The following is a 144,179-nucleotide window of genomic DNA, read 5'->3' as shown; positions in this document are numbered from 1 at the left end:
TCATTTTACCATTATATTGCGAGGCTACCCAAAGTTGAATGAACCTCTCCTCTGTCTGGGTGCCGGGGCCTAAATATATGCCAATGGACTGTTCCAATGTTGGGTGACGTGAAGCCTGATTCTCTGCTATGACATGCAGACTGATTCTCTGCTGACATGAAGCCAGATCCTCTGTTACGGGACCTCTCTCCTCTGCCTGGGTGCTGGGCCTAAATTTATGAAAATGGACTCTTACAGTGGTGGGTGACGTGAAGCCTGATTCTCTGCTATGATATGAAGACTGATTCTCTGCTGACATGAAGCCAGATTGTCTGTTACGGGACCTCTCTCCTCTGCCTGTGTGCTGGGCCTAAATTTATGACAATGGACTGTTGCAGTGGTGGGTGACGTGAAGCCTGATTCTCTGCTATGACATGCAGACTGATTCTCTGCTGACATGAAGCCAGATTGTCTGTTACGGGAACTCTCTCCTCTGCCTGGGTGCTGGGCCTAAATTTATGACAATGGACTGTTGCAGTGTTGGGTGACGTGAAGCCTCATTCTCTGCTATGACATGCAGACTGATTCTCTGCTGACATGAAGCCAGATTGTCTGTTACGGGACCTCTCTGCTCTGCCTGTGTGCTGGGCCTAAATATATGCCAATGGACTGTTGCAGTGGTGGCTGACGTGAAGCCTCATTCTCTGCTATGACATGCAGACTAATTCTCTGCTGACATGAAGCCAGATTCTCTGTTACGGGACCTCTCTCCTCTGCCTGGGTTCCGGGGCCTAAATATCTGAGAATGGACTGTTCCAGTGGTGGGTGACGGGAAGCCAGATTCTCTGCTATGGGACCTCTCTCCAATTGATTTTGGTTAATTTTTATTTATTTAATTTTTATTTTAATTCATTTCCCTATCCACATTTGTTTGCAGGGGATTTACCTACATGTTGCTGCCTTTTGCAGCCCTCTAGCCCTTTCCTGGGCTGTTTAACAGCCGTTTTAGTGCCGAAAAGTTCGGGTCCCCATTGACTTCAATGGGGTTCGGGTTCGGGACGAAGTTCGGATCGGGTGCGGATCCCGAACCCGAACATTTCCGGGAAGTTCGGCCGAACTTCTTGAACCCGAACATCCAGGTGTTCGCTCAACTCTAGTTGTGAATGTTATCAAGATAATGTTAAACAACCTCCCTAACAGAGAAGGGAAAAAGTATGTCTTCCACCCTATAATGGTCCTGGGGGATGGACCTGCAGAGTCTGTGGGACCCAGAACCCAGACTGGAGAGAGAGTTGTGCTGTGTGTGGCACTCTTCGTCCACACCACACGAGAGGATTGTATTCTGTGTTGCCTGGATCACTGTCCGTCCCCACAGACACCCATGTTTTTGTCATTAGGATGACACAGGTGAGGAGGGAAAGTAAGACCAAGATTAGGAAACAGGCAATCCAGTACGTCCAGTAGCGGCTGTGCTTTTAAACATTTAGCAGATTCAAGTCCGGCCCCAATGATATCCCTCACTCTGGGTGATAAAGAAGTAGTCCCGTTTTTGATTGCTACTGGAGCAGCCAAGACAGTGGGGCACAGCAAATATGGCCTCCCCTGACTTATTCTCCAATAGTCCTTATGTAGGAGTGGATGGGAAAGCAGTACACTCCCCTTTTTAACAGAACCCATCTGTGTTAGATTTGCCCTTACCCAAGAAGTACTTGCCCGGTTGCTGGTCAGTGATGTTGCCTCCTGGGTATAGACTTGCTTGCACAAGTACATGCCAGCATCTCATACCAGGAGGATGGCACTGTGAAGCTCACAGGTTCCCCTTAATACCCAGGAACTTTGTTTATTAGCCGTTAGTAATAAAACTCCCTGGTCCATCTTTTTGTCAGTACTCTTGGAAGATGAGAAGGAATCCCTGCTTGCGGCAATGTCAGGCATTCTGTGGCTATTGGACCCACGAATGTTGGCAAGCTCCTAGTTCCTCCTGTGGAAGTGGTGATGAAACCTGGTGCCCCACTTCCCAGGAAGATGCAGTATCTCTTGAGTGTGGCACAGTCAGATGCTATATCTCAAAAAGTCTAAGACTTTTTGAAAAAGGGGTTATCAAGGAGATTGTATCCCCTTCTAACACTCTTTTGTACCCTGTGAAAAAGAAAAGTGAGGACAAACCAACCCGATACCAGATGATACGTGACTTATGTGCTGTCAATGAAGCCACAGTTTGTAACAGGCCCATTGTGCCCAGTACACAAACCTTGTTGGCTCAGGTTCCCACTACCCCTACCCACTCCACTGTGATTGATTTGACAAATGTTTTCTTTTGAGTAAAACTACATCCAGACAGTTGGTAGTTATTTGCCTTTACATATGAGGGTAAACAGTATACCTGGGTGGTGCTGCCGCAGGGAGCCTAAAACTCACCTCTTATATATACGGCAGCCATGTCACTCCTGTCCTTTTATACAACTAGGCTGCAAGTGAGAGAAAATAAAAAAAATCTGTTTTATTGCATGACTGTTGCCTTCCTGGGGTGAAACATATCATACCTGAATGTAAGAAGATTGTGGAGGACATCCCTTTGCCCAGAAACATGTATGCACTGAGGACATCATTTTTAGGCCCTGTTTCTTATTGCAGACCGTGGATACACACATTTGATGCAGTTTTCTTTATGATTGTTTGTCTTTTAGTCCTTTCCACCTTACAGATGAGGTAGTAGATGCCTTTTTATGCCTAAGTTTTTTCTCCCCACACTGGGCCTATTAGATTATCACATTTAGATTGTATTGTACAGAAGTGAATGGCCATGCTTCAGCTGTCCTCACCCAACTTCATGGCCAGCAGCAACAATGCCCTGTGGCATATTATTCAGCCAGACTTGACCCCGTGGCCAAAGGTGCCCCTTACTGCATCAGAGCTGTAGCAGTTGTACAAGCCATGGTTGATAAAGGCTCTGAGATAGTCCTAAACCAGTGATGGTGAACCTTTTAGAGACCAAGTGCCCAAACTGCAACCAAATACCCACTTATTTATCGCAAAGTGCCAACACGGCAATTTAACCTAAATACCAATATAGTATATCTTCCATGTACTTTATCATTTAGCTATAATAGCTTAATAGCCGACATTCAGTGCGCTGCCTGTGCTGTTCATAGTGCGTCCTGTTCTGATGAATGGTAGGAAAAGTCTAAAGCATATTGGTACACCATAGACTTTTTCCAAGGCGCGGGTGCCCACAGAGAGGGCTCTGGGTGCCGCCTCTGGCACCCGTGCCATAGGTTCGCCATCACTGTCCTAAACCATATTACGTCTATCCTCATGAAAGTCCAACCCAAGAACCTTTTTGTTGCCCACAGAGTTAGATGTGATAACTTACAAAGTGTATGGTTTAAATCCTTATGTGCCAGAAGATGGCCACAGTCCGGTTAGGACTGAACCTCAGTATATCTCTGCTTGCTGATTTGAATGTTTATATTCATCCTGACTAAGGATAAGCAAATTGTTTCCTACATGGGGCTTACAAAAGACATCTGTCCATCAAGCTCAGCTCAGGAATTCAGTCCAAATTTCTCAAAAAGTCAAGAGAGACAATGACTAGTACACAAATGTGTGTTTCTCAACAGTATATATGTGTTTTAGTACACCAAAAAGTTACTAAATTAACAGTTAATAACTGATCCCGACCATATGTTTATTGTGTCGATTTCTTAACCTACTACTAACACATAGGACCATGTCATGGACTTTCATTCTAGATTGTATTACCTTTCATGGCTTCTCACAATTGACACTGTTACAGACGATCATGAGAAATCACCAACTTATTTCCTGAAGCTTATAGATCAAGTATTTTAAGTACTATCATGGATTTATCGTGTTGATTATTTGTCCTAATTACTTACATATGGGACCATTCTAGATAATATTATCTTTATAGAATTGTTTCTCTATCACAGAATTCCAGCTATTGTAACTTTTTCCATCAATCTATTCATCAAAATATTGTGCCCATCGGGATATTATTGTGTTGATGTAAGATCATCCACTTTATTTGATTAATGTAATGTGTTTTTGTTGACAAAAGGTATTCGTATGATGCTTGAAATGTTCAAAGATGTAATATTTTGGATCCAGCCACCCTGTTTCCTCTGGAGCAAGGGGGGAGGGAAGAGTTAGGGCACTTAAACTTTTCTTCCAGACTTCCAAAGGCTTTTATCGACAATTGCATGACATTTATGCAAAGAGTGAGTATTTGCAGTGTTGGCCCTTCTTTTTCAGGACCTCTGCAATTCGACTGGGCATGCTCTCAATCAACTTCTGGGCCAATTCCTGACTGACAGCAACCCATTCTTTCATAATCACTTCTTGGAGTTTGTCAGAATCAGTGGGTTTTTGTTTGTCCACCCACCTCTTGATGATTGACCACAAGTTCGCAATGGGATTAAGATCTGGGAAGTTTCCAGGCCATGGACCCAAAATGTCAATGTTTTGGTCCCCGAGCCACTTAGTTATCACTTTTGCCCTATGGCACGGTGCTCCATCATGCTGGAAAATGCATTGTTCTTCACCAAACTGTTGTTGGATTGTTGGAAGAAGTTGCTGTTGGAGGGTGTTTTGGTACCATTCTTTATTCATGGCTGTGTTTTGGGGCAAAATTGTGAGTGAGCCCACTCCCTTGGATGAGACGCAACCCCACACATGAATGGTCTCAGGATGCTTTACTGTTGGCATGACACAGGACTGATGGTAGCGCTCACCTTTTCTTCTCCGGACAAGCCTTTTTCCTGATGCCCCAAACAATCGGAAAGAGTCTTCATCGGAGAATATGACTTTGCCCCAGTCCTCAGCAGTCCATTCACCATATTTTCTGCAGAAGATCAATCTGTCCCTGATGTTTTTTGTGGAGAGAAGTGGCTTCTTTGCTGCCCTTCTTGACATCAGGCCATCTTCCAAAAGTCTTTGCCTCACTGTGCGTGCAGATGCGCTCACACCTGCCTGCTGCCATTCCTGAGCAAGCTCTGCACTGGTGGCCCTCCGATCCCACAGCTGAATCCTCTTTAGGAGACGATCCTGGCGCTTGCTGGACTTTCTTGAACGCCCTGAAGCCTTCTTAACAAGAATTGAACCTCTTTCCTTGAAGTTCTTGATGATCCTATAAATTGTTGATTGAGGTGCAATCTTAGTAGCCACAATATCCTTGCCTGTGAAGCCATTTTTATGTAACCCAATGATGGCTGCACGCGTTTCTTTGCAGGTCCTCATGGTTAACAATGGAAGAACAATGATTTCAAGCATCACCCTCCTTTTAACAGGTCAAGTCTGCAAATTTTTTTTATTTTTTTTTAATTCAACTTATTCTTTATTAAGTTTCTCAGAATCGACACAAACAATACAATATACAAAGACAATACAAAGGAGAGGAGGAGCATAATACATATACAAATTCATCCTCACATATGAGGCCCTCATAATATATGAACTGATTAAAATTCTATCATACTACATTAATTATCAGTAAAAACCGACCTATATAAGGGACCAAAAATATACCAAAGAAGATTACTCATCTTCCTCCTTCCGTCAGCAACAGATCCACGCCAATCTACCCCCCCCCCCTTTCCCACCCCCACCCAGGCCAGGACCACGGCTGTCACAGGTGCGGCGGGAGGCTTCTGCCACCATTCCAGTCTAATTCTTATTATACCCAATGCGTCATGAATCCCATCATTCTACGAATGTACTCCCATCCGGGCTTCCCCGGTTGTCTTTAATTATCGGTTCCACTCCAGCCACTCTCCCCCATCTGTCTCCAGCGTCTCTCCCCTTTAAATTTAATCTCCTCAAATTCCCTGACTCTGTACATTAGTCTTTCCCACTCTAATAGGGTAGGGGCCCTATCTGTCACCCAGTTCCTAAGAATTAATACTTTGGCCACCAAAAATCCCTGCAACCAACGCCTCTGAACACTCCTTAACACACTGGACTTGAGCTCTAGAGGGATTATCCCAAGTATAACAAATTCGATCGTTAAAGGTCGGCTATTTTCCTTTAGTAGCTCCATGCCCTGTAATATATTTTGCCAATTTTTTTTTATAGCCGGACAGCTCCATAACATATGGATATATCCAGCCGCAGGGCAAAGGCATTTCAAACAACAAAATTCTTGTTCTTTGTTCCCGTACATTTTGGACAAAAGACCCGGAGTGAGATATAGCCGATGTATTATTTAGAATTGTGTTAACCGATGCTGGCGCGAAAGAGAAGCTATCTTAATATTTTTGTATGCCTCCCGCCACTGTAAAAGGTTACCCACTCCTAAATCCGCTTCCCATTTAACAACACTCTTAAATTTAACAACAGTACTTAATTCCTTTGTAAATCTAATATAAACTTGTGAGATCCTAACTTTTTTCCCATATGAGTTATAACAAAAAACATAACAGTGTCTGCGTAGTAGGTGTTTGTGGAATTTTATTTCGCATATATGCAAGTGCATTTTTTATTTGAGCGTATCGGTAGTGATTTAATGCCATAATAGGCGTCTCGTGAAACATTTCCCCTATAGGTTTTAGTTTACCAAAGCTGAAAATATGTGACAACATCGTAATCCCTCTTCGTGTCCAGTAATTATTGTCGTTTAGGGCAAGAAGTTCGTTCACGGAGGGGTTATCCCATAGCGGAGTAAATTCCTGAGCATGTGTAATCTGCAGGATAGATTTAGTCTTGTTCCACATCCTCTGTAGCATTGAAGTTACCGGGCACCCACCTATAAGTCCAGTTTCCAATGAACTAAAAATGTTCAAGTCTGTTGTTTGGCAAGGTATGGTAGCAACATACCATCTCCCACATTAATGCACCATTGCAATTGAGAGGTGAGATAGTAACCTTGAAAATATGGCAGACCAAGACCGCCCTCAGTTTCCGCCAAGGACAGATATCGTAACTTAATGCGGACTCTTTTCCTGCCCCATATCAGATCGTTGATCAGTCTGTCAATCCAATTAAAAAAAACATCATCGATCCATATGGGGCAGGGACCAATCACGTACAATATCCAGGGCAACAGTATCATTTTAGTCAATGCCATTCTATTGATCTGTGAAAGAGGGAGTTTCTGCCAAACCCTGATCTTCTCTTTTACTTTGTTTATCAGAGGAGTGATATTTAATTTGTTATAGTCCCTTACTGAACTGCCTATCTTTATCCCTAAATATACCAAATGATCCCGTGGAGATATTACTTTTACTTTTAACGCATTTTGTGGGGGTGCACGATTCAGAGGGAAGAGGACGGATTTAGACCAGTTTATCTCATATCCAGCCGCCCGGCTGAACTCATCTATAATTTGCATGGCGCGTGGAACACTTCTCCAGCCATCATTTAGATAAAGCAATACATCGTCCGCATACAAACTGATCTTATCCTCGGCTCCCCTTCCTCCAAATCCCACAATTCCCTCATCGGCTCTAATCCTGCAGGCCAAGGGTTCCATAAAAATTGCAAAGAGTAATGGAGAGAGTGGACAACCCTGTCTAGTACCTCGTTGTAGGCTAATAGTAGGGGAAATTACTCCATTTATATTAATTCTGGCCACTGGGCCATTATATAGCATTTTGACCCATTTAACAAAATTTGCCCCCAAGTTCATCTTGTACATAGTCTGCCAGAGAAAGGGCCACTCCACCCTGTCGAAGGCCTTAGCGGCATCCATGGACAGGATGGAGCGGTCCTCTCCCCCCCAATCTGTACATTCAGAAAGGCCCGCCGTGTGTTTGTCTGTATTTGGCGTCCAGGGATAAATCCTGTCTCATCTATATGTACTAGCCCTGCGATTGCCTTTTTTAATCTGTTTGCGAGGACTTTAGCGACAATTTTATAGTCCGTATTGAGTATTGATCTAGGTCGATAGGACTCTACTTTATTACCGTCCTTCCCTTTCTTCAAGATGAGTGTAATAGTTGCTTCCATTAAGGACAGGGGTAGTTTCCCGATAATACCGGATTCATTCAGTACCTCCAGTAACCCAGGTAACAGGGTCTCCGCATGGCTCTTATATATATACCAAACGGAAGACCATCTGAACCATGGACTGAAGACCCCTGAATTCCCAGTATGACCTCTCGTAGCTCCTCTAAAAGAATAGGGGAGTTCAGCAAAATCGAGTCTGAATTAGAAAGTGCCGGAATCTTAATTTGTTCCAAGAAGTCATCTATGGGAGACTCTATATCGTTTACCTCAGAGCGGTATAGGTTGTTAAAATATTTTACAAATTCTCCCTCGATTTCCGATGGTTTGTCTAATTTACGGTCGTCGCAGGTTAAGATCTGTCTGATCCCTGGGTGGGTCTTTTGGTTGGATATTATGGAAGTCAATAGTTTTCCTAGGGTTCCTGCCCCACAGAACTGATCATATCCTTGAAAGAACAATTTGTTCTGTGCCTTTTTCGTCATATATTTTATATAGCTGTCATTGGCTATTTTGAGCATGTACCGCGTATTGACATCGTTATTTATGCTAATCCTACCTTCTAGGTATCGTACATTTTCTTCCAATCTTTTTTCTTCTTTGAAAAACTCTGTTCTTTTAGATTTAATTATACCGTAATATAACCCGCGGAGATATGCCTTCATTGCATCCCACACAAAATGGATGTGGGTTGTGCCGATATTTTCTCGCCAAAATTGAATCAACTCCCTATTTATTTTCTCTTGGTCCTTTATAATGGTTAGCCAGTGGGGGTTCAATCTAAAAGGTCTAACACTGGCGGGTTGTCCGCCTATTTTGAGGGCCAAGAATATAGGTGAGTGATCTGGGATTCCATGGATCTCATATTTCATTTTGACAATTAGAGCAGTCTTCTCACTATTGGCCAGGGCAATGTCAATTCTGGACATGGCGCTGTATGTCTTACTAAAACAAGAAAAAGTCTGCTTGTTCCCATACAGCGCCCGCCAGACATCCGTTAGCCCTGTTTCCTCATATAAATCTCAAAGTAGTAATTGTTTTCTCTGGTTATGTTTTGCTGTGTTGGATATTCTATCTAAGTCAGGGTTTAGTACACAGTTAAAGTCCCCGGTTACCAGCATCGGGCACCGCTCTTTACTACAAACGTGACCAAGTGGTTCAGGACTCTCATAGCAAATGGGGGGGGGGGGGATGTACACAAAGGCCAGTATACAATTTCGGCCATTCCATCGACCATAGGGAAAAATGAGGAGGAGGGGGGAGACACAGCACAGAAGAGACACTGTAGAAATCAGACAGAGGAGGGGGAGACACAGCGCAGAAGAGACACTGCAGAAATCAGACAGAGGAGGAGGAGACACAGCACAGAAGAGACACTGCAGAAATCAGACAGAGGAGGAGGAGACAGCACAGAAGAGACACTGCAGAAATCAGACAGAGGAGGGGGAGACAGCACAGAAGAGACACTGCAGAAATCAGACAGAGGAGGGGGAGACACAGCACTGATAAAGATGCCCTCAGTCGGGGCTGATTACGTTTGTTCTACTGCTTCAAATTAATAGTAACCCAAGGGTTTTACCTGCACGGAAGAAAATAACTGTGACACACACACTGGGGTCTAAGCAAATTCTTGTTTATTACAGGAAGTACAGCAGTTTATATAGACATCAGAAAGGCATTTCCCCTGAGGCATGTGGCATTGTTACATTGGCTGAAATATAAAAATAAGACAAGAGATAACACTTGGTATCTGCCCATTGTGCATTGTTTTACTAACTGTGGTATGCAAACTGTGTAAAAATCTAACTACAGGCGCCATCTTGTAATGGAGTACTCTAACAGCAGAAAAAGCATATATGACGTAGCAAGGAGGCATGTTCTCTTGGGTAGGATGGAACCTGTGTGCTCTGGAGAAGATAAGATGTTGTCTGAGAGTTAAAGTATGTGGGAGTTTTCTTAGCTGAATTCAAAGAATGTAGTCCACATCTCTATCAGTCCCCCCTTGGACCTCATTCTTTCCGTAACGAAAGCCTAGAACATCTGTCCCCATGCTTTGAATGCTCTTTGCTAACTTCCATGACAACCTAGCCTAGTCTATAGCCTTCCAAGACACTGGACTTAGCATGGGAAAGTCAGATGTCAGTCCCTATGGTCGATGATCTCCAGGTGGGGTCATAAGCAGGGGGGGATCAACAGAATGAAGTGGACCTTGTCTCCCATCCTCACGGAGGTCTCCCATGAGCATCTCCGGGGTAGCCTCAGCTACGACTTTAAACAAAAACCTCCTAATGCAGGGGATGACACAGCAAACAATTAACACAAATAGCAGAATTAAAGATAAAATTCGGGAATAGGAAGTAAGTCCTTTTAGGGCATTCATGAACTGATTATTGATTAGGGTGAACATAAGAACTATCAATACTGGGAGTCTTCGGTCTATACTATTAATGGATCACTGGGCTAGAAGTATCGGACTGTAACAACTTTGTTCTTCCTTTTGCACACCTCTTCCCCAGCCCAGAAACCTATTTTTACTATCTCAATAAGAATCCATATTCTTTAGTCAGGATCAGCAGTCAAACAAGGGGGAACAAGAAACATCCTTTCAAGTCTCCCGACTCAATACTTTCTTGAAATGACTCGAATTAGGCTTTCCTTCAAGTTGGACTGATGTGCTTGTGGTCAAGAACACTTGAAATGGACCGTCAAACCAGGATTTGAGGACAAGACTTTTCTAACGTGTTTTTTTTACCACCACCCAATCTCCAGACACAAGTGGGTTCCTGGTGCTTTATCAACACCTGGAAGTGAAGCAAAAACTCGAGAATGTATTTTAGTCAAATGCTTGTGCAAACTGATCACATAATCTGTCAGACAACCATGTTGCATCTGGAGCCACTGTGTAAAATACAATCAGGAATGCTTCTGGCCAACCTGAAAACAAGTCATCACACACCAATACATACTCATACATGCCCACCTTGGGTAGTTGAAGGTAGTCTGCAAGCGTTAAAACAGATACAAAGGGTAAGACGTGTGTTTCTGGGGTAACTTAACCACCTTGTCTCACGTTGTTCTGGGCAAAAATCATACATCCTTGAGTATATCTAACTGCTACAGTGCTGAACCCTGTGACGTATCATGCTCTATGTACTAAATCACACACAGCAGCTTCTGACTGGTGAGTGACTCCATGGGTTGCCTGTGCCATCGTGGATTAGAGGGACCTGTGAAGGCAGAGTTTCCCTTGAAATTGTGTTAGGCCTTCCTCATTTGCAGTCCCCCCTTTTTACATCCACTAGTCCCTTTCCTCCTTCCCCGCCTGGTTGTGTAAGGTCTTAAGAACTTCCAGCGAGACAGAAGGAGTTATTTCAGGGACCTCAGCTGTGGCCACTTAAGGCAGGGGTCTGCCTAGGCAATTTGGCAGCTATTTTTGCCGCCTGATCTGCCATGGCTTTTCTCTTTGCCTCCTCTGAGTCTGTTTTACAGTGACCTTCGTTTTTATCATCGCCACTTAAGTTGGCGACATGAGGGCTTCCATAAGAGACCTCACTGCTTCCCCATTTTGATGGGTTTACCTGAAGCAGCCAGGAAGTCTCTGGCTTTCCAAATGGGCCCATAGTCATGGGCTATACCTGGAATCAGCTTTTTTCCTCTGTGTACAGTCGTGGCCAAAAGTTTTGAGAATTACATAAATATTGGAAATTGGAAAAGTAGCTGCTTAAGTTTTATAATAGCAATTTGCATACACTCCAGAATGTTATGAAGAGTGATCAGATGAATTGCATAGTCCTTCTTTGCCATGAAAATTAACTTAATCCCCCAAAAAACTTTCCACTGCATTTCATTGCTGTCATTAAAGGACCTGCTGAGATCATTTCAGTAATCGTCTTGTTAACTCAGGTGAGAATGTTGACGAGCACAAGGCTGGAGATCATTATGTCAGGCTGATTGGGTTAAAATGGCAGACTTGACCTGTTAAAAGGAAGGTGATGCTTGAAATCATTGTTCTTCCATTGTTAACCATGGTGACCTGCAAAGAAACGCGTGCAGCCATCATTGTGTTGCATAAAAATGGCTTCACAGGCAAGGATATTGTGGCTACTAAGATTGCACCTCAATCAACAATTTATAGGATCATCAAGAACTTCAAGGAAAGAGGTTCAATTCTTGTTAAGAAGACTTCAGGGCGTCCAAAAAATTCCAGCAAGCGCCAGGATCGTCTCCTAAAGAGGATTCAGCTGCGGGATCGGAGTGCCACAAGTGCAGAGCTTGCTCAGGAATGGCAGCAGGCAGGTGTGAGCGCATCTGCATGCACAGTGAGGCGAAGACTTTTGGAAGATGGCCTGGTGTCAAGAAGGGCAGCAAAGAAGCCACTTCTCTCCAAAAAAAACATCAGGTAAAGATTGATCTTCTGCAGAAAATATGGTGAATGGACTGCTGAGGACTGGGGCAAAGTCATATTCTCCGATGAAGCCTCTTTCCGATTGTTTGGGGCATCAGGAAAAAGGCTTGTCCGGAGAAGAAAAGGTGAGCGCTACCATCAGTCCTGTGTCATGCCAACAGTAAAGCATCCTGAGGCCATGTGTGGGGTTGCTTCTCATCCAAGGGAGTGGGCTCACTTACAATTTTGCCCCAAAACACAGCCATGAATAAAGAATGGCACCAAAACACCCTCCAACAGCAACTTCTTCCAACAATCCAACAACAGTTTGGTGAAGAACAATGCATTTTCCAGCACGATGGAGCACCGTGCCATAGGGCAAAAGTGATAACTAAGTGGCTCGGGGACCAAAACATTGACATTTTGGGTCCATGGCCTGGAAACTCCCCAGATCTTAATCCCATTGAGAACTTGTGGTCAATCCTCAAGAGGCGGGTGGACAAACAAAAACCCACTAATTCTGACAAACTCCAAGAAGTGATTATGAAAGAATGGGTTGCTATCAGTCAGGAATTGGCCCAGAAGGTGATTGAGAGCATGCCCAGTCGGATTGCAGAGGTCCTGAAAAAGAAGGGCCAACACTGCAAATACTGACTCTTTGCATAAATGTAATGTAATTGTCGATAAAAGCCTTTGAAACGTATGAAGTGCGTGTAATTCTATTTCACTACATCACAGAAACAACTGAAACAAAGATCTAAAAGCCGTTTAGCAGCAAACTTTGTGAAAACTAATATTTGTGTTATTCTCAAAACTTTTGGCCTGTATACAACTGTATATACTTGCTATTAACCAAGCCCTTCCTTCCAATATACAGAACAGCCCTCCCTATCTGTGATTACTTTCACAGTTTTTATGTCTATGTCCCGATGTATTAATATACTTACTCCTCTCGCGTATGCTGAATATACTGAGTGGAAAGAGTGCTGCCTCCACGGTCTACCTACCTCAGCCATCGTGTCGTTCGTCGGGTGTGTTTCCTGTAAACAGACTATAGCAGGAAGAGACCTATGTATTGCATCAAAAACCGCAACTCTCTCGAGCCCCTACTCAGCCCCCTAATAGTCCATGAAATAATTCTCATATTTTTTTGTTCTTAATCCTACCCATCACCAGGATATCGCAGGACCCCCGGTGGTGGAGAGAGAAAAGGAGCAACGGGATAAAAGAAGGGGGGCGGGGGGGGGGGGGGAAACAAGGGGGAGACAAGGGGGAGAAGGAGCAAAAAAAAAAGAAATAAAAAAAAACACGACCACAGCAACCAGCGGACATCTGTGAACACAATATATAACAGTTTTATGACATCCAAACATGAAGTCACAGTAAATAACTCTGTATTTAAAGGGAACCTGTCACCAGGATTTTGCATAGAGCTGGGGACATGGGCTGCTAGATGGCCGCTAGCACATCCGCAGTACCCAGTCCCCATAGCTCTCTGCGCTTTTATTGTGTTAAAAAACAGTTTTGATCGATATGCAAATGACCTGATATGAGTCCTGTATCCGGAGATGAGTCAAGCGGAAAGGAGCCCAGCACCGCCCCGCGTCCTCCGAATCTCCTCCTTGCTGGCTGACGTCACAGAGCTGGAGCGCCGAAATCTCGCGATGCGCGAGCTAGCGCATGCGTAGTTCGTTCCCTGTGCTGATGCCAGTACAGGGAATGAACATGATGCCGACACTGCGCATGCGCTAGCTCGCACATCGCGAGATTTCGGCGCTCCAGCTCTGTGACGTCAGCCAGCAAGGAGGAGATTCGGAGGAAGCGGGGCGGTGCTGGGCTCTTTTCCGCTTGACTCATCTCCGGATACAGGACTCATATCCGGTCATTTGCATATGGATCAAAACAGTTTTTTAACACAATAAAAGCGCAGAGAGCTATGGGGACTGGGGACAGCATTTCCTAGTTACATCTCTGCGCTTCACCTTTTGGCAGCAGTGATTTTGTGGACCTACAGAGTGCCTGGTGTTAGGATTTGGATGAAGGTTCACTTCTTCTGCAATTGTTCCCTGTCCATGAGGTGAGGGAAGCAGTGCAGACGGCTCCTCTCCATTTAGTGCACACAGTATGTTACAGTTTTAAGGGATTTTATGGTCTGAAATAAAAAACAAATATGCCTTTTTACATGTATTTTAGGTGAATAAATAGAATGTTTATTTCACACGTAACAGAACCCCCTTTTTTAGCTTTACAGTGACAAAATTAGAAAAGTCAAGCTGTAGAAAACTAGCAGTTCCCATACACCACCACTTGATGTCACCATTACTGGATTTTTGTTTTCTGTAAGAATATTAGGACATTTGCAGTACCCACATATCACCACTTGATGTCTCCATAACACCTCAAATACTAGATTCTTTTGGAATCAAACTGACCTGTTTATTGACTATAAGGCAATATACTCACAGAGGACTAACCCTGTGAGCTCTCGAAGCCAACACTGTACAGGTCCCTGATCAGAAGTTGGGGTCTCATTAGTCAACATCCCTTCTACCTTCATTTTCTGCAGGTGTGGACGGTCAGCGTAAACCACCACTGTAAATCGCTGACAATTACTATGTTTTCTTGATGCTATATGATGTATTTTGCACTATTGTGTAATAATGTCCATATGGTGCCATACCTTCCTATGGGTGAGGTATACATACATACGGTACACATACAAAGTTTGGCCCCATGTGAGCCCTGTAAAGAGGAACAAAGTCATAAAATAAGGATTTTCAGAGGTCCACATGGTAGTAATTATAGAGAAACATACCCCAAGATGCTCCTCTCTATGGTTAAAGGGGTTGTCCGGGGTCAGAGCTGAACCCAGACATATCCCCTTCCTCACCCAGGCAGCCCCTCTGAGATGCGCATCGGAGAATTCCATGCTCTGAAGCTCTCCCTTGCCCTGCACTGTATCTGAGTTAGGCTACATGCACACGACATCCACATCCGTTCCGTTTGTCCGCAAATTTTGTAGGTTGTGTTTCCGTGTGTCTTCAGTTTTTTTTGCGGTCCGCCCCCCCAAAAAAATAAGGCTGAAATTCTTGAAATTTAATATATACAGGTTTCCCAGAAACCATCCACAAAATAAAACAGATGTGGATGACATACGGATGGCTTCCGTTGGTCATCCGCATTTTTTTGCGGACCCATTGACTTTAACGGGTCCGCATAACGTTTATTGCGGAAAAGAATAAGACATGCAATACTTTTTTTTGCGGACGGGAAACACGGGCAGCAGACGCGGAACATAAATGGTTGACTGCACCGCAATTTTAACGGCTTCATAGAAATGCATGGGTAACCATCCGATCAGCTAAAAAAAAAACGGAACGGACGCAGAGAAAAACAACTGTCGTGTGCATGTAGCCTTAACCGTAGGATTGGGCAAAGCGAACATAGGGTGTTTTTGGCAAGGTTTTTAAAAACCCCCCTGGTCATGTGAAACTCTGTGTGTGTGGAGCTATGAGATGACATCAGGACACAGCTCCCTGGATGAAAGGACCGTATGAAAATGCCAAGCTGCACGGGCAAGAATACATGAACCACATCCCTAAGGACGGGAGTTTAGTTTTTATGTAATCTCAGCAGATAAGGGTGGGGTCCCAGTAGATAAGGGTGGGGTCCCAGTAGATAAGGGTGGGGTCCCAGTAGATAAGGGTGGGGTCCCAGTAGATAAGGGTGGGGTCCCATAGGACAGAGTACTGCATCTGGCTTTGTATGGCCTGGGGTATTCTAGGGGCAGCCTTCTATAGGTGAAATGTGAAATATTAGAATATTGTAAATATTGCAAAAGTACAGGAGACTGGGGCTCCCATGGCTGTTACTGTTTTTTGGCAATACCATTTATCATCAAATGTAAAGGCGTTATGTGTCAACACAAAACTCAGGGCCTCCCTTACAGATTCCACATATTCCTTACTTTTCTGCTGACACTCCAATATATCTCCTGTTACTCTTGTGTCCAAGCTCTCCACATCTATGGATGCTGGGACATCTCCTTCTTGCCACTGTACATCTCTAATCACTTTCAAAAAAGCATTAGTATCTTTCAAATATGATGGTATTCCTGTTAATCAGGGGTCAAGTCCTGGGAAAAAAAGTGTGGGAACTCACCCAAGATCCACTGCAACCCCCCCCCCCCCCTCCAAAAAAAAAAAAAAGCACAGAAAATCTAGCACGCTGTAATTTGTGTAGCTGCGGACTGAGCCAAATGTACACATTGTGATCAAAACACAATATCATAGTGCCATCCTCTCCCCCTGTCCCCTAATGTGCCAGTATCAAGTTCCTCTCTCCTACCCCCTTCATGTGCCAGTATCATGGCGCCAATAGCCCGCCTCCCCCGTGGCAGTAAAGTAACAGTCCGGTATTTAAAAAAAAAAAAAAAAAAAAAACACTTTTAGAAAAGTTTGTCCTGGGATTCGATCTCATGACCCCTACACATCAGAAGCAAGGCATATGCCCTCACAGCTATGAAAGCTGTCTAGCTAGTTACTTAAAAAAAAATATATATATAAGACTTCTACTGTAGTTAACTTTGCCCACTGTGTATGGATGTAGCAGAGCTGGGTGTGTTGGGGCAGCTGTCATGTGTATGGTTGTACACTAGGTATCAGTACACTAGGTATCAGTACACTAGGTATCAGTAGAAGTCTTATTAAAAAAAAAAAACACTTTTAGAAAAGTTTGTCCTGGGATTTGAACTCATAACCTCTACACATCAGAGGCAAGGCATTTACCCTCACAGCCATGAAAGCTGTCTAGGTAGTTGCTTAAAAAAAAATATATATATAAGACTTCTACTGTAGTTAACTTTGCCCACTGTGTATGGATGTAGCAGAGCTGGGTGTGTTGGGGCAGCTGTCATGTGTATGGTTGTACACTAGGTATCAGTACACTAGGTATCAGTACACTAGGTATCAGTAGAAGTCTTATTAAAAAAAAAAAACACTTTTAGAAAAGTTTGTCCTGGGATTCGAACTCATAACCTCTACACATCAGAGGCAAGGCATTTACCCTCACAGCCATGAAAGCTGTCTAGGTAGTTGCTTAAAAAAAAAAAAAATAAGACTTCTACTTATACCTAGTGTACTGACACCTAGTGTACAACCATACACATGACAGCTGCCCCAACACACCCAGCTCTGCTACATCCATACACAGTGGGCAGCTGTCATGTGTATGGTTGTACACTAGGTATTTTTTTTTTTTTTTTTTAAAGCAACTACCTAGACAGCTTTCATGGCTGTGAGGGTAAATGCCTTGCCTCTGATGTGTAGAGGTTGTGAGTTTGAATCCCAGGACAAACTTTTCTGAAAGACATTCTAAATGATCTCCTATGTGTCAGCAAGTGACTGGACATACTCGCAGTGTATCAGGCCGACAGAAGAAGTGAAGGAGATGATCTCAGTAGGGGGCCGGGCGCCATGAGAGGAGTCACAGCAGGCAGCAGCACCGCACAGACAGCTGTGAAGCCGCTTAGCCTGCCCTGCACAGTGCGCTTCACCCCCTGTGAATCAGATTTCAGCTGCGTTCTCCTGGCTTGAGGCTGAAAGGGAACGGCGTTCCTGCCATGAAAAAAGTGCAGGAACGCCGTTCCCCCTCCACTCGACCCCTGCTGTTAATAGTGGGCGAAGTAACCATCCTAAATATTGTGACAGGGGTTCTGTAACCTAGGGGTGCGGGGCAGTGCAGGGCCCAGACAAGGTATTTCGGGGCCCTAGACAGAGCAAGTAAATTGTGCAATGTCAGCAATACCAATGCCATACAGATAGTGCTCCTAGACTGCCCTCATTAGTAAGAGTGCCCCATTTGCAGTTATAACTCCCCAGTAGTGCCAAAATATATATATATAATAAAAAATGTCACTGCTTGAGAAAAGTCCCAGTGAGAGGACTGAAACGTTGCTGTTTGGTGATTGAAATACATTTTATTTGATGCACTTTTGGAAGTGCTGTGGATCTTTTTTCTTTTTTGTATTTTTTGGAGGTTGGATCGCTTCCACAGCCGCTGGCACCCTACTACAGCTTCGTGCTGTGCTGCTCACATCCTTTAGACTATATATATATAATGTCCCCCATAGTACCAGTATATAACGCTCCTTCATTCTCTGTGTAATACCAGTATAAAAGTATATATAATGCCCCTCCCTTTGTGCCACTATATAATGCTCCCCCTTAGTGCCAGTATATAATGCTTATAATGCTCCTCCCCCTGGTGCCAGTAAATAATGCTGCCCCCTTCCTCAGTACCATTATAAAATGCCCTCCCCCTGGTGCCAGTATATAATACTGCCCCCTTCCCCAATTCCGGTATATAATGCTCCCCCCGGTGCCAGTATACAATGCTACCCACCTCTTGGTGCCAGTATATAGTGCTGCTCCCCCCTTGGTGCCAGTATATAATGCTGCACCCCCCCCCTTGGTGCCAGTATATAGTGCTGTCCCCCCCCTTGCTACCAGTATATAGTGCTGATCCCCCCCCTTGGTACCAGTATATAGTGCTGCTCCCCCCCTTGGTGCCGGTATATAGTGCTGCTCCCCCCCTTAGTGCCAGTATATAGTGCTGCTCCCCCCCCTTGCTACCAGTATATAGTGCTGCCCCCCCCCCTTGGTGCCAGTATATAGTGCTGCTCCCCCCATCCCTTGGTGCCAGTATCTAGTGCTGCTCCCCCCCTTGGTGCCAGTATATAGTGCTGCACCCCCCCTTGGTGCCAGTATATAGTGCTGCCCCCCCCCCTTGGTGCCAGTATATAGTGCTGCTCCCCCCCCCCTTGGTGCCAGTATATAGTGCTGCTCCCCCCCTTGGTGCCAGTATATAGTGCTGCCCCCCCCCCCCCTTGGTGCCAGTATATAGTGCTGCTCCCCCCCCCTTGGTGCCAGTATTTAGTGCTGCTCCCCCCCCCCTTGGTGCCAGTATATAGTGCTGCTCCCCCCCTTGGTGCCAGTATATAGTGCTGCTCCCCCCCTTGGTGCCAGTATATAGTGCTGCCCCCCCCTTGGTGCCAGTATATAGTGCTGCTCCCCCCCCCCCCTTGGTGCCAGTATATAGTTCTGCTCTCCCCCTCGTTGCCAGCATATAGTGCTGCTCCCCCCTTGGTGCCAGTATATAGTGCTGCTCCCCCCTTGGTGCCAGTATACAGTGCTGCTCCCCCCCCCTTGATGCCAGTATATAGTGCTGCCCCCCCCCCTTGGTGCCAGTATAAAGTGCTTCTCCCCCACTTGGTGCCAGTATATAGTGCTGCCCCCCCTTGGTGCCAGTATATAGTGCTGCTCCCCCTCCTTGGTGCCAGTATATAGTGCTGCTCCCCCCCTTGGTGCCAGTATATAGTGCTGCTCCCCCCCTTGTTGCCAACATATAGTGCTGCTCCCCCCCTTGGTGCCAACATACAGTGCTGCTCCCCCCCTTGTTGCCAACATATAGTGCTGCTCCCCCCCCCTTGGTGCCAGTATATAGTGATGCTCCCCCCCTTCTTGGTGCCAGTAAATAGTGCTGCCCCCCCCCCCCCCCGTTGGTGCCAGTATATAGTGCTGCTCCCCCCCTTGGTGCCAGTATATAGTGCTGCCCCGCCCCCTTGGTGCCAGTATATAGTGCTGCTCCGCCCCTCTCATGGTGCCAGTATATAGTGCTGCTCCCCCCCCCTTGGTGCCAGTATATAGTGCTGCCCCCCCCCTTGGTGCCAGTATATAGTGCTGCTCCCCCCCTTGGTGCCAGTATATAGTGCTGCCCCCCCCCCTTGTTGCAAGCATATAGTGCTGCTCCCCCCTTGGTGCCAGTATATAGTGCTGCTCCCCCCTTGGTGCCAGTATACAGTGCTGCTCCCCCCCCCCTTGATGCCAGTATATAGTGCTGCCCCCCCCCCTTGGTGCCAGTATAAAGTGCTTCTCCCCCACTTGGTGCCAGTATATAGTGCTGCTCCCCCCCCCTTGGTGCCAGTATATAGTGCTGCTCCCCCTCCTTGGTGCCAGTATATAGTGCTGCTCCCCCCCTTGGTGCCAGTATATAGTGCTGCTCCCCCCCTTGTTGCCAACATATAGTGCTGCTCCCCCCCCTTGGTGCCAACATATAGTGCTGCTCCCCCCCTTGTTGCCAACATATAGTGCTGCTCCCCCCCCTTGGTGCCAGTATATAGTGATGCTCCCCCCCTTCTTGGTGCCAGTAAATAGTGCTGCCCCCCCCCCCTTGGTGCCAGTATATAGTGCTGCTCCCCCCCCCTTGGTGCCAGTATATAGTGCTGCTCCCCCCCTTGGTGCCAGTATATAGTGCTGCCCCACCCCCTTGGTGCCAGTATATAGTGCTGCTCCGCCCCTCCCATGGTGCCAGTATATAGTTCTGCTCCCCCCCTTGGTGCCAGTATATACTGCTGCTCCCCCCCCCTTGCTGCCAGTATATAGTGCTGCTCCCCCCCCTTGTTGCCAGCATATAGTGCTGCTCCCCCCCCCTTGATGCCAGTATATAGTGCTGCTCCCCCCCCCCCCTTGGTTCCAGTATATAGTGCTGCTCCCCCCCTTGGTGCCAGTATATAGTGCTGCTCCCCTCCTTGGTGCCAGTATATAGTGCTGCTCCCCCCCTTGGTGCCAGTATATAGTGCTGCTCCCCCCCCCTTGGTGCCGGTATATAGTGCTGCCCCCCCCCTTGGTGCCAGTATACAGTGCTGCCCCCCCCTTGGTGCCAGTATATAGTGCTGCCCCCCCCCCCTTGGTGCCAGTATATAGTGCTGCTCCCCACCCTTGGTGCCAGTATATAGTGCTCCTCCCCCTCGTTTGTGCCAGTATATAGTGCTGCTCCCCCCCTTGGTGCCAGTATACAGTGCTGCCCCCCCTCCCCCCCACTTGGTGCCAGTATATAGTGCTGCTCCCCCCCCCCCCTTGGTGCCAGTATATAGTGCTGCTCCCCACCCTTGGTGCCAGTATATAGTGCTGCTCCCCCCCCCCTTGGTGCCAGTTTATAGTGCTCCTCCCCCTTGTTTGTGCCAGTATATAGTGCTGCTCCCCCCCTTGGTGCCAGTATATAGTGCTGCTCCCCCCCCCTTGGTGCCAGTATATAGTGCTGCTCCCCACCCTTGGTGCCAGTACACAGTGCTACCCCCCCCCTTGGTGCCAGTATATCATGCTGCTCCCCCCCAGTATATAGTTCTGCCCCCCCCCCTTGGTGCCAGTATATAGTGCTGCTCCCCCCCCTTGGTGCCAGTATATAGTGCTGCTCCCCCCCCCCTTGGTGCCAGTATATAGTGCTGCCCCCTTGGTGCCAGTATATAGTGCTGCCCCCCCCTTGGTGCCAGTATATAGTGCTGCCCCCCCCTTGGTGCCAGTATATAGTGCTGCCCCCCCCTTGGTGCCAGTATATAGTGCTGCCCCCCCCTTGGTGCCAGTATATAGTGCTGCCCCCCCCCCTTGGTGCCAGTATATAGTGCTGCTCCCCACCCTTGGTGCCAGTATACAGTGCTACCCCCCCCCCCTTGGTGCCAGTATATCGTGCTGCTCCCCCCCAGTATATAGTTCTGCTCCCCCCCCCCTTGGTGCCAGTATATAGTGCTGCTCCCCCCTTGGTGCCAGTATATAGTGCTGCCCCCCCCCCTTGGTGCCAGTATATAGTGCTGCCCCCCCCCCCCTTGGTGCCAGTATATAGTGCTGCCCCCCCCCCTTGGTGCCAGTATATAGTGCTGCCCCCCCCCCCCCCTTGGTGCCAGTATATAGTTCTGCTCCCCCCCCCTTGGTGCCAGTATATAGTGCTGCTCCCCCCTTGGTGCCAGTATATAGTGCTGCCCCCCCCCCCTTGGTGCCAGTATATAGTGCTGCCCCCCCCCCTTGGTGCCAGTATATAGTGCTGCCCCCCCCCCTTGGTGCCAGTATATAGTGCTGCCCCCCCCCCCTTGGTGCCAGTATATAGTGCTGCTCCCCCACCTTGAAATGGTGTTTAATTAATTATTTTCTGAGATCTGCACTGCATAATGCTGATGCTTGAGGACTGCATGGCATCATTATTTAGGAAATGTATGACATTGTCTTTTCTCACCCATCGTAAGTTGAAACTAGACCCAACAGATCCAACCAATCAAGGCCACTTCCCTGGTAAAATAGCTGTATTCCTTACTGTTATATGTAAGGATTTGCTTTATCAGTTATCTGCTTATTTTTCTTAAATCTTCATTTTCTCTTATCTTGGATGACATTTTGGAGCTTTGGAACCAATTACTCAAGTTACAATGGTTTCAACATACAATGGTCGTCCTGGAACCAACTAATATTAGAACCTGAGGGATCACTGTACTCAATATTTTTGTCCATCCACATAAAGAGAAAGAGGATTGGATGCACAATGTATTGGTCGGAACTTCCTGACACCTTGATCCTGGACTAAGGAAACTAATATAAGTTGTTGGACAACTCCGCCCGGCTGCTTTCAAGTGAGCAGATCCAGTCCATGAATCACGCTCCATGTGACAGACTAAATATCCAGACCCACCGCGGCTCAGCTGAACTCACAGCATCATACATCATTAGGGTACAGGGAGTTCAGGCCAGTTAAACTGGTCGGTCCTGGGAGGGCAGAAGTCATATGGAAGTCCGATCATCTGAAACCGAGCCAGTGAGGCAGCCTGTGCCTCTGACCTCAGCTGTCACAGCCTCAGGACGTCCGGTTTCATTCATTTCTGATTGGAAAAATTAAATAAATATAAAAACAAAGTAAAAGTCGGTGCTCTGAACTAAGCACTGGATTCTTGTAAAATGCATTTGGTCCCATTGTTGTCAGAATAAACTTTACTTTTTGGGAATAACCCAAACGTTAGAGAAAGATACGTTTATTCTAACCTTGTCCTTAATTTTCACATTTTCCTGTAATTTTGTCTCTTGTGGAAATCCCCTGCTTTGTTGAACTTGTCTCATTTCCTCCATATATGTTCTTGTCTCTGAACCTTGTAAGGATCAAGTTTTTGTAAGCTACTAAATGGAAAACGCATATTATGATCGATGATAAAATAATCACATCATACGTAACATATGATTGGTAACATGATGGCTGGTAAAGTACTGGAGGGGGTGTATATCTTATCCAGAATGCTCAGATGGGTGACGTAGAATAATCCAGGAAAGCTGGGTTCTTTCAGCAAAGTGTAGTTTACTAAGGCACTTTTAGTCAAAGTGTTTTATGTACGTGGATTTTTACAGTATGACATGAAGGTGTTGGTAGTGGGATGTGCCATTCCGACCTCACTCCGGTACAACTATTTCCCCTAGTCTGAGGCAAACCCAGATGTAGGGAATAATGGGTGAATAAAACAGGGCTGAAAAGCTTATTCAGGGTCAGAGCCTAGAAATTGTGCAAAGCATGATCTACTGTTGATGCCGAGTACAGATGAGGAAACCTCAGATATAGTTAGAGCCCAGACGGGCAGGTATTTTCTTTAGGTTTATGTTCCAGTGAAATTGCGTAACCTTGGCTGCTGTTATATTATTCTGGAAGAAAAATGTGCCGTGCTGTGTGTCATTGCCGACCCTGCCCACATGCACAGATCCGAACACGTTATATAGACTTATGGGACATAACATTGGGATGTGAAGCTCCAGATCCAGCTTTCAATCCCTTTGGCTGTATAATCGGCAAATGCAAAGATATTACATCTTTATAAGACATTTCCATACATTTTTCAGTTGAATTTTACCAGTGTGCAAGAAAATCTGCTGTTTGTACCTGAAAACATCAACAAGCAGGTGCCTGTGGGACAATCAGCAGCAGCAGACAGAGAGATGGAACATGAGCAGTGCTTGGCGCTCGCGCCATCTCCTCAAACAGCTGATCGGCAGGAAGCCGGGTGTCGGATAGGATAGGTCATCAATAGAACAAGCCCAGCCAACCCTTTTAATATTTCTATAAGATCGCATCAATTCAAAGAGACAAACATCAGAAGTAGTGTTGAGCGAATCGAAGCATCCGGAACAAAATTTGATCCGAAGTTTAGTATTGGGGAGCACAGCGGGCACAGTATTGGGGGGGGCAGGATGGGGTGTTGAGAAGGTGGGAGGAGGATGGAAAAGTAGGAAACTAAGATGTCTGTTTATTATACTCTGCAGAGAGAAGAGATGGCTGAAAAATCATCATGGTGCTCTGGACTGAAAGGAGAAGATGAAGAAAGAGAATATGTATGTTCTGTAGGACTGTATGTGAAGTTTTCCAAGTACGTCTTTAAAGGGGTTGTCCACCTTTTTTTTCGTACGAGTGCTGCCTTCTCTGCTCTGTTTACCTGCTCATCACAGCAAATACTGCGGCAAGCAGGTGAGGGGCAAACCGAGCAATTTCCTAGGGCCCCCATGGTCTAAGGAGCCCCCTGCTTTAGTGCTACTGTACAGCTGAACGTCCTTGGAAGGGGTGGACAGCTAAACAGCTGCACTTTACAATGCAGTGTAAGGTCCCCTTCCTCACATATGAGAGAAATCATTACCACAGTGCTGACAGCTCCCGACACCAGCAGCGCCCTCTACTGTAGCTGTAAGACCTGCGATGATGTCAGGTGCAGGAGGCGGAGCTCAGCAGAGAAGAGGGGATAAAGGACCTGCGAAGACCTCACCATCATGTGAACAGGAGGCGGAGCTCAGCAGTGCAGTAAAGTAATGAAGAAAAAGACCAGGGATGCATGGGAAGAAGTGAAGGATTCAATGTAAGAGCCAGGGAAATGCTGGGAGTTGTAGTCCTCTCCTCTTATACCTCCTGTTATGTAATATCAGAGTACATTACAAGATGGGGTATGAGGAGAGGACTACAACTGTCAGCATGTCCAGGCCATTTTTATGTAATAACAGGGTAAATTACAACACCCTAGATATGATGTAGTTGTAGTTCTCTCCTCTTATAATGTACTCTGATATTACATAATAACTGCTTGTATATGCTGGGAATTGTAGTCTTCTCTTATACAGTACCTCCTCCTGTAATGTACTCTGATATTACATAATAACGGCTTGGACATGCTGGGAGTTGTAGTCCCATCCTCTTATACGTCCCCCTGTAATGTGCTCTGATATTAAATAATAATGGCTTAAACATGCTGGGAGTTATAGTCCTCTCTCCTGTTATACCTTGTGCGGTAATGTGCTCTGAATTAGGACGGGGGCGATGGATAGGCGAGGGTAGTCGTCTGCCTAGGGCATACCTCCCAACTTTTTGGAGGGACAATTATGGTTCATTGTGTAAAAGATCCATTTTCCCTGCAAATCAATACACGTCAATAGTTGTTTTGTTTTGTTTTTACAAAATAGCGCAAACATTATCTGAATATAGAAATTTCTCAATTCCCAACTGCATTAAATAATGAAATAATATACAAGGTTCTGTCTTCTTACACGTTCACACAGTGTGCAGTCTGACATTCAGCATAAACCATTCCTGCCTTCCAAATAAGAGGACTGTTTTCTGTACTCTAACTTGTTTATTGGTCAACAGGATTGTAAATTGGTAAAACTACAAGAATACAAATAGCTTGTGTAAGTAAAAGATATAAAATGGCATGTACAGTAATATTACATTAACAGAAAAAGCAGATGTCCAAAATGTCTGCCTATACGTGGATTGCTTAGCTAACAAACAGTACAACCTCTTCCCTGAGTACTGATTAGAACTGGCTGGACAGCTCTGCATAACACGATATCCCTGAGACAAAGATAGAACTCTCACCAGATATGCTTGCACAAGGATTGTGGAGTTTAAGAAGAGGATATGCAGAAGGACAGCTTTGCTGATGTGTCCTTGAGGACTGTAGACTGGGCTTCTCTTTCCCACAATGCAATAATCTTTATTAACAGAAAAACAAAGCATAGTACATTTTTACCACCGCTAGATGGTGCTGTTACCTTAATAATCACTACATAACTATGAAACGTGGTGGTGGGACAATGGTGGGATCGAGATTTTCCAATGCGCTATCTTTGGAGACTGTTTAGCCTTTGCTAAGGTAGTCTACTTCTTTTGCATGACATTCACGTTGTATCTTGCAAATTATTATGTTCTTGGACCTTTCCAGATTAGGAGTGGTTTGCAGTGATGCCAACCTTTGCAGGGCTTCTGGCTCACAGGTAATGTCTGAGCTGAATAGACTACACAGGCTATAGCACAAAAGAGCAACATCCAGGTGGAGAACCTGTTGAAACAATGAGATTTGCGTTGGTGGTTCGAAGTCACTATGCGTAAAATAGATACTTCAGGACGGATTTCGTCATCGGCATCTGGGTCTACCAATTTAAACGTGTTGGATCCAATGCTGCAAGACATTGAACGATACAGAAATGCAGGACCCATAAACCATGTTGTGTCCTAAAGGTGGCCTGGTGCGACGGATCTAGTCGCATGGTCCGCAGGATTATGCTGTGTAGGTACGTAGTGCCACTGTTTAGGACAAGTGGATCTCCTGATCCGTACAACCTGATTGCAGACGTAGATGTAAAGATATATCCTAGGACTACCTTGCTGTCTGTATAAAACTCAACTTCTTCAATTTCTAGGTTCATTCCTAATGTTATAAGTTCAGCCAACTCCACTGCAAGCACAGCAGAGCAGAGTTCCAATCTGGGAATCGTGTGTTCGCGGAGTGGCGCCAGTTTGGTCCAGCTCATGACAAATCCTATATGGCATTGTTCTTTGATATCAATGGTCTTTAAGTATGCTACGGCAGCAATTGCCTTGACTGAAGCATCGCAGAAGATATACAGTGCCTTGCAAAAGTATTCACCCCCCACCTTGACTTTTTTTAGTGTTTTGGTGCCTCACAACCTGGAATTAACATGGATAGTTTGAAGATTTGCATCATTTAATTTACAGAACATGCCGACAACTGTGAAGATTTTTTTATTTTATTTTTTGTTATAGTGAAGCAAACAAACAGGACAAAATAACTGAAAAAGTCAATGTGCATAACTATTCACTCCCCTAAAGTCAATACTTTGTAGAGCCACCTTTTGCGGCAATCACAGCTCCAAGTCACTTTGGATGAGTCTCTATGAGCTTGCCACATCTTACCACTGGGATTTTTGCCCATTCCTCCTTGCAAAACTGCTCCAGCTCCTTCAGGTCGGATGTTTGCGCTTGTGAACAGCAATCTTTAAGTCTGACCACAGATTTTCTATTGGATTGAGATCTGGGCTTTGACTAGGCCATTCCAACACATTTACATGTTTCCCCTTAACCTCTTAAGGACCGGGCTCATTTTCACCTTCAGGACCAGGCCTATTTTTGAAAATCTGACCAGTGTCACTTTATGTGGTAATAACTTTAAAACGCTTTGACTTATCCAGGCCATTCTGAGATAGTTTTATTGTCACATATTGTACTTCATGACACTGGTAAAATGGAGTCCAAAAAAATCATTTTTATTTATTAAAAAAATACAAAAGTTTCCAAAAATATGGAAAAATTTGCAAATTTCAAAGTTTCAATTTCTCTACTTCTATAATACATATTAATACCTACAAAAATAGTTATTACTTTACATTTCCCATATGTCTACTTCATGTTAGGATCATTTTGGGAATGAAATTTTATTTTTGGGGACGTTACAAGGCTTAGAAGTTTAGAAGAAAATCTTGAAATTTCTCAGAAATTTTAAAAAACCAACTTTTTAAGGACCAATTCAGATCTGAAGTCACTTTGTGAAGCTTACATATTAGAAACCACCTAAAAATGACCCCATTCTAGAAACGACACCCCTCAAGGTATTCAAAACTGATTTTACAAACGTCGTTAACCCTTTAGGTGTTGCACAAGAATTATTGGAAAATAGAGATACAATTTCAAAATTTTCCTTTTTTGGAAGATTTTCCATTTTAATGTTTTTTTTCCAGTTACAAAGCAAGGGTTAACAGCCAAACAAAACTCAATATTTATGACCCTGATTCTGTAGTTTACAGAAACACCCCATATGTAGTCGTAAACTGCTTGTAACGGTCACGTACACACACAGGGGGGAGGCTAGTGACCACAGGGCTCCACCCTCACCCCTGGCCCTGCCTACTTGCCTCACGAGTCCTGATGACAGGGGACAACTGGACGGCAGTCCCTAACTTAGAATACGTGCGGGAAGGACAGACAAGACAAATAACGGATAGTGAACGGACCGGGTCAAAACCAAGAGGACAACGCAGTACAGAGGGATAAGCAAAGAAAGGTCAGGAGAAGCCAGGGTCATAAATACCAGGAGAGTCGAGAAGTACCAAAGGAGTCTGCAAAGAATAGTCAGGTGGAAGCTGAGGTCAATATACCAGGAAGGATGCGCAGTACAGGAGGAGCAGGCAAAGGATCGTCAGGAAACAGGATCAGGTAAGTACACAGGTATCCAACTACTGCCAGGAACCTAAATTAACAGGCAACCTGTGGCCAGCAGGCTGCCTGTATTTATAGTGGGGAGTGAGGATCAGGTGACGTGGCCAGCGTCACATGACCGACAGACCGACCAGTCGAGCACCGAATGATCAGCTCGGCGCTCAAGGCAGACCTAGGAGCAGGGAGCCTCCCAGCTAGCAAAGCTGCCCTGGGAACGAGGTCAAACACATATCCTTGCTCCCGAAGCTAAGCAGCAGGTCTGCAGCTGATGGGAGACCGAGTGCGCCTTCGGCACCCCGTTACACTGCTGTACGGGCGCACTGCAGGGCGCAGAAGGAAAGGAATGCCATACGATTTTTGGAAGGCAGATTTTGCTGGACTGGTTTTTTTGACACCATGTCCCATTTGAAGCCCCCTGATGCACCCCTAGAGTAGAAACTCCAAAAAGGTGACCCCATTTTAGAAACTACGGGATAGGGTTGAAGTTTTGTTGGTACTAGTTTAGGGTACATATGATTTTTGGTTGCTCTATGTAACGGATCACCTGGCACCCAGACTGAGTACCTCCGTTGATGGATGCTCCTAGCGTTTTCCTGAGGTTTCCAAGCACTCTGGCAGACCCCACAATCACCGAACCGAAGAAGCATATAAATCCTCTCAAGCATATGAATGCTGTAGACAGTTGAATAGGAAACCATACAAATAGGTTTACGCTCCCAGCAGTCAAACTGGAACAGCATACCATAAATCCTCCCCCAAGAATGAGACGACACTTCACTTTGAGGGTTAAAACAGGAACTGACTTTATTTAGACATAGCACACCTACTTTAACCCCCCCCCCCAACAGCCTCATTTACATACAATAGGGCACATGGCTAGGCTGCCGCTGGGGAGGGGGAACGAGACTCTCCCCTCCCGGTGGAATATTCTGCCGCTGGGGATCTGGGCCAACTGCCCAGCATCCCTGTAGGGCCGGTAGAGAGACCGCAGTCCCATCTCCACCTGCCATCTGTGGGTCTTCCCAGGACCAGTCGATAAGGTCCCTCATTTCTGGAGCTGGTTGGGGAGTAGGAGGTACCGAATGCAAGTCTCCTGATGATGGGCTTAGTTGTTGGGGAGGGGGAACGAAACTCACCGCTCCCAATGGTGTACAGTCCATAAGCCCCATCAGGTTAGAGACAGGCGGTGTCACTTGATTATATAAGTCCGCATAATTCTGTTCGATCTCCCACTGCTCTGGTGGTACTTGCAGGGTATAGGGTGACTGACTGGAGCTGAACAGGTGCTGGTAATCCTGCTCTAGTTCCCATTCCTGGACAGCTAGTTCAATCAGGTCTGGCCTTAGGTCTTCGGCCATAGGGAGATACAGCACGGCCTCTCTGTAGTCAAATATGTCCCAAAGCCGTGACTCTGCCGCACTCCCAAATTCCGGTTCTGCAAAGGTCCCCCATAATAAGCCAGGGCCATTATAATCCTTGCCCTCGGGTTTGTCAAATTTGGCCATTCCGGGAACCCGCTGAACCGCGTACCAACGTAGCGCTTGGTATGCATCATCGAGACCCAGTTCCCTCCATGCCAGTGTATTAAGTTGCATCACCAATTCCTCCTGGGCCTGTTCTCCCAGCATAGGTATCCGTACGGCCACTCTGGCCTGTAACCGCTGCTCCTTGCTGGGAAGACGCCCACCTCGCCAACGCTGGACACCTTCTAGGGTTTCTTCACACATCTCTTGTCGGGCGCTCTCTCTGCAGTCAAACCTGGTTGCCTCTCCTATTGGCTTGACCAGTGGTGCCAAGAGGTTCTGTAACCTCCGGTTAAATAAATTTCCTACCTCGAGCGTCGTCCAGGGACTCGCTGGTTCTATGCCGCTCCATAATAATTCCTGTGTCTCCAGGGTGTTGTTCCTCTCACACCAGGACGCCATCCCACTGCTTTCCACCAATGTAACGGATCACCTGGCAGCCCGACTGAGTACCTCCGTTGATGGATGCTCCTAGCGTTTTCCTGAGGTTTCCAAGCACTCTGGCAGACCCCACAATCACCGAATCAAAGAAGCATATAAATCCTCTCAAGCATATGAATGCTGTAGACCGTTGAATAGGAAACCATACGAATAGGTCTACGCTCCTAGCAGTCAAACTGGAACAGCATACCATAAACCCTCCCCCAAGAATAAGACGACACTTCACTTTGAGGGTTAAAATAGGAACTGACTTTATTTAGACATAGCACACCTACTTTAACCCCCCCCCCCCCCACAGCCTCATTTACATACAATAGGGCACATGGAGGACTATGGTGCAAGGAAGGGTGGGGCCAGACAATAGCAAGGGCTGATGGGAGATTGAGGAGGGACAGAGCAGCTGGTTTAAACTGGTCTCCCAGTGTCCCTGAGACAACACCTTGCTGGGGAAACAATGGGACAGGAAAAAGGGGGAGGAGAAGAGGCACAGAACAGCAATGTCTTGAACGTAGTAAACATTACAGTAAGAGCAAGATATATACAGTTTACAATACATCGCAATACAATTTAACCAAACCCATAATAACATACATAATATTTAAGACAGCCTGAATGCAATCTGCTACACAGTCTTAAAGGGCATTGTTCCTAAAAGTCTAAATATGTCCACGAATGGTCCTTAAAGGGCCAGTAGCAGCAATATAAAATACCACATGCCCAAATTGCATTCAAACAAACAAATTTACCAGGGGCCATAGTCAGCAGGTAGGAGGCGGGTAGCCAGTCCTCTCCAATGCCCAGTGGCGAGGCGGGTTCCGCCACACTCTATATTACACTTTTTGTGAGGCAAGGTAAAAACATTTTTTTTTTTGTTATTTACAACATTCATCTGACAGGTTAGATCATGTGGTATTTTTATAGAGCAGGTTGTCACGGACGTGGCAATACCTTATATGTATACAATTTTTTTTGTTTATGTAAGTTTTACACAATGATTTCATTTTTGAAACAAAAAAATCATGTTTTAGTGTCTCCATAGTCTAAGAGCCATAGTTTTTTCAGTTTTTGGGCGATTATCTTAGGTGGGGTCTAATTTTTTGCGGGATGAGATGACGGTTTGATTGGCACTATTTTGGGGTGCATATGACTTTTTGATAGCTTGCTATTACACTTTTTGTGATGTAAGATGACCCAAAAAAAATTTACACCGTTTTTATTTGATTTTTTTATGGTGTTTATCTGAGAGGTTAGGTCATGAGATATTTTTATAGAGCCGGTCGATACGGACGCGGCAATACCTAATATGTATACTTTTTATTTATTTATGTAAGTTTTACACAATGATTTCATTTTTGAAACCCAAAAAAATCATGTTTTAGGCTGAGTTCACACGGGCGAGATTTCCGTGCGGGTGCAATGCGTTAGGTGAACGCATTGCACTCGCACTGAATCCGGACCCATTCATTTCTATGGGGCTGTGCACATGAGGGGTGATATTCATGCATCACTTATGCGTTGCGTGAAAATCGCAGCATGCTCTATATTGTGCGTTTATAACGCAACTCAGGCCCCATAGAAGTTAATGGGACTGAGTGAAAATCGCAAGCATCCGCAAGCAAGTGCGGATGCGTTGCTATTTTCACGCATGGTTGCTAAGATGACAGTCTATTAACTGTATTATTTTCACATGGTTATAAGGGAAAATAATAGCATTCTTTAATGCAGAATGCTTAGTAGAAGGTCAATTGAGGGTTAAAAAAGAAAAAATAATTAACTCACCTTCTTCTCTTGATCGCGTAGTTGCCGATCTCCTTACTTGTTTAATCATGAGCTGCCGGCTAAAGGACCTGTGTTGACGTCACATCACATGGTCCAAACACATGGTCCATCACCTTGAATAGTAACAGGCGCTACTCCTCTGAGTGTGAAGGACTTTTCTTCCTTGCTGATTTGGAAGGTGAATGTGTCTGCCTTTAAATCCCAGAGCAAACTGAGGCTCCGCTGCATGGGAAGGGAGTCGGAGCTAAGATCCAAATCCTTTAGATCACTTAAATGGGGTGAGAAGTAGAGTTGAGAAAACACCTGGATGTTCGGGTTCGAGAAGTTCGGCCGAACTTCCCAGAAATGTTCGGGTTCGGGATCCGAACCCGACCCGAACTTCGTCCCGAACCCGAACCCCATTGAAGTCAATGGGGACCCGAACTTTTCGGCACTAAAAAGGCTGTAAAACAGCCCAGGAAAGGGCTAGAGGGCTGCAAAAGGCAGCAAAATGTAGTTAAATCCCCTGCAAACAAATGTGGATAGGGAAATGAATAAAAATAAAATAAATAAAAATTAACCAATATCAATTGGAGAGAGGTCCCATAGAAGAGAATCAGGCTTCATGTCACCCACCACTGGAACAGGCCACTGTCAGATATTTAGACCCCGGCACCCAGACAGAGGAGAGAGGTCCCATAACAGAGATTCAGGCTTCATGTCAGCAGAGAATCAGTCTTCATGTCATAGCAGAGAATCAGGCTTCACGTCAGCCAAAACTGGAACAGTCCATTGTCATATATTTAGGCCCCGGCACGTCCTATAACAGAGATTCAGGCTTCATGTCAGCAGAGAATCAGTCTTTATGTCATAGCAGAGAATCAGGCTTCATGTCAGCCAAAACTGGAACAGTCCATTGTCATATATTTAGGCCCCGGCACCCAGACAGAGGAGAGAGGTCCCATAACAGAGAATCTGGCTTCATGTCAGCAGAGAATCAGTCTTTGTGTCATAGCAGAGAATCATGCTTTACGTCACCCAACACTGGAACAGTCCATTGTCAGATATTTAGGCCCAGGCACCCAGGCAGAGGAGAGAGGTCCCGTAACAGAGAATCTGGCTTCATGTCAGCAGAGAATCAGTCCGTGTCATAGCAGAGAATCATGCTTTACGTCACCCAACACTGGAACAGTCCATTGTCAGATATTTAGGCCCCGGCACCCAGACAGAGGAGAGAGGTCCCATAGCAGAGATTCAGGCTTCATGTCATAGCAGAGAATCATGCTTCACGTCACCCAACATTGGAACAGTCTATTGTCATATATTTAGGCCCCGGCACCCAGACAGAGGAGAGGTTCATTCAACTTTGGGTTGCCCCGCAATATAATGGTAAAATGAAAATAAAAATAGGATTGAATGAGGAAGTGCCCTGGAGTACAATAATATATGGTTAACCACTTTACGTCCGCCCATAGGATATAAACGTCCTATGGGTGGACCTCTATTTCTGAAAGCACGTTTTAAAACGTCCTTTCAGAAACAGCAGCTGCACGCTAATCGTGCAGCTGCTGATCGGGTTGCCCGCTGTCAGTAACAGCAGGGCAACCCAGAGAGAAGGCAGGCACAGTTCCCAGGTGTCCCTGCCTTCTAGATCGCTGCATACACAGCGCTCACCAAGCACTGTGTATGCAGAGCAGGAAGCGCTATGCGCTTCCTGTTCCGGCCCGGCGGTCATATGACCGCCGGGACCGGAGCGTGCAGGAGCTGTGTGAGGTCTTACAGAGACCTTGATCAGCCCTGCTCTGAGGCTGTACAGCGCTTTATTGCGCTGTACAGCCTCTCTGGGGGGTGCATTTCTTCTGTAACTGGGGCTACTATGTCAGCCCCAGTTACAGGAGAAATCAACAGTGAAAAAAAAAAAAAAAAAGTGAATCAAATGTCCCCCAGAGGTCTTGTATGACCTTATGGGGGGACGAAAAGTGTAAAAAAAAAAAAAAAAAGGGTTGAAAAAATAAAATAAAAAAAGTTTTACATGTAAAAAAAAAAAGGTCCCCAAGTAAGGAATAAATTATTTTTTTTTTAAAATAGAAAAAATTAAATAAAATAGACATATTTGGTATTGCCGCGTCCGTAAAAACCAGCTCTATAAAAATATCACATGACCTAACCCCTCGGGTGAACACCGTAAAAAATAAATAAAAAAAACTGTGTCAAAACAAGCAATTTTTGTCACCTTGCATAACAAAAGGTGCAACACCAAGTGATCAAAAATGCGTATGTCCCACAAAATGGTACCAATAAAACCGTCACATCATCCCGCAAAAAATGAGCCCCTACATAAGAAAATCTCTCAAAAAATAAAAAAACTATAGCTCTCAGAACATGGACACATTAAAACATAATTTTTTAGTTTCAAAAATGCTATTATTGTGTTAAAGTGAAACAAATAAAAAAAAGTATACATATTAGGTATTGCCGCGTCCGTAAAAACCAGCTTTATAAAAATATCACATGAGCTAACCCCTCAGTTAAACACCGTAAAAAAATAAATAAAAAAAAACGGTGTCAAAACAAGCTATTTTTGTCACCTTGCATCACAAAAGGTGCAACACCAAGTGATCAAAAATGCGTATGTCCCACAAAATGGTACCAATAAAACCGTCACATCATCCCGCAAAAAATGAGCCCCTACATAAGAAAATCTCTAAAAAAATAAAAAAACTATAGCTCTCAGAACATGGACACATTAAAACATAATTTTTTAGTTTCAAAAATGCTATTATTGTGTTAAAGTGAAACAAATAAAAAAAAGTATACATATTAGGTATTGCCGCGTCCGTAAAAACCAGCTTTATAAAAATATCACATGAGCTAACCCCTCAGATGAACACCGTAAAAAAATAAAATAAAATAAAAACTGTGTCAAAACAAGCAATTTTTGTCACCTTGCATCACAAAAAGTGCAACACCAAGTGATAAAAAATGCGTATGTCCCACAAAATGGTACCAATAAAACCGTCACCTCATCCCGCAAAAAATGAGCCCCTACATAAGAAAATCTCTCAAAAAATAAAAAAACTATAGCTCTCAGAACATGGACATATTAAAACATAATTGTTTTGTTTCAAAAATGCTATTATTGTGTTAAAGTGAAACAAATAAAAAAAAGTATACATATTAGGTATTGCCGCGTCCGTAAAAACCAGCTTTATAAAAATATCACATGAGCTAACCCCTCAGATGAACACCGTAAAAAAAAAAAAAAACTGTGTCAAAACAACCAATTTTTGTCACCTTGCATCACAAAAGGTGCAACACCAAGTGATCAAAAATGCGTATGTCCCACAAAATGGTACCAATAAAACCGTCACCTCATCCCGCAAAAAATGAGCCCCTACATAAGAAAATCTCTCAAAAAATAAAAAAACTATAGCTCTCAGAACATGGACACATTAAAACATAATTTTTTTGTTTCAAAAATGCTATTATTGTGTAAAACTTTAATAAATGAGAAAAAGTATACATATTAGGTATCGCCACGTCCGTAACAATCTGCTCTATAAAAATGTCACTTGACTGAACCCCTCAGGTGAACACTGTAAAAATAAATAAATAGAAACTGTGCTAAAACAACCAATTTTTTTGTCACCTTGCCCCATAAAGTGTTATAATGAATGATCAAAAAATCATATGTACCCAAAAATAGTACTAATAAAACTGGCACCTTATCCCCTAGTTTCCAAAATGGTATCACTTCTTGGGAGTTTCTACTGTAAGGGTGCATCAGGGGGCTTCAAATGGGACATGGCATCTAAAAACCATGTGGAGTTCCTTTTCTTCTGCGCCCTGCCGTGTGCCCATACAGCAGTTTATGACCACATGTGGGGTGTTTCTGTAAACCGCAGAATCTGGGTAATAAATATTGAGTTTTGTTTGGCTGTTAACCATCGATGTGTTAAAGAAAAAATTGGATTAAAATGGAAAATCTGCCAAAAAAGTGAAATTTAAAAATTTGATCTCCATTTTCCTTTAATTCTTGTGGAACGCCTAAAGGGTTAACAAAGTTTGTAAAATCGGTTTTGAATACCTTGAGGAGTGTAGTTTCTACAATGGGGTCATTTATGGGGGTATCCACTATGTAGGCCCCACAAAGTGACTTTAGACCTGAACTGGTCCTTATAAAGTGGGTTTTGTCAATTTTCTTAAAAATTTGAAGAATTTCTTCTAAACTTCTAAGCCTTCTAACGTCCTAAAAAAATAAAATGACAATTCCAAAATGATGCCAACATAAAGTAGACAAAATTGAAATTTAGAAAATTGCTAATTTTTCAGATTTTTGGGTAAATTTGGGATTTTTTCATAAATAAAGGTGAAATATTTTGACTCAAATTTATGACTATCATAAAGTACAATGTGTCACGAGAAAACAATCTCTGAATGACTTGGATAAATAAAGGCGTTCCAAAGTTATTACCACATAAAGTCAGGTATGTCAGTTTTGCAAAATTAGGCCTGGTCAGGAAGGGGGCAAATGGCCCAGATGGGAAGTGGTTAAGGGGAGGTAGTTAATGTCTAATCTGCACAAGGGATAGACAGGTCCTGTGGGATCCATGCCTGGTTCATTTTTATGAACGTCAGCTTGTCCACATTGGCTGTAGACAGGCGGCTGCGTTTGTCTGTAATGACGCCCCCTGCCGTGCTGAATACATGTTCAGACAAAACGCTGGCCGCCGGGCAGGCCAGCACCTCCAAGGCATAAAAGGCTAGCTCTGGCCACGTGGACAATTTGGAGACCCAGAAGTTGAATGGGGCCGAACCATCAGTCATTACGTGGAGGGGTGTGCACACGTACTGTTCCACCATGTTGTTGAAATGTTGCCTCCTGCTAACACGTTGCGTATCAGGTGGTAGTGCAGTTAGCTGTGGCTTGTTGACAAAAGTTTTCCACATCTCTGCCATGCTAACCCTGCCCTCAGAGGAGCTGGCCGTGACACAGCTGCGTTGGCGACCTCTTGCTCCTCCTCTGCCTTCGCCTTGGGCTTCCACTTGTTCCCCTGTGATATTTGGGAATGCTCTCAGTAGCGCGTCTACCAATGTGCGCTTGTACTCGCGCATCTTCCTATCACGCTCCAGTGCAGGAAGTAAGGTGGGCACATTGTCTTTGTACCGTGGATCCAGCAGGGTGGCAACCCAGTAGTCCGGACACATTAAAATGTGGGCAACTCTGCTGTCGTTGCGCAGGCACTGCAGCATGTAGTCGCTCATGTGTGCGAGGCTGCCAACATTCCTCCAGAGCCGGAGGAAGAGGCCGAGGCGGCAGCAGCAGCAGAAGAGGGCGAGGCGGCAGCAGCAGAAGAGGTAGCAGGGGGAGCCTGAGTGAGTTCCTTGTTTTTAAGGTGTTTACTCCACTGCAGTTCATGCTTTGCATGCAGGTGCCTGGTCATGCAGGTTGTGCTAAGGTTCAGAACGTTAGTGCCTCGCTTCAGGTTCTGATGGCACAGCGTGCAAACCACTCGGGTCTTGTCGTCAGCACATTGTTTGAAGAAGTGCCATGCCAGGGAACTCCTTGAAGCTGCCTTTGGGGTGCTCGGTCCCAGATGGCGGCGGTCAGTAGCAGGCGGAGTCTCTTGGCGGCGGGTGTTCTGCTTTTGCCCACTGCTCCCTCTTTTGCTACGCTGTTGGCTCGGTCTCACCACTGCCTCTTCCTCCGAACAGTGAAAGTCAGTGGCACGACCTTCATTCCATGTGGGGTCTAGGACCTCATCGTCCCCTGCATCGTCTTCCACCCAGTCTTCCTCCCTGACCTCCTGTTCAGTCTGCACACTGCAGAAAGACGCAGCAGTTGGCACCTGTGTTTCGTCATCATCAGAGACATGCTGAGGTGGTATTCCCATGTCCTCATCATCAGGAAACATAAGTGGTTGTGCGTCAGTGCATTCTATGTCTTCCACCGCTGGGGACGGGCTAGGTGGATGCCCTTGGGAAACCCTGCCAGCAGAGTCTTCAAACAGCATAAGAGGCTGCTGCATAACTTGAGGCTCAGACAGTTTCCCTGATATGCATGGGGGTGATGTGACAGACTGATGGGCTTGGTTTTCAGGCGCCATCTGTGCGCTTTCTGCAGAAGACTGGGTGGGAGATAATGTGAACGTGCTGGATCCACTGTCGGCCACCCAATTGACTAATGCCTGTACCTGCTCAGGCCTTACCATCCTTAGAACGGCATTGGGCCCCACCAAATATCTCTGTAAATTCTGGCGGCTACTGGGACCTGAGGTACTTGGTTCACTAGGACGTGTGGCTGTGGCAGAACGGCCACGTCCTCTCCCAGCACCAGAGGGTCCACTAACACCACCACGACCATGTCCGCGTCCGCGTCCCTTACTAGATGTTTTCCTCATTGTTACTGTTCACCACAATAACAAAAATATTATTTGGCCCAATGTATTGAATTCAAATTCAGGCCTTTTTTTACAGACACCTAACACTATCTGGCTATCTATTTAGGTACCGTATTACACTAATACAGGCACAGCAGTAACGATAGATTTAGCTGAATATGAATTGTAGGCCTAGTATTTTGGCCCTGGATGACAGGTATACGTTTACGGACAGAATTAGACTTGGAAATGCACGGTAGCGTGTGAAGTTATTGTGGAGGACCCTATCAGCACCTTCAATCTAATATACCCTTTTATGGATAGATTTAAAGTAGGCCTGATACAGCAGAAACCACTGATTTAGGGAATTGCTAAGTTGGGAATTGTATTTCAACCCAGAACAAAAATATATCCTTTGCCAGACAGCAGACAGTATTACAATTGGCTGGCCACAGCTGAAACAGCAGATTTAGGGTACTGCTATTTTTGGCAATTGTATTTCACCCCTCAATAAAATAGCAAGCACAGCCAAGCCCCTGATGTAGGATATAGCAAAAAAATAACCACACTATTGATGGTTAAATGGACTTGGTGGCAGCTTGTGCGGGCGCACCACAAGACACAAAATGGCCGCCGATCACCCCAGAAAAAAGTGACAAAAAAAACGCTCTGGGCAGCCTAAAAACAGTGAGCAATTAAATAGCAGCAGTTCAATGATCCACAGCTGTAGATCAATCACTGAATTTGCTGAGTTAATCACTGCCTAATCTCGCCCTAACAGTCGCAGCTGCAACCTCTCCCTACACTGATCAGAGCAGAGTGACGTGCGGCGCTACGTGACTCCAGCTTAAATAGAGGCTGGGTCACATGCTGCACTGGCCAATCACAGCCATGCCAATAGTAGGCATGGCTGTGATGGCCTCTTGGGGCAAGTAGTATGACGCTTGTTGATTGGCTGATTGCAGCCTTTCAAAAAGCGCCAAGAAAGCGCCGAACACCGAACCCGAACTTTTACGAAAATGTTCGGGTTCGGGTCCGTGTCACGGACACCCCAAAATTCGGTACAAACCCGAACTATACAGTTCGGGTTCGCTCATCCCTACTGAGAAGGCCTCCATTAACTCACGGCTGTTGGAGGCAATTTTATGCAACTTTAGGTTAGATAGAGCGAACATCTATTGAGCCCTTTTCAGGAAACCGATTGCGGTTTCGTTCGTGGGTGTGGATTTCAGGTAGTCGTTAATGTAGAAATCTTTTTCCCCAAAGGATATGACATCTGACCCATACGTTTATTCACCTTTTCGAGCTGAATGTCTGAGACCGTAGATAGCGACTGCAGGGGAAGGACTGTTTCTGAAGATGTGCACTCTTATTCGGTACCCTACAATGTCTTCATTGGGGTCGTTGTTGCAGTACCAGAAGAACCCCAAGTTTCTGTGTTCTTCCTTGATGAGGAAGCAGTGGAACATCTGTTGTATGTCGGCCATAAATGCCACGGAATCTCTGCGGAAGCGTAGAAGTGCCTCCTGAAGTCTGTTGTTGAGGTCTGGACCAGACAGTAAGACATCATTTAGTGAGATGCCTTCGCACCTGGTGCTCGAATACTACTCGTATCTGCCCTGTTTTTTTAGGATGATACACGCCGAATATGGGTAAGTACCAACACTCCTTGGAGTCTTGGAGCGTGGGTGCCATTTCTGCATGGTCATTCTGGAATATCCTTTCCATGAAGGTAAAGAAATGTTCTTTCGTCTCTGGTGTCCTCTGAAGTTTGTGCTTGAGGGAGATAAATCGACTGCAGACAAGTTCTTTGTTGTTAGGTAAGCGTTGTCTCCGGGGTTTGAACTATTCCTTGATCCATGATCTCCAAGAACAGCCTGTCTTCTATGGAAATTGCGACCCTCTTGTCCTGTGGAAAACTGTGCACCCTAAGTGATCTTGGTCGGCACAAGAGCTCTGTGTGGCAATTTTTTTTTTTATCAGGAAACTGCTATGACATGGCTGGAATAGGGAAGGACGTCTATTTTCAAGTGTGTTGGTGAGCATACTGTTGACTGAGGTCGGCTTATGTGCTCCTCCTAGACAGATGTCTCCTATGGTGACCCATCCTAGGTCCAGTCTCTGGGTGTATGGAGCGTTTTGGGGTCCGTTAATCAGTCCTCTAAACTTATGAACTCGTAGTATGTCTCTTCCAAGGAGTAAGACTATCGGGGCTTCTGGGTCCAGTTCTGGTATCAGGTGATCTATACCCTTCAGGTGGGGGTAGTATGCTGCTACCTCTGGTGTAGGTATCTCAGACTGGTTATCAGGAATGTGATTGCACTCCAGTAAAGTTGGCAGTGACAAGCAGATCTGGCCATCTATGGACTCTATCTTGTACCCAGTTGGCTTCCTCCCCGCTGCCTCAACGGTACCTGCACATGTCCTTAAGGAGTAGGGAGAACCGGGCCCTACGATGTTGAAGGTGTCGAAGAACGTGGATTAAGCTAAAGACCGGTTGCTTTGATCATCTAAGATTGCATATATCTTGATCGCCTTATCTCGGTGACCGACCGGGTAAACTCTGACAAGGCAGATTTTTGACCATTACTTTCCTCCTGCAAGTCCTTCACAGATCTCCATACAATGAGAAGTGACTACTGCGGTTTCTATGTCAGTGTCTATCTGCTTTCTGTCATGCTCCTCTGCTTGGGGTGATACCTGAAAGGGTGGTCCAGGGTGTAAGCCGTGTTGTGTTCTGTGCTACCGCATTCTGTGCATGTCACACTGACCTTATAGTTCCTGGTGAACTGAGATGTTGTAGCGCAGCACCTGAAGCAGATGTTGTTTTCTTTGAGGAATTCTTTGCGGTCCTCTAAAGACTTCTCCTTGAAGGCTCTGCATTTTAGTAGAGGATGTGGTTTCTTTTGCAGGGGTCATTCTTTGGTAAGATCTTTGAGTTTGTTTTCTTCTTGTGAAGACTTAAACGGCCTGTAAGGAGAACCTGTGGAGGCAACGTTAGGACTGCCATTGGTGTTTTATGAGATTTGACACCAGGGGTATTGGGACATGTCAATGTAACATCAAAACTGGGATCATTTCTGATCCTTGCCTGTTCAGCAACAAAGTCTACAAACACCACGAAAGGGGGGAACGGTAACTTTATGAACCTGTTTGTAACGGGAACCAGGCATGATCCACTTCTCCTGTAGGTTATAAGGAAATTTTGGGACAATCGGTTTGACACCTCTGGCGGTGTCCAGGAATGCTAGCCTTGGCAGATCTCCTTCTGCCTGAACAACCTGTACCTCTATCAACAGGTCAATGAGTTCCCTGAGCTTCTAGTAATCACTACCCACTATTCTGGGAAAATTATCAATTCTCTTATATAAAGCATTTTCTATAGCTTCTATTCACCCATAACACTCATCAAGTCTTTCCTACACCATATTTAGGCCTTTGCTTGGATAGTCTCTGATTCTTTTGGCGTGTTCAGCAGACTCGCCTCCAAGCCACTTTACCAAGAGATCTAACTCCTCACTACAGGAAAGATCTAAGTCTCTTATGGTGTTCTGGAAGAAGGCTCGCCATGCCCTGTAGTTCTCAGGACGATCGGTGAACTATATGAGTCCTTTGGTAACCAGCTCCAGTTTAGCAAAGAACTTAGTGAAGTCCATGGCAGCCTGGTTAGCACCAATACTACCCGGTGTGTTGTTGTTATGCTGCATGTGTGGTGTATCACCATACCTTTTAGGGGTTTCTGCCTTAGGAAAGTCTGTATAATACCATTCTGACACGAAGGGTGTCCCTTTAAGTCAAAGCGAAGGTTGTAGCTTTCGTTCTGAAGGGCGGTAGTTGAGGTCCACATCGTATTGTCGCATACCATCCTGCTGGAGGTACTGTGGTTCAAAGTAGGATCTTTCCGGAACATAGTCATCTTCTGTCTTGGGATGCTGATGGAAGTTTTCTGAGATGCGCTGTGCTGCATCTTGTAGATCTAAGTCTGGCCCAAGTACTTAGCTGTGTTTCTCAGATTTGGGGAACTCCATGGCTTCTAGGAACTCTGCTTTGGCCACTGCGGCTGCCGCTACTTTCTCTGCGGCGAGTTTTTCGAGTGACGCTTGTAGGCATGCTCTCTCTTTTCCCTTGGATGCTTGCAGGTGTGCAGTTTCCATTTTCTAGTGATGCTTATAGGCACTAGGCATGCTTTCTCTTTTTCCTTTGACGCTTGCAGGCGTGCTGTCTCTTCTTCCAGTAACGCTCTCTCTTTTTCCTTGCAGGCATGCTCTCTCTCTCTCTCTTTAGTTGCATCTCTGGTGCCGCAAAGGAAGACCTAACTTTTGCAGCCTCAGCTTCTGCACGGGCGAGAGAAGCTTTTTCTAACTTTGAGGCATTGCTAGGGCAGCTTACTTGTGACCTGATCCTATATGATGATGCCTGGCTAGTGGACATTGTGTGCCTTTTGCTGGCTGCTTAATGTCTCTGTGCAGACTCAGTCTGGATAGAAACGGACTTCAGCGTGGTCTGGATTGTGCTGAGCTTGCTGTGGGCTGCACTCTCACTTCTAGTGACTGTATGGCATCCGTTGCAATCTTACACGCAGGACCACATGTGTGATGGCGGCCCCGTGTAGTCAGATCCACTATCGTTGGTGACTAGAATCTGTTAGACTGTTTGGTCTTCATACACGTTCACACAGTGTGCAGTCTGACATTCAGCATAAACCATTCCTGTCTTCCAAATAAGAGGACTGTTTTCTGTAGTCTAACTTGTTTATTGGTCAACAGGATTGTGAATTGGTTAAACTACAAGAATACAAATAGCTTGTTTAAGTAAAACATATAGAATAGCGTGTACAGTAATATTACATTAACAGAGAAAGCAGATGTCCAAAATGGCTGCCTATACATGGATTCCATAGCTAACAAACAGTACAACCTCTTCCCTGAGTACTGATTAGAACTGGCTGGACAGCTCTGCATAACACGATATCCCTGAGACAAAGATAGAACTCTCACCAGATATGCTTGCACAAGGATTGTGGAGTTTAAGAAGAGGATATGCAGAAGGACAGCTCTGCTGATGTATCCTTGATGACTGTAGACTGAGCTTCTCTTTCCCAGAATGCATTACACTCCCACAATGCAATAATCTTTATTAACAGTAAAACAAAGTGTAGTACATTTTTACCACCGCTAGATGGTGCTGTTACCTAACTAATCACTACATCACTCAAGAGCAGAAAGGCTAGGTGCACCCCTGTCTCTTGCCATAAAGCGCTGAGGCAGGGGGGGGGGGGCAAGCTGAACTCTTGCACCAGGGCTTATGTGTCTTTAGCTATGCCCGTGGCGGTAAGCATGATGATGTCACCATATGATCACGCTGGCTATGAGCGGTGACATCATCATTGATGACACCACCACGTGCAGCCGTGTGTCCATGCAGGACGGCCTCTAAGCGATTAAGTGGATGAGGTGAGTGTATGTATATTTTTAACCCAGAATTAACCCCATAAGCACCTGATTGTGAGTGTCAGATGCTGCGATCAGCGTTGAACACGGCATCTGAGGGGTTAAATAATGGGGGACATTGTGCCCGCTCCATACAATGAAAAGCAATTTATTACAAAGTGATTCATAACGAATCAAATTTCTTGATGAAGTTCGGGATCAAATTTTTCAATACTTCGCTCAGAAGTACCAGAAGATTCTGGTGTGAATAAAGAGTAATTATTGTATTTCTGAGACATTCTAAGTTTTAACCATTTTAATTTTATTGCTGAGATGGCAAAAGGGGGAATCTGTCCAAAGCCTCCAAAGATGGATAACCCGAGTATAACCTGGAACTAGCCAGCATTATTTAAGGAGGTGACATAGGAGAAGCAAATTGTGGTGTGCGCCATATGGCAATTTTAAGTGGGATGTTTAAGGGAGTATCTCCTGGAGACTATATGGCAGTATTATTTGGGTGGAAACTACTGTATGAGAAAAACAACAAATGGGGGGCTCCACTTTGCGTGCTGCTTAGGGTCTCATTTTCTGTAACTCTAGCCCTGTCTCTGTATAACACATCAGCAGGGTGTAAGATGGTCAGACCTTACGCAGGATCTTTTTGACCAATGAGTAGCATTTGGAAGTTGAACTCATGTGAAGCCACAAGCTTGGTGGTTCCAATATTCTTACAAGGAGCATCAAGCTTAGCAGTTACAGTCTCATACGGGGCAACAAGCTTAGAAGGGTTATCCAATCCTTATAATGACCCCCTCGAACGCTGGGCCCCTCCTCTAGTGCATACTTCCCTGGCACCCTCGACCCTCCAGATCCCTGAACGGCCGCCACTGCAACTCTCCGTCGGGTGGATCAAAACATTCGGTGAAAGGGAGAATAGCCAATAGCAGGCGGTGACAGTGACCAGCCTCCCAGCTTCTTTATAGGCAGCAGGTTTACCCTCTCATGGCATCGCACCCTACTCAGTAGATGTTGACAGCTCTACCCTGAAGTTTCTCTATGTTGGCAGCAATAAAGATGGCTCCTTGCAGGTTGCTTTAAGCCACAGCTACTTTCGACATGGAAAGCATTCTTTACACGGGCATCACCAAAGACTGTGGATAGTCTCAGTGTGGCACAAATACATACACACAGGGGCGTAGCTAAAGGCTCATGGGCATTTTCTTTGTTTTTCACAGGCCACCTGTGATGCCACCATGCCTAAATACTTTTTTAACCCACAGTGGTGTGTACATTTTAAAATTCTCACAATGACATAAGGCACAATAGATGGTGGATCAGACATTGTATGTCACAGTGTGTCACATAAGCATGAGATAGTATATGGCAGATAGGGTGGCTCCGTGGTTAGCACTGCAGCGCTGGGGTCCTAGGTTCAAATCTGACCAAGGACAACATCTGCATGGAGTTTGTATGTTCTCCCTCTCTGGGTTCTCCAGTTTCCTCCCAGACATACTGATAGGGGACTTAGATTGTGAGACTGAGCCCCATTGGGGACAGACTGATGCTAATGTCTGTAAAGAGTAGCGCTATATAAGTGCATAAAATATAGTAGCGCTATATAAGTAGAAAAAAATAAACATATCACTTAATAATCACATTACTGGCATTTTCAAGTTAAACACTCTCTTAACAGTTCAATATGAGTGATACTGCTGTCCCAGGGTCTCTGGTAACCACAAGAACTAAACAGGAACCGCGCATCGCTACTAAAACACACATATAAGAGGAAATGTACACATTTGTTGCCCTCTTACATATCTATCCCCTGTCCTGACTACAATGTATCACTGCTGATGTGACGTATTGCCTTTTCTTCCATGCTGTTTCACACGTAAAGAACTATCTGGACTGGATGCAATAGTAGCAAACCCCCAGCTAAGAACAGTTTTCAGTCTGCACACATATTGAGGAACAAGAATCTTCCTTGTTATTGCTGAAGAATGAGCACAGATTTCAGTATGTTTCTTCCAAAGTGCAATATCAGCCGTCAGGATTCACATAGTCAATTATGTGACCGTTGTAACCTCAATATCGGAGTGGTTTCCACGAGTGCACAAAACTAAGTAACCACAGAAGATGCGGGGGTCTAGATCTGAGAGTAGCATGCCTAAGAAGATGGAGGGCCTAACTTTATTATAGTAAGGAGAGCAGCTCCGAAGCTCAAACTTCTGCATCGATGCAGACCACTAGAACATTTGCAGGCAGAATGAAGGATAAAATGAGGTTCTGGGTGTCATTTTATGGTTCTTTTGCTGCAATGCCATGTAGAAGATGCTGCACTAAAGACATCTGAAGAGGAAGTAACCCATGGCTGCACACGTTGGGTAAAATATGCAAAACTGATAGTATGTATTTATGGTCTGACTTAACAGTGCTCTGTGTAATATTTTGTAAACCGTTTTATTTTTAAAAAGGGGAAATATGAAAAACTATTGCCCCATTTAACAAAATTATACATTTCAGGCGTGTAGCTGGACATAATTCGGGGGTATGTGGGGGGTTCAGTCAGCACAACCCTGTATGCAGGTGCACATTGCTATGGCGAAATACACATAAAAACGCAAAAACACAAATGCAATGGCACTCTGCATAATTCGGGGGTATGTCACATGCTTGGGCAAGGGTCAACATCTTACTAGATCCAATTCAATACATTTGCATCATGTCCATAGTAGTGTTGATCACAAATCTTCTAATCGTGAATTTTTATTGCGAATATCGGCACTTCGAGAATTCTCAAAGATCTAGAATATAGCGCTATATATTCATGGTCGCAAATATTCTTGATTTCTTTTTTTTCATCCCTTCTTGCTTGTGGGCCAATGAGAAGGCTGCAATGTCTTTGTCAGAGCTTAGCAACATCCCTAGCAACCAATAGGAAAGTTGCCGACCCCTTTAGTATATAAGAACCTCCCCAGCAGCCAGTATATGCAGTTTTTACAGATCGGAGAGAGAGAGCAGTGACATTGCTGTGCTCTGTGCTTTCATCTGGATCCTATTCCTTATCTAATTACATTACATAGTTAGTTCGCTCATATATATAATACAGATAGTTAGTGGGAGATAGTCAGTGTAGGTTATATCCTGATATAGTGTAGCTGATAGGTTCCAGTGCAGGGTGTTAGGTAGTGTGATAGGGATTACTGTTTCTCTGCTGCCCATACATACATGCGACAGACATAGTGCTGTGATGTCACAACAATACATAGTGCACCAATCAGTAATATCTACTCAGACCTGAATAAATGTGAAGTTGCACGTATTGCGCCAAAAATATGTGCATCATCGAATATATTGGAGCACAGTGATGTAATGTAAAATTACTTACAGTGATCAGGAGTCATGAAAGTTGCTGCCGACCATTTTCTCCAGTCTCACGAAACTTCTAGCAGCTTGAAAAATGTAGCAAAAGTGAGCCACGCCTGAATTGCGAGTGCAATATGCGCATATTACATTGCCGATTTTTGCAATCAAGAATATAATGACTGGAGATCACAAATTCGTGAATTTGTGTATTTATATGAATATTCGGCCAAAAATTTGCGAAATATTGCGAATTTGAATATTGCCTATGCTGCTCATGACTAGTCCATAGTAGTATTATTCACATCCCCCATCAATATTCATATAATATATGTCAGACAAGTCAAATTAACATCTTAAGCTGATTTTACTCATTTGATGCATATCAGCTACACCCATCGGACCGCCATCTAATGTGTACGGGATTTACCAACTCCACCCAATGGCAGATGTCAGACACATAAGGGTCAGGCTGTGGGATTTCAGCATATCTCATTCTTTTGGTCTTAGGGAAATAAGCCATCTCCAGTTATGGCTGTGCACGTATGTGTTCTAAATGCACCTAGAGGCTAATTAGCATATAATAAAAGTTAAAATTTCCAAAACGGGGGCACACAGAAAAAAAAATTTGCAGAGTTAAATTCAGGTGACATTGGCACATGTATTGTGTCAGCCTGTTTAATAGTGAAAAATGTGGTGACAGAAACCTCTATACAGGGATCTGGACTTTACCGAAGTTGAACCACCAGGCCTCATGGAGTAGTCTCTGTTTAAACGACTGCTGACCCACAGGGGTCAAAAGACGCCAATACAGAGCACCAGGGAAACAGGCAAAAATGTCAAAAAACATCAAAAAGTCAGGCACAGGTCAAGGCAGGAAGAGTTTGAGAGATCCAATAAACAGTCCGAGGATCATGGAAGACAAAGTATGTGTAATTTGATAAACAGTCCAAGGTCAGGGTGGACAGCTAAAAGTCAAAATGGAGATCAGGCAAGTCAGGTTAGGCACTAAATGGTCAATACCAGAAGTCAGGCAAAAGATGGTACAAGGAACAGACACCCATAAAAATAGTACACCTTAGCAGGACACTAGTAAACTAGAATCTATTTATCAGGCATCTTCTTGAAGCCATTGGCAAGGGAAGATTAGGGTGTGCATGCTGGCCATTTAACAGCAGGAACGAACACATGCTCTATTAGCACAGGAAAGTATTGCTGGCAGGAACTATGCCTTACCCTGTCCGGATGACGTTGCTATTTTGGTGGCAGGAATCACCAGACTGGGAGTGGTGGAACCAGAAATCTAGAGCCCTGAAGGGTAGGAATGGATGAGCAAGGTAGCAGCCATTTCCACCAGCAGTGGAGGTGGGCAAGGACGGCCACCATAACAATTGAGCTTCTGGAAATCCAACTGCTGATTCCTTATCTTCTTCCTTTGGGTAGAATTCCCCATACACATTAGATGATTGGTCATGCAGAAATCAAATGAAGGTTGGGCCAAGGAGTACAGTGGTCCCTCATGTTACAATATAAATTGGTTCTGGGTGACCATTGCAGCTTGAGTCCATAACTCTATGGAAAACTAGTACCATAATTGCTTCTAAAGGCCCAAAATATCATCACAAAAAGAGAAAAATTGAAGACAATAAAAATAAGAGAAATTGAAGTCTTACTGTAAGAAAAATAAGCAGATAAATAAGATTGGTAAAGCAAGCCCTTACATTGAAATAGATTATGTACAGTATGATGTAAATCACTTTCCATTATGAGGCAATGAGTTCCTTCAGGGTCCTATATAGCATGAGGTCATTGTATTTTGATGGAGGGAACACTGTATTTTTTGCACCGGGCTTTAGGCTGATAACTGTCCACCAACAGTGATCATATAGTAATGGCCAACTTTAAGGGATGGGCAAATATTGATGACATTTAAGAACGAGTGATATCTAAGCCTAGTGCCTCCACATGTATGAGATACTGTAACTTGTGGGAATGTCACGGTTCCCCTATTGCAATGCTTTCACTTTCAGTCCATCTTGACTAGTGATTTCTGCTGCCAAAAATGAGATCTCAGGCAGGAAGATGAGGGAGGGAAGTGGGACCGGCTGCATTGTTCTGTTCACTTGATGCATTTGCTTGTTTCAACTTCTAGAGAAGAAGCAGTGGTATCATCATTACCCACTACAATAATCCCCTTAGAGGAACCATCCTGAAATCCTGGAGGAGAAGGTAAAATATTCCAACTTTATTTCAACAATATTTTTTATTTATTTATATTTTATTTTTTTCTTCTGAACCTATGAGGAGAACCATTGTAAATCCACTAAAGGCACAAAGATTGTCTCACACCATGGCTAGGAGGAAAAAGACCTACAATGCCTATGTGTCAGGGATTATTTATGATGGTTTTTAGTGGTTAATCATAAGACATACATTTTATTGGATTGGGGTGCTGGAAATGCAAAGCTTCTTATGTTAGATTTGCCCATGGTCTACAGTAGTCCTGGGCACCCTTAACAGTGTCTACAAGTACTTACCTTACAAAAGAAAATTATCTGATTGCCAGTCCGCAAAAATGCTGCGCTGCAGGTTCGAGGAGTGTTGTGGGATCAATCACACTTTCACGAAATATATATATATAGGGTTTGGACCGCGCGTGTCAAAACAGACGGTATCCAAACAGTTTTTTTCTTTTATCCTTCTCCTTTTAGAAAAAGCGCCGAGGGCTGCAAATGTCCTATTTGTGGATATCCTGCAACTGATAAAAGTTATAATAGTGTAAATCCATACGGTTGTTTTACCCTGCGGTGCACAGATTGTACTTACACGGCACTACAGCAACCAAGGCGTGTGTGCAATATCCTCCGCGGCTGGTTAGGTTTTTCCTGGCGGAGATCCACGTTCACATACAATCAAACAGGGTTTAACCGCGGACTTGGTTCAGGTATACACCAGATGAGTCTGCTGCTATTCCCACTTTATTTTCCTAAAAGTCTCTGTGGATACAAGTAGCTCCTGTGACGAAACCAACCTCGCCACGGTGTTTTGGAGGGGGCTGTTTGCCAGCCTCCTGCCTCAGGATTATGGCCCATACTAACTTTAAAGAAGACAGGCCGGCCGCACAGCTTAAATCTGTCTTTGGAATTGTATTTTGTTATGTGAGGGTACCCAGATGGCTAGTTTAATTGTATTTGTGTGGTCTGAGTGCCATTGGCCTAATGATATGCACTCAGACTTGAGCTATCTGGGAATATGTTAAATGTCTGTGTTTGCTGGGAGGGTGTGACATTGTGTGTTTAAATGGTGATTTATGTCCTGTTGTCCCCACATGTGTATTGGCGATTTCCCTTTGTCCTGAGAGATAATTGGATTATTCCTCGGTTGTCTCTGGGGCAGAGAGGAGGAAACCATGATGCATTGTGGGGATGTGTTGTATCTGTTCTGTGTGTCGCAGTCTCCATTCAGGTCCCCTGGGGGTGATATGGTTCTGGATCTGACTCCAATAGTCAGTGATGTATTGTTGATGTATTGCTCCGAATGATATAAAATAATTGGCATACGTACGCCTTGAAAGAGAGATCACACACAGACTGTCACAGAGAAGTCAGTCAATGCAAGATGCTGCGTTTATTGAGATTACATGATATTTTATAGCAAAAAAGAGGAACTTTTATGACTCGGCTAATTTGATGATCTAATTGTCACATTACTAAGTCCCATGACAAGGTATCACATTATCACTCCATACTTTAGCAATGTCAGCACTATGTCAGCAATTTCAATATCATAAAGTGTTTAGTAAGGGATTATTAAGGGAGCTGGCTGCTACTTCAGGGGCCATCTTGTTTGTTAAGCAAACTGTTAGATATAATACAAGCAAGTATACATTTGATACTAGATATATAGATATATGATTCCACAACAGTCCCCCCTTGTAGACTTGATTGTAGACTTGATTGTAGACTTTCCCTAAACCTAGCGAATCCCCTGGCATACCATTCGTATCCTCTTCACCCACAGTGGCGACAACTTATCCCTTGTGAATAAGTTCCCGATTGAGCGGACTTCTGGTAATACCCTGGGATTCATTTGTCCCTAATTCTCATCATCTCTTGGATCTTCAGGTCTGGGTGGAGGAGCTTCATCCGCGGGAGTTGGAGAAGGCGGGGGTGTCGGGAATGTAGGGGGTGTCGGGAATGCAGGGACGACATCCACATCTATTGCGGTGCTAGCCATTTGTTCATAGAGAAGTAGTATGGCTTCTTCAGCAGGCTTCTTTCTGTTGGTGATACGGTTAATGCAGGAAACAACAAATTTGATAAATATGTAGATTACCATCAATATTAGGGCTATCTGTAATATTCCCTGAATTATTCCCATCGTCCATCCACTAATTCCCTTGAACCAGTTACTGGGATTAAGGAATGAGAAAGTGTCAGACCACCATGTTGACTTATCTGCACTGTGAGACTCTAGCCATTCATCACGTATCTCACTCATCTTTTCCAAACCAGCTTTTACTTGTAGATTACCTTGTGGATCGATATAATGGCAGCATGCAGTACCTACTACCTGACACATACCTCCATCCTTTGCAGTCAAGTAGTCTAATACTAAAGTGTGTTGATTAGTGACTATGATGAGTTGATTCTGGACAACATTAGATGTATTCATCAGTTTCATAATTTCCCAAATCTGATCATCCAAGTAGTCGGTAGCCATTACTAGCTTGTCATATGTTTGTGTAAGCATAGGATAGATTAATAGAGTACTAAAGAACTTGTTGGCACCACTCATTTCCACAAGATGGGGTTTTCCATTTGGTCTAGGAATGTTATCTGCGGCTCTTTTATATAAGGTGTGTTTGGGGATGGCATTGACATTTAATTTTCCATGAGGCAGTGTAAAAGTGGCTGGTGTGAGCCTAGCAATTGTACATAAACCTTTGAAATCCGAAGGGAGCCATTTATATGCCCTGTGTCCACATACTAGGTATATATTTTTTGGGACCGAAACCACTGTGCTATTGAACAAACGAGTGATTAAGTGGGCTAGTTTGATACCTTCTGCCAGTTTTTGACCCTTTTCTTGACCCTCTGTGGTTTCACTAGTCATCCCTATTGTCAAGTCATTTACGCTGCGCCGGGCGCAGGCCAGATCATCACTTGCTTCAGCATATATACCAATGCACTGTACTGGACTGTCTGGGTTGGAATCATTACAGCCTGATCTGTTATGGGAACTGAAAACCATACCATGGGTTTGTACCTGTAGGCAGTAACAGTGGGTCCAATTTGGGAAGCAGGATACATTGCTCCACATATAGTCATTCCAGGGCATATTGCTATTCTGAGCTGAGGGTCCTGTTCTGTTTATCATTAGCCATGGGGACCCATCCCATGCTACTACTATTAGGGAAGCTTTTATACAACACTTGATGATGTTTGACAAACTTATTGTCCCACCCGTCATCATCCATTTCCGCCGGGGGAGGAATGTATGCACTGGTGAGTGTCACCAGTGCTAGCAGATAAAAGAAAATCATTTTGTTATTTCTGAATCTGGCGGGTTCTTTATCCTTTTGCAGTGAGAGGCGTGGATCCAGGTGGATCTCCCTTCGAGCTTTACAGAAGTTGGAGTGGTCAGTAGTACTTGGTAAGGCCCCTCGAAGCGTGGTTCTAGGGTACTTCTGACGTGTTTCTTGACCACTACCCACTCTCCTGGTTTCAGAGTGTGGCTGCCTTCTAGGGAGTCAGGATCTGGAATGGAAGAAAAGACTTGTACATGGATGTTAGACAACTGTTTGCTCAAAGCTATCACATACTTTGCAACAGATTCATAATGCATTTGCAACTGTTGAGGGAAGTACAGCCCCATCCGGGGTCCCGATCCAAACAATATCTCATGTGGAGTCAGCTTATGGGGAGGTTTGGGAGTGTGTCTGACTGCAAAGAGTGCTATTGGTAAACACTGAACCCAATTGAGCCCTGTCTCCCTAGTCATTTTCAGCATTTTTGACTTTAATACCCCATTCAGTCTCTCGACTTTGCCGCTACTTTGGGGTCTGTAAGGGGTGTGGAATGCCAGGTGTGACCCTACCATCTTCCAGACCTCTTGGGTTAGGTTAGCAGTGAATGCTGGGCCCTGATCACTCTCAATGACCTCAGGTACCCCGTACCTACAGACAGTTTCCTGTATCAATTTTTTAGCAGTAGTTGTTGCTGTCTGATTCCTGACGGGGTAGGCTTCTGGCCACCCAGAGAACATGTCTACCACTACTAACACGTATTGAAACCCTTGGCACATTGGCATCTGGATATGATCAATCTGGATCCTCTGGAAGGGGTATAAGGCTTTTGGGAGACATTTTTTGGGCGTGGGCTCAGTCCTACCTGGATTGCATTGGGCACAGATTAAACATGACTGGACATATTTCACTAGTACAGGAGTGATTCCTGGGGCTACCCATATTTTATCGATGAGCTCTTTCATTATTGTCTTAGATTGATGAGTGGGCCCATGGGCCACAGAGGCTATTACAGGATAGAGTGCTCTAGGCAAGCACACTTTCTTCCCTTGTGTCCAAAGTCCGGATTCTTCTTCCAGGGCTGACTCCTTTAACCAGGTTTCCTTTTCTGAGCGGGTGGCTTGCTTCTGCCTCTGTTTCAGTAGATCCCATGATACTTCTTGTTGCTTGACATCCGGTTGTGCTAACATGATTTTATCTGGCTGTGCTCTTTCCTCTTCCATTGCTGCCTGTTTGGCTGCTTGGTCCGCCAATGCATTTCCTTTGGCTTCTGGTGTGTCAGCACGGGTATGTGCCTTTACTTTGATTACTGCTACTTTGGTGGGCAGGAGTACTGCAGTCATCAAAGCCTCCACTGCTAAAGCATGTTTAATTGGGGTTCCTGCTGCTGTAATGTAATCTCTGGCCTTCCATATTATTCCGAAATCATGAACTACTCCAAAAGCATATCTGGAGTCTGTGTAGATGTTAGCAGTGGAGTCTTTTGCTATGAGGCAGGCCTCAGTAAGAGCTATGAGTTCAGCCTCTTGTGCTGACTGGTCTGGGCGCAATTGCCTTGCACACAGTACTTCATACTCACTAGTAACTGCCATGCCTGTATGGAATTTCCCTTTGTCATCGGCATACCTTGAACCGTCTACAAAGAGTGTCCAGTGTGGGTTTTGCAAAGGAGTATCCTGTATTGATGGTGGAGTTCCTACTTCAGCTTCCATCATTGTAATGCAATCATGTTCTTGTTCTTTGTAAAGAGAGTCGGTTGAGGCCCATAGTTCTTCTTCCTGAAGATCTTCTTCAGCACGTAGATCAATAAAATCTGCAGAATCTCCATCTGCAGTACACTCCCCCCTTGGGAGAGGAAGGAGTGCAGCAGGATTGAGGATGTGGCATCTCTGGATGGTGACATTATCTGGCAGAAGCAGGCTACACTGGAGCCTGAGGTGGCGTTGTGCAGTGAGGTGTTTAGGTTGTGTTTGTTGCAGGATAGCTGAGATGTCATGGGGAGCCATGATGGTGAGTGGGTGTCCCAGGACGATGTCAGCTGTAGCGTTCAGGAGAGAACTAGCAGCATGAACGGCCCTGACACAGGAAGGGGTGGCTCTGGCTACAGGGTCTAGACGTTTTGAGAAGTAGCCTAGAGGTCTACTACGACCCCCATGGCTCTGGGTGAGAACTCCAGTGGCATGACCCTGACGTTCCATGACATAAAGGCGAAAGGGAAGCTGATAGTTAGGGATGCCAAGAGCTGGGGCAGTGACAATGATTTGTTTGAGAGATTGGAATGCTTTTATGGCTTCTGCAGTCATTTGGAAAGGAACAGTAGCAATACGGGGTATGCAATCAAATAGTGGCTGCATTAGTACGGATGCATCAGGGATCCATGGTCTACAGTATGAAATGAGTCCCAGAAAGGTTTGCAGTTGGTGAGGGGTATCTGGCAGTGGGATGTCTGAGACTGCTTTCTTTCTGGCATCCGTAAGATGCTTACTGCCTTGAGAGATGCAGTGACCTAGGAAAACAACTTTTGGAAGACACAACTGTAATTTAGAACGTGAGACTCTGCACCCAGCATCCGCCAGGTAGGCAAGAAGTGAGGCAGATGAGTTCAGGCAGGCGGGGTGTGAGTCAGCACAGAGGAGTAAATCATCCACATATTGTAAGAGTTCCACCTCTGGGTGATCTGCTTGCCATGGTTGTAAGATGGATGCCATTGCTTTGCTAAAGCAGGAAGGACTATTATGAGCTCCTTGAGGCAACACCGTCCAGGTGTATTGTTTTCCATCATGTGTAAAAGCAAAGAGAAATTGGGAGTCTTCATGTAATGGGACAGAGAAAAAGGCATTTGCTAGATCAATGACAGTAAAGATAGCAGCCACAGGAGGAATGCTAGCAAGCAAAGTGTGGGGATTTGGTACAATGGGGGTTTCAAAGACCGTAGCCTCATTAATTGCTCTGAGGTCTTGTACCATGCGATATACAGGAGGCTGTCCCTTCACACTCTTCTTTTTAATTGGGTATAAGGGAGTGTTACATGGTGAGGTGGTAATTTTAATAGCTCCATTTGCAAGAAGAGCCTGTATCTGGAGGGTGATAGCATCTCTCTGGGAAATGGAGAGAGGGTATTGTGCTTTATAAGGCAGTAAGTTAGGATTCTTCAAGGTTACAGTGACTGGTGGGACTTTGAGACGCCCAATGTCTTGGGGACCTTTGGTCCAAAGGGTATTAGGGATGAGGTGCAAAATGCTTTGCAGCGAATCCCCTTGTTCATGTGATTCAAGTGACTGGGATTTTAATGCCATTAGGAGGCAGGTTTCTTCAGGACTCAATGCCGTACCTAAAACAACTGTACCATTTTCCTTGAACTGGATGTTGGCACGTATTTTCTGAAGAAAATCTGAGCCTAATAGGTTATAAGGACATGTCTGGCTTACAACAAATTGTGACATTACTCCAGTGGGCAGATGTAACTGTGGAGATTGGCTTTGGGATTTAGTAGAGGGAGTAATCAAGAGAGGCTTAGTAACAGGGTTGTGCTGGGTGACCCCTTCTAAACCAGAGCAGGGTAAATGCATATCTGTGAGCCAGGAAGGGAGTATGGCGGTCTCACATAACACACTGCGGGCTGCACCAGTGTCTACAAGGAATGAGAGTTCCTTCCCTGCCACATCGAGGGTGATTCGAGGGGCGGGGCCTGCAGGAGGGGCAGAGACTGCCATACACGGGGTGTCCCCTCCCAGCAACACTGGTTTGCCAACGTCCTAGTGGGATGGAGCTGGCCATGGAGGAGGAGTTCCTCTTTGGCTCTGATCTGCTGGCCACAGATGTTTGGAGCGACAGTTTCTCTTAATGTGCCCTGGTTTGCCGCACCCATAACAGACACGGGGGGGCGGGGGTCTTTCCTCTCTTTCTTCTCCCGTCATGACTGCCATGACTGATATGCGGGATTTCTTTGTACTACTCTCCAGCCCTTTTGCAACTTGTTCTAAGATTTCCAATGTTAATGATTTCCATTCTGGGCGACAGGTTACAAGAGCTTTGTTCAGATCTGGCCTAAGGCCATCTACAAATGACCGTGCTAGGAGTCTTAAGTGCACAGGTTCATTTGGACTGAATCCCATATCTTTATAGTTTTGTTTAACTCTTTGTACAAACTTTTCTACTGACTCTGCTTTATCCTGCACCATGTCTTGCAGGGTCGTGGACTGCTCTGCTAGTCTGTCTTTCGCCCACTTATATAATTGCTGAATGAAATCACGGCCAGATTCTGAATCACGAGTGTCATAATTTGCTCCAGGGAGTTCTGGTTGGCGTATGTGATCCATTATAAGTGAAGAAAATTCACCAGTTTTATTTTGTACAATACTTTGCAAGTCTGACCAAGTACACCCGTAGGTTTGATAAACTTGTGCCAATTTTCTATAAAAGGGCATAGGGTGTGTATCTGGGTCAGGCATGAGGTTCACTATGGTGAACAACTGCTGGGGGGTAAAGGACACATACTTAGGTGGCCCGACTGGGCGAGTGTTCAAGTATATTTCCCTTAAGGCTTCAAGATTTCCTTGTCCTATGTTATGGATCTCTCTTTGCAGCTCTGTAATTTGGTTTTGAAAAGACTCATTCATTGCTCTTGCTGCACCCTGCTGACTACTTAGGGTAATATCAGAAAATTGTCCAAGGTGCGGTGGGGGGCTGCGATATCCCGGGGTTTGTGCTGCAGTACCAGGTGCATAGTCCACTGTCTGCTGTGAGTCTTCCCCTGCATCTTCCTTTTGTTTCTCCCCATCCTCATCTTCCTGATCTACAGCACCACTACCTCCTACCATTATATGAGCTGGAGCTATGGGCTGACTGGGTAGCATGTAGGTGCCGTCAGGATTTACAAGTGGGTATATAGTAGTGACTTGTGGCATGACAGAAAGAGCAGGGTTTGGGGAGATTACAAGTCCAGCCTTGGGCGTTGGCGGAGGACAAGATGGCGTCACTGCTGGGACTGGTGAGACGTGCTGGGGGGCTAAAAGAGCATGATTATGTGGGCGTGGAGCACCACAGGCTAAGCACGTATCACGGGGGGCAGGGTTCTGCTGACCACAATGTGTACAAGTCCAACTTCCCCTTTTTCTTTCAGCTGCGCCACTGTTATAGGGCGGTGGCTGTTCCTGTACTAAGACTGGGCCAGGCCGATAGTAATGGAGTCCTGATTTTTCATCAAACATTGCTTCTCCTTTTGTCTGTTCAAATTCTTTGCTACAGTCCAGCCATACTCTGACTGTATCTATCAACTTATCATCATTCAATTTGCCTCTTTTCTCAGTCAACAATGTCTGCCACACAGCAGAACACAATACACCTCCTTTTGCAATACCATAATTCTTTTCTAACTTGCTTAATCCTTTGACATAACCTTTTCCTCTCCGGTCCGCCACGTACTGTTCAGGTGAACAATAGCCCTTCGGGACACTATTTCGGTTACCCATTTTTTCAAAACAACACGTTCTGGAGCCTTCAACACTTTCTGGAGCCTTCAACACTTTCTGTCTCTGATAGTTGGATTAGCACAGACACTGACAAACAAACACCTTGAGCTTGAGATTAACACACCACTGGGTTATCAGCAAGCCGTCTCCTTCCCTTCTACTATTTCTTGGGGTTACACACCAGGGTTACCCCTCAATGTAGGCACTTTAGGAGACTTCTATTGTTCTGTCAGTCTATGCCTCTCCTTTCTCCCAGAGACCAGAGAAACCAACCATACACAAAAAAATAATAAAACACAATACATCAAGCTTATCAATACAATGGGGTTCTTACTTTCATGCCCCTGAGGATGCCTCACTGTCGGTGCACCCCTCCCTAGAACAAATATGGATAGACTAAGCCAAGGGACACAGAATAGGTAAGATGAATATATTTTCTCACCTCTTATTACGGGCCGCGGTCCCGGTGTCCGTTGGCTTGTCTCTCTGGGTCCAGTCTCTGGGGGTACGCCAGCAGGAGGTCCAATCCTCAGGCCCCACGTTGGGCGCCAACTGATATGGTTCTGGATCTGACTCCAATAGTCAGTGATGTATTGTTGATGTATTGCTCCGAATGATATAAAATAATTGGCATACGTACGCCTTGAAAGAGAGATCACACACAGACTGTCACAGAGAAGTCAGTCAATGCAAGATGCTGCGTTTATTGAGATTACATGATATTTTATAGCAAAAAAGAGGAACTTTTATGACTCGGCTAATTTGATGATCTAATTGTCACATTACTAAGTCCCATGACAAGGTATCACATTATCACTCCATACTTTAGCAATGTCAGCACTATGTCAGCAATTTCAATATCATAAAGTGTTTAGTAAGGGATTATTAAGGGAGCTGGCTGCTACTTCAGGGGCCATCTTGTTTGTTAAGCAAACTGTTAGATATAATACAAGCAAGTATACATTTGATACTAGATATATAGATATATGATTCCACAACAGGGGCGTGTCCCCCAGATGGGGACCTGCATAAATACGGGCGGGTAGCCCTCAATAAAGTGTTCCTGTTTTATCCTTCATCATGTTGAGACTGGTGTTTGGATAACTGATCAAAACTGGGGGATTGCTATACGCTGAAGATTTGCTATACTCCCCTGGCATAGCTACTAGCTCTTGTAAGAGCTGTTCCTGCTCTCTGGTTTTAGGGGAGGTTCACCCACTGGAGCCTGGAGCCTTGTCGTAGGTCCAGGGTGGGTAGTAGACGGTGAGACCTCAACCAAGCTACGGCGGTTCGTGGGGTCTGCAGTGCGTACGGTGTCAAGTGGAGTGCTTGGAGTTCTCGGTAAGCACTAGGAGCATCTATCGACGGAGGTACCCGGTCAGGGTGCCAGGCGTTCCGTTACAGCTCCTACCATAGTGAAGCTCCGATAACTGTTTTAAAAAGTTTATTAGCACATACTCACAAACATGCTCTTTAAAAGTCGCATTAAAAATCCCAGCGTCTTATTCTTTGCCCGACCCAGGTTTCGCTCCTTGAGCTTCATCAGGGGCACACTTCATCTCTCCCTCCCCCTTCGTTTTATTTGGTAGGCTAGAGTTAATCAAACATCTGATGTGCTACTCCAAGCTACTTCTCTTTTTCCTTCACTTTAACCCTATACTTGTATCTCCTAGTTCTCAGGGGAAAAAAACAATGATCTTTAGGTCCTAATTCACATGGGAATACTCATTCTACCAGTTTATTAATCAAATTTAACACGGCTTGCAGGTCAAAGTCTACATTCAGGCCCCCTGGTTGTAACGTACATAATTCATATATCCACCTACTTTCTTTTTTATTAATTTTCTCTAAAAAGCTTCCTCCCCTCCAGTGGTTTTGTACTAATTCAACCCCAACCCTTTAGGAAAAGAAAGTGGGAATAGCAGCAGACTCATCTGGTGTATACTTGAACCAAGTCCGCGGTCAAACCCTGTTTGTTTGTATGTGAACGTGGATCTCCGCCAGGAACAACCTAACCAGTCGCGGAGGATATTGCATACACGCCTTGGTTGGTGTAGTGCTGTGTAAGTACAATCTGTGCACCGCAGGGTAAAACAACCGTACGGATTTACACTATTATAACTTTTATCAGTTGCAGGATATCCACAAATAGGACATTTGCAGCCCTCAGTGCTTTTTCTAAAAGGAGAAGGATAAAAGAAAAAAACTGTTTGTATACCGTCTGTTTTGACACGCGCGGTCCGAACCCTATATATATATATACAAGTACTTACCTGGCTGCATGGAGCTGAGTAACTTCTTTCGAGTTTTGCATGTCTTTACACATGGCACATTATGATGGGTTTTTCTAGTCATCTATGGTGAGAGAAAAAAGACAGATGCTAACTGGCACATTTTTTTTTCTTTTTATTGACCTTCAATAGGGTTCCGTGGATTAAGCATATATGGCATACAATGCCAAGGTCCTCTGTGTTTCCATATCTTAGGGGGATTTTGAACAATCAACATATCCCCTTTCTGTAGGATAGATAAGTGTTTCTATGGGTTCTAACACTTGGACCCCCAGTGATCAGGTGAACTGCAGTCCTGTGTTCCCCATTTGAAAGGATCATGGTTAAGGACTGAAGGAGACAACCAAGCACTGAACTCAACTTTCAACATCAGTCCCATAAACTTGGATGGAGGGGACAGTACCACCATTCTCCTAATCATCGGGGGGTTACAGTATGCAAATGATTTTCCCTTAGAATAGAACATTAATGTATGATTGATGGAGGTCTCAGGGTGAAGCAGTAGAAGCAGAGAGTAGCAGCACTTGAATTGACTGAGCTACAGCACCAGACACTGTCATGTAGATGATTCAGGGTTCATCTCTAGTGAGTGCAGATTTCATTTTGCTTTGCTCATTACTGGGGGTATTTGGAGTGGGATCCAAACCAATCCCACATTGAGGACATATCTTCACGGTAGACCTTTGTTTAAAATTTTGGAAAACCTTCATAAAGGGAACCTGTCACCAATGCCTTGTGGGGCTAGCTCAGCTGAATGTAATGATACATTGCCTCATTCTGGAGAAAAATTACTTTGAAATCCATATGCAAAGGAACAATTAAGTTCACAAAAGGCGGGCCCAAGGCACTCTTTGCACCCTCACTCCTCCCTTTCTTGGTTGACAGCCTGGATTCCTTCATAGCCATATTTCTTGGACCTGCCAATGAAAATGGAGAAGGAGGGGCTGGCAGAGAAGCAAGAGTGCACAAAGTGGCTTGGGTCCACCCTCAGTGCACTTATATGCTCATCCGCATATGAGTACTTTTTCTCCTGAAGCCACACATCACTAAGTGAAAGGTATCAGTACATTTAGCTGAGCTAGCCCTACAGGGTATTGTGTCTGGTTTATCAGAGAATTTCCTGGTAGTAAACTACCTTTAAGTCATGGAACCAAAATTATCATATTGAATTATTACCTTTTAAACCATTTAAACATTGAAAAACCCTTAACAACGTATAATAAGGCATTTATCTTGGACTCATGGAATCGTAGAGAAACTCTTCAGAATGTTCCCTGTATCTTATAAACATCTTATGAGGTTGTGCGCTTTTTGTTTAAAGGGGTTTTGCCAAGTGTGCATGATATCCCCTATACACAGGATGGGGATAACAATAACAAACGGATCAATAAGGGTACTTGACTATTTCCAGCAGTCCCACAGAGAAGCAATGGAGCAGTAGGTTGGGCATGAGTGGGAACAAGGCCCCTGCTCTCAGGATCATTGGGGGTCCCAGGTGTCAGACCACAGGAATCAGTTAGTTATCCCCTATCCTGTGGACAGAGGATGACTTGCAAACTTGGCACAACCCCTTGAAGCCGTAGATACCAAAAAAAAAACACTCATGATGTACAGTACCGTGAGTATATTGGACATAGTATTTTAGCTCATTACAGGGTAGCAGGAGAAAGAAGCGTTATCATGGAAAGGATATGGACCCTAAATACGGTTTACACTGCTGCCCATGGACAGTATGGAGGGGGCAACTCCATGTGGTCTAAGGTGAGGCCAGAGGGCAATTAGCAACTGCCAGTGTATGGCATTACTGAAATGTAGCTGCATTGTGACCCACCTCATTGAGTGAGAAAGTTTTAAGATCTTGTAGGGCAAACATTATAGTGCACGTTTGTCAAAAATAGAGGCTGTCATCTGCTGGAGGTCCACTTTGGTATCAGAGCTTGTACCCTCTCTTTTACTCTCGTTTGCCAGTGTGACCCTGGTGCTTCCAGTGGTACAGAACAGGTTCTACTGTCCTCAATACCAGAGGGGAAAGAGCTGATGGGTCAATGCTATTAACACAATGAACATGCTCATGCCCACATTTAATTTTTTCACACCACCTTGGCCCCGGGTCACTTTCATGCAGTCTGCTGGTAAGTTAGTGTAGGTTCAATGCACATATTTCATCAAAATATTCTCAGTTCCTTCAGAACACAGTAAAGACGCTTCAGTGAGTCTGGATTAGGGTTTACATGCATGAAGGAGCGTGTTTTGCCTGTACCGTGTGGCACGTCTTTTACTTACTAATATTTTCCATTTAAAAAAATTCAATCATAAGAATCTTTCATTCATGTTTTTACCAATAAATTGAGTGTTTAAAGACACTGAATTACTATTGATTGTGTCTTGGTTCAGAAACAGCAGAACCGAGATCACATTTCATGTGCTGTGCCCAAAGGAAAGCCGTCCAATCGCTACATCCATATTATTATTATACTGCAATATTCTCTATGGAGTGTGGAATAACTCAGTGGCTATACATATATCATTACAGTTGCTATTTTATCACTTTCCTAAAAAAAAGTAATTAGACAGTTTTTAATTTAAAAATTTTCAGCCTAAGTAAATATATACTCAACTCTCTCCCTTGGCACACACACTGCAAAGAAATTGGGGATACAAATGAAGGAGTTTCTTGAAATTTGTTTTGGGTCTAATTCTAATGACTCAGAAAATTCAATTCACATACAAATAAATTCTATCCAAATCAAAAGTTCTCCGATCCCCCTAAAAGTTGTTTTTGAAACACCGTGGCATTCGTTATGCTTTTTTATATAAAAATAATAGATTAATAAGTATAAAAATAATTCCAAAAATGTTCCATATTGGGGGCAGATGCCCGTGTTTATACACACATAGTAGTATTAGAAGAAGCAGTATCTTGTTTTTAACAAGTAGTCTAAAATGTATGCCTTAACCACTTCAACCCCCCTAGCTGAAACACCCTTAATGACCAGTCCACTTTTTACACTTCTGCACTACACTACTTTCACCGTTTATTACTCGGTCATGCAACTTACCACCCAAATGAATTTTACCTCCTTTTCTTCTCACTAATAGAGCTTTCATTTGGTGGTATTTCATTGCTGCTGACATTTTTACTTTTTTGTTATTAATCGAAATTTAACAAAATTTTAGCAAAAAAATGTCATTTTTCACTTTCAGTTGTAAAATTTTTCAAAAAAAACGATATCCATATTTAAATTTTTCGCTAAATTTATTGTTCTACATGTCTTTGATAAAAAAAATGTTTGGGTAAAAAAAAAATTGTTTGGGTAAAAGTTATAGCATTTACAAACTATGGTACAAAAATGTGAATTTCCGCTTTTTGAAGCAGCTCTGACTTTCTGAGCACCTGTCATGTTTCCTGAGGTTCTACAATGCCCAGACAGTAGAAAAGCCCCACAAATGAACCCATTTCGGAAAGTAGACACCCTAAGGTATTCGCTGATGGGCATAGTGAGTTCATAGAACTTTTTATTTTTTGTCACAAGTTAGCGGAAACTGATTTTTTTTTCTTACAAAGTCTCATATTCCACTAACTTGTGACAAAAAATGAAAACTTCCATGAACTCACTATTCCCATCATGAAATACCTTGGGGTGTCTTCTTTCCAAAATGGGGTCACTTGTGGGGAAGTTATACTGCTCTGGCATTTTAGGGGCCCAAATGTGTGGGAAGTAGTTTGAAATCAAAATCTGTAAAAAAATGGCCTGTGAAATCCCAAAGGTGCTCTTTGGAATGTGGGCCCCTTTTCCCACCTAGGCTGCAAAAAAGTGTCACACATCTGGTATCGTCGTACTCAGAAGAAGTAGGGCAATGTGTTTTGGGGTGTCTTTTTACATATACCCATGCTGGGTGAGAGAAATATTTCGGCAAAAGACAACTTTTCCCATTTTTTTATACAAAGTTGGCATTTGACCAAGATATTTATCTCACCCAGCAAGGGGATATGTAAAAAGACACCCCAAAACACATTCCCAAACTTCTCCTGAGTACGGCGATACCACATGTGTGACACTTTTTTGCAGCCTAGGTGGGCAAAGGGGCCCACATTCCAAAGAGCACCTTTCGGATTTCACAGGCCATTTTTTACACATTTTGATTGCAAACTACTTTTCACGCATATGGGCCCCTAAAATGCCAGGGCAGTATAACTACCCCTCAAGTGACTCCATTTTGGAAAGAAGACACCCCAAGGTATTTCATGATGGGCATAGTGAGTTCATGGAAGTTTTTATTTTTTGTCACAAGTTAGTGGAATATGAGACTTTGTAAGAAAAAAAAAATTAAATCATAATTTTCCGCTAACTTGTGACAAAAATAAATAAATTCTAGGAACTCGCCATGCCCTTCACGGAATACCTTGGGGTGTCTTCTTTCTAAAATGGGGTCACTTGTGGGGTAGTTATACTGCCCTGGCATTTTAGGGGCCCATATGCTTGAGAAGTAGTTTGCAATCAAAATGTGTAAAAAATGGCCTGTGAAATCCGAAAGGTGCTCTTTGGAATGTGGGCCCCTTTGCCCACCTAGGCTGCAAAAAAGTGTCACACATGTGGTATCGCCGTACTCAGGAGAAGTTGGGAAATGTGTTTTGGGGTGTCATTTTACATATACCCATGCTGGGTGAGATAAATATCTCGGCAAAAGACAACTTATCCCATTTTTTTATACAAAGTTGGCACTTGACCAAGATATTTATCTCACCCAGCTTGGGTATATGTAAAATGACACCCCAAAACACATTCCCCAACTTCTCCTGAGTACGGCAATACCACATGTGTGACACTTTTTTGCCGCCTAGGTGGAAAAAGGGGCTCACATTCCAAAGAGCACCTTTAGGATTTCACAGGCCATTTTTTACACATTTTGATTGCAAACTACTTCGCACGCATTTGGGCCCCTAAAATGCCAGGGCAGTATAACTACCCCACAAGTGACCCCATTTTGGAAAGAAGACACCCCAAGGTATTCCGTGAGGGGCATGCCGAGTTCCTAGAATTTTTTATTTTTTGTCGCAAGTTAGTGGAATATGAGACTTTGTAATAAGAAAAAAAAAAACATAATTTTCCGCTAACTTGTGACAAAAAAAAAAAAATTCTAGGAACTCGCCATGCCCCTCACGGAATACCTTGGGGTGTCTTCTTTCCAAATTGGGGTCACTTGTGGGGTACTTATACTGCCCTGGCATTTTAGAGGCCCATATGCGTGAGAAGTAGTATGAAATCAAAATGTGTAAAAAATGCCCTGTGAAATCCGACAGGTGCTCTTTGGAATGTGGGCCTATTTGCCCACCTAGGCGGCAAAAAAGTGTCACACATGTGGCATCGCCGTACTCAGGAGAAGTTGAGGAATGTGTTTTGGGGTGTCATTTTACATATACCCATGCTGGGTGAGAGAAATATCTCGGCAAAAGACAACTTTTCAAAATTTTTTATACAAAGGTGGCATTTGCCCAAGATATTTATCTCACCCAGCATGGGTATATGTAAAATGACACCCCAAAACACATTCCCCAACTTCTTCTGAGTACGGCGATACCACATGTGTGACACTTTTTTGCAGCCTAGATGCGCAAAGGGGCCCACATTCCTTTTAGGTGGGCATTTTTAGACATTTGGATCCCAGACTTCTTCTCACGCTTTAGGGCCCCTAAAAAGCCAGGGTAGTATAAATACCCCACATGTGACCCCACTTTGGAAATAAGACACCCCAAGGTATTCAATGAGGGGCCTGGCGAGTTCATAGAAAATTTTTTTTTGCATAAGTTAGCGGAAATTGATTTATTTATTTTTTCTCACAAAGTCTCACTTTCCGCTAACTTGGGACAAAAATGTCAATCTTTCATGGACTCAGTATGCCCCTCAGCAAATACCCTGGGGTGTCTTCTTTCCAAAATGAGTCATTTGTGGGGTGTTTGTACTGCCCTGGCATTTGAGGGTCTCCGCAATCATTACATGTATGGCCAGCATTAGGAGTTTCTGCTATTCTCCTTATATTGAGCATACAGGTAATTAGATTTTTTTTTTCCGTTCGACCTCTGGGCTGAAAGAAAAAACTGAACGGCACAGATTTCTTCATTCGCATCGATCAATGTGGATGAAAAAATCTCTGCCCAAAAAAAAAAGGAGGGGAAAGGCGTCTGCCAAGACATAGGAGCACCGCCCAACATCCGTACCCACTTAGCTCGTATGCCCTGGCAAACCCGATTTCTCCATTCACATCAACCGATGTGGATGAATAAATCATTGCCGGGATTTATTTTTTTTATTTTTTATATACAAAGTGTTTGCCAAAGCATATGAACACCGCCACCTCCTCAGCTCATATGCCTCGGCAAACGTATCTTTTACTGCAGAGGAGAAATCTCGTCTTGCAGCGCCGCATACACCGACTTGTGTGTAATCTGACAGCAGCGCAATGCTTCTGTCAGAAAGCACATCAGTGCTGCAGCTGGTCGATCGGTTGGTCCACCTGGAAGGTAAAAAAAAAACAAAAAAAAAAACAGGCTGCAACGCAATAAATTTTATTAACTTTATAATAACCTTTGAACAGAACATATAAACTTTATTTAACTTTTGGAACTGAACGTTAACTTTTTTGCTTACTGGTGTTTTGTTTTTTTTTGCTTGTTTTTTTTTTACCTTTATAGGACAAACCTCTCCTTCCCCATGGGACAATGTGCAAAGCGCAAATCGCCCAAAGATGTGGCGAAGTGCATTATGCACTTTGTCCCAGGTGAAAGGAGAGGTTTGCAGCAGCTCTGTGTGTGAATGGGCCCTAATAGCCCTGTGTGCCTGTCCTGTGAGATGTGATCCCTAAGTGTACCTGTGTGTGGTACTTCCGGAAAGACTCCCCTAAGCATAGGGCAGGGTGGTCAGGACAGAAATAGCGGGTGTCACGCCTTATTCCACTCCTGCTACAGACACAACATCTTTTTCGGGGTGACGGTTGGGTTGAGGTACCAGCAACGACATTGGGGAAATGTCGCTCGTGTAGACGGCTCACTACACTGGTGGATGGGGCCACGGAACCTCCTGGATACAGGAGGTTCTCGATGATCTCTTCCTGAAATTTGAGGAAGGATCGTGTTCTCCCAGCCTTACTGTAGAGAACAAAACTATTATACAGAGCCAATTAAATTAAATATACAGACACCTTCTTATACCAGCGTCTGGTGCATCGGGAAACTAAATACGGAGCCAACATCTGGTCATTGAAGTCCACCCCTCCCATGTGAAGGTTATAGTCGTGGACTGAGAGGGGCTTTTCAATGACACTGGTTGCTCGTTCAATTTGGATTGTCGTGTCTGCGTGAATGGAGGAGAGCATGTAAACGTCACACTTGTCTCTCCATTTCACCGCGAGCAGTTCTTGGTTACACAAGGCAGCCCTCTCCCCCCTTGCAAGACGGGTGGTAACGAGCCGTTGGGGGAAGCCCGTGCGACTAGTTCGCGTGGTGCCACAGCAGCCAATCTGTTCTAGAAACAAATGCCTGAAGAGGGCCACACTTGTGTAGAAATTGTCCACATAAAGATGGTACCCCTTGCCAAGTAAGGGTGACACCAAGTCCCAGACTGTCTTACCACTGCTCCCCAGGTAGTCAGGGCAACCGACCGGCTCCAGGGTCTGATCTTTTCCCTCATAGATTCGAAATTTGTGGGTATAGCCTGTGGCCCTTTCACAGAGCTTATACAATTTGACCCCATACCGGGCGCGCTTGCATGGGATGTATTGTTTGAAGCCAAGGCGCCCGGTAAAATGTATTAGGGACTCGTCTACGCAGATGTTTTGCTCAGGGGTATACAAATCAGCAAATTTCTGGTTGAAGTGGTCTATAAGGGGCCGAATTTTGTGGAGCTGGTCAAAAGCTGGTTGGCCTCTGGGACGGGAGGTGGTGTTGTCGCTTAAGTGCAGGAAACGCAGGATGGTCTCAAATCGTGTCCTGGACATAGCAGCAGAGAACATGGGCATGTGATGAATTGGGTTCGTGGACCAATATGACCGCAATTCATGCTTTTTGGTTAGACCCATGTTGAGGAGAAGGCCCAGAAAAATTTTAATTTCGGAAACTTGGACTGGTTTCCACCGGAAAGGCTTGGCATAAAAGCTTCCCGGGTTGGCGGATATAAATTGAGTGGCATACCGATTTGTTTCTGCCACAACTAAGTCCAAGAGCTCCGCAGTCAAGTACAGCTCAAAAAATCCCAGGGCCGAACCGATCTGAGCTGTCTCAACCCGAACTCCAGACTGGGCGGTGAAAGGGGGAACTACAGGTGTGGCTGAAGTTGGGGACTGCCAATCAGGGTTTGCCAGCACCTCAGGGATTCTAGGGGCTCTACGGGCCTGTCTGTGCGATGGCTGCGACGGGGTAACTACTGCACGTGCCACCGTACCAGCTTCAACTGCCCTTCTGGTGCTCGCCACTTCACTATGTTGTACGGCAGTGCTGGTACTAGGTCCAGGAAGGGCTGGGCTGCTGGTGTATGCCTCACCACGTAATCCGACAGCACCAGCCCCACTCTGCTGCTCTTGAAGCGGATCCTGCGCAACCTGTGGTCTAGCGACACAGGGCCGGGTACGCCTGGTGCTATCAGGGACCTCAACCTTCTCGTCCGAACTTTGAGTCAGACTGCCACTGCTTTCTACAGGTTCATATTCTGACCCGCTAGATTCATCAGATGAGGGTTCCCATTCCTCATCTGACTGGGTCAGAAGCCTGTAGGCCTCTTCAGAAGAATACCCCCTGTTTGACATTTGGGCTACTAAATTTAGGGGTATTCCCTGAGACTACCCAAGAAAAAAAAGCAAGCCTATCTTACAAATGGGAGGCTAGCGAAGTACCGGAGGCCGCTGCGGTTGATAAAAAATATCAAAACAGATTTATTTATCGCCGCAGCGCTTGTGAAGTGATTGTGCAGTGATCAAAAAAACATTTTTTTTGTCACTGCGGCGAGGCGGGCGTGGGTGAACGCACGTGTGGGCGACCGATCAGGCCTGATCGGGCAAACACTGCGTTTTGGGTGGAGGGCGAGCTAAGGTGACACTAATACTATTATAGATCTGACTGTGATCAGTTTTGATCACTTACAGATACGATAAAAGTACAAATGTTGATTAGCGATACGCTAATCAGCTAATAAGTGACTGTGGTGCGGTGGGCTGGGCGCTAAACGATCGCTAAACTTCCTAACCAAGGGGCCTAAACTATCCCTAAAACCTAACAGTCAATACTAGTGGGAAAAAAAAGTGACAGTTTACACTGATCACTTTTTTCCCTTTCACTAGTGATTGACAGGGGCAAGAAGGGGTGATCAAGGGGTTAATTGGGGTGCAGGGGGGTGATCTGGGGCTATGTGTGGTGTTTGGTGCTACTCACTGTGAAGCCTGCTCCTCTGCTGGAACCAACCGACTAAAAGGACCAGCAGAGGAGCAGGCTTCAGCAGGGAAGCCATTTAACACATCATATTTACTAATATAATGTGTTAACATGGCTTCTGATTTGTCATTTTAAAAATCGACAGCCTGCCAGCCACGATCATTGGCTGGCAGGCTGGTGACGAAATTGTGCTTGTTCTTTTGCCGCCTAAATAAAGTACGCTAAAATTATTTTTATTAAATTATTTATTAAGATTGTCTGCAACAAGTTAGGCTTGGTAGGGTGAGAGGGGATATCTCAGACTGATGATGCTGATCCCTACAATCCTCCCTACCACTAGAACTCCAAAATATAAGGAGTCAATAGTATGTGGCGTGTTCCTCTACCTGCCTGGGGCAAACTGGTAACATCCATATATAGGTACCTGATTGAAACAGTGAGTGATGTGACAGGTCTCCTAAGAGAGAGACACTGCACACCACACAATGTCAGGCAACACTACTAGGATAGTCCAATCCCCAGCCGGTGATAAAATAGGAACAAGCCACTAGGCTCCTCCAGTCAGCAAGTCAGTCTGTAGCTGTTTCCACAGAAATAATTTGCTCGATGCGTTTCTCTTGTCCAACTTGTTCGTTGGTTCATCAGGAGCAAGTTACTAAAGCCACTGTTGTCACCGTATGTCACCCCCTCACACCGGGTGCATCACAGAGCAACAGGAAGCTTTAGAAATTATCTGACTAAATATAGACTACATGCAGTTGGTATCATGCATGTAGCCCTGTTTTAAACACCAAGCTCACTGTCACCGTTTAGATATTATCCCCTTACACTGGGGATAAAGGTTGACAAAGAACTCAGGAGCATTTTATGTTTTCACATGAGGTATGCTGAACGCCACTGATGACGTGCGTGCAGCAGAGAGCCTTCGGCAATGTGGAGTCCCTCACAAAGGACGGTAGACTAGACACAAAGGGTCTCAAAATTCTATCGACATAAACACTTATTCTTTCAGCAAGGCTACCTATACCCGATACTATCGGCCTCCCTTTTAAAGGGTTAGTCCCCTTGTGTATTTTAGGTAGACTATAGAAGGCCGGTAGTGTCGGGTAGGCGGGCAAAAGGTATGCCAACTCATTTGCACTTATTAGCTTGCGCCACTTAGCCCTACTGAGAATCTGGCCTAGTTCTCTTTTATAGGCCTCAAGGGGATTGTGATCCAACTTGGCATAGCAGGTCTTGTCATCGAGAATCCTCTTACACATCTGAACATAACAGCTGACATCAAGAACAACTATATTGCCCCCCTTATCTGAGGGCTTAATGATAACGGTGGAATCTTGCTGTAGTTGTATTAATGCCAGCTGCTCCTGCTCAGACAGATTCTTAGGATGTGGATTCTGAACATGTAGTGATCTTAATCGGTCAGTGACGACAGTGAGAAAAACATCTAGAGGTGAATTGTTGGGTAGTGGAGGAAACTTTTTAGAACTGGGTTTCAGATCGGTAAACGGTCCTTCCCCTGGATTCCTATCACTTTCCATCAGAAGATCTGCAAGTAATCTAACATCAGGAAGATCATCCTGATCTATACCCAACTTTTCACACTCTTCCTTATCATGGGTGCAAAAAAACTTTTTCCATTTCAGTTTTCTGATAAATAAGTTAATATCTTTCACCCATGTAAAAGGATTAAATTTACACTCAGGTACAAAGGATAAACCTTTACTTAAGACTGTCATTTCCGCGACAGTCAAGGTCCGTTTAGAAAGGTTAATAATTTGTGAAGTGTCCACTAGTTCGCACCTCTTACTTTGCCTTTTCTGTTTCTGAGTGAATAATCGCTTGTGAATTGGGTCGGTTCCAGGGATCCCAAAGGTGTCCCTAAAAAACCTCCTCGATGTCCTCTCTCACTGCCGTCACGTCCTCTGCCGCCTCTACCTCTACCCCTACCTCTGCCTCTTCCTCTACCGCGTCTGTTTTGGCTTAAGCCAGACCCGGGTTCAGGATCTGTTTCGTATTCAGAGGAGGATAGTTCTGTTTCACTCTTGTTCGTATTTTTATCTTTCTGTGGACCAGCAAACTCAAGAATCTTACCCTCTCTAAAATCCTTACTGTCCCTTACAAACTGGTTGTGCTTTCTTTCCTTAAGATAACCAGTGAACCTCTCCACTGATTGCTGTAATAGAGTTTCCCTTTTAGAAATATCCGGTAAAGGAGCGAACTTTTTTGCGGCCTCAATAGTTTCTTTTAACTCTACCGTATTTTTGGCCAATAGTTCTTTCTCTTCATCAAGAAGGAATCTCATCAGTCGTAATGAAGACTCGATTGATTCCTTCTCCCATTTATTCATCAAAGACTCCGATCTAAGTCTGATGTTGGGTAGAACCGGATTTCTCAATCCTCTTGGGACTATTTTGTTTTTAAGGTAAATTTCTAGAGTTTGGATCTCCCACCACGATCTAACCTGATTCTTATACACCCTGGTCAGATTTTTAAACATAACATTGATATTGGGTGTATATGCCTGGGTGGGAAGATCTTGCTCTGAGAATACTTCTTTCGGATTCCCTAGCCATGCATCTGAAGTAATGTCCCCTGACAAGAAACCCGCCATAACAGTATTTAAACAAATGAAATCGAATTAACTAATTATTCACAATAGCGTTTACGTACTAACTCAATGTGTATCTTTTTACTACCTAAATAAAGTACGCTAAAATTATTTTTATTAAATTATTTATTTAAATTGTCTGCAACAAGTTAGGCTTGGTAGGGTGAGAGGGGATATCTCAGACTGATGATGCTGATCCCTACAATCCTCCCTACCACTAGAACTCCAAAATATAAGGAGTCAAGCTTTCTTAGTCCTTTACTGATGACGGGATGGGATGCGCGTCATCCGGTTGCGACGGGAGAAATGATGCGCAGTCGGATGACGTGTCCTGCTCCGGATTGGGCATCTGGTGAGGTGGCCTCATAGATGGGAGGTGTTTCCTCTATTTAAACAAGTCCGCGCTACGCGCGGGGTACGGCCACATTGCCAAAGGCTCTCTGCTGCACGCACGTCATCAGTGGCGTTCAGCATACCTCATGTGAAAACATAAAATGCTCCTGAGTTCTTTGTCAACCGTTATCCCCAGTGTAAGGGGATAATATCTAAACGGTGACAGTGAGCTTGGTATTTAAAACAGGGCTACATGCATGATACCAACTGCATGTAGTCTATATTTAGTCAGATAATTTCTAAAGCTTCCTGTTGCTCTGTGATGCACCCGGTGTGAGGGGGTGACATACGGTGACAACAGTGGCTTTAGTAACTTGCTCCTGATGAACCAACGAACAAGTTGGACAAGAGAAACGCATCGAGCAAATTATTTCTGTGGAAACAGCTACAGACTGACTTGCTGACTGGAGGAGCCTAGTGGCTTGTTCCTATTTTATCACCGGCTGGGGATTCGACTATCCTAGTAGTGTTGCCTGACATTGTGTGGTGTGCAGTGTCTCTCTCTTAGGAGACCTGTCACATCACTCACTGTTTCAATCAGGTACCTATATATGGATGTTACCAGTTTGCCCCAGGCAGGTAGAGGAACACGCCACATACTATTGACTCCTTATATTTTGGAGTTCTAGTGGTAGGGAGGATTGTAGGGATCAGCATCATCAGTCTGAGATATCCCCTCTCACCCTACCAAGCCTAACTTGTTGCAGACAATTTTAATAAATAATTTAATAAAAATAATTTTAGCGTACTTTATTTAGGTAGTAAAAAGATACACATTGAGTTAGTACGTAAACGCTATTGTGAATAATTAGTTAATTTGTTCTTTTGCCGGCCTGCGATGCGCATGCGCGGGCCGGCTCAGTCCGAAATCTCGTGTCTCGCGAGATGACGCACAGATGCGTCCAGGAGGAAACAATTGACCGCCTCCAGGATGCATCCGTGCGTTACCTGGTCCGGAGGCGGTTAATGGGGGCAGATGGCTGACTGTGTTTATACATACATGGTAATATTGGTAGCAGTGGCTTGTTCTGTCTACAAATTCTTACTTTTTTATGGTAGCAGTTCAGTGTGGATCCTCATGGACAAGGTTGCATAGGGGTAATAGTAGCAGCAGCAGTAGTGCAGCGAGCCCCTGTGTCACGCCTTGCCCTATGAATGTGCGGAGGTCTGTCAGACTGGCTGCACATGTCTGACTTCTCTGCTTGTTTTGGTTTGGATTTGAGCTGGATCCACCTTCCCTCAGGTGTACAGGTGTACTGGGTTTGATTGTTAGTGAGGCTATTTATCCCTCCTTCCCCCAGTGGCCTGTGTGGGTTACAGTTCTTTCCTGTGAGCTCTGGATGTGTGGTGGATCGTTTACTTCAGCTCTGCTCTAGAAAAGTCCTCTCTGTTATTTCCCTTTGTGTCTTTAATCTATGCCTCTAGGGAGAAGCTTGCTTCCTCCTTGTTTGAAGAAGCAGGTTGCCTCTTCCCTTTTCCCTACAGCTTAGGGTTTGCCCAGGGTCTATAGGTATAGGCACGAGGGCATGTGCATATCCATCATTAGGGTATGCACATGGGCACAGCAGTTTAGGGAAAACTTTTAGGGATCACTAGGAGGTGACCCTTTTCTCCCTAGCTTTTGGGCCTATTTATTTGTTCTGTTTGTTTTCCTGTCTTTGGTTATTTCCCCGCTTACCTACCTATCATGACACTCTGATGAGCTGGTGCAGAAGATGTGAGTGGTAGTAACCCTGAAGAAGTGTTGCATCATGGTGTACTCCCTCAAGTAGTTTGACGAGTGAGGCCAAAGGTGAACAGATAGCACTCTCTTTTTATTACGTATACCATATAACTTTTGGTACATTTAATAGCAACAGATTCCAAATGCAATTTCTGGCACTGGTAAGTATGGAGCCAGGATAGATGGCTGCAACTTAGCACTCGTGGGTGTAAATGTCAACTATAATGTCTAGACTTTAGCTTGAACTGGCCTTGAAGTAGTTTTGGGTGATAGCTGTCTGAGCTGCAGTCCTATAACTTATAGTAGTGTCTACTATGCAGGTTTACAGCTGTTCACTTCACTGTCTTTTCTTTCAAGTATCTTCTAGAGGTTCACTTGAGTTGATCTCTATGGAGAAAATCTAACAGGAGCAGGAGCTCTGCAGTGTGCGTCCTCTCCTCTCTGTGTCTGCACAGAAACTTCCCCTCCTGGCAGGAATCAGGACCAGCACAATTCTACCAACAGGGAGGGACAGGGTTGTTAACCCTGTTCATGCCAACCTTTGTCATCTATACCTTCCATGATGGAATGTACTACCAGAACTAATAAAATAGTTGTACAGTAAAACAACAATTGCAGTAGTGGCAGTAGTAGTCAATGAGGGAGTTTTTAGCCTAAGAAGAAGGGTTAAAATATGCAGACACTCTTCTGGACATGTTCAGCACCTTCTAAAAGCCATAATATTTTTTTTTAAAGGCATTGCAAACTTATCCAAACTTATCACATGCGTGATGAAGGAACATATGTTATTTTCCTTTAATGCAGCACCCACAATGAAAGACATGCAGCATTGCTTTGATGCAGTCTCACCGCTGACGCACAGGACATTGACCGAGTGGGTCATGAAAGACGTCTACTATATCTTGCCATAACAATGACTACAAGTGACAATGGTGGTGTGTAGTGATGGACGAACATCTGCCCGGATGGTTCGCGAACGCGATCAAATGTTCGCGAACCACAAGTTTGCGGCCGTTCTCATTCATTTTAATGGCAGGCGAACCTGAAAAACCTTCAGCTCATATTTGCAGCCAAGAAATAATTACTAGAAGTGCACAAATAGTCCCACAACATGGACAGTGACACCAGATGTATTATTCAAATTTGCGATCTCCAGTCATTATTTCTTTTAATGCGAAATATCGGCAATATAATTTTCGCGTACGCGCATGCGCAAATGCACTATACAGTACCCAAATGCACTATAAAGAAAGTATATTGGTATATAAAACCCCGCTTCAATTCATTTGTTTTGGGGGGCGACTGGTATATCACACCAGTTATAATAATTTTTTCCAATACCGTTTGTCACTGTGTGTAGCAGAGGGAATGCAGCAAAACAGCAAACAAATGCACTATAAATAAAGTATATTATCGGTATATAACACCCCGCTTCTATCAGATTTTTTGGGGGGCGACTAGTATATCACACCAGTTATAATTTTTTTTTTGAATTGTGTTTGTCACTCTGTGTAGCTGCAGTATCGCTGCAGAACTGCTCGCCACTGCTGCACAATACAAATCCACTATAATATGCTTTCTATGTTAGAAAAGTATATTGCACCCCTCAGTAAGCCACACCTATCTATAGAACACCTATACCAGTCCTTAAAAGGACTTTTGTGGCCCTATTTGATAGCGTTATTGTCCCTAACAGTCTGTCCCTGCTCCACACAGCAACCTCTCCCTACACTGGCAAAAGACTGAATGTAAAATGGTGGCCAGATCAGGTTTATTTATAAGGTAGGGGGGTGTCCATGTGCTGAAACGTCTCAATTGGCTGTCCTGTACCACCTGATGGATGTGTCATGGGTCAAAGTTCTTCACAATGTAAAAGAATATGGCGGATGCGAATATCTTCATATGTTCGCATGTTTGGCGAATCGCGAACGGGTAAAGTTCTCCGGGAACTGACCGCTGGGCGAACCGCAAGGCCATCTCTAGTGGTGTGCACCTTACGACACAGCGACAATTAAAAAAGGACATCTTTTTTTTTTAAATAATGGTTTGGAGGAAAATAAAAACGATTGTTGACCGCTAGTGTTGAGCGAGTATGCTCGGCCGAACTGCTGTTCGGCTCGAGCATCGCTATGCTCAGCACATGGCGGTACCTGGCCGAGTACCGCATGTGTTTGAGCGCCATGCTCGAGTCTCCTCCCCGCACGTTTCGCAACTACTATGCAGCCAATAAACGTGCAGGTAAGTACTGCCCTCACTGTAATGCCAGTAGCCATGTTGGCTACTGGCATTACAGTGATTGGCTGACCAGAACACATCATCGGGTGCCATATAGCACCCGATGACACATGTTCGGCTCATTTGTAGTCAGGGAGAGCTGCGCTATGGAAGGTACAGTGAGTGTAGGGAGTGTATTGTGTGTGGTGGCAGGCTGGCAGTATTTTATAGCTACAGTATTATTATTATTATTTTTAGCATTTTCAATACTTTTATATATATATAGAGGGTGTCTCCAGTGACTAAAGACATCTGTCCAATACCTTCAGTGTGTCAGGGCCAGAAATTGGAGAAATATAACTGAAAATGTATATATTTTTTCCATCATTTTCAATACTTTTCATATAGAGGGAGTCTGCATTGACTAGAAACATCTGTCCAATACCTTCTATGTGTCAGGGCCAGAGATTGGAGAAATATAACTGAAAATTACAATATTTTTTCCATCATTTTCAATAATTTTTCTATAGAGGGTGTCTTCAGTGACTAGAGACTTCTGTCCAATACCTTCTGTGTGTCAGGGCCAGAGATTGGAGAAATATAACTGAAAAATACTATATTTTATCTATCATTTTCGATACTTTTCATATAGAGGGTGTCTGCAGTGACTAGAGACTTCTGTCCAATACCTTCTGTGTGTCAGGGCCAGAGATTGGAGAAATATAACTGAAAAATACTATATTTTATCTATCATTTTCGATACTTTTCATATAGAGGGTGTCTGCAGTGACTAGAGACTTCTGTCCAATACCTTCTGTGTTTCAGGGCCTGAGATTGGAGAAATATAACTGAAAAATAATATATTTTTTCCATCATTTTCAATACTTTTCATATAGAGGGAGTCTGAAGTTACTAGAGACATCTGCCCAATACCTTCTGTGTGTCAGGGCCAGAGATTGGAGAAATATAACTGAAATCTATTTCCCTTTTTCCATACTATTACATACTTTTTCCATATACTGTGCTTGCTGTGAACTGTGATATCCATGCCACATTTTGTGTGTCAAGCGTGCATATACAGTGCTGCCCATAATTATTCATACCCCTGGCAAATTTTGACTTAAAGTTACTTTTATTCAACCAGCAAGTAATTTTTTGATGGGAAATTACATAGGTGTCTTCCAAAGGATAATAAGACTATGTACAAGAGGCGATATTGCGGGGACAAAATAAAACATTTCTCAGCTTTTATTTACATTTGAGCAAAAAGTGTCCAGTCCAAAATTATTCATACCCTTCTCAATAATCAATAGAAAAGCCTTTATTGGCTATTACAGCAATCAAACGCTTCCTATAATTGGAGACCAGCTTTTTGCAGGTCTCCACAGGCATGTTTGCCCATTCATCTTTAGCAATGAGCTCCAAAATCTTTCAGGTTGGAGGGTCTTTTTGCCATCATCCTGATCTTTGACCAAACAATTTAATTTTTGTTTCATCTGACCATAACACAGAAGACCAGAAGACTTCTTCTTTGTCCAGATGAGCTTTTGCAAAGGCCAAGCGAGCTTTTGTGTGCCTTATCTGGAGAAGTGGAACCCAGCAGTGTGCAGTGTTCATTTTATTGTCTGCCTTGAGACATTGCCACCAGCAGAGCCCAGATTCACCATGATGGCCTTGGTGGTGATCCTTGGGTTCTTTTTCACCTCTCTAACTTTCCTCCTGGTCAGCACAGGGGTCACTTTTGGCTTCCGACCACGTCCTCTGAGATTTTCCACAGTGCAGAACATCTTGTATTTTTTTCTCAAATGTAAATAAAAGCTGAGAAATGTTTTTTTTCCACAATAATGCCTCTTTCTCTCCGACTAGTGAGACTCTAATCAGGTTCTCCCATTCCCTAGCTGTAGATATGGCGCTATCTCCCCAATGTGCTACAATACATTTCCTCGCGTAAAAAAGTAATTTGGATGCTACTTTTCGTTGACATTTTCTATTTTATCAGTTATACCCAGAATACAATTCTCAAGAGAAAGTGAAACTTAAAAAAAATTATATTCCTCTATTTTTTCAGTCACTATCCCCCAAAATTTCTGGATTTTTATACAGAATTGTTTGGATTTATAACATTTCATTAAAATCTTGGGGAAATAATACAGGCGATATAGTATATTAAACTGGGTAATTCTAAAGGCGAAACTATTTGACACTCACATTTTTGCTGCTATGACCTTTTCCCAAAATTCTTGTCGTTGCGCACCCAAGACATCTTGCCACCTATGGTTTAACAATGTGATAGCTTTATTTTTTGTCAACTGATGTAACAGACATCCGTATATTTTAGATATCAATTTCCTTCCTATTGGTAAATTCACAATATTAGCTAGGGTTAATGGAAGAGGGACAATTTGCGTTCCTTACCCTAGCTCTACTCGCAAGGCTTGTTTCAACTGAAAATAATAGAAACTCAGGTCTTTATTATCTTTTACATATTCCTTTTTGAGTTCTTGATAAGTAATTATATCTCCCTCTCTCCATATCTGGCCCAGTTAGAAAATTCCATATTTCCACCAGACTTTTTGTTCAATTGATTTTAATTCCGTTAGGTTGGTGTTTCCTGATAACAAAGTGTCTGAGTGTCTTCCCTTATGTGACCAAAGTTCTTTTACCTTCTTCCAAGATTTAATCCACATATCCAATAGGGGTATTTTCTTAACTTGTTTTTGAAACAGAATATCTGCTTCTATCAGTTGAAAAATGTTACAATTTCTAGGCCTTTCTTAACCCCGGCTACCATCGTCTTATATCTATGTGAGTGACTCCATATTATGATGTTTCTAATCTGTCCGGAAATAAAGTACAACTCTAAGTCCGGGACTGACAAACCACCCTCTTTCTCGTGGATATGCAGTATCTGTGCTCTTATTCTCGTTTTTTTGCCTCGCCATACCAGATCTGTTATTAGGGAGGCTATTGTTTTACAGAATCTTTTAGGAATTATTATTGGTGCATTCCATAACATGTAGTTTAAAGAGGGTAAAATAAACATTTTCACCAGTGAAATGCGACCTGCCATTGATATATGAATTTTTTTCCAGACTTCTATTTCCTTGCGCGTCTCTTGTATTTTAGGGAGCACATTCAGCTGCAGATAGTCCCTAGGATTAGATGTTATCTGAATACTCAAATATTTGACTGATTCTTGCCTTTCTTTGATTTCAAGGGGCGCCGTTACAAAACCATTTATGGGATTGTAATGACCGGCGTCACGCAAAGGGAGGGAAAAGGGAAGGCCCTGCCCAAGGGAGAGGGAAAGGTGGTGACCCCTGACTCACCTTGCGGCTGGCACCTGACTGCCCTGACGTCCCTAGACGGGTTCCTTACCCGTACGCCGATCATGTGCCTAAACCCTGGCTTTCCCTAAGATGAGCCCTATGTAGTGAACGGGGTGGTTGGATCACTAGTCCGCACCACTGACACTAAGAGGAAAACACCAAGGAGAGGACAGACAATACAGACAAACACATAAACCCAGGTGGGCGACAACAGCAGACCACAAAGGCCCAACAGGGATCCGGAGGGTAACATTCTGGAACAACAACCAGGGAACGCACACAGCAACACAGCTCCAGTGGGTCAGTATAGAAGTCCAGGCAGGAAGCTCTATATCTGGCAACCAGAGAAGTGTGAGAGAGGAATATAAGGAGGTTGGGAGTGCTGGACAAGGAACAGCTGAGGAGAAGGAGCTACGGATCCCTGAGTGAGCCAAAAAGGGTTGCAAAGCAAACCCAGAACGCTACCATAAAGAAACAGCCCTATCTTACATAGAGCGCGCAGCCAACCGCTGCGACTTCCTGACCCCGGGTATAACGGAGTCAGGCGTGGTTCTTGACACCCTCGTGACAGGGATCAATCGGGATACACGCCCATTTGGACCAGTTTATAGTCAATCCAATAAATTCACTATATTCTTCCAATACCTGAAAGATCTTCCTCAGTGAGCCATGAGATCCCACAAACAGCATAATATCGTCTGCATACAATGGTATTTTTTCCTCATATGCCGCAAACCTAAATCCTACAATCTCTTTATCTTGTCTAATCATATCCGCTAGGGGTTCCATAGCTATGGCGAATAATAAGGGGGACAGGGAGCAACTCTGTCTAACCCCCCCTAGCAATATGTATTTTCTCTGAATACTCACCATTCAGTATTAACCTTGCGGAGACTTCAGTGTATAATAATTTAACCCAAGATACGAAATGGTCTCCAAATCCCATTGTCTTCAATGTAGCAAATAAAAAGGGCCATTCTATCGTATCAAAGGCTTTTGTGGCATCTATAGTTATAATCATACGTTCTCCACAGTTCAAAGGTTCCAACTGGGTACCCATAAAGTATCTGAATATATTATCACTTGTAGTTCTACTTGCAAGAATCCGTGCTAATATTTTATTATCGGTATTAATTAATGAGATAGGGCGGTATGAATCCGGGATCTCCGGGTCATCCCTGGTTTTATTATTAAGGTTATTAGGGCTTCTCTGACAGAATCTGGGAGTTTCCCCATTTCCCTCGAAGCTGTCCACATTGCAAGCAATTTTTTTTGTTTTTGGTACTTCTTTGTATTGGGCATATATTCCAAATGGGATACCATCTGTTCCTGGGGTCTTGTTCTTAGTTATCTTGGACAGTGTTATATCTACTTCAGCCAAATCTAAAGGGACTTCTAGGTTTTCTCTCTGATCCGTAGTTATTTTAGTGATAGTAATTTTCCCTAGGAATTGTTGTAATTCCACCAAGCTCTTATTTACCTTACTACTGTATATATCTTCAAAGTATTCCCTAAGAAGCTCTAATTTTGCCTTTTGTTCAACAGTTTTATGGCCGGATTTATCTATCAAGCAGTGAATATATTTATTGTTTTTGGTCTGAGTTGCCACCAGGGCAGCCAACTTCTTGCCTGGTTTATGTGCAAAAATATAATTATCCCTTACATAGTTTTCCTTTTGTTGTTCAGCCATTAACCGTAAGTCACTTACGGTTAGCCACCTTATCTGTCCATTCTTTACAGTTATGTGCTGTAGGATTATCGATATATTTATTTTCAGATTTTTACACTTAAATTTCCAGATCAGTAATTTTTTTCCTATTTTCCTTCCGATATATTACAGTGTATTTAGTGATAATTCCTCTTATGAAAGTCTTTGCGGCCTCCCAAACCATATTGTTCCCGGCTGAACCCTCATTTATCTCAAAATATTCCCCAATATCTTATCGTGAGTACCCATTATATTAATCCATCCTATAGTTATATTCATCCTTTCTATTTATTTTTTCTTTGTTTTTATACTTATAATAATGAATGAATAAAATTAACTTTAAGTCAAAATTTGCCAGGGGTATAGATAATTATGGGCAGCACTGTAACATTCAATATGCGCAAGGCGAGCAGTAAGGGACGAGGAAGTGTCCGTGATGCTGATGGTTCATGCAGAGGCCGTGGCCCTGGGCACGTTGAAATTGTGCTTTCTGCCAGAGAAAAAGAAAAACAATCATCAACGATACCTAGCTTCATGTCCCAGTTTGCAGGGCGTCGCAGGACAAAACTCTTGAAGTTAGACTAGTGCGACCAGGTGGTCGGTTGGATTGCAGCAGATAATTCTTCCAGTCGGTTAAGCACCACCCTGTCTTCCACCAAGTCCAGTCTCAGTAGCCAAGAGTCTGGTCAACAGAATCCTCTCCATGCTCCTCCTTCCTCCCACCATGGAGAGTCTGGCCAAACAAGAGATCCCACACTCGGAAATTTCGAGGATCTTTTTTTATCGCCATTACTTGATTTGGCCCTCTTGCCAAGCACGCTTGAAGAGGGACACGAGATCTTGTGCCCTGATTCCCAACCTCTTGAGCATCCACAGTCACAAGAACATGACGGTGGGGAACGGTAAATAGTGTTTAATAAGGTGGATGATAATGAGACACAGATGTCTATCACTGAGGTTGTGGTTAGGTCAACAAATCAAGAGGATGATCAGAGTGAGGAAGTGGAAGAGAAGGTGGTGGACGATGAGGTCACTGACCCAACCTGGGAAGGTGGAAAGCTGAGCGACGACATCAGTACAGAGGGGGAAGGATCTGCAGCAATGCAACAGGCTGGAAGAGGAAGTGGGCTGGCAAAAGCAAGAAGGCAGGCCACACCAAACAGGCCCGCAACTGTTCCATGGAGTATCCCCTTGCGTAAATCTCCCTTTCAAAGGGGTAGGTGTTCCGCAGTATGGTGCTTTTTCGCCACATGGCATCCAAGCACTGTAATAAGTGGAACAAATGCCTGGGTCCACAATCTGTGTCTGTGGGTCACACCAATGCCTCCTCTTCCCCTATGGTACGTGCTGGCCAATTGCCTCTCGAAGGCGCAGATGAGGATGCCTCCTGCCCTGCACCTGGACCTTCGCAAGCACCATCAGCGACCACATCCACTTGCCTGTCCCAGCTCATCGTTCAAATGTCATTACCCCAGGCATTTGAATGCAAGCGCAAATACTCAGACACCCACCCACCCACAGGCCATAGCACTAAATGCGCACCTTTCAAAATTACCATGGAAATGTTGCCATTTAGGCTTGTGGACACTGAGGTCTTCCGCAGCCTGATATCGGCGGCCATCCCGTGGTACTCTGTCCCCAGCCACCACTATTATTCAAGGTGTGCCGTGCCCGCCTTACACCAACATGTGTCCCGAAACGTCACACATGCCCTGACCAACGCAGTTACTGGGAAGGTCTACCTAACCACAGACACATGGACAAGTGCATTTGGCCAGAGACGCTACATTTCCCTGACAGCACACTGGGTGAACATTGTGGAGCCCGGGAGCGAGCTGTACCCTGGAATGGCACAGGTGCTACCGAAGCAAAGGAATGCGGGCCCTAATTCCATCAGGGTTTCCAACAGCACCTACGTTAGTGGCTCCAACCTCCACTTCTCCTCCTCCGCCTCCTCCTCCACTTCCACCTCCGAATTATCCGCGTGCAGCACCAGTCAGCCATCAGCCGGTAGCTGGAAGCAGTGTAGCACTGCAGTGGGGAAGCGTCAACAGGCCGTGCTGAAGTTGATATGCTTAGGGGACAAACAACACAGCGCTGCAGAGCTGTTGCAAGGAATAAGAGACCAGACTGAGCTGTGGCTCTCGCCACTCCACCTACAACCAGGAATGGTTGTGTGTGATAACGGCCGAAACTTGGTGGCGGCTTTGGAGCTCGGCAAGCTCACATGCATCCCATGCCTAGCCCACGTCTTAAACTTAGTGGTTCAGCAGTTTCTGAAAACCTACCCAAATTTGCCTGAGCTACTAGTGAAGGTGCGCCGTGTGTGTGCACATTTCCACAAGTCATCAACAGCTTTAGCCGGTCTGTCAACGCTGCAGAAGCACTTGAAATTGCCAGCTCACCAGCTGTTATGCCACGTGGTGAACTCCACCTTCAACATGTTAGCCAGGCTTTGTGTGCAGCAGAGGGCAGTAGTGGAATACCCGTTGCAACATGATCGTCGCCTATCCAGTCAGCCTCTGCTAATCAGAAGCGTGGAGTGGGCATGGATGTCTGACCTCTGTGATGTTTTAAGAAACTTTAAGGAATCGACACAGATGTGAGCGGCGATAACGCTTCCCTGTGTTTGGGGAAACAACTAAACACCAAAGGTCCAAAAGCTAGGGAGAAAACGGTCACCTCCTAGCGATCCCTAAAAGCTTTCCCTAGACTGCTGTGCCCATGTGCATACCCTTAGGGTGGATATGCACATGCCCTCGTGCCTAAATCTGAACACCCTGGGCAAACTACAGGCAGCAGGGAAAAGTGAAGAGGCAACTTGCTTCTTCCAACCAGGAAGAAGCAAGCGTCTCCCTAGAGGCCTAGATTACACACACAAAGGGAAAGGAAAGAGAGCAGACGATCCACCACAAATCAAGAGCTCCTAGAAAAGAACTATAACCCGCACAGGCCACTGGGGGAAGGAGGGATAAATATCCTCACTAACAATGAAACCCAGTACACCTGAGGGAAGGTGGATCCAGCTCAAATCCAAATCAAAACAAACCAAGAGGTCAGACATGTGCAGCCAGTCTGACAGATCTCCACACATTTACAGGGCAAGAAGAAACACCACCGGGTTGACAATCGCAGAGATTTTGTAAGTGTCAATAAATCTTGGACCCAATTTCCAAGATGGTACCTTCAGTTTAATGTTTCAAGTGGACAACCACACCTAATCACCCACACACAGGTCCGCACCAGTCATACGTCTCCTGTCAGCCATTCGTTTATATCTTTCACCCATCTTTTCCAAATTTCTTGGATCAGATAGATGACAAGGTGGACGAGAATCTCCCTCTTATGGCATCCCAGAAGATCCAGTCCCAGAAAAAGTACCAAACTGTGGGTGAAAACCATATGTGCCAAAAAATGGCGACTTATCAGTGGACTTCTGTCTATGGTTATTCAAGGCGAACTCGGCTAGAGACAAGAACGAGGACCAGTCATCCTGGTTCTCAGCAACAAAACACCTCAAATAGGTCTCCAGGTTTTGGTTAGCGCGCTCTGTCTGACCATTCGACTGGGGACAAAAAGCCGAGGAAAAAGACAGTTGAATTCCAAGGCGAGAGGAGAACGCCATCCAAAACCTGGAAACAAATTGTGTTCCCCTATCAGACACCACATCAGAGGGAATGCCATGTTGTTTCGCAATGTTATCGACAAAAACCTGAACGAGAGTCTTGGCATTGTGCAAGCTAGGCAACGGTACAAAGTGGGCCATCTTACTGAAGCGGTCCACTACCACCAAAATGACAGTTTTCCCAGAGGAACACAGTAAATCAGTAATAAAGTCTATGAACAAATACGTCCAAGGACGAGACGGGATGGATAAAGGAAGAAGGGATCCTGAAGGCAAAGTGTGAGCCAACTTCGCGCGTGCACAGGTCTCACAAGCTGTCACATAACCCTCCACACTCTTGCTCAACCCTGGCCACCAGAATCTCTGGGAAATAAAATCTATGGTGGATATGCTTCCAGGATGTCCCGCAAGGATCGTATCATTATGTTCCTTGAACACCTTGTATTGCAGTTCAGCAGGAACAAACAATTTGTCTGGAGGACAAGAATCAGGAGCCTCCTCCTGGGCCCCTAACACCTCCATCTCCAACTCGGGGTACAGAGCGGAAACCACCCCCCCATCAGCCAAAGTCGGAGCGGGATCCTCCAAATCACTCTCCCCAGGAAAACTATCTGACAACGCATCTGCCTTGATGTTTTTAACCCCATGGCGAAAGGTGACGACAAAATTGAACCTGGTAAAAAACAGTGACCATCTAGCCTGTCTAGGATTCAGGCGCTTAGCAGACTGCAAGTAAGCCAAATTCTTGTGGTCAGTATGTACCATAATAGGAAGAGTAGCCCCCTCCAACCAATGACGCCATTCCTCAAAGTCTAATTTAATGGCCAGACACTCTCTATCTCCCACTTCATAATTTCTTTCAGCGGCCGAGAGCTTTCTGGAGAAAAAAGCACACGGACGCCATTTGCTAGGGAATGGACCCTGCGACAGAACTGCTCCGACCCCCAATTCTGAAGCACCAACCTCCACGATAAACAGTTGAGAAACATCAGGTTGCATCAGAATGGGAGCAGATGCAAAATATTTCTTAATAGCAGAAAAGGCCTGTAATGCCACATCTGACCAGACAGAAAAGTCGGCGCCTTTTTTTGTCATATCTGTCAAAGGTTTTACAATGGTGGAATAATTCATGATGAATTTTCTGTACTAATTGGTAAAACCCAAAAACCGCATCAGAGCTTTCTGATTCTCAGGCCGGTCCTATTCCAGTACCACCGGACCTTTTCGGGGTCCATACGAAAACCAAAGTCAGAAAGCAGGTATCCTAAAAACGGTAGCTCCTGGACAGCAAATATACATTTTTCCAATTTTGCATACAATTTATTCTCCCGAAGGATCGACAACACCTGTCTCACGTGATCCTGATGGGTCTCCAAATCGGGTGAGTAAATTAGTATATCATCAAGGTGAACAAACCCTTCCCACTAAATGATGGAAAATATCATTCACAAATCGCTGAAAGACCGCTGGTGCATTAGTTAAACCAAAGGGCATGACAAGATTCTCGAAATGACCTTTGGGTGTATTGAAGGCCGTTTTCCACTCATCTCCTTCCTTGATTCTGATCAGATTAAAAGCTCCTCTTAAATCCAGCTTGGAGAACACCTTGGCTCCGACAATTTGATCAAATAGATCAGAAATCAAAGGAAGGGGATACGGATCACGGACCGTAATGAGATTCAATTCCCGGAAATCTAAACACGGTCTAAGTGATCCGTCTTTCTTTTTTACGAAAAAGAAGCCGGCGGCCACAGGGGACTTAGATGGCCTAATATGTCCCTTTGCCAAACTCTCTGCAATATACTTCTGCATAGCTTCTCTTTCAGGTTGGGGAAGGTTGTATAGTCGAGATTTTGGCAGTTTAGCTCCAGGGATGGATTGACCGGACAATCATATTCTCTATGTGTAGGCAGCTGCTGGGCTCCACCCTCCGAGAATACGTCCGCAAAATCAGAGAGAAACTGAGGTAGGACCGTAGTTGACACCCCTGAGATAGAAGCACCAAGACAGTTGTCCGAACAAAATTCACTCCAGCTACTGATTTGTCTTGTTTTCCAGTCAATAGTAGGGTTATGCTTTATCAACCACGGTAAACCCAGAACCATCGGAGCAGGCAAGCCCTTCATAACAAAACAAGAAATGGACTCAACATGTGAATCACCCACCCTTAACTTAATGTCATGAACGATATGAGTCAGACTCTTTAGTGAAAGAGGGGAGGAATCATTAGCACTGGTATCTCTTTATCTAAAGTGCTAGTTCTAAAACAAAGATTTTGGAAGAACTGAAAATCAATAAGGTTTACCCCTGCACCACTGTCAACAAATACCTCAAAATCACAATATCCTGAGTCTAGCGCCACCATGGCAGGCAGGAGGAAACGGGTACTGGAGGGAGAATGCATATTTGGTTGCTTAGACTCCCCATTCACACTACCAAGAGTCAGGGAAGTCTTTTTTTTCTCTTTATGTGAATACCTCCATAGTTTTTTATTACCGCTTTGAGGTTTAACAAAAGGACAAGCACAAACAAAATTACCTTCTTTTCCACAGAAGTTTCATAGCTTATTCAGCTTCCTAAAATCCCTATCACCTGAGCGAAAGGAAACCTGGCCCAACTGCATAGGCTCCTCTCCTGCCCCAGATTCAAATGTCATATTACCCCAGGGACTAGGTGGGACGGATCCACTTACAGGCAGGACCCGTCGAGAGGAATCTTATACCTTTCTCTAAGACAGGGATGTCAAACTCGTGGCCCTCCAGCTGTTGCAAAACTACAACTCCCATCATGCCTGGGCATACTACAGCTATCAGGGAATGATGGTAGTTGTAGTTTTGCAACATCTGGAGGGCCATGAGTTTGACATCCATGCTCTAAGACGTCTATCAAGCCGCACTGCCAAAAACATAGCCGTCTCCAATGAATTGGGATACTCATGAAAAGCAAGGGCATCTTTCAACCGCTCAGATAGCCCCTGACAAAACTGACTCCGGATTGCAGGATCATTCCACCCCGAGTCAGTTGCCCATCTTCTAAATTCTGCACAATACGTTCTCCCGGCAACAAACTGCGCAGCTTAGATTCAGCCATAGAGACGTGGTCTGGGTCGTCATAAATCAAGCCCAAGGCTCTAAAAAAAACATCCACCGACCGGAGGGATGGTGAACCGGTCGGCAGAGAAAAAGCCCAGGACTGAGCGTCCCCTTTGAGCAGAGATATAATGATCCCCACTCTTTGATTTTCGTCACCAGATGACATCGGCCACAGATGAAAATACAACCTGCAGGACTCCCTGAACCGTATAAAGTCATCACCACCCCCTGAGAACCTATCAGGGAGAGCGACTTTAGGCTCTAAGCAGACCTGATTTCCTCTAACGGCGCCAGACGCCAGAGCATTCTGACACCGTGCAACAGAACTGCGGAGATGAGCAACCTCCAGCCATAATCCCTGCATGCGATCAACCAAGGCATCCATAGCCTCCATTTCGCAAACAGCAGGAATATGACAGTTTTTTGGCGGGTTATAATGTCACAACCAGTGGGTTAGCGGGGAAACAACCAAACACAGGGAAAACCAACAGAACAAATGACTAGGCCCAAAAGCTAGGGAGAAAAGGGTCACCTCCTAGCAATCCCTAAAAGCTTTCCCTAGACTGCTGTTCCCATATGCATACCCTTAGGGTGGATATGCACATGCCCTCGTGCCTAAATCTGAACACCCTGGGCAAACCCTAAGCAGCAGGGAAAAAGGAAGAGGCAACTTGCTTCTTCCAACAGGAAGAAGCAAGCGTCTCCCTAGAGGCCTAGATAACACACACGAAGGGAAAGGAAAGAGAGCAGACGATCCACCACAAATCAAGAGCTCCTAGAAAAGAACTTTAACCCGCACAGGCCACTGGAGGAAGGAGGGATAAATAGCCTCACTAACAATGAAACCCAGTACACCTGAGGGAAGGTGGATCCAGCTCAAATCCAAATCAAAACAAACCAAGAGGTCAGACATATGCAGCCAGTCTGACAGATCTCTGCACATTCACAGGGCAAGGCGTGACATCTGGCACACGGATTACTGGGTGTTCACCCTTCTCGAGCCCCTGCTACAAAGAGAACTTCTCATCTCTCATTCCTCAGGTGGAGATGACGAGCAAAACGGTGCAATACCAGAAGGTCCTTGTTGAAAAATTGCTCCAAAAATTTCCATCTGACAACGCTGGCGGCAGAGTCTGTAGTTCAGATAAGATAAGATACCTTTATTGTCACTGTACAATACAATGTAATACAATGTACAATACAATGAAATGTTGTTTGGAGCAATTCTAGATGCCATGGACAGAGAAACAAGAACTGATATTTAAACTCAAGCATTACACTAGAAAAAAAACAAAAAAACAACAACATTGCACTAGAAAGCATTACTATTCACAGTTCACAGTTCACAGCATATATATAGCAAGAGCAAAGTAGGAAGGGCTTATGAGTATACAGGGAGTGCAGAATTATTAGGCAAATTAGTATTTTGACCACATCATCCTCTTTATGCATGTTGTCTTACTCCAAGCTGTATAGGCTCGAAAGCCTACTACCAATTAAGCATATTAGGTGATGTGTATCTCTGTAATGAGAAGGGGTGTGGTCTAATGACATCAACACCCTATATCAGGTGTGCATAATTATTAGGCAACTTCCTTTCCTTTGGCAAAATGGGTCAAAAGAAGGACTTGACAGGCTCAGAAAAGTCAAAAATAGTGAGATATCTTGCAGAGGGATGCAGCACTCTTAAAATTGCAAAGCTTCTGAAGCGTGATCATCGAACAATCAAGCGTTTCATTCAAAATAGTCAACAGGGTCACAAGAAGCGTGTGGAAAAACCAAGGCGCAAAATAACTGCCCATGAACTGAGAAAAGTCAAGCGTGCAGCTGCCAAGATGCCACTTGCCACCAGTTTGGCCATATTTCAGAGCTGCAACATCACTGGAGTGCCCAAAAGCACAAGGTGTGCAATACTCAGATACATGGCCAAGGTAAGAAAGGCTGAAAGACGACCTCCACTGAACAAGACACACAAGCTGAAACGTCAAGACTGGGCCAAGAAATATCTCAAGACTGATTTTTCTAAGGTTTTATGGACTGATGAAATGAGAGTGAGTCTTGATGGGCCAGATGGATGGGCCCGTGGCTGGATTGGTAAAGGGCAGAGAGCTCCAGTCCGACTCAGACGCCAGCAAGGTGGAGGTGGAGTACTGGTTTGGGCTGGTATCATCAAAGATGAGCTTGTGGGGCCTTTTCGGGTTGAGGATGGAGTCAAGCTCAACTCCCAGTCCTACTGCCAGTTTCTGGAAGACACCTTCTTCAAGCAGTGGTACAGGAAGAAGTCTGCATCCTTCAAGAAAAACATGATTTTCATGCAGGACAATGCTCCATCACACGCGTCCAAGTACTCCACAGCGTGGCTGGCAAGAAAGGGTATAAAAGAAGAAAATCTAATGACATGGCCTCCTTGTTCACCTGATCTGAACCCCATTGAGAACCTGTGGTCCATCATCAAATGTGAGATTTACAAGGAGGGAAAACAGTACACCTCTCTGAACAGTGTCTGGGAGGCTGTGGTTGCTGCTGCACGCAATGTTGATGGTGAACAGATCAAAACACTGACAGAATCCATGGATGGCAGGCTTTTGAGTGTCCTTGCAAAGAAAGGTGGCTATATTGGTCACTGATTTGTTTTTGTTTTGTTTTTGAATGTCAGAAATGTATATTTGTGAATGTTGAGATGTTATATTGGTTTCACTGGTAAAAATAAATAATTGAAATGGGTATATATTAGTTTTTTGTTAAGTTGCCTAATAATTATGCACATTAATAGTCACCTGCACACACAGATATCCCCCTAAAATAGCTAAAACTAAAAACAAACTAAAAACTACTTCCAAAAATATTCAGCTTTGATATTAATGAGTTTTTTGGGTTCATTGAGAACATGGTTGTTGTTCAATAATAAAATTAATCCTCAAAAATACAACTTGCCTAATAATTCTGCACTCCCTGTATATACACACTGATTCAGACATCACTGTAGACAAGAGATCATCATGGGTTCATGAATGCAGCAGTCACTTTCAGTCTGTGGTAGTTTCTATCCTAGGAAGGGGCAATAATCTCTGAACATTTAGGAGACTGATTGTTTTGGGGTAAAAGCTGTTCTTCAGCCTAGTGGTGCAGGCATGTAGGGCTCTACGACGCCTACCAGAGGGTAGGGGAATGAAAAGGCTTTGGCCGGGGTAAGTTGGATCCCTGCAGATAATTTTTGCCCTGTTGCTGCAGCGAGCAGTGAAGATGTCATCCAGTGATGGTAACTGAGTACCAGTGATTCTGCCAGCCATTCTGATGATGCGCTTGAGGGTCTTCTTGTCCTCAGAAGAGCAGCCGGAGGACCACACTGTAATGCAGTATGTGATAACAGATTCTATGGTGCACCTGTAAAAATTGACTAGCAGCTGTTTTGGGAGTTGTGCTTTCTTCAGACTCCTCAGAAAATAAAGCCTCTGAAGGCCTTTTTTTAGTAATTTCTGTTGTGTTTTTTATCCATCACAGGTCCTGACTAATATGAACTACCAAGAATCTGAAACTTTGAAATATCTTTACGTTTCCACCATTAATGCTAATGGGATGGTGTCCATTGGGATACCGAGGAGGGGAGACAAGGGGAATACACAACAATTCCAACAGAGGCAGGGCAACACTCTCCAAGGCCTGGGACAGTTTCATGACACCCTGCCAGCACCCTCACCCTGAAAAGGAGGGAAAAGTTTTGGAAGATGGTGAAAGAGTACTGGGTGTCCAAGCTGGACACGTGGCACGAACTGGCGCTCTATGCCTTGGAGGTGCTGGCCTGCCCTGCCACCAGCGTTTTGTCTGAGTGGGTATTTAGTGCTTCTGTTGGCATCATAAGCGTATCCGCCTGTCAACTGTAATCGCTGACAGGTTCACTCTTATAAAAATGAACAAGGCCTCGATTGCCCTAGACTTCTCGACTCCACCAGAGGAAAGCGGATGAACAAAGGCACTTTAATTGTGTTGTTTAATGCACTCAATACACTGTATTCCCATGCACCCATTCTGCACAAAAAAGAGTATATGGTTAAATCTTCCTTTTCTCATCCTCCTCTTCCTCTTCGATCATATCAACATGCTTATTCATCGCATATAATGCCCTCGCATATATGCCCTCGCATACAATTTTTTACAGGGTCAGCTCAACTGCAGGCCCTCACATATAATGTTTTACAGGGTCAGATTAACTGCAGGCCCTCGCATATAATATTGTACAGGGTCAGCTCAACTGCACGCCCTCGCATATAATGCTTTACAGGGTCAGCTCACCTGCAGGCCCTTGCATATAATATTTTACAGACGTCAACTCACCAGCAGGCCTCTGCATATAATGTTTTACAGGGTCAGCTCAACTGTAGGCCCTCGCATGTAATGTTTTACAGGGTCAGCTCAACTGCAGGCTCTTGCATATAATGTTTTGCAGAATCAGCTCAACTGCAAGTCCTCGCATATAATGTTTTACAGGGTAAGCTCACCTGCAGGCCCTTGCATATAATGTTTTACAGGGTCAGCTCAACTGCAGGCCCTCACCTACAATCTGTTACAGAGTCAGCTCACCTTCTGATGACGACAGAGAAGCCTTGCCTGTTGGTACTCTGGCACACATGGCTGACTTCATGTTAGGCTGCCTTTGCCAAGACCCGTGCGTTATACACATTTTAGACAAAAACGGTTTACTGGTTGTTCACCCTTTTCAACCCTCACTACAAAGAGAACTTCTCATCTCTCATTCCTCTGGTGGAGAGGACAAGCAAAACGGTGCTATACCAGAAGGTCCTTGTTGAAATATTGCTCCAAAGTTATTAAGGCAGACATCCAAATGGATTGTCACCGTCACGGGGACGTGCGATCGCCTAGAAGTTATCTAGAGTCAACAAAGCGGCAGCAGGCCCTCACCTACAAGTCCAGTCTCAGTAGACAAGAGTCTGGTCAACACAATCCTCACCATGATGGCACACTGGGTGAACGTTGTGGAGGCCGGGAGCAAGTAGGCTGCTGACACCAGACTTGCCCTCCGATAGATCCTCATTAATGGAAAGTGTACTCATTCCAATAACATGGCCGCTTAGGATTGCTGTATTGTTATTTATCATTACTACCTCGTCGGGAGTGGGTAATTTCCACGCGTCTGCTGCCTTCTTTGGATGCTTGTGCTTTAATAACTTTACCCACCTTTTCTGGGTGGTTCACAATTAGGGAGGGTAAAAGGGGCAAGGCAACAACAGCCAATGAGATTTCAGCCATTGACCTCTCTTGGATGTGTTATCCCTTTCTCAAGCTCCTTCTCCGGCATCGAACCCTGATTCCCCGTTACCCGTGATCAACATGGTAGGCGCAGAAAAGAACATCGAAATGGATCGTCGCCATGATGGGGACGTGTAATCGCCCAGAGGTTATCTAGAGTCACCAATACGGCAGCAGGCCCTCGCCCCTAATGTTTTAGAAGTCACCAGCAGGCCCTTGCTCCAAATGTTTTTAAGGGTCACCAGCAGGCCATCAATCATAATTTTTCAAGGGTGTGTATGATCCCGTCCTTTATGTGTATTAAAGGGTGTATTGGAGTGCCGGTTCCTTGTAATTTTTGGCAGCCCTTTCACTTAGTGCATAGGCTTTATGAGTGTAGGAGTCCCACTACCTAAACTATTGTACCGCATTGTGAATGAGGCCCTCCATTATGTGTTATACAGGTTGTATCAGAGTACCTCTTCCTTGTAATTTTTGGCAGCGCTTGCACTTTATATACAAGTAAATGTACAGGAAAGAATGTTTCTTAATTTTTCCTCTAAAATAGTTTTTTTTTTCCAGTTTTGTGCGTATTATTGTCAGTCTGTAAAAGTGGCGTACTACTCGCACTAAATGGTTCCCAGCAGCGACCTGGAAGTCCAAGATGCATCGAGACATCCTCCCCATGCTGTTCCCGAACCATTTTGGTGTTTCCATCAATTTCTGACCTTTTCCTATGAACCAGGCACCATCCCCTCTTCAGAGCAGGGGGTGCCTGGTTTAATGCTTGTGTTTTCCCATTAACTTCCTCGGCAGAGCGGGGGCGGAGCTTGCGCCGAAGTCGGATGGTTGTGTGAGGTGCAGCTCTCCTGCCAGCATATCCCTCATAGCTCCTTATCTTCAGCGTACTGGACCTCAAAATGGTAAAAATCGGTGGCCAGAAACCCGCTGACCAGGTGGGACATAGCCGATCTCTGAGTCAATCCGGAGAAATGTAGAAATTTATAAAAAAAAGGCGGCTGCAGCAGCGGTGAGCAGGGAATCCAAGATAGTGCCCGGAACACCTCGCTCCAGCCACAAGCAGGCAACGGCTACAGGCGGCGATAAGGTAGGGGAAGATCACAATGAAATAGACTGCATACACATCTCTAGAGCTTACCTTAACCACCTCCGGACCGCCTAACGCACATGTGCGTTCCGGAGGTGGCAGCGCTGCGCACAGTCACGCATATACGCGTCATCTCGCGATACGCGAGATTTCCTGTGAACGCGCGCACACAGGCGCGCGCGCTCACAGGAACGGAAGGTAAGCGAGTGGATCTCAAGCATGCCAGCGGCGATCGTTCGCTGGCAGGCTGGAGATCCGAATTTTTTAACCCCTAACAGGTATATTAGACGCTGTTTTCATAACAGCGTCTAATATACCTCCTACCTGGTCCTCTGGTGGTCCCTTTTGTTAGGATCGACCACCAGAGGACTCAGGTAGGTCAGTACAGTCGCACCAAACACCACACTACACTACACCCCCCCCCCCCCCCGTCACTTATTAACCCCTTATAAACCCATGATCACCCATGATCACCCCATATAAACTCCCTGATCACCCCCCTGTCATTGATCACCGCCCTGTCATTGATCACCCCCCTGTCAGGCTCCGTTCAGACGTCCGTATGATTTTTACGGATCCACGGATACATGGATCGGATCCGCAAAACGCATACGGACGTCTAAATGGAGCCTTACAGGGGGGTGATCAATGACAGGCGGGTGATCACCCATATACACTCCCTGATCACCCCCTGTCATTGATCACCCCCCTGTCACTGATCACCCCCCTGTAAGGCTCCATTCAGACGTCCGCATGATTTTTACGGATCCATGGATACATGGATCGGATCCGCAAAACACATGCGGACGTCTGAATGGAGCCTTACAGGGGGGTGATCACCCATATACACTCCCTGATCACCCCCTGTCATTGATCACCCCCCTGTAAGGCTCCATTCAGACGTCCGCATGTTTTTTGTGGATCCGATCAATGTATCCATGGATCCGTAAAAAATCATGCGGATGTCTGAATGGAGCCTTACAGGGGGGGTGATCCGTGACAGGGGGGTGATCACCCTGATTACCCTGATCACCCCCTGTCATTGATAACCCCCCTGTAAGGCTCCATTCAGACGTCCGCATGCGTTCTGTGGATCCGATCCATGTATCCATGGATCCGTAAAAAATCATGCGGATGTCTGAATGGAGCCTTACAGGGGGGGTGATCCGTGACAGGGGGGTGATCACCCTGATTACCCTGATCACCCCCTGTCATTGATAACCCCCCTGTAAGGCTCCATTCAGACGTCCGCATGTTTTTTGTGGATCCGATCCATGTATCCATGGATCCGTAAAAAATCATGCGGATGTCTGAATGGAGCCTTACAGGGGGGGTGATCCGTGACAGGGGGCTGATCACCCTGATCACCCCCTGTCATTGATAACCCCCCTGTAAGGCTCCATTCAGACGTCCGCATGTTTTTTGTGGATCCGATCCATGTATCCATGGATCCCTAAAAAATCATGCGCATGTCTGAATGGAGCCTTACAGGGGGGGTGATCCGTGACAGGGGGCTGATCACCCTGATCACCCCCTGTCATTGATAACCCCCCTGTAAGGCTCCATTCAGACGTCCGCATGTTTTTTGTGGATCCGATCCATGTATCCATGGATCCGTAAAAAATCATGCGGATGTCTGAATGGAGCCTTACAGGGGGGGTGATCCGTGACAGGGGGCTGATCACCCTGATCACCCCCTGTCATTGATAACCCCCCTGTAAGGCTCCATTCAGACGTCCGCATGTTTTTTGTGGATCCGATCCATGTATCCATGGATCCGTAAAAAATCATGCGGATGTCTGAATGGAGCCTTACAGGGGGGGTGATCCGTGACAGGGGGGTGATCACCCTGATTACCCTGATCACCCCCTGTCATTGATAACCCCCCTGTAAGGCTCCATTCAGACGTCCGCATGTTTTTTGTGGATCCGATCCATGTATCCATGGATCCGTAAAAAATCATGCGGATGTCTGAATGGAGCCTTACAGGGGGGGTGATCCGTGACAGGGGGGTGATCACCCTGATCACCCCCTGTCATTGATAACCCCCCTGTAAGGCTCCATTCAGACGTCCGCATGTGTTTTGCGGATCCGATCCATGGATCCGTAAAAATTATACGGACGTCTGAATGGAGCCTTACCAGGGGGGTGATCAATGACAGGGGGGTGATCCGGGAGTCTATATGGGTGATTACCCCCCTGTCATTGATCACCCCCCTGTCATTGATCACCCCCCCTGTCATTGATCACCCCCCCTGTAAGGCTCCATTCAGACATTTTTTTTGGCACAAGTTAGCGGAAATTTTTTGTTTGTTTTTGTTTTTTCTTACAAAGTCTCATATTCCACTAACTTGTGTCAAAAAATAAAATCTCACATGAACTCGCCATACCCCTCACGGAATCCAAATGCGTAAACATTTTTAGACATTTATATTCCAGACTTCTTCTCACGCTTTAGGGCCCCTAAAAAGCCAGGGCAGTATAAATACCCCACATGTGACCCCATTTCGGAAAGAAGACACCCCAAGGTATTCGCTGAGGGGCATATTGAGTCCATGAAAGATTGAAATTTTTGTCCTAAGTTAGCGGAAAGTGAGACTTTGTGAGAAAAAAACCAAAAAAATCAATTTCCGCTAACATATGCAAAAAATAAAAAATTTCTAGGAACTCGCCAGGCCCCTCATTGAATACCTTGGGGTGTCTTCTTTCCAAAGTGGGGTCACATGTGGGGTATTTATACTGCCCTGGCTTTTTAGGGGCCCGAAAGTGTGAGAAGAAGTCTGGGATCCAAATGTCTAAAAATGCCCTCCTAAAAGGAATTTGGGCCCCTTTGCGCATCTAGGCTGCAAAAAAGTGTGACACATCTGGTATCGCCGTACTCAGGAGAAGTTGGGGAATGTGTTTTGGGGTGTCATTTTACATATACCCATGCTGGGTGAGAGAAATATCTTGGTCAAATGCCAACTTTGTATAAAAAAATAGGAAAAGTTGTCTTTTGCCAAGATATTTCTATCACCCAGCATGGGTATATGTAAAATGACACCCCAAAACACATTCCCCAACTTCTCCTGAGTACGGCGATACCAGATGTGTGACACTTTTTTGCAGCCAAGGTGGGCAAAGGGGCACATATTCCAAAGTGCACCTTTCAGATTTCACAGGCCATTTTTTACAGATTTTGATTGCAAGGTACTTCTCACACATTTGGGCCCCTAAATTGCCAGGGCAGTATAACTACGCCACAAGTGACCCCATTTTGGAAAGAAGACACCCCAAGGTATTCCGTGAGGGGCATGGCGAGTTCCTAGAATTTTTTATTTTTTGTCACAAGTTAGCGGAAAATGATGATTTTTCTTTTTTTTTCTTTTTTCCTTACAAAGTCTCATATTCCACTAACTTGCAACAAAAAAAAAAAAATTCTAGGAACTCGCCATGCCCCTAACGGAATACCTTGGGGTGTCTTCTTTCCAAAATGGGGTCACTTGTGGCGTAGTTATACTGCCCTGGCAATTTAGGGGCCCAAATGTGTGAGAAGTACTTTGCAATCAAAATGTGTAAAAAATGACCGGTGAAATCCGAAAGGTGCACTTTGGAATATGTGCCCCTTTGCCCACCTTGGCAGCAAAAAAGTGTGACACATCTGGTATCGCCGTACTCAGGAGAAGTTGGGGAATGTGTTTTGGGGTGTCATTTTACATATACCCATGCTGGGTGAGAAAAATATCTTGGTCAAATGCCAACTTTGTATAAAAAAATGGGAAAAGTTGTCTTTTGCCAAGATATTTCTCTCACCCAGCATGGGTATATGTAAAATGACACCCCAAAACACATTCCCCAACTTCTCCTGAGTACGGCGATACCAGATGTGTCACACTTTTTTGCTGCCAAGGTGGGCAAAGGGGCACATATTCCAAAGTGCACCTTTCAGATTTTGCAGGCCATTTTTTACAGATTTTGATTGCAAAGTTCTTCTCACACATTTGGGCCCCTAAATTGCCAGGGCAGTATAACTACGCCACAAGTGACCCCATTTTGGAAAGAAGACACCCCAAGGTATTCCGTGAGGGGCATGGCGAGTTCCTAGAATTTTTTATTTTTTGTCGCAAGTTAGTGAAATATGAGACTTTGTAAGGAAAAAAGAGAAAAAAATAAAAATCATCATTTTCCGCTAACTTGTGACAAAAAATAAAAAATTCTAGGAACTCGCCATGCCCCTCACGGAATACCTTGGGGTGTCTTCTTTCCAAAATGGGGTCACTTGTGGCGTAGTTATACTGCCCTGGCAATTTAGGGGCCCAAATGTGTGAGAAGTACCTTGCAATCAAAATGTGTAAAAAATGGCCTGCAAAATCTGAAAGGTGCACTTTGGAATATGGGCCCCTTTGCCCACCTTGGCAGCAAAAAAGTGTGACACATCTGGTATCGCCGTACTCAGGAGAAGTTGGGGAATGTGTTTTGGGGTGCCATTTTACATATAACCATGCTGGGTGAGAGAAATATCTTGGCAAAAGACAACTTTTCCCATTTTTTTATACAAAGTTGGCATTTGACCAAGATATTTTTCTCACCCAGCATGGGTATATGTAAAATGACACCCCAAAACACATTCCCCAACTTCTCCTGAGTTCGGCAATACCAGATGTGTCACACTTTTTTGCTGCCAAGGTGGGCAAAGGGGCACATATTCCAAAGTGCACCTTTTGGATTTCACCGGTCATTTTTTACACATTTTGATTGCAAAGTTCTTCTCACACATTTGGGCCCCTAAATTGCCAGGGCAGTATAACTACCCCACAAGTGACCCCATTTTGGAAAGAAGACACCCCAAGGTATTCCGTGAGGGGCATGGCGAGTTCCTAGAATTTTTTATTTTTTGTCGCAAGTTAGTGGAATATGAGACTTTGTAAGAAAAAAAAAAAAAATAAAAATCATCATCATTTTCCGCTAACTTGTGACAAAAAATAAAAAGTTCTATGAACTCACTATGCCCATCAGCGAATACCTTAGGGTGTCTACTTTCCGAAATGGGGTCATTTGTGGGGTGTTTCTACTGTCTGGGCATTGTAGAACCTCAGGAATCATGATAGGTGCTCAGAAAGTCAGAGCTGTTTCAAAAAGCGGAAATTCACATTTTTGTACCATAGTTTGTAAATGCTATAACTTTTACCCAAACCATTTTTTTTTTGCCCAAACATTTTTTTTTTATCAAAGACATGTAGAACAATAAATTTGGCGAAAAATTTATATATGGATGTCGTTTTTTTTGCAAAATTTTACAGCTGAAAGTGAAAAATGTCATTTTTTTGCAAAAAAATCGTTACATTTTGATTAATAACAAAAAAAGTAAAAATGCCAGCAGCAATGAAATACCACCAAATGAAAGCTCTATTAGTGAGAAGAAAAGGAGGTAAAATTCATTTGTATGGTAAGTTGCATGACCGAGCGATAAACGGTGAAAGTAGTGTAGTGCCGAAGTGTAAAAAGTGCTCTGGTCATGAAGGGGGTTTCACCTAGCGGGGCTGAAGTGGTTAAAGAAGCTCTGGCAGACGCCTTGGAACCCCTTAGCCTGGACCTCTCCTCAATAAAGGAGGATGTACGCAACATAGGCCACAGGGTGGAAACCTTAGAAGAAACCCAGGCCGCAATCCTGCATCATCAGAACGAGGTGACCTCCAGCTTAACCCTAGCCCAGAACCATATTAACTCCTTATATACTGCAATAGAGGATCAGGAGAACAGGAGTAGGCGGAACAACCTCCGATTCAAAGGCATCCCTGAAACAATCCCAGCAGTAGATATTCCTGAAACAGTTATCCAGATCTGCCTTAATCTACTGGGTCTGGACTCTGTGCATGAGGTCCTAAATGAAAGGGCTCACAGGGCACTCCGCCCAAAGCCGCAAGCTAATGAACCCCCCAGGGATGTGATTTGCAAGTTTTTGAACTTCCCAGTTAAAGGGTTTCTACCACTTTGATTTCACATAATTAGCTTTCAGACACTAGCGATCCGCTAGTGTCTGCTCTGCCAAACCATCCTGCTATAATAGCTTTTGGGGCAGCCGTTTACCTAAAAAAAGAACTTATATTGATATGCTAATGACCCTCTAGGTGCTATGGGAGCGTCATTAGCACCTAGAGGATCGGTCTACCTTCACAAGATGCCGCCGCCCAGCGCCTCCCTCCAGCCCGCCCATCTCCTCCGGAATGCATCAAACGGACTACTTCACGCGCATGCGCCGTGCGCGGCTGTAATCGGCGCATGCGCAGTGAATGTCCGACCGCTTCCCTGCTCAGACATCTCCACTGCGCCTGCGCCGATGACGTCATAGTGCTCCATCGGCGCAGGCGCAGTGGAGATGTCTGAGCAGGGAAGCGGTCGGACATTCACTGCGCATGCGCCGAATACAGCCGCGCACGGCACATGCGCGTGAAGTCATCCGTTTGATGCATTCCGGAGGAGATGGGCGGGCTGCAGGGAGGCGCTGGGCGGCGGCACCTTGTGAAGGTAGACCGATCCTCTAGGTGCTAATGACGCCCCCATAGCACCTAGAGGGTCATTAGCATATCAATATAAGTTCTTTTTTTAGGTAAACGGCTGCCCCAAAAGCTATTATAGCAGGATGGTTTGGCAGAGCAGACACTAGCGGATCGCTAGTGTCTGAAAGCTAATTATGTGAAATCAAAGTGGTAGAAACCCTTTAAAGAAGCCATACTGGCAAGTTCCAGAAACTCCAGCTCAGTAGAGTGGGAAGATAATGCCATCACCATCTTCCAAGACTTGGCTCAATCAACGCTTAGAAAACGCAAGGCTATGAAGCCACTCACAGACTGGCTACGTCACCACAAGATTATCTATAGATGGACATTTCCATTTGGAATTTCTTTCCTCCATGAAGGCCGTCGCATCCACATTTCCTCCTTCAGTGACCTGGATAAAGCATACGATCTTGCTTTCTCCATTGTCCATAGAAAACTGGGACATGGTCCAGAATCTGACTACCTTACCGGACCTGCCTACAGTGACACCCTGGGAGCCTCTCCGCACCCCAAAGCTCCAAAGGCTCAGAAAAGGGAACTTTTCTTCCACCCCTAAGCGTCTAGCTCTGGCAGATAAGTGACCAGTCTCCAGCTTTCCTCCTTATGAATAGAGAGCTACAGGACTTATACTACGGGACTTTCTATTACTACTTTATTTATACGGTATTCTCCACATGATTCTGCTTTCTATACTGAGTGGTGATACAGGTACTCATATTCTCATTCCATCTAGTCACGCCCTATCTCCACTCAGTATTGGATGACGAGACAGTAGTGATCTTTTTCCCATCTGTTCTTGGGCTAGGATAGTATTATAACTAAAAAGTAATCTATGTGATATATATGTTAACTCCCGTATAATAATGTCCTGCCTCCCACAAGTCATAAAGAGTGGAGTCCCCACCCCTGTACCTTTATCTCCAACTACAACCTGCTAAGCTCCCTCTCCTTGATAGAACAAAAAAGGCTAAACCCCTCCCCCCCCTCCACTCTCTGTTAGTACAGCTTTAAAAAATGGGTGCTCCCCAGTTCAATGTAAACCCATAGGTCCCCCAACATTAGTAATCTCCAGTAACACTAACTCCATAGAGGGAGTTGCTGCTCCTAGGTACTTTTCCTATTCCCCCCCTTATGTCGCTTAGCCAGGGAGACACAGTTGTCAAGTTCTCCCCTGAATGGCGAATAACCAGTCATTTTTTGTTCCTATTTCATGTTACATTTTATGTTTTTCACTTTTACTGTTTTGACAGGTACTCAAGAACACTTTTATTAATCTCTCATATGTGTGAATTGAGGGAAGTGCAGAGACAGAAAACACTGAATTGTGGCTGTCTGAGACGGTGGCTATTGGAGTGCTCTTCTCGAGGTGGCACCCTCTTTCTCCTCCTAATGCTGGTTGGTCATTACCCTTTTATTAAGCTATTTACAGCCCTATGTACACCCTTTGACATGCCCGAATATGTCTGACTTCAGACTAGTATCATACAATGTCAAGGGGTTGAGATCCCCCTCCAAAAGATGTCAGATCTTCTCTCTGCTAAATAAAGAGAAATGTTCAGTAGTCTTCCTTCAGGAAATACATTTCAAACATGATAAATACCCCAACCTCTCTTGCTCTAAATTTCCCAGCTGGTACCACTGTGGGGCTGGGGGTGCCGCCTCGAGAGGAGTTAGCAAAGGCTTCCATAGAGGCCTTCCCTTTCAATATAAATCCCACATTTAAGATCCAGACGGTAGATCTCTCATCCTCAAAGGCCAGGTGAGACAATCACTGTTCACATTTGTGAACCTATATGCTCCTAATACAGACCAGATTAACTGGCTCATCGCTTTACTCGCTCTAGTAGAAACCCAAAGAGAAGGTTTTCTGTTCATAGCCGGAGATTTTAACTTAGCCTTCAACCCACTTATTGACACGTCCTCAAAAAAATCCCCCGTATCAATGAGAGCTCTTAAATTATTACATACAAAACTCTACAATTTGGGTATTATAGATATATGGCGTTGCCTTAATCCTGAGACAATAGATTACTCCTTCTACTCCCCAGCGAATAACTCATATAGCAGGATAGACTACATTCTAATCCAAAAAGACAAGCTACAATTCTGTTTATCCTCTCGGATAGGCGACATTACCTTGTCTGACCACTCCCCTATATATTGTGATATACACCCAGATGTCAAGTCAGATAGAGACATAGGTTGGAGGTTCAATGAGTCTCTGCTGGGCAATGCCAAACATAAGTCACAAATATCCTCCTTCCTGGAGGAGTATTTCTTAACCAACAATACTCCTGAGATATCCCCCCAGGTCATTTGGGACGCCCATAAGGCATACATTAGAGGCAGATTAATCAGTCTCTGCTCCTTTCTTAAGAAAGAGTCTGAGAGAAAACTTACTGCATTATTATCAAAAATATATATGGCAGAAAAAGCTCATAAGCAATCTTTACTCGCCCACCAACTATCGTAACTCTCTTCTCTCAGAACTCAACTAAAAAACTTTCTGAATGAGCGCTCAGCCAAGTTCTTCTTGTCTGCCCAGCAAAAAATCTTCGCTCATGGCAATAAAGCCTCGAAGTACATGATGCAAAGAATAAAGCAGAGAAGAAACTCGTGATATGTTCAGTGCATCAAATCCCCTCATGGCACCCAACTATTTAAAGCAGAAGAGATTGCTGAACAATTTAGGCTATTCTATGAGTCTCTTTTCAATCTTCCATCCCCTGATCTTCCAAACCCTTCCCTGGGAAGGGAGGCCAACATTGAATCCTTCCTAGACACTCTTAATCTCCCGTCCCTAACTTCATTACAACAGAAATCTCTGACTAAGCCAATTACTATCTTAGAACTAGCAACAGCCATTAAGTCAACCCCTAAAGGAAAATGCCCCGGCCCTGATGGTCTCCCCATATCTTACTACTCGACCTTCAGAGATATATTACTGCCCTTTATGATCCCTATTTGTAACTGCACAATGGCCAACCACCCACTCTCCTCTGATATGACAATTATACCCAAAGAGGGCAAAGACCCCACGTCCTGTTCCAACTACCGTCCTATATCTTTACTCAATGTTGACCTCAAACTTTTAGCCAAAATACTAGCCACAAGATTACAAAACTTACTACCCGACTTGATCCACCCCGATCAGGTGGGATTTGTTAAGGGACGTTAAGGGAAGGATAATACCACCAAGATATTAAATGCTCTATATTATGCCTCTCATAAAGCCACCCCCCTGGTCATGATTGGCACGGACGCCGAAAAAGCATTTGACAGAGTGGATTGGACATACATTAGGTTGATCCTCTCAGAATTTCAGTTACCAGAACCGTACATCAATGCTGTGTTCTCTATGTATACCCACTCTTCGGCGTCCGTGTCAGTCAATGGGCTCCTGTACTCCCATTTTCCAATTAGAAACGGAATGCGACAGGGCTGCCCACTCTCACCTCTTATATTTGTCTTGGTGATGGAATCGCTTTTACAAGCACTTAGACAGGATAAGGAGATCAGAGGTTTGACTGTTGGGGGCCATGAATTTAAACTGGTGGCATTTGCAAATAACTTATTGATCCTTACCAAAAACCCACATGAATCCATGCCCAAAATATTATGAAAACTTAACCTCTTTGGTTCTCTGTCCAATTTTAAAGTTAACCCCTCCAAATCCCAAATCATGCATGTTGGACTCTCTCTCCCAATAGTCTCTCATCCCTCCAGACAAATTATTCATTTAATTGGCAAACCCAACAACTAACATACCTAGGGGTAAAGATCTCCCCCCACCTGCCAGATCTATTCCAACTGAACTATAAACCCCTTCTATTATCCATGCAGGCCCAGCTGGACTCATTGGACTTCCCATACCTTTCCTGGTTTGGGAGAAAGAACATTCTTATGTCTTTGGTTATACCGAGATTCACCTATTTGATGCAAGTGCTCCCTATTGAGATCCCTAAATCCTACTTTGCTTCCCTAAATAAACACATACGTAAGTTCATTTGGCAAGGTAAAAATCCCTGTATCTCCTTTGACACACTAACCAAGCCTAGAGCTAAAGGGGGAATTGGACTTCCTGACCCAGAGACGTACATGAAGGCTATCCAGCTTTCAAGAGCTGTAGATTGGATTAGAAGCCCAACTCATAAATCCTGGCTCATACTGGAAAATTCCTTATTGCCCTCCCCTATTCGGGCCTTTCTGCTGGCTGACAGATCACCTCCAGCACCAGGCTCAATACCTAATCCCCTCATCCGAAATACTTTAAAGGTCTGGAGGTGGCTCTCATCCAGCTCCAGGGCCTTAACACTACCCTCTCCTCTTATGCTTTTAAATGATGTTATTAACTTAGCACCTAAGGATCTGAGGGAAAGCTGCCCTATCTCCCTGAGGTCTTCGGAGGCTGCCATTTCACAAATTCTGGATCAGGATGGCTGCATACTCCCAGACTTTGAAATCTGCAAAATGCTTAAAACACAGATTCGCAACCCTATCCTCATGCACTTCCTTAGATCAGAATCACTCCTTCTCACAAGGAAAACTCCTCCTTCAAATGAATCTAGCTGGTTTGAAGAAACGATAGGTAACAAGAGATACCCCCTAAAATAATTTCCACAATATACAAGCAGCTGAAATCACCTCCTTCTATGCCCAAGCCTGCAGTAATTGGTCTTTGGGAAAAAGACCTTCAGCGGACCCTGACACCCCCCGAGATAGCTAAAGCACTGATCTCTCCTCATAAGATCTCCAGATGTATACGTATCCAAGAAAACAGTTACAAAGTCCTCACGAGATGGTACAGGACTCCAGATAAAACATGTATGTATAAACCAAATGCCTCTGATATCTGCTGAAGGTGTAACAAGGCTAAAGGCTCCTTAATGCATATCTGGTGGTCATGTGAACTAATCATACCCTGGTGGCACAACATAATTAAGCTGAGCAATCAGACTTGCCAGACCTCTTTCCCCTGCTCCCCTGAACTAACTTTGCTATCCTAGGGAATAGGGGGAGTGGGCCCCTATAAATCAGCACTCTTCTCTCTCTTATTAGCAACAGCCAGACTACTATTGGGTTAATAAAGTAGACCAGATATATAGACTAGAGGAAATCTCTCACTGGGAGTCATGCTCCAGACCCACCTTCCTCCAAATTTGGTCTCCTTGGAGATCCTATAGAAAATTCTTCTAGCTTTCATCCCCCGCTAGCTACAGACCTATAAACTAAACTTAGGGTTTTCCTGCGCTAGTTAATCTGTACCTCACAACACACTAATTGTGCCTCAGTACTTCTGTCATACTGTTGATTTAATTAAGTGTTAATGTTCACTCTTATTTGATACCTGTCCTTACGGGGCCATGCCGGCCGTGTTTTATAAAATCAAATACCATTTGTACTTGTGATTCTTACTTTTGGGAATTTCATATGTAATGTTATCACATTATGTCTTTGGCAATGACCAAATCTATTAAAAAGAAAAACAATAAAAATTGTTAATATAAAAATAAAAAAAAACTTCCTCGGCACAGCACCCGAGCATCCCGATGTGTTCGGCCAGAGCACCCGAGCACTTTGGTGCTCGATCATCACTATTGACCGTTTTTGTCGGAGCTTGCTTGGAGAAATCCAGACTTAATGTCACCAATGGGGTGAATAGGTGGCTTTATGTACAGAAAAGTCTACGCGTTTCGAGGGTAGGAAATCCCTCTTCATCAGGACAATCTGTTATGACAATACATTACAATGCTTGCTATAAAAACAGTAGTTTCATCGCACAAGCCAGGGGGGGAGGGCGGCTGGAGGCATGTTTCCTGTGAGTGACATTGCCTGATAGGGATTCTGAAGACATTGTCGAGTGTGTTGCTCGTACGTGGCTTGCAAGAGTAGTAAATGCCGGTATGCATGATCTCTTGGATATACACCTCTTTTTATTTTGTTGTTATATAATGTAAAATCAGAGAGATCACCGTTTAGAATTGATTTGCTTATCTCTATTTGAGAATGCTGTGGTTAGTGGTGATGATTCCAGAGAAGTGGGAATAAAATGGTCACTATGAATTTTTCTTTTTTGCATGAACAACAAAATATTAGTTGTGCGTAAAACAAAAATGTTTAACATCTTGGACCTGCAGAGCCAGAATTTTCCCAGTGACTGTGATGTACCTGTTGCATACCTTTATAAAGTGAATAGATATAAATTACAGACCTCTGTATAGAATATGTGAACAATTACATGTGTAAACATTTTTATTTACTTTACTGTTTAGGATAATTAACAACATGGGAGCGTGGAGAACATGGCCAATTGTGTTTTTGATTTTTCTTTTTAAAGATGCATTAAATAAGGGTATGTTAACAAATATATTATCTATACAGTAATGCCGCCTCTTATGTACAACAATATAACTTTTAGGGTATGGCCACAAGATCGGGTTTCTGCATACAGTTTTGGAAGCTTAAATCTGGAATGGACCATAATAGGAAAGGCAATATATAGGAAAGATAATAGTTCTCTTTTTTTAATTCATTCTTGAATTTGACTTCCAAAACTGCATGTAGACACCTGACTGTGTGGACCTACGCTTACAATCACTTTTCCATGTACAATAAAATAACTACAGCGTACTTCTCACTATGTATAGAGAATCTAACTAATATCACACTTAGTGCTCCGTATGTACAATAATATAACTACTATAATACTGATCCAATGTACAAGAATATAACTACTATAATACTGCTCCTATGTACAAGAATATAACTAATATAATACTGCCTCCTATGTACACAAATATAACTACTATAATACTGCTCCTATGTACACAAATATAACTACTATAATACTGCTCCTAAGTACAGAAATATAACTACTATAATACTGCTCCTATGTACAAGAATATAACTACTATAATACTGCTCCTATGTACAAGAATATAACTACAGCGTACTTCTCACTATGTATAGAGAATCTAACTAATATCACACTGAGTGCTCCGTATTTACAATAATATAACTACTATAATACTGCTCCTATGTACAAGGATATAACTACTATAATACTGCTCCTAAGTACAGGAATATAACTACTATTATACTGCTCTCATGTACAAGAATATAACTACTATAATACTGCCTCCTATGTACAAGAATATAACTACTATAATACTGCTCCTAAGTACAGGAATATAACTACTATAATACTGTTCCCACTGTACGAGAGTATAACTACTATAATACTGCCTCCTATGTACAAGAATATAACTATTATAATACTGCTCCTAAGTACAGGAATATAACTACTATAATACTGTTCCCACTGTACGAGAGTATAACTACTATAATACTGCTCCTATGTACAAGAATATAACTACTATAATACTGATCCTATGTACAGGAATATAACTACTATAATACTGCCTCCTATGTACACAAATATAACTACTATAATACTGCTCCTATGTACACAAATATAACTACTATAATACTGCTCCAACGTACAAGAATATAACGTCTATAATACTGCTCCTATGTACAAGAATATAACTACTATAATACTGCTCCTATGTACAAGAATATAACTACTATAATACTGCCTCCTATGTACAAGAATATAACTACTATAATACTGCCTCCTATTGTTCAAGAATATAACTACTATAATACTGCTCCTATGTACAGAAATATAACTACTATAATACTGCTCCAATGTACAAGAATATAACTACTATAATACTGCTCCTAAGTACAGGAATATAACTACTATAATACTGCTCTCATGTACAAGAATATAACTACTATAATACTGCTCCTATGTACAAGAACATAACTACTATAGTACTTCTCCTATGTACAAGAATATAACTAATATAATACTGCCTCCTATTGTTCAAGAATATAACTACTATAATACTGCTCCTATGTACACAAATATAACTACTATAATACTGCTCCAACGTACAAGAATATAACTTCTATAATACTGCTCCAATGTACAAGAATATAACTACTATAATAATGTTCCTATGTACAAGACTATAACTACTATAATACCGCCTCCTCTGTACACGAATATAATTTAATACTGCTCCTATGTACACGAATATAACTACTATAATACTAGCTCCTATGTACAAGAATACAGCTAATATAAAACTGCCTCCTATGTACAAGAATATAACTACTATAATACTGCTCCTATGTACACGAATATAACTACTATAATGCTGCCTCCTATGTACAAGAATATAACTACTATAATACTGCTCCTATGTACAAGAATATAACTACTATAATACTGCTCCTATGTACAAGAACATAACTACTATAATACTGCTCCTATGTACAGGAATATAACTACTATAATACTGCTCCTATGTACAAGACTATAACTACTATAATACTGTAGCTATGTACAAGAACATAACTACTATAATACTGCTCCTATGTACAAGAATATAACTACTATAATTCTGCTCCTATGTACAAGAATATAACTACTATAATACTGCTCCTATGTACAAGAATATAACTACTATAATACTGCCTCCTATGTACAAGAATATAACTAGTATAATACTGCTCCTATGTACAGGAATATAACTACTATAATACTGCTCCTATGTACAAGAATATAACTACTATAGTACTTCTCCTATGTACAAGAATATAACTAATATAATACTGCCTCCTATTGTACAAGAATATAACTACTATAATACTGCTCCTATGTACAAGAATATAACTACTGTAGTACTTCTCCTATGTACAAAAATATAACTACTATAATACTGCCTCCCATGTACAAGAATATAACTACTATAATACAGCCCCTATGTACAAGAATATACAGTAACTATTTTAATACTGTCTCCTATGTTCAAGAATACAACTACTATAATACTGCCTCCTATGTACAAGAATATAACTACTATAATACTGCCTCCTATGCACAAGAATATAACTACTATAATACTGCCTCCTATGTACAAGAATATAACTACTATAATACTGCTCCTATGTACCAGAATATAACTACTATAATACTGCCTCCTATGTACAAGAATATAACTACTATAATACTGCCTCCTATGTACAAGAATACAACTACCATAATACTGCCTCATATGTACAAGAATATAACTACTATAATACTGCCCCCTTTGTACAATATAACTACTATAATACTGCTCCTATGTACAAGAATATATCTACTATAATACTGCCTCCTATGTACAAGAATATAACTACTATAATACTGCCTCCTATGTACAAGAATATAACTACTATAATACTGCTCCTATGTACAAGAATATAACTACTATAATACTGCCTCCTATGTACAAGAATATAACTACTATAATACTGCTCCTATGTACAAGAATATAACTACTATAATACTGCTCCTATGTACAAGAATATAACTGCTATAATACTGCTCCTATGTACAAGAATATAACTACTATAATACTGCTCCTATGTACAAGAATATAACTACTATAATACTGCTCCTATGTACAAGAATATAACTACTATAATACTGCTCCTATGTACAAGAATATAACTACTATAATACTGCTCCTATGTACAAGAATATAACTACTATAATACTGCCTCCTATGTACAAGAATATAACTACTATAATACTGCTCCTATGTACAAGAATATAATTACTATAATACTGCTCCTGTGTGCAGGAATATAACTACTATAATACTGCCTCCTATGTACAAGAATATAACTACTATAATACTGCTCCTATGTACAAGAATATAACTACTATAATACTGCTCCTATGTACAAGAATATATCTACTATAATACTGCCTCCTATGTACAAGAATATAACTACTATAATACTGCCTCCTATGTACAAGAATCTAACTACTATAATACTGCTCCTATGTACAAGAATATAACTACTATAATACTGCCTCCAATGTACAAGAATATAACTACTATAATACTGCTCCTATTTGCAGTAATATATGTATTATACTACTGTCTACTGCTCAGTATGACCACTTAATTTAATTATTTTGTGCTGTTTTTTTTGCTTACTTAGACATTAATAGGTCTGTCCAGCTTGGAAGCGCTGTTACTGCCTGGGAGGGTTCCTGTGCTGTTTTGTCATGTAAAATTCTCACTTATCGCACCATTGCCAATTTCACGTGGTATTATAATCCAGAATATGACGACGCAGTAAAGACTTTTAAAGGAACAATTGTTTATCAAAGCACAAAGAATGCAGAGCTGAACAGTCCCTTTGCAGACAGAGTACAATATGTAGGAACGGATGAAAAGAACTGCACCATCCTAATAACAAACCTCACAAGACAGGACAGTGGATCATATCAGCTGAGACTGATGGGAAAAGATTGGAAATGGATGTCGAAATCTATGTTGAACCTCACAGTATCTGGTAAGTGACTTCTGCGCTTTTGCCTACAGACAAGTGTTTTTTTTACTGGATGTATGGTCACCATATGCAGATATAGCAGAGCTCAATCATTACTTTGTGCATGGTTTCTACAACAGGGCCTGGAAAATGGTGAGTAGTGTGGAGGACGGGAGGGATGGTAGCAAAAATGCTTGGAATAGTTATTCACGGTGGCAGTCATCATTCTGGTGCTCTCTGGCACACGGAGTTAAGGAAAGACGCACCCTTTCTTCCCTCATCCCTCGATCAGGTGCACGACCTGGACCTTTGGGGTCTACTACATTTTGGTGGCTGGGATACCCTTGATAGTGGATGGTTGGCAGGGTGTGGGTCAGGAGAGCGAGATGAATAAGGAGGGCCGGAGGATGAAGATGGTGTCAATGACCAGGCCTGTTTGGTTACAAAGGGACACATTTATTTAGACCGGCGTTTTAGACACCGGTCTTAATAAAGCACCATAGCTGATAGTAGATCCGCGGGAGTTAGGTAGAGGTGTCGGCCTGTCCATAACTTCAGTGCATCCAACGCCAGTTCCAAATGTCAGACAGCTTCCAAGCTGTCTTACATTTAGACCATTTTCTACGCCTAAAACAGGCGTAAAAAATTGTAAATGAGATGGGCCTCCCTTCCCCAGCCACGCCACACCAGAATAAAAAATGTGTGGCTTCTGGAAGGGTCAAAAATGAAAATGCAAGAATGGAAAATCGCCATTTACAGGGGTAAACGGTGCAGAAACTTGTCCCACCAAAAATCAAGCTATACAGCTATGTGAAAAGGAAAAATATAAAAATCATGGCTTTGGCAAAGCAGGGAGTGAAAAACAAAAGTGCAAAAATGGAAAATGGCTGCATTAGGAAAGGGTTCATTGAACGACATCTTTTGTTATTACCACTGGACACACAGGGCGTGTCGTCAATATGATCCAATATGTTATCTGTCACTCACCCCATAGGAAGTAGACCCTAGTAGTAACCAAGCTAGGGCTGTCTTTTGCTAAAGTCCATCATTGTGCCAGAGCCTGGAGCCATCTAAGGGATCTTGTGGCATTCTCATGGATACACGTGGTTGAAGGCTGAATCTTAAGTTTACCATAATAGATATCTAGCCTCAAGTATCGAGACTGGCTCAGAGAACATGTCCTTGAGAACTAAATTCTGATTGGCTTCAACCATCAACCATATCTATAAGCAGAAATGTCTCCAAAAAGTGTTTGTTTTTCTTTTTGTTGCTTATGCTTATATGCCCTCACAAACGTATTGCCTGCAACCTTCCTTTTTTTAGATGCTGGCCCGGGACTTAAGTTACATCAAGTTCCTGAAATGCAAGAAAACCAGAAGGTGGCATTAACTTGCTCCATAGATTATGATTGTCCTTTTTATAACATGACTCTGACTTGGCTTCAGAATGTAAATGGAAAAGAAGAGATGATCATTAAGAAGGACATAGGTGAGAAGAGAAGCACCACCACCAAGCTGACGTTTGTTCCATCATGGAAAGACAACAATAAAATGATCACTTGTCTTCTTCAAAGGATGAATGGGGCAAATGACAATAGGACCATCCAGCTCGATGTGAAATGTAAGTGCTCCCTCCGTGTACTTTCCTCTGTGTGTATATTATAAAGGGGTTGTCCCACATAACATATTCTACATTTTTCAAACCAGCATCTAGAACTGAATGCTTTTGTATTTGCATGTAATAAAAAAATTAGTTTAGCCACTGAGTTATTCACCGAAATCTATCTGTAGAGCGCCACCTGCTGTTGGCTCTTTTTCTAAATTCTCTAACCAGTTCACTGAGGTGGACACGTGTGCTCAGGTCCATCCTTTAGTCCATCCTTCAACTGCCACCAGTTGGAGCAATTAATTAGGAGATCTCTGGATCCATGTGAGGTGCAGGGCTGGTTCTAGCTTTGTTAGAAAGAGGTTGTCATGTGCTATATGATGTTTACTTTTTACATTAATCAAGGTATAACCCCTTTAAAGTTTTAAAACTTTGAAATCATGAATAAAAACTATTAAAGAACAAAAAAAAAATGTGGTGCTACCCGTGAGCACCAGTTCTTGTTAGCATTCCCCATTGGCACAGACTAGATTTAAAGTTATAGCTTTAATTTATTATAAAATTACCTATTTACATTTTTAGAATTAATTTTTGGAGTATCATAAGACTGTTACTTACAATATGGAGCAAACCTAACCTGCAACAATACATATGTAGCCAGAGACAATCCTAAGCACATTTTTGGCGTTCCATTTTCCAGATGCTCCTCAAAGTGTCCAAATTAAGGCAGAGAGTCCTATAAAAATCGTAGAAGGAAACACGAGAACACTGGAATGTTCGGTGGAAAGTAGCAATCCGCCAAATCCTACAATCACATGGTACAAAAATAACCAAAGATTGAATTCAAAAGCAAATAGAGAACAATTTGATGAATCAGGACGTTATTATTGTGAAGCTAAAAATGAAGTGAGTGCGAAAAAATCCAATACAGTGGAAATCTCTGTGCTGCGTAAGTAACTGCATCCAAACTTTTTTATTGAGTTATAAAAAAAAAAAAGAATTAAGAAAGAGGAAAGACTTGAGGGAGAAAGGAAGAAATGAATGAAGGAAGAAAGAGGGGAGCAATAGAAAGAAGGAACAGAAGAAAGAAAAGGAGGAGATAAAGGGCAGTTAGAAGGGGAGAAGGTAGAAATATATGAGAAAAAAGAAGGAAGGATAGAAAGAAAGAAAGAAAAGCGGGGAGAGAAGGAGGGAGAAAGGGAGTGAAGATTGGAGAAGTACTGTAACATCGGTCTCGATGTTATGACTCCTCATAAAGCTTCCCACTAACAATGGATTTTCTCACATATTCGGAGAAGTCCAAGTGTCCGGTTTACAGTTTCTCGAGCAGTAATTTACGCCGTGTTATATGAAATATTTCAGATGCTCCGAAACATATATTTATTCAGAAACCAAAAGAAAACATTAAAGAAGGATCGAAGGTCTCTCTGAATTGTTCTACGGTTGCTAACCCGCCGGTCTCCCGCTACATCTGGTACAAGAATGAACGGCTGTGTTTCAATGGCACCGACAGCCGCTATAACTTCCCCAGGATAAGAGAGAATGACTCTGGATCTTATGTGTGTGAAGCTTTTAATGATCAAGGTACGAGCAGATCTTCACCCACGAAGCTGGATGTAAAATGTGAGTATTCCCATGTGTCAGGGACGTTCCTTCACAGCACAGAGATCTCCAAGTCTTTCTAAGATTCTATTAAAGGGCTTATGTCCCCCCACTAAAGTCTTTTTTTTTGGGGGGGGGTACTTATAATCCCTATTCTGCGATATATCAATACATATTGCTATTACTCATTTTGGTTCAGTAGATAATGCAAAAAAACGACTTTTATCATATGCAAATTACTTGTCTACCAGCAAGTAGGGCGGTTACTTGCTGGTAGCAGCCGCATCCTCCTCTCATAAAGACGCCCCCTCCTCATGTTGATTGACAGGGCCAGGGAACGGGACCTGCTGGCCCTGTCTGCATTCAAAATCTGGCGCCTGCGCCGTACCTGTCTTCAGTCGGCGCAGGCGCATTGAGAAGAGGACGCTCGCTTGGCCGCTCCTTCCTTGGTGTAGATGTGACGTCATCGGCGCAGACGCATTGAGGATGGAGCGGCCGAGCGATCGTCCTCCCCTTAGTGTGCCTGCGCCGACTGAAGACAGGTACGGCGCAGGCGCCAGATTTTGAATGCAGACAGGGCCAGCAGAGAGCGAGCGCATTCGCTGGCCCTGTCAATCAACATGAGGAGGGGCGTCTTTATGAGAGGAGGATGCGGCTGCTACCAGCAAGTAACCGCCCCACTTGCTGGTAGAATGGTAATTTGCATATGATATTAGTCGGTTTTTTGCATTATCTACTGAACCAAAATGATTAATAACAATATGTATTGATATATCGCAGTATAGGGATTATAAGTACCCCCAAAAAATAAAAGACTTTAGTGGGGTGACAAAAGCCCTTTAACTTATTAACCCTCTGTTCACATGATCCTTGAGTTTATGGAGTTTTCAGACAATTTTTGAATGTCAGAAATAGTGGTGAGCGAATCAAAGTCCACAAAGTGGACTTCAATCCGAATTTCAGGCAAAATTGATTCGCTGCAAAGATAAATTTTTTTGTGCTTCGTGGTAACCAATCAATTATCCCTGAATGGCAGTAAAAAATAAAATAAATTATACCTACAGTACCTCATCCATTTGAGCACGAAGAGCCGGCCACTTCCATCTTGATTATAGATCTCGCGCAAAATCATGTGTGTGATGGCGTATGATGTCAGCACAGTGGCTGATGTGATGATGTCATCAGGGGCCGCGCAAGGTTTTGCGCAGGATCTTCAATCAAAATAGCGGCGGCCGGCTCTTCGCAATCAAATGGATGAGGTACTGTAAGTATGATTTTATTTATATTTTTTTAAATTATTTGTTATTTATTATTTCAATCAGCTATAAGGGGTACAATGGTGAGAGGCAGCGCAGTCTCCACTTCTTGGCATTGCACCCACTACTCACAAAGAAATTTGTCAATTTTTTTGTAAAATTTGGCGAAGCAGCCGAATCCAATTTTTAAATACTTCGTTCATGTCTACTCAGAAATATTCAATAGCTCATAGATTCAGAGCTGGTACCATGTTCAGCAGAATCCTTAAAGGGATTCTCCGGGCTTTTTAATTAATCTCAGGGTAGGTCATTAATATCAGATCACATGCTGACTCCCTTCTGTCTTCCTGCTCACTGCTGCTGTCCATAGACATAAAGCAGTGGACAGGTAGAGAGAAGGAAGATGGCAAGGGTGCGCTGTGCGCGCCGACTCCTCATACACCTGATTAGCGGGGGTGCGGGGTGTCAGACCACTGCTTATCTGATACTGGTGACCTATCCTGAGAACAGGTCATCAATAGCAAAAAGCCTGAAAAAAAACCTTAAGCTAAAAACATTGCTATATGAGATATGCAAATCGATTAGTTATAATAGAAATTTGACCCAAGTTTTTATTTTTTTATTTCTGATTTGGTATCATTATATCCTAAAGCCAAACACATTGCTGTGTGATACAGAAGAGCACAGTGATTTGCTAGAATGGATATTCGACCCAAATTTTTGAAAGAATTCTGATTTGGTATTTTTCGAAAGAGAGAACAAGAACTTTCGATTCAGGTAGAATTCACTCATCTCTACTATAGGAATATTTAGCAAATTAGAAGATTGGACACTGTCAATTGTAGAATTGCCAGGTAGACACAAAGACAAATCTATGACACAATAAATGTTATGGCAAAAGAGCTTTTTTTCTTTTCTTTTTTTTGCCTTTTTATTGTAGTACCTGACTATGTAGATACCATCAGAAACTGCTAAATCACAGCAGCAACTAGAGATTATTATTGTGGTCTAACTTAAAAAATATGGAAGTTTTATTCAGGCTTTTTTTATTAATTAATTGATAACTTTAAAATGTATTTTTTTGCAGATCCACCAAAGAATGTGACAGTCGTGATCAAACCAGATTCTAAACAATTCCGCGAAGGAACGTTGGTCACTTTTGAATGCGTTGTAAATAACAGCAATCCAGATGTAACAGACTTTGCATGGCGCAAAAATAAAATTCCTCTTTTCCCATTTTCTGGAAAGAAGGCCATAAGGGTTGAAGATGCTGGAATGTACACTTGTGAAGCTACCAACGAAATAGGGAAATCTCCTTCCGATGAGGTTTTTGTAGAGGTTCTTTGTAAGTATTTCATTATTATTTTATCAATTTAATAGAAATGTTTTAGATTATTATGAATTGAATGAAATGAAAATATTTTCCCAAAATAATTCCAATTTTAACAATTATATTTGCTCTTCCATATCAGATCCACCAAAAAGTTCATCATGTACGATTCCAAATGGGACTAACAAAAGAGAACACAAAGAAGCTATTCTGAAATGTCCATCCATGCAAAGTAACCCCAAAATTAGTAGCTATGAATGGTTCAAAAGCCGCAAACTGTACAAAACAACCAACTCAGATTCTCTGTACTTTCCAAATGTGCAATGGACAGATTCTGGATATTACTCATGTAAGGCGATAAACACTCTCGGAAGTAGCCCAGAAGCCGAATGTGCTTATCTTCGGGTAGAGTGTGAGTATAAGTGCATGATTAAACATACAGGAGACCGTGCCCAGTTTTTGCATTTTTGTACTAAAACTTTTGCAGAAACAAACGTTTCCTTTTTGAAAATGAGCAATGTAAATGTAACGTTGTAACATGGATTGCACGGCTGAAAAAGGACATGTCCTCAGCCTACAGAATTACTCTGCAATGTTGATCCAGAGGAAGGCAAAACCCTCATGAGGTAAATTTCTTCCTGGCTGCAGATCTGGTGCCAAGAAAAATAACGTCCTGAATAGGGATGAGTGAACCCGTGGTTCGGCCAAACTTCAGGTCAAGTTTGGGTTCGGGACTCGAACTTGACCTCCAACCACATTGAAGTCAATGGGGACCCAAACTTCACTTTATTATTTTCCGTTATAACATGGTTATATCGGAAAATAATAGAAATCTTAAGACAGGATGCAAAACAATATGGCCAACAACTCACCTTATCCACTGATTGCACTGCAGCAGCTTCTTCTATCTTCACTGAACAGGACCTGCCAAAGGACCTGCAATATGCGTGATGACGTCACACGTGGGAGAGCGCAGTGTCGTCATCACTCATATCGCAGGTCCTGTTCAGTGAAGATAGAAGAAGCTGCTGCAACGCCATCAAGTGGATGCGGGGAGGTTTTTTTAACCCCTAAATGGCCATATTATTTTGCATTCTGTCTTAAGAATGCTATTATTTTCTGATATAACATGTTATAATGCAAAAAATTAAAATCACCCAAACACCAAACCCGGACTTCAGTGAAAAGGTTCGTGACCGGGTACCTGAACTCGCAAAGTTCGGTATGAACCCAAACTTTCGCTTATCACTAGTCCTGAATCATCACCCCTTCTCTAGAATTCTACCAACTATAACCTGTAATATTATTACACTTCAGAAATACAGCCAGGTCCCTTTTATTATTACTTAGTAACAGACTGGTACAGAAGGGGAGAAGACCCTGCCCACGTAAGCTTACAATCTACAATCTATACCCTATTAGTGAGTTCACCATCAAAGCCTCCTCGTACAGTAAAGAACACGCTTCTCTGTTGGTGTAAGTGGGTGCTGAGGAGCTGAAGTGCAATGAGGGGGCTTTGAGGCGATGAGGTGCACTGAGGAGCTGACGTGCATTGAGGGGGTGCTGAGGAGCTGAGGTGCACTGAGGAGCTAAGGTGCACTGAGGGGGTGCTGAGGAGCTAAGGTGCACTGAGGGGGCATTGAGGAGATGAGGTGCACTGAGGAGCTGATGTGAACTGAGGGGGCATTGAGGAGATGAGGTGCACTGAGGGGGTGCTGAGGTGCTAAGGTGCACTGAGGGGACACTGAGAAGCTGAGGTGCACTGAGGGGGCACTGAGCAGGCACTGAGGAGCTGAAGTGCACTGAGGGGGCACTGAGGAGCAGAGGTGCACTGAGGAGCTGAAGTGCACTGAGGGGACACTGAGGAGCTGACGTGCACTAAGGGGGCGCTGAGGAGCAGAGGTGCACTGAGGAGCTGAAGTGCACTGAGGGGACACTGAGGAGCTGAGGTGCACTAAGGGGGCGCTGAGGGGGCACTGAGGAGCTCAAGTGCACTGAGGGGGCACTGAGGAGCTAAAGTGCACTGAGGGGGCACTGAGGAGCTAAAGTGCACTGAGGGGGCACTGAGGAGCTAAAGTGCACTGAGGGGACACTGAGAAGCCTAGGTGCACTGAGGGGGAGCTGAAGGGCACTGAGGAGCTGAGGAGCACTGAGGGGGCACTGAGGAGCTGGGGTGCACTGAGGAGCTGACGTGCATTGAGGGGGTGCTGAGGAGCTGAGGTGCACTGAGGAGCTAAGGTGCACTGAGGGGGTGCTGAGGAGCTAAGGTGCACTGAGGGGGCATTGAGGAGATGAGGTGCACTGAGGAGCTGATGTGAACTGAGGGGGCATTGAGGAGATGAGGTGCACTGAGGGGGTGCTGAGGTGCTAAGGTGCACTGAGGGGACACTGAGAAGCTGAGGTGCACTGAAGGGGCGCTGAGGGGGCACTGAGGAGACACTGAGAAGCCTAGGTGCACTGAGGGGGCACTGAGGAGCTGAGGTGCACTGAGAGGGCACTGAGGAGCTGAGGAGCACTGAGGGGGCGCTGAGGAGCAGATCTGTGCTGAGGAGCTGAAGTGCACTGAGGAGCTGAGATGCACTGCGGGGTTAGGTCCCACCTCTCCATGCACTGAAGTCGTCATTAGCATAAATAATACAAGCCATTGTAAAAATGAATGCTATACCAAATTTTCACAAGACAGATATTATTTTAATCAGCAGGGTCGACACTACAATGCAGTACGCCTGGTTTAGTACAGTTGCCCCTGCTGATCGATGTTCTGTAACGTAAAAAATATGATGCAACCTTAACACAGCGGTTACTTGTCACTTTGTAGATGCTCCAAAAAACGTGTCAATAAGTGTGTCTCCTGGAAATTTTGTAACGGAAAACATAAACGTCCAGTTGACCTGCACTGCTAGCGCTAATCCCAACAACAACCTCGAGTACACCTGGTACCACAAAGATCAGGCTCTGCAGAAATCGGAAAAGGGATATGTTCTACCCAACGTACAAATGAGCCATGCAGGGGAGTACTACTGTGTCGTACAGAACGGGATCGGATCCAACAAGTCACAAGTGGTCCACCTCCATGTGTCATGTAAGATAGTCCCACCGGTGGAGAACGCCTTGATGAGGGGATTTCTAGAGGCTCATCTCGTCCTCTTATTTTGCAGACAGCACAAACACCATCGCCATGTACTCAGCCGCAGGCATCGGGCCATTGATAGCCATAATAATAATTGTTGCTTTGATCGTCCATTTTGGGGTCTGGTGAGTTATTTCCTGGGTTATGGATTGTAGAATTGTCAGTGTCATTAGATACAAAGTTACAATATGTTTTACATTTTAGGCAGAAGACGTGTAGGAAGACGGACAATGACAGAAGTGATTCAGCATTTTTTGTATTAAAAAAGGTATCTATCTATCTTATATCTATCTATATCTATATCTATCTATCCATCTAATTGATCATTTATATCTATCTATCTATCTATCTATCTCATATCTATCTATTTATTTATGTATCTATTTCATATCTATCCATCTGCTCTTCCATACAAGTTTGGCTGAGCGTTTGTGTGGTTTTTTTTTTAGAACTGTCATTGGTACAATTTACAACATGATCTGCCTCATGCACATGACTGTATGTGTTTTGCGGTCCGCAAAAAAATACGGATGACGTCCGTTTTTGCGGATCCGTTATTTTTGCGGATCCATTGCAATAATGCCTATCCTTGTCCGCAAACTAGAAAAAAATAGAACATGCACTATTTTTTTTTTTGCGGGGGAACGGACATAAAGATGCGGACAGCACATGGTGTGCTGTCCGAATTTTTTGCGGACCCTTTGAAATTAATGGGTCCGCATCCTATCAGCAAAAGAAAATGGAACAGGCAAGGAAACAAAATATGGTCGTGTGCATGAGGCCTAATAGTCCTACAACATTAGTAAAGTAAAAGAAAAAATATATAGTACATTAATACTGTAGCAATCCAATAGAGTAAATAAAGCATATTAAAGGGAAATGGACTGGTGAAGGAACGTTATGTTACCATATATTTTTCTAGATCTGTTGAATTGTCAAGAGTATATATCATTAATTGTGTAGCTAAAATCAGAACAATTTAACCTAGTAATTATTGCTCTGGTAACATGTCCTAATACATTATGTATGAAGTGGATTCTATACAGATTGCTGAACATAAGTTAATAATACCAACTAGCAATGAGTAATTACAGGAAGAAATGTTGGGGGATTTCAAGTTTAATGTATAACATTGTATAGACTCTCATATGTAATTACTAAGGTCCTTTGTGCTACCAGTGGGGTTATTGCAATCAAATTTGGTTGGGAGGCTGGATTTCCAGATCAATCAAGTATCTTGCTCTTTCTTACAGGATAAGCACAGTTTTCCATAGAATAAGTGGGGTTAACTATTGACCAAACATCTGATAATGAAGGAGAAGTTACATTTCCAGTGACTGAGCTTCTTGCAGCTAAATGATGTTAGGCTATCTGTAAGAATACATTGGCAAGAAGGAAATACAGGGTCACCCTCCGGGCCACCACCAGCAAACTCTAAACCTGCAGCCTATCCTCACCGCTCTGGTTAATAGTAGTGTTGATCACGAATATTCGAATTGCAAATTTTTATCGCGAATATAGGTACTTTGAAAAATCGAAAATATTTAGAATATAGTGATATATATTCGTAATTTTGAATATTCAAGATTATTTTTATTTATTTTCATAATGCAAATTTTTATCGCAAATTTTCCAATTGCCGAGTAAAATCATGATTCCTCCCTGCTTCTTGCTTGTGGGCCAATGACTCATTGGCCCTCAAGCAAGAAGCAGGGAGGAATCATGACTTTAAATGGGGAAAAATGATGAATATTCTAAAAAACTAATACAGTATATAGCACTATATCCAATATATTCGTTTTTTCGAATATTCATAATATTCTAAAACAAGAATATATAGCAATATAATGAATATTCGAAAAAAAACTAATATAGAGCAATTTAGCTAATATAGTGCTATAATCTTCTTTGTCTAATAGTTGTAATTTTTTTCTCATCTGAAGTTCAGATTGGAAAAAAATGACAACTATTAAAGAAAAAGATTATAGCACTATATTAGCTAGATTGCTCTACATTAGTTTTTTACGAATATTCGCTGTATTGCTATTTATTCTTGTTTTAGAATATTACGAATATTTGAAAAAACTAATATATTTAATATAGTGCTATGACTCATTGGCCCACAAGCACAAAGCAGGGAGGAATCATGTCTTTGCTCGGCAATTAAAAAATTTGCAATAAAAATTAGCATTACGAAAATTCACATATTACGCGATCATTACCTTGTCGATTTTTCGAGTAAAAACAATCCTAGAATATAACGAATATTCGAATTCACGAATATTTTCCAAATATTCTACAAAATATTCGCAAAATATCGCGAATTCGAATATGAACCCTGCCGCTCATCACTAGTTAATAGATCTAAGGCTACCCCTAGGTGTTCACCAGAATCTGCCACAAAGCTAGTTGGAAACGGCAAAGGACCCAAGTTATGTCTGTAGACTAAGGTGGCAGAAAACAGGTACGAGCTCACAGATAGCAGCCTTGCAAGTGCCAAGGAGAAACGGAAGAGTAAAACAAGCCAGAGTTTGAGACAGTAGTAGAAGCCAAAACAGAAGACAGGTCATTATTCAAGAAATAAGCTGATGTTTTAAAGCCCAGAGAAGCAGTAGAAGAGCAATCAGTAAATAAGAGGTTAATCCAGAAACAAACCAAGGAGCCAAAAGAATCAGTAGAGAACTAATCAGTAGAGAAGAAGTAAATCCTGAAACAAGACGAGATTACTACACAAGAAGTTCCAACTCGTCTCCTCCATTCACACTGCACCTGTACTAAACTCTCAGCAGAACAAGTACAGATGGCAGGTGGAGTGTATTTAAATGGAGGAGGCATTACATGGAGGTGATTTGCCTGGTCATATGACCCTCCATCAGCGGCCATCTTATAGACAGGACCTCTGTGTGGACAGCACAAAAGACTTTGTAAGCAAGAGAGCATACCTTATGGAATATAGAAAATGGTGCAGAATTTCAACAAAGACTATATTAGTAAGTGATATATAATCATCTCACAAACACACCATTCAACAGTAACTAGAAAGTGGTCAACCCCTTTAATGCTGACCATCCTCATCTTTTTCTTGCGTTACTTCTTTCAAATCATCCTCCAAAGTCTCCATGTCCTAGAAAAAAGTCAGCAAGATGCAGAGAGAGGAGGAGCTGGATGCTCCTGATGACATATTCTCATTAATATTAGATGATGTGGAAAAGGAGGGAAAGCAGATGGCAGAAGAAGGGCTCCCACCTGTAGGGCAGGGGAGCGCTGGGGTATGCTAGAGCTGATTCATTTTATGTGTTTACTGCAGAAAATTCCAGATAAGAACAGCAATATAATGCATATTGTCCCCCCACCTAACCAGTCAAAACCCAGACCAGCAAAAGCCCCTGTTTAAAGGTTCATTAAAGGTGCCAGGCAGCCATTAACAATAAAGAAGAACTATATAGTGCAGTCTTCATTATTAAATGAAAGGCAGCTGTGGGCCAATTGGCTGCGTAATTTTTCAGCATAGCATGGCTGCAACCCGCACCCAGGACAGCCGCATATGGCTGTACCCTAAGGCAGAGTGGCCTGGGTATACCTGATTTATAGAGATTCATGACAAATTAACTCAAACAAATCAAATTTGTTGGCGAACTTGGCCAAAGTTGCCAAATCAAATTTTTCAAAACTTTGCTCGTCTTTAGTCTCTATCAATGACTTTTTTTTTTAGCTTCAATAAGTGTTTATTGGTTTTCTTTATAAAGTAACACAAAAATAAAACAACAATACATAACTCGTGACAGAAATGGGCTATAAAATCGATGCATATAAATGGTATCTGCCCAGATGTAGAGCAGAGCATACCCCGGCATCATGAAAAACTGCAAAATAGAATTATAAAACAAAGAGTGTGAAAGATCAGCAATAAGGTATGCCAAAAAGGTAAATATAAAATGCACCTACAACGAAGCTAGAGCAGACACTAGGTTCTGTCCCAATGACCCCAGATGTGTAGAGGTCAAGGAAGCAACATATGAGGACCACTGCAAGGTGAATTTCCCAAACTTAGAGGATCTCAGAGCAAAGAGTCGCTCCATGCCAAAGTGTAACACTTCCAAGAATTCCCCCAAGACGAGGTCCTGGGCTGACTTCCAGGCTCTGATTTATCATGCCTTCACTCCAGAATTCTGGCTTCAAAAAGTTGCAAAATAGGTCTTTGCACTCACATGCAATAAACTAAAATAAACCTTTTGCTACTTTTTGCATTGTTTCACTGCTAACTCCAGTTTTTAAATATGGGTGGTCAGCTATGTTAATGAGTTTCATTCCACATTTATCATTGAGACTTTTTCAGAAAGTTGTAAAAAAAAAAAGTAGCATTCTCACTCTAGTTCGGGGGAGAAGAAGGAAAACTGGAAGAGCTTTTCTAGAAGAAAAGTGTTAGGCTTAAGGATAAGAAAAATGTATCAATCAAAAAACACAGACTCAGGTAAAAATTACTTCAAATATTCCCCTCATTATAAGTTCCCTGCATTGTGTCTAGCATCCAGTGTCAATGACTTTTTGATTCTTTGCATTTTTTAAATTAAATCAGCTTGTTTTGTTCATCTGGGTTTTAAGCCTTGTGCTGGGCATTTTTCAGGTCTTTTATATTTTGTCTAAAAGTTTAGTTTACAGCACTGAAGTATCTTGTCATGGACATTAGGAGTTGATGTATGAAACTTTTTGTGAATTGTTTCAATTCTTGAGATCTCAGATCTATTCAGGTACGATGTAGATTTAGGTATATTTTGTACTTTCCTCTTCTTGCTTTTTTTACCATTGGCAGAGCGAACCATATGAAAAGCCTTATGAGCATTCAAAAAGGAGAAAATATTGGGGATAGTTAAAAAAAAAAAAGATGCAGATAGCAATATTATCACTATGGTCAAGGTGGTTTGAGATATAGTCACTGGGGGTGTAGTGTTGTGGGTAGTGTTCCCAAATTCAGTAGATGAGGTATTCTTAATAGATCATGCCTCCTAATCCGAAACATATCAGTCCTAGAGTAGAAGAGAGGGGGAGAAAAAGGCAAATATATTTTTTTAGAATCATACTGACATCTCCTCTAAAAATCTTTCTTTAAAGGGCACCACAAACCTATTAAACCAAGCATATGGCTTGTAGGGTCGATCCTGCTGATTAAAATAATACCTGTCTTGTGAAAATCGGATGTGGCTCCAGGAGAAGTATATAGTGGGCTCAGGAGAAGTATATAGTGGGCTCAGCATACATGTTGGTACTTGCATCCCTGGATCCAATGAAAGCTGTAATGGCACCAGATGGGGTTAAAAGCAGAGTGTTCTTGGCGTGCATGCTGTACCTACACTCCCTGGACTTTGTGTGGCTGTCATGGCCCATAACAGGTAGGAACTAGTGTTAGGGACCACTCATGAAGGCGACCTTGACGTGGTGAGTGGCTTATTACGCTTTGGCCAAAATGTACACCAATGCCTCATTCAACATCCAGCATAAAGGCAGGGCAGAGTGCCGGTTGCAGTGTGCGATTGCATTTGTGTTTTTGCGTTTGTATCTGTATTTCGCCATAGCAATCTGCACCTGCATAGGGTTGTGCGGGCTGAACCCCCCACATTTTTTTCTTTGTAGTATATATTGGAGGCGTGGCGATCTCCAAGCAGTCATGCACACCTGACCAGTTAGTCTGCCCTGGAGGCTGGTTTTAAAGTCAGTATAAAACTGAGTCTGCTTATATAGCACCTACCAGTAGCCATTTGGCTCCAGGAGAAGTATATAGTGGGCTCAGCATGCATGTTGGTACTTGCATTCCTGGATCCGATGAAAGCTGTAATGGCACCGGACGGGGTTAAAAGCAGATTGTGCTTGGCGTGCATGCTGTACCTGCGCTCCCTGGACTTTGTGTGGCTGTCATGGCCCATAACAGGTAGGAACTAGTGTTAGATAAATAATAAAACGTTTTTTTTCTCTGGAATGCTGCAACCGATTTTCACAAGACAGGTAACATTTTACTCAGCACGATCAACTCTACCAGCTGGTATGTCTGTATCATAGGATTATTCCTGCTGACAGGTGCATTTTAACTATTAGATCATGGATAAAGGGTGAGGTTCTAGCTCTAAGTCTGGAGACATGACCTCATTAACAATCCCTCCTGCTAGGATATGTCTCATTTTGTTTGGCATTGTTGAGTAAATCTATACTAGGGTGTACGTAGAATTGTTCAATCTGCACATTAGGATTAGAGATGAGCGAATTTCCGCTCATTCACACTTCGTTTGGTGGTAAAAGGTGAATTGCGTTATCGATTCCGTTACCACGGACCATAACGCAATTCTATGACGGAATGCATAACGGAATGCCTTTAGAGGCATTCCGTTATTCATTCCATTATAATAGAAGTCTATGGAGTCCTCTCCTGCATAACGAAAGCGGGACCGATCCGTTATGCAGCCCAAAGACTTCTATTATGATGGAATGAATAACGGAATTCCTTTAAAGGCATTCCGTTATGCATTCCATCATAGAATTGCTTTATCGTCCGTGAAGGTTGAAGCAAATATAGTATAGACTCTTTTCATCGGTACCAGGTTTAGGAAAAGTAAAACTGAAAGAAAAAATTGATAATTGCTGGACACTAGGATACCATTGAACAAAACCTTCTCTACAAGGTACAAGCATGTATGTATCTATCTATCTATCTCATATCTATCTATCTATTTATCTATCTCATATGGACAGTATCTCACAAAAGTAAGTCCACCCCTCACATTTTTGAAAATATTTTCTTCTATCTTTACCTGGGACATCACTGAAGATCTGACACTTTGATACAATGTACAGTAGTCAGTGTACAGCTTATATAACAGTGTATATTGGCCATGCCCTCAAAATAACTTCCATTAAAGGGGTTGTCCAGGTTCAGAGCTGAACCCGGACATACCCTTATTTTCACCCCGGCAGCCCCCCTGAGCCTAGCATCGGAGCATCTCATGCTCCGATGCGCTCCAGTGCCCTGCGCTAGATCGCGCAGGGCACAGGCTCTTGTGTTTTCAATAACACACTGCCGGGCGGTAACTTCCGCCCGGCAGTGTGTTCGGTGACGTCACCGGCTCTGAGGGGCGGGCTTTAGCTCTGCCCTAGCCGTTTTACTGGCTAGGGCAGAGCCAAATCCCGCCCATCAGTGCCGGTGACGTCACCGGGGTTCCTGTCAGCCCCATAGAGAGCCCGGTACGTCACCGGAACTCAGAAAAATGCCTTTGCCCTGTGCAATTTAGCGCAGGGCAAAGGAGAGCATCGGAGCATGAACTGCTCCGATGCTCATGTGAGGGGGGCTGCCTGGGTGAAAATGGAGGGTTGTCCAGGTTCAGCTCTGAACCTGGACAACCCCTTTAATGTCTAAACCGCTGGCAACAAAAGTGAGTACACCCCTAAGTGAAAATGGCCAAATTGTGTCCAATTAGCCATTTTCCCTCCCCAGTGTCATGTGACTCGTTAGTGTTGCAAGGTTTCAGGTGTGAATGGGAAGCCAGTGTGGTAAATTTGGTGTTTTGACTCTCACATTCTCTCCTACTGGTCAATGGAAGTACAACATGGCTCCTCATGGCCAAGTACTCTCTGAGGATCTGAAAAAAAGAATTGTTGCTCTACATAAAGATGGCTGACACCCTGAAACTGAACTGCAGCACTACCATACAGACCATACAGTGGTTTAACAAGACAGGTTCCACTCAGAACAGGCCTAGTCATGGTCGACCAGAGAAGTCGAGTGGACATGCTCAACGTCATATCCAGAGGTTGTATGAGTGCTGCCAGCATTGCTACAGAGGTTACAGGGGTGGGGGGTCCGCCTGTCAGTTCTCAGACCATACGCCGCACACTGCATCACACTGGTCTGCATGGCTGTCATCCCAGAAGGAGCCTCTTCTAAAGATGATGCACAATAAAGCCCGCAAACAGTTTGCTGAAGACAAGCAGACAAAGGTTGTGGATTACTGGAACCATGTCCTGGGGTCTGATGAGACCAAGATAAACTTATTTGGTGCAGATGGTGTCAAGTGTGTGTGGCGGCAAACAAGTAAGGATGACAAAGACAAGTGTGTCCTGCCTACAGTCAAGCATGGTGGTGGGAGTGTTATGGTTTGGGGCTGCATGAGCGCTGATGGCTGTGGGGGGCTACAGTTTATTGAGGGAAGCATGAATGCCAACATGTCCTGTGACATACTGAAGCAGAGCATGGTCCCCTCCCTTCAGAAACTGGGCTGCAGGACAGTATCCAACATGATGTAAAGGAATCCCACCGGACCAGAGTTTATTCAATCAATATTCTTTGTATTTATTCCATAAGTAGGTACAATAAAGGACGCGTTTCGGCCCGTCCAGCCTTCATCAGCAAGCATCCAACATGATGACCCCAAATACCTCTAAGACGAGCACTGCCTTGCTAAAGATACTGAGAGTAAAGGTGCTGGACTGGCCAAGCATGTCTCCAGACCTAAACCCTATAGAGTATCTTTGGGGCATCCTCAAACGGAGGGTGGAGGAACACAAAGTCTCTAACATCCACCAGCTCCATGATGTCATCATGGAAGATGGAAAAGGATTCCAGTGGCAACCTGTGAAGCTCCAGGGAACTCCAGGCCTAAGAGAGTTAAGGCAGTGTTGTAAAATAATGGTGGCCGCACAAAATATTGTCACTTTGGCCAGAATTTGGCCATTATCACTTAGGGGTGTACTTACTTTTGTTGCCAACAGTTAAGACATTAATGGTTGTGTGTCGAGTTATTTTGAGGCCAATTTACACTGATATACAAGCTGCACACTGACTACTGTACATTGTATCAAAGTATCAGATCTTCAGTGTTGTCCAAGAAAAAGATATAATAAAACATTTACAAAAATGTGAGGGGTGTACTCACTTGCGTGAGATACTGTATCTATGTACAGAGCATTCAAAAAGTCTTCAGAACCTTTCACTTTTTTCACATTTTGTTATGCTGCAAAACAGAATGTTAGAAATTTAAACTATTTGAAAAAGACAAACAAAAATCTTGTATTGACATAAGTATTCAGAATAAAGATGATCAAATCAATTCTACCATGTTTGGAATTCATCACGAGTTTGACAAAAACTGAACCAATTTTTTGTGATTTGTTTCCGGCAAATGTGAGTGAGAAAGAGAGAGACAGAGCCTGATATTCCATTCTGGGTTGCTGGGCAATGTATATGAGTTGTCTATGGGTTCTCATTCTCATTATCTCGAGTACTTATTATGTGTAGTACATATGTGGAGTATTGTAGGTCAGGGCAATTCCCCTCTGGGTTTCTGGGAAAGATATTCAAATTAGCATTCCTAGGTCTATTTGATACCAGCAGATGAAAGATGTGCTAGTTTTCATATATTTTCCCAGAAACCCAGAGGAGCATTGACTGGCTTACAATACTCCTTATGCACATGTGCATTCTATAAGGGGAAATAGTACCCCAACCAAGGACTCTCAGACAGTCAAGCAAATGTTATTTGCTCTCCTTAAGGTTAATTACCTAGAAAGAGCTGGGCTCCTGGAGACAGTTTTCCTTTCGGAAAGAAGACTGGCTTGCATGTTTCTTTTCTAGAAGAGCATTATGTGAAGATACAAGCACAGCGATAGATAAACAATCTTATTATGAAAAAGCACATACTCTCTCTCTCTCTATTTCTTTCTCTGTCCTTACTCAAGAAAAAAAGTCATAGTCATAGGAGACCAGAGAGTGTGCATATTTGATTTGGGTAGAATCAATTTGTACCCGAATCAAACTTTTGCAAAAATTTGGTGAATTAACACTGAAAGTAATTTCAAGAAATGTACCCATCTCTAATTCAGACTGCTTGGCAGTGATTCCAGTCTCCAATCTTGTTGCAGATGATGCCACAAGGTTTCACTCCTTAATTTGGGGATTTTTGGCCATTCTTCTCTGCAGATCCTATCCAGCTCTGCCAGGTTGGATGGAGGCCATTGGTGGCCAATTTCAGGTGTCTCAGAGATGTTCTATTGGGGTCAGGGCTCTGGCAAGGCCCCTCAAGGACATTCACAGAGTTGCCCCTAAGCCTCTCCTGTACTGTCCTAGCCATGTGCTTAGGGCCACTGTCTTGTTGGAAGGTTAACCTTCAGCCCAGTCTGAGGTCCAGAGCTCTGGATCAGGTTTTCATTAAGGGTTAAGATAATCTCTGTACTTTGCTCCATTCAGCTTTTCCTCCACCCTGACTAGTCTCCCTGGCCAATTCTAGGAAGAGTCCTGATTCTTCTAAACTTCTTTAATTTAAGAATTATGGAGGACACTTTCAGTGCAGCAGGAATTGTGTGTACTCTTCTCCAGATCTGTGCTTCCACACAATCCTGTCTCTGAGCTCTACAGGCAGTTCTTTCCTCCTCGTTGCAATTAACATAAGAAACAACATAAAATGTGAAAAAAGTGAAAGAGTAAAGTCTTCCTGAATGCAATCTATCTATCTATCTATCTATCTATCTATCTATCTATCATCTATATATTATCTATGTAACTATCTATCTAATACATATCTATATCTATCCATCTATATATCTATCTAATATATGTCATATCTATCTATTATCTATCTAACTATTTTATCATCTGTCTATCTATCTATATATCTATCTTCTATCTATTTATCTTATACATATCTATCTATCTATCAAAAAAGAAAAAGAAAAACTGCAGCACTTCCAATGTGGTGAAAGAAAAATGAAGTCCTTTTTCACCCGTGCGATGTGTCAGTCCACTTGCTGGGACTGTTATCAAGCAATAGATACATAGTCTCAGTGCATAATTTATAGGGTATCCATACATTTGAATAATTTATAATCACTTTACAAAATCTCATGTATTATACAGTAAAAGCCAGCATAGTGCATAAACAGTCATATGATTCACAATAAAGTGCTCTGTGCAAAGGTGTTCACATATATCATCTGCTCATTTCATATATAAATATTGACATAATTCAAAATTGATAATTAGTGCAATTAATCTTCAGGTGGAGGGGATGGTAACCTATAGAAGATGGGGACAGCTCACCTAAAGAATATTTATAAATAACAGTCGATGTGTTTGGCATGGCATACAGATCTGTTGTGCCTGTCAGCGCATCCCTATTGCGTGTACTCGTCACATGATCAACAGGACTCCAGTGAGTTGAACACGGTTCCAATGCGCAGGTCTGTGTTTTGTGATCACATGTCAAGTCACGTTACTGCATCATGACAGGTCACGTTACTAAACCGTAACACTGCAAAGAATCAGAATATCAAATTGTTGCGGTCCTAGTGTCATTAATATAGCTCAACATAGATGAATAATGTACATTGAATGCATAAAAAAACAATATCCAATATGGTCGACTGTATTTCGTACTGAGGCACAGCGGTCCCTAGTTCTCCATCTGGAACCATCCTGAAAAAAGTTAAAAAAAATACTTTCATATACAAACAACTACATATCTTAATATACAGAGGCTGTAAAAGACAGAAAAATATAAGACATGGTAGAAACCGGAGAAATTCATACAAATAGCCAAGGTCTAAAGTCTACATTAAGACCATTTGGTTTTACCGTGTTAAGTTTAAATATCCATTCCGCTTCGCGTTTTTTTAGTAGTTTGATACGGTTGCCACCTGTTCTAGGAAGAAAGACTTGATCTACTATCATGAATTTGAAATTCACGCAATGTAAGCATGGATAGCATCCCAATTTCTTAAAAGTCAAAAATCTTTGTTGGAGAGTCTTAGTTGAGCCTATATCATTCTTCACTATCCTGTCCCTAAGATTTTTCGATCTTCTACGGGACATTAAGGGCTTTGATCTAAATTCTGTGATATCAGGACAAAATAGACCAGTGTCTGTCTATTATCCTGCTGATACTCACAGTCAAGTCATCGTAGGTAGATACAAAAGGTAACCACTTTTTGCTATTCTCTCTGATAGTTTTTTGCAAAATTTATGATCTATCTTTTCATTGAAGGCGTTTACATTGGTCACTTAATATATTTTGGGGATAACCCCTAGTTTTAAATGAGTATACCATAGTATTTAAAGTTCTTTCAAGTTCTACATCCTTTCTAATGATCCTCTTGGCCCTAGTAAACTGACTAAAGGGCAAAGACTGGATCATTTTGTGAGGATGTGCACTATCATATCTCAAAGTCATATTTTTATCAGTCGGCTTTACGTATAAGTTGGTATGTATTGAATTACCTTGAAGGCATACATCCACATCCAAAAAATTGTTTTCTTCTTGTGAATACTCTAAAGTGTACTGTATGTCCGGAAATAGGCCATTGAGGAAGTGGTGAAATGACTCCAATTCCAGAATGGTACCTGTCCATATAACGAAAATATCATCAATGTATCTCCACCACCTCAGCACATGGCTGAAGTGGTGGGACACATAGACGTATTGTTCTTCCACCATGTTGGCGTAAGTAGGCACCACATTCGTTCCCCATGGCCTTCCCCCTAATTTGCATATAGAAATCATCTCCGAATAGAAAATAATTATTGTCCAATACCAGATATAATAAGGTTAAAATAAAATCATGGCATTCCAATGTAAATTCAAAAGTGTTAAGAGCCTCCCTTACTGCTGTCATACCTAAATAATGTTGGATAGACGTATATGGGCTGACAATATCAAAGGTGGCCAAAATGGCCCCCTGAGGTATGTCAGCCATGGCCATTTTTTTTTTACAAAATCCGTGGTATCTTGTATAAACGATTTAGCTTCTTGTGCAAATTGGCGTAGTATTTTATCTAAGAATACCAAGGCATCACTAAACAGGGCCCCTCTGCTGGAGACAATGGGTCTACCTGGTGGACATTCTGCATTTTTATGAATTTTGGGCAATAGATAAAATAAAGGTGTGACAGGATGTTCTACTAACAAACATTCACATAATTTCTCGTCAATCAAACCTGTTTGCCGTTTACATTCAACGGTCTTAAATTTTTCTTTGAATCTAAAATTTTGGATCGCCCTGTAATTTCATACATACCTTCCCATCTGTTAATTGCCTGTTTGCTTCAGTCAAATACATAGAAGTATCCATGACCACTACCCCACCACCCTTGTCTGTGGGTTTAATGGTGAGGGAGTGGTCATGGAATAATTGATTTAACGCTCTGATTTGATCTGTAGTCATATTTGGATGTATTAAACTATTATTCACATCTGTTTCGAAACAGCAACAGTAAATAAATCAAATGCTTGAGAGGAAATTTGTGGTGAAAAATCACTTTTCAATGATAGACCCCAATCAGATAGAAGCAATACACAATCTTTGACAGTAGACATAACATTGCTATTATTGTACTCTACAGATAGCTGTGCTGCCCACATCCTTCTACCTGTGTTCATCTATCTATCTATCTATCTATTATCTACCTATCTATCTCATATCTATCTATTATCTATCTATCATATATCTATCTGTCTATCTATCTATCTATTATCTATATATCTATCTAATATCTATCTATCTATCTATTATCTATATATCTATCTAATATCTATCTATCTATCTATCTATCTATCTATCTATTATCTACCTATCTATCTATCTATCTATCTATCTATTATCTATCTATCTATCTATCTATCTATCTATCATATATCTATCTGTCTATCTATCTATCTATCTATCTATCTCTTCTATCATCTATATATCTATACACCTATCCATCTATCTGTTTATCTACAGTATCTAATAAACCTTTGTTTCACCTTCCAGAAACACAATGAGGTATCAGACCAACTTGAACAAGATGCTCCATCAGAAGACAGTCTTACTGATCGGATAAATTATGCCAGTCTTCAGTTTCCTATGTCCTCTAATGGAGGACAGAACCAGCCCAGGTCTGAAATTAGACTTTTGCAAATCCTACAATTTCTTTACTTCTCAGAAATGAACAAGACCAACTCTATCCCCAAACTACGCATAATGAGAAAAACCTGGGATGAAAGCTGGCCAAGATGTCCAACCTTACTATAGCACACTGTACCTCCAATTTAAGAAGTCAGATTTCTCGAAATTCAATATTATATTGTCGCAGGCTAGCAAGACCCAGGAAAGGCTGCAGTAAACAACACAGCCACCAGGTGGCCGCACATAGACACATATAGACATCTCATGATAGAGTATGACTAAATCTGGTCATCTCAAGTCACACATGTCAGGGTATGATGAGCTAAGAGCAGAAGTAAGAAAGGACACATCCATCAGTAGTCTGTAGTAACACAGAGCTTATCTGTCCTAAAATTGTGTATCTAAGCAGCAGATTTCAAGAGGGTCAGGGTTGTAATATTTTCAATAACTGGGTGCATAGGTCCTAGATAGATAGATAGATAGATAGATAGATATTAGATAGATAGATGGATATGAGATAGATAGATAGATAGATAGATATGAGATAGATAGATATTAGATAGATATGAGATAGATAGAGATAGATGGATAGATAGATAGATAGATAGATAGATAGATAGATAGATAGATATGAGATAGACAGATAGATAGATAGATAGATAGATATCCATCTACTCCACCAGAGTCTCCATACTTCCATCCCGACAGCTTTGAGATCCTACAGAGGGAAGCCGCCCATTTCCAGGCCCTGGGCAATGTTCTGATCTTTGGAGACCTCAATGCAAGAACAGGGAGAGAGAGAGACTACCTGACAACTGACGGAAATGTCTATATATTCGGAGCAGACACTGACTGTGACAGCTCAGTACACACCGAGAGGAACAGCTATGACAGCACAGTAAACAAAAGTGGCAGAACATTGCTGAACTTATGTCGAAGCCTCGGACTTCATATTCTCAATGGCCGCACCAAGGGAGACTCTCTTGGTAGATATACCCTAAACTCCCATGTAGGCAACAGTGTGGTAGACTATGCCATCACAGATATGGACCCCAAAAATGTTAGTAGCTTCATAGTCACCCCACAGACACACCTGTCAGACCACAACCAACTGCTCCTATACATAAAATCCACAAGTAAACTACCAGCACAAACATCTCAGCAGACCGGCCTCTTCAGCCTACCTCCATCTTTTAAATGGTCCAAGATGTCAGCCCCAAAGTATATGGAGACCATAAACAGCACAGAGATCCAGGAGATGCTCCATAACTTCCATAGGAAAGTGTATGAGCTGAATCCAGAAGGAGTAAATCTCGCGGTAAGGGACTTTAATAATATACTTTGCACCATGGCGGAAATGTCTGACCTCAAAAGATGCAACAGAAGGCCAAAAAAGCAACAACCCAACAGCTGGTTTGACCGGGAGTGTAAAGATATAAGGAAGGCGCTAAGAATGGCCTCAAATAGGAAACACCAAGATCCGAACAACCCCAGCCTGAGGGAAGCCTACAACAACATACAAAGGCAATACAAAAATACCCTCAGAAAGAAAAAGCAAGGTAACATCTCAACCAAGCTCCTCCAACTCCAAGACGCTCTCCAGGACAACTGCTTCTGGGAACTATGGAAGCAGATGGACAAAACCAGCAAGAACACCAACCTCCACATCCAAAACGGCAACATCTGGCTCCAGTACTTCAAGGACCTGTACAAAGCCATTTCGAGGGAGGATCAAAGCCCAGAACAAAAAGAAATCACGAAAAAGCTGAAGGATATGGAGGAAAAAATCAAAGATTTCCAAAACCCTCTAGACACACCGATCACGCTGCAGGAGATAACAGAGAGGATCTCAATGATAAAGAGTAAAAAAGCCAGCGTCCCAGATGGTATTCTTCCAGAAATGATCAAATACAGCCCGCCAGGTATCCAGGTCGCATTGGTAAAACTCTACAATGTTGTGCTGAGTGCCGGCTACTTCCCCCAGAGCTGGAACCAGGGCATCATCACCCCCATACACAAGGGCGGAGAGAGGTATGACCCAGCCAACTATAGAGGGATATGTGTCAGCAGCAACCTGGGAAAACTCCTCAGCAGTATCCTGAATAAGAGGATCCTCAGCTTCCTCACCCAGCACAACATCCTCAGCAGAAGCCAAGCAGGCTTCATACCAAACCACCGCACCACGGACCACATCTACACCCTGCAGAGCCTCATCAAGAGCCATGTCCACAATACAAAGCAGGGAAAGATCTATGCCTGCTTTGTGGACTTTAAGAAGGCCTTTGACTCAGTGTGGCATCCGGGCCTATTCCTGAAACTTCTTGAAAGCGGAATAGGAGGAAAAACATATGATGTCATCAGAAGCTCCTACACTGAGAACAGATGCAGCGTGAAGGTAAATGGGAGGAGAACGGCTTCTTTCCGGCAGAGCCGAGGAGTCAGACAGGGCTGCAGCCTCAGTCCAACCCTGTTTAACATCTACATCAATGAGCTGGCGGCGGCTCTGGAGTCCTCCTCAGCACCTGGTCTTACCCTCCATGACACTGAGGTGAAATTTCTCCTTTATGCAGATGATCTTCTGCTACTATCGCCAACTGAGAAAGGTCTCCAAGATAACCTGAAAATCCTGGAGAAGTTCAGTAACACATGGGCACTGCCCATCAATCCAAAGAAAACCAACATCATGGTGTTCCAGAAAAGAAATCGAAAAGCAGCCGGGCATCCTCCCTTCCTGCTAAACAACTGTCCAATTTCAGAAACAGACAGCTACACCTACCTGGGCCTAGAAATCAGCCAATCAGGGAGTTTTAAGAAAGCCATGGAAACACTGAAAGACAAGGCGAGCAAAACCTTCTATGCCATCAGAAGGCGTCTGTATCACCTTAAAGCACCAGTGACCGTCTGGCTTAAAATCCTTGACACCATCATCGCCCCAATCCTCCTGTATGGCAGTGAAGTCTGGGGCCCAGACACATACCCAGACCGGGCAAAGTGGGACTCTGGGCCAACAGAACTATTCCACCTAGAACTCTGCAAACACTTTCTCCAGGTCCACAGGAGCACCTCAAACAGCGCCTGTCGAGCAGAACTGGGCAGATTCCCACTCTACTTTGCTGTACAGAAGAGGGCGCTATCATTCAGAGCCCATCTACATAGCAGCAGTCCCAGCTCCTACCATCACAAAGCCTTGCTACACCAAGAAGCCCCAGAAAAACAAAGCACCCCGCAACAAGTCACCCAAACCCAGCCTGCCCAATCCACCAACCAATATAGCCTGACAAAGGGCGGAATCCAGAGGACGATACACAAGTACAAAGAGGAGTATATTAGCGTCTGGAAAAACGACATAAGAACATCCCAGAAGTTGACAGTATACCAGAGCCTGCAGAGGGAGTACAAACTGGCCCCATATCTGTAGAAACTCCCCAATCCAAAAGACAGACAGATCCTGAGCCGATACAGACTGAGCGCCCACAGCCTGCTCATTGAATCCGGGCGTCATCGACAGAGGTACATGCCCAGGGAGAGCAGACTGTGCCAGCAGTGCGACCAGGAGACCGTGGAGGATGAGGCTCATTTCCTGCTGCGGTGCCCCAAATACTCAGCAGTGAGAGAGACTCACTTCAGGAGACTGTCTGATCTCTGCCCAGACTTCACCTCCATGGAGGAGGAAGAGAGACTCCCCATACTGCTGGGGGAAGAGGAGAACACAACGGCCATAGCAGCACAATATATTACTGCCTGCCATGGACTGAGAGGAGCCTGATATACTATGGACTCCTATACCCCCACCCTGGACCTGTCCCCACCCCCAACCCTACCCAATTATTTACCACTTGCTTTGGCAATGCTAAAATGTATCTAGTCCTGCCAATAAAGCTGATTTGATTTGATTTGATTTGATTTGATAGATAGATAGAAGGATAGATGGATAGATAGATAGATATGAGATAGATAGCTAGATATGAGATAGATAGATAGATAGATAGATAGATAGATAGATATGAGATAGATAATATAGTCAATAAAGTTGTGCTTTAACTAAATATCATACATTGAGAAATCTCTAAGACTTTACAGACTCTTTGTTGCACTAGATGACATTAATATCAATATATATGTATTTTTTTTTTTAAGGAGAAATCCAAATCATCCAGAGCCGAACGACATTTACAGCGTTGTGCAGAAGCCCAGGAGCGCGGCTGAGGTAAACGGCTCATTCTCCGTGTAGATTGGAGAACAAACAGTATTGTCCTTAATTATCATTGGCTTTCATAGGACATTTAACCCCATCCCTTTACTGTAAGTTTTAAAGTGAAATCCCAGGAGACACCTGAGAACACTCTCATCACCCCCTGACCTGGCCCTCATGATTCCAGAATTCCCCCTATATTTCCCCCAAACCTCCTCTAACTTGATTTCCAGTTTCAGTCCTCCATCTTGATTGTAGAAATCACCGATAATAACTACACAACATGAGCCATAAAGACTTGCCCAGGGAGTTTTGGTGACATCTATAAGACAATCTGGTTATAGGCACAGCAGCATGCATGCCATGGGCAGTGTGCCCACTACACCCCCTAAATGAAGAAGAAGAGATGATTGGCTGGCAGTGATTACCTGGAAACATCTACAGGAAGCTATAAGCAGTCTGGTGGAGGTTCAGTTACAATGCCAGAGTACACGGGGCATTAGAGATTTGGAGTTGTCACCCAGCATTGGTCCATGATACCTGATAGATTACTATGTTTCCAGCTTTTGAAATTTGGCCACTTGCTCAGTATAAACTGTAAGTAGTCCACAGGTCTCAGCTGCAGGATGAGGATTCAACATGTGTGGAACCAAGGAACCATCAAATCCCAAAAGTAAGGCGTTCCTACAGTCCAAAACTCTACTCGGGTAGTGTCTATACAGCTGTTCTAAGCTGTGCACTCTGGAAAGGAAAGAGTTAAAACAACATCCAAATGTGGTCAATAGGAGCTCTGTCTTAAAGGGGGGTGGACTATTTAAAAGGGTTTCCTATCCACAGAACAATGGCATACCTAACTGATCTCTGGGGGTCCGACCGGTGGACTTAACCCCTTAACTCTTATGGTACATTTCCAGAACCTACAACTTAGCATCAACAACCTTAATAAAATAAAACATGACTCCTTGGAATAGGGCTTGGGTGGGAGACACAAAAATCCCAAAGTTCCACCTTTTTCCCAAAAAATGGATTTTCCACCATTTATTATGCACAAGAATCTATTGAAACATTGTATCAGAATATTGATTAAGTATAATACAATGTATTTTATTACCATTCTAGTATGAAAACATTGACTCTTCAAAGATAACCCAAGACGAGTACCAAGATGAGATCCACTACTCCATCATCACCAACCTCAATAAGAGCACCGCGCGGGAGCGTGACCCTGATGTGGAATACGCCATGTTAAAACATTAATGAAGCGTTTTGTACATTTGTAAATCAACAAGCAGACAGGATTCACTGTTTGTCAGTCTTCTAGCATACATTGAAGGGGTTGTCACACTTACTTTAAAAATAAAAAAAAATTTATACAGCTCTGCTCCAGGCGACAGCGTGCTGACAGATATGTTAAACATAATGTTTTTAGGCTAGATAAGAGGTGGGGGCGCTGTTGCATTGGTGTCTATGGAAATGTCTACTGCATGGCAATGGTCATACATGGTACCGCAAGTCACAGAGATAAATTGTTACATTATTTGAAGGAGGCGGGTGAGTTCTACCAGAGAAGAAGTAATATAATAGCAATTTTTCAAGGGTTGGTAGCCACCCACATGGACAGTTCTTCATACAACTTAAAGATTCAGTTACAGATAGAATATGAGTTGCTTTATCCAATTTCAAGTATGAACTCAGCACAATATTGAAGGCTTTGATGCTGCTTTTTACCCCCTTGATCTGTATCTTCTGGTAGTCAATGATTTTGTCCTTTTTTTAAAATCTGAGTGTCTAACTATGTTGAGGAAACGAGAAATAGTTCAAGGTCCTTGGCTCCAAACTCCCCATCATTGGAGCCTGGCATTTTCTTTCTAAGCTTTATGATGTTTCTAAGAGATCGGGATCTGATGTAATAAGGTGTTCCTGATCTTCATTGGCTTGGGACTTACAGAAATCTACTGACTGGGGAGAGTAATACATGGGAATAGAGTATAGACCTATTAAAGGGGTATTCCCATCTGGGATAATGATGGTATATCGCTAGGATTTACTATCAATGTCAGATAGGTGCAGATCCCACATCTGGAACCTGCTTCTATCTCCAAGACGGGACCTTCGACGTGAACACAGAGCAGACACACAAGTCTGGTCACCCTTCATCCGCCACCATGGTAGTTTCCAAAGTAGCGTTCGGCTATTTTTGGCAGTCCCATAGCGGTAAATGGAGAGGTGGCCACACTTTTATGGCTGCTTTCTGTTTGCCACTATGCTACTTCCGAAACTAGCCGGGCGAGCACATTCTAAACTCCCACAGCGATAAATGAAGAGCGCACCATGCATGCTCAGCGTGCTGTCCTTCACTTTAAGGAAACTGTTTTCTAGATAGGTGCGGGTCCCAGAGATGATATCCACACCTATCTGAGATTGATGGCATTGCCTAGGGATATATCATCAATGTCTCAGATGGACCAACCCCCTAAAAGGTGAGAGTTGAGGTATGGAACCTAGAGAGGAGCTGCAGATATTTGGAGGGTTGTCCAGCTGGTGTGGGGGATGGCGATGTTAGGATGTACGTACTTTATAAAGGATGCGGGATGACAGGGGCAATTAAGTGAAAGTGGTTTTCTCCTTAATAAATACTTCCTACCAATCCACAGGAGAAAAGTGTGTGATCGCTGGAGGTTTAACCACTGGTTCCTCCACCAATCACAAGAACAGAGGTCCTATGTCCCCATCTGAATGGACTGCTGGTAAGCCAGGAAAATTACTGCTCCAATCAAAGTCTAGATGTCGACAAGCGCTGTGCTCAGCTATCCTGGTCAGAGACTGAATGGAGTGGTAGTGTCCATTCAAACAGAGGACATGGGACCTCCATTCTCATGCTCCGTAGGGGTCCCAACAGCTGTTCCCCCAGTGTAGGTGTCCACTGATGTGACATTTATGACAAGTCTGAAATCTGAAAACCCCTTTAAACAAATCATGATAATTAAAATGACTTCATATGAGGTCACCATGACTGCTGGAGGGTTTCTTCGCACACGTCTACCTGCTGCTGGAAAGTCGTATTATCAGAAGATACATTTGCATCGCTTTATATCTCAATTTGCTTTGTTTCTCTGTATACAATAAATAATATTTTACTACCAAATCTGTCCATGTTTATTACAGTAGTGGTGGGTTCACATCAGCGTTATGGATTCCGTTTTTTTTATTTTCCATTATAAAATGGTTATTACGGAAAATAACGGAAGCCTATAAGAGGCATTCCGTTTTGATCCATCATAATAGAAGTCTATGGGCAGCATAACAGATCCATCTGGTTCCCGTTATGCAAGACGAAAAACAAAGTCCTGTCAACGGATCTGTTATGATTCCCATAGACTTCTATTATGATGGATCAAAACGGAATTCCGTCATAATTCAAGTCTATGGGCAGCATAACGGATCCGTCCTGGTTTCCGTTATACAGGACTGGACTCCTGCATAATGGAAACCAGGACAGATCCGTTATTATGAAGGATCAAAACGGAATGCCTCTTATAGGCTTCCGTTTTGACTTCCATCTTATGGATTCAGTTTTTTTCCATTATAACCATGTTATAACAGAAAACAAAAACGGAATCCATAACGCTCATGTGAACCCACCCTAACAAGTAATGTGGTTGATTTTAGGGTCAGGAGGTCTTCCCAGGTGTTACAATACATCTGTATTTATCCCAACCACATTCAGTATTTAAAGGGTTCTTCTTTGTCTTCTATATCGATGGCCTATCCTCAAGATAGGTGATCAATATCTGATCAGTAGGGATTCGACTCCCAGCATCCCCCGCCAATCAGTTGTTGGTGCTTTGTGAGGTGGTGACATCATGTTCATCAGTTACATGGCCTAATCGCTGCTCAGTCCCATTCAAGTGAATGGACCTGTCTTGAATTACCAAGCACAGCCACTATACAATGGATGGCGCTGTGCTTGGTAAACTGCAAGGAGACCACAGATCTGGTCTCTTCAAACAGCTGATCGGTAGCGGTGCCGGGAGTCACCTATTGATGACCTACCCTAAGGATAGACCATCAGTATAGAAGACCCCCAAAAAAAACTTTGAAGGGATATCAATGACAGACAAAGGCAGTCATCTAAAGTAAGAGAAAAAGGAGCTCTTGTTTCTTTTTGCATCCTCAAGTGGGGTGTAAGAAGGGGGTGAACATCGACTTAGCTTGCCTGAACTTTCAGAGGGGGAAGGTTGCCTCCAAACCAGTGAAAACGGAAGCTTCTCCTTTACACAAAATGAATCAAAAATAAGAAATTTACAAAAAAAAAGAAAGATAATAGAAAATAGAAGCCTAAACCTTGCCCCTTTTCAACAGCACCTTGACCCTGGAGATTACTTTGTAATGAAACTTGTTAACATTTTATAGTATGGAATGTTGTCTTCTAAAGTTTTCTTAGGAAGTATCACACACAATTGGCTTAGATACACTGGTTGAGCAGGACAATGTCCTTATAAATTAGTTAAAAATATATAGTCTACGATCATTCTGTCTAAGCTCTCTGTGTACTGGCTTCCTACTGAGTTTGTGGTGGGCTTGTGCTTAAAGGGATTGTCTCACCTGGAACATTGGTTACATCTTGCTAGGATATGCCTCCAATGTCAATCTCTACAACGAAGCTTCCAAATAGAACAAGGGTTCAGCTACGTATTTCTGGCAGTTCTATGGAAGCGAATGGAGTGGTGGCTCTGCTTGTACAGTGCCCTCTTTTCATTTTCCCATAGAAATAGAATGGAGGGAGGCCCAAAATTGGTGGCATATAATAGCGATATGTCACCAATGTTACAGGTGAGACAACCACTTTGAAAAAGCAGCCATCTTGATTAGGAGAGCTGCAGTGTA

The 144,179-nt window shown here is 43.5% G+C and overlaps 1 protein-coding gene across 5 annotated transcripts; it reads left to right on the top strand.

The window, feature by feature from the left end:
- Positions 1-49,664: 49,664 nt before the first annotated feature.
- Positions 49,665-142,431, top strand: CD22 (CD22 molecule). Of its 5 annotated transcripts, none has more exons than XM_044282609.1 (15): positions 49,665-49,801; positions 103,113-103,257; positions 108,135-108,214; positions 111,928-112,284; positions 113,584-113,880; positions 114,566-114,814; positions 115,228-115,488; positions 117,811-118,068; positions 118,196-118,465; positions 120,872-121,135; positions 121,212-121,308; positions 121,388-121,451; positions 134,966-135,090; positions 139,238-139,307; positions 140,412-142,431. In XM_044282609.1, the coding sequence occupies exons 3-15, from the start codon at positions 108,148-108,150 to the stop codon at positions 140,547-140,549; spliced, it is 2,517 nt and encodes an 838-aa protein (XP_044138544.1). In that variant the 5' UTR covers positions 49,665-49,801; positions 103,113-103,257; positions 108,135-108,147; the 3' UTR covers positions 140,550-142,431. The 5 variants fall into 5 exon arrangements, with proteins under 5 accessions (XP_044138544.1, XP_044138543.1, XP_044138542.1 ...); XM_044282607.1 differs by lacking the exon at positions 103,113-103,257 and adding an exon at positions 62,507-62,622 and having other exon boundaries at positions 49,736-49,801; positions 115,228-115,449; XM_044282606.1 differs by lacking the exon at positions 103,113-103,257 and adding an exon at positions 62,507-62,622 and having other exon boundaries at positions 49,738-49,801.
- The last annotated feature ends 1,748 nt before the right edge of the window (positions 142,432-144,179 follow it).

This window comes from Bufo gargarizans, chromosome 2, assembly GCF_014858855.1.
Source record: "Bufo gargarizans isolate SCDJY-AF-19 chromosome 2, ASM1485885v1, whole genome shotgun sequence".
In the NCBI taxonomy this organism is placed as follows: Eukaryota; Metazoa; Chordata; class Amphibia; order Anura; family Bufonidae; genus Bufo; species Bufo gargarizans.
The sequence above is the reverse complement of the archived record's forward strand: the minus strand, read 5'-3'. Positions and strand labels throughout refer to the sequence as shown.

Excerpts from the sequence above, each read along its gene's own strand:
- CD22 (XM_044282606.1), top strand. The coding sequence starts at position 62,585 with ATGGACAGTATGGAGGGGGCAACTCCATGTGGTCTAAG. Across the intron at positions 118,069-118,195 it reads GGTTTTTGTAGAGGTTCTTT|ATCCACCAAAAAGTTCATCA; the intron begins GTAAGTATTTCA and ends CTTCCATATCAG. Across the intron at positions 135,091-139,237 it reads GGAGGACAGAACCAGCCCAG|GAGAAATCCAAATCATCCAG; the intron begins GTCTGAAATTAG and ends TTTTTTTTTAAG.